The 100,984-nt window shown below is 43.9% G+C and overlaps 5 protein-coding genes across 8 annotated transcripts; all 5 read right to left on the bottom strand.

Annotated features, from left to right (window-relative positions):
* Nucleotides 1-1,163: 1,163 nt before the first annotated feature.
* On the bottom strand, nt 1,164-23,409 carry LOC133376718 (dnaJ homolog subfamily B member 2-like). 4 transcript variants are annotated; one of them, XM_061609390.1, is made up of 10 exons: nt 23,327-23,409; nt 14,258-14,350; nt 12,814-12,923; nt 10,553-10,612; nt 9,691-9,807; nt 7,189-7,293; nt 6,735-6,837; nt 5,533-5,603; nt 4,157-4,622; nt 1,164-1,562 (listed from the first exon to the last, which is right to left on the bottom strand). In XM_061609390.1, exons 2-10 carry the CDS (start codon nt 14,320-14,322, stop codon nt 1,490-1,492), a joined length of 1,170 nt encoding a protein of 389 aa, XP_061465374.1. In that variant the 5' UTR covers nt 14,323-14,350; nt 23,327-23,409; the 3' UTR covers nt 1,164-1,489. The 4 variants fall into 4 exon arrangements, with proteins under 4 accessions (XP_061465374.1, XP_061465373.1, XP_061465371.1 ...); XM_061609389.1 differs by lacking the exon at nt 23,327-23,409 and adding an exon at nt 22,708-22,936; XM_061609387.1 differs by lacking the exon at nt 23,327-23,409 and adding an exon at nt 21,629-21,718.
* Nucleotides 23,410-27,179: 3,770 nt separating this feature from the next.
* Nucleotides 27,180-35,953, bottom strand: LOC133377918 (uncharacterized). The gene is made up of 3 exons (XM_061612716.1): nt 35,829-35,953; nt 34,811-34,920; nt 27,180-28,834 (listed from the first exon to the last, which is right to left on the bottom strand). The coding sequence occupies exons 1-3, from the start codon at nt 35,951-35,953 to the stop codon at nt 27,180-27,182; spliced, it is 1,890 nt and encodes a 629-aa protein (XP_061468700.1).
* An 8,997-nt stretch (nt 35,954-44,950) lies between these two features.
* LOC133378209 (dnaJ homolog subfamily B member 6-like) lies at nt 44,951-64,511 on the bottom strand. The gene is made up of 8 exons (XM_061612997.1): nt 64,316-64,511; nt 63,104-63,360; nt 61,103-61,212; nt 55,510-55,563; nt 53,538-53,648; nt 50,809-50,911; nt 50,030-50,100; nt 44,951-45,706 (listed from the first exon to the last, which is right to left on the bottom strand). Exons 2-8 carry the CDS (start codon nt 63,166-63,168, stop codon nt 45,417-45,419), a joined length of 804 nt encoding a protein of 267 aa, XP_061468981.1. The 5' UTR covers nt 63,169-63,360; nt 64,316-64,511; the 3' UTR covers nt 44,951-45,416.
* A 6,072-nt stretch (nt 64,512-70,583) lies between these two features.
* LOC133377917 (uncharacterized) lies at nt 70,584-87,621 on the bottom strand. Its single transcript, XM_061612715.1, has 8 exons — nt 87,543-87,621; nt 85,958-86,067; nt 84,678-84,728; nt 83,415-83,558; nt 82,016-82,087; nt 80,604-80,697; nt 73,138-73,208; nt 70,584-72,016 (listed from the first exon to the last, which is right to left on the bottom strand). The coding sequence occupies exons 1-8, from the start codon at nt 87,614-87,616 to the stop codon at nt 70,584-70,586; spliced, it is 2,049 nt and encodes a 682-aa protein (XP_061468699.1). The 5' UTR covers nt 87,617-87,621.
* Nucleotides 87,622-96,393: 8,772 nt separating this feature from the next.
* On the bottom strand, nt 96,394-100,753 carry LOC133376717 (tubulin alpha-1D chain-like). Its single transcript, XM_061609386.1, has 3 exons — nt 100,483-100,753; nt 98,609-98,757; nt 96,394-97,428 (listed from the first exon to the last, which is right to left on the bottom strand). Exons 1-3 carry the CDS (start codon nt 100,601-100,603, stop codon nt 96,445-96,447), a joined length of 1,254 nt encoding a protein of 417 aa, XP_061465370.1. The 5' UTR covers nt 100,604-100,753; the 3' UTR covers nt 96,394-96,444.
* Between the last annotated feature and the right edge of the window lie 231 nt (nt 100,754-100,984).

The following is a 100,984-nucleotide window of genomic DNA, read 5'->3' as shown; positions in this document are numbered from 1 at the left end:
CTCAACTAAGGTGGGTCTCCGTCGCCTACTGAGAGCACTGACTTCCTTTTGTACGAAAGAAAAGTTAGAAATCAACTATGATAAGTCTAAGATTCTAGTTTTCTCCCGCAAAAGGACAAAACACTGTTGGCAATTAAACAATCATTTAATTGACCAGGTCTCAGCTTTCAGGTACTTGGGAATAACATTCCACTCCTCTGGTACCTGGAAAACGCATATTATCAATGCAGCTGAGAATGCCCAGAGAAGTGCAAGAGCACTACTTGCCTTTTTCTTTTCAAAAGGGGGTCAGTACATCCCTTCGGCGATGCAAGTGTTTAATGCCAAGGTTACTCTCCAGATGTTATATGGCTCTCAGCTCTGTGCACAGGGTAACTATGCCCCTCTTGAATGTATTCAATCTAAATTCCTAAGGAGCATCCTTGGTGTACCAGGTTGTGTTCCTAATGTAGTCTTACGTCTGGAAGTCGGGGCTCTTCAAATGGAGTCGCATGCCTGGATTTACAGGTTCAACTTCTGGCTCAAGATGATATTTTCTGTAGGCTTAGCCCCATTAACTCTTGCAGATACCTTCCAATCACAATGGAAATATTCCGTGAATAATAAATTGCAATCTCTTGGTTTTTCGATGAAAGCGGTATTAGACCTTGGTTATTACAAGGCTAAAGAAACCATCACCCAACGAATAAGAGATATTGAGGCGCAAAACAATCTGAGTTTAGTGGCAGTTTATTCCAATTTACGGATTAGCGAAGTTTTCTCCGCGCCTGCGGATTACCTAGCTAATCTGAGTATTGCCAAGTATAGAATGGCATTTACACTCGTGAGATTTAACGTACTTCCCTCAGCGCTCCTGGAAGGCAGATATAAGAGAGTTTCCTATGACAAACGGGTCTGCCCCTGTGGGTCTGGGGCGGTGGAATCGGTGGACCGTGTCATATTATACTGCCCCCTATATTGTGATCTGCGTGACACTTTCATTTACCTGCCTCTGTACAAAATGTGCAGAGGCCCCGAGACAACAGCTGTTTACCAACTTCTGGAAGATCAGGACCCACAGGTCACTAGTATGGTGGCAAAATTCTGTGTAACCGCCATTGCTCACAGAAAAAAGTTGACTTAGAGATTTTAAAAGGTTTTATCAGTTTTATTAATCGTGGCCAATCATTTCTTTTGTAAATATGCATTTTATGATTACGATTTGTTTATTTTGTACTTGCTGGTCTTTGACCGAAATAAACTTATTTACATTTCACATAGTTAAAATTTAGTTGGGTACCGCATGCAAAACAGAACAGGGCCCTACACCGTTAGCATTTGTGTTTCAGCAGGACTCTCATTTGTAACTTGAACACAGATTATTTGCTCCCACCACTGTTTCAGGGAGATTATTTCAAAATATGAATGCAAAAGGGAGATGTACAGGAGTTCAAGCCCGGCTGAAAGCAACACCCTCTGATGCAGATGCGCTGGCGCAGGTTACAAGGATTCAACAGAGAGACAGGTACTTTGTACACGTGGAGACGTAGTCACCTTTGGATGACATCACTTCAGCAAAAGACCTGTTGAACGAGTTTATGGTTAATGTCTATTCTGTACCATACCCTTTAATAAAGGTAGTGGCTTCTGGAAAAAGTGCATACAGACACCCACACAGATGAATATCCCACTGCCCGCTGTACCCTGCTTTAACACATATGTTCTGGAGCTAGGTTCTTATGAACAAATGCCTGGGATTTCACCACAAAGTTAGAAACATAGCACCTAGGGCAGATTCTGGTACCTCCCATAGCATCTTGCAATCATCCCCTTTCGTTTGTTTAAATATATGCAAGTTTCTAGGTTTTGCAAAAACATATGCAGACTTGCCAGGTGATAACCTGGTCACTGTTCCTGTGCATTCTCTCCAGAATGGCCGCTGTTCCCAGTGAGAGAGGGGGAAAAACAACAGCTCATTTGCATATGTTAATTTATTTAAATATAAACCAATTTAGTGTTGCCTAGCATTAAGCCTAAGCTATTAAAATAAAGCAGGTCAAGATGATTCAAACCTCCATCTTGATGCTGTCCTAGTGATCAATGCACAGCCTTGTTGATTTTTCTGGGTTACTGTGGGAACATGGAATTTCTCACACATCCAACCATTCCTTATGGCTTGTGTGTTCATGAGCAGGATTCTTTTGTGATGCTTCCATCCACCTGAGATAACACCCGCTGAGGAAAGCAACTTAAATCTCAGAGTCATCAGATAGCCCAGCATGCCTGCAAGGTTGTGGCTTCTTCGAGTTGTGCTAGACTAGCTGACACATGCCTTCCTGTGGTAACTATTACTCATCTAATCTGTGTATCCAGCACCACCAGTTGGAAACAGTGCATAGGAATAGCTGAGAAGCATGTGGAGCTGGAGGAAAGTGCTTTACAAAGTACAGTATCTTACTCATCTTTCACAATAGTCTCTAGCTGTAAATACGCTAGTCGCTAGATCAAAGTTTTTCCACTGGCTGCACCTGAAGGGGGAACAGGTTGATCTGCCAATTAGTTGTGAAATCTCTTTCAAACAATTTTTGTAAAAAACCACTCGAGCAGCTCCCGCCAGGTGTTACAGTAAAAAGGGGGTTGACAGGTGTCATGTGCCCCCATTTTCAGAAAAGAGGTGGAGACGCACTGAAATCGGCAGAACAGTGAGTGTGTTTGTACCCTCTCTCGGGGCAGGGTGGGAAAAGCTTTTATTGATTCTCTCTCCCCCTACCCCCTCATGTTTTCAATCCTTCATTGTCATATACCTTTACTGCTGTATTTCACCCATTTACTCCAGGGGCCATACTTCCAGGCCAAAGCCAGTTATCAGATTTTTAAATTTTATTTTCAAGAATCGGCAACCCTGTTAAACCACTTGGCCACTGGAACTCTGTCAGGAGAATAGGGTGTCTTCTAGCAACTCTCAACATCGTTCACAAACTGCACTTCCCAGGATTCTTTGGGGGAAGCCATGACTGTTTAAAGTGGAATAAATATTTGGTATGGATGTGGGCCTCTGATTCACCAAGCCAAACAGCTGTTAGTCTGGCTTTTAGAACACTGAGAGTTGGTTCTTACTGAGCATGCCCAGGCTTATCATTGACTTCAATGTTACATTTCTTAAATTGATTAAAAATCAGCCACACATTTTTTAAACTGCAGAAGATGAAGGTCAGAGTATGGGGCAAGGTCAGTAATAGGATAACAGGTACTCTGTGAACATGGCTGATTTTTAATTAATTTCAACATTATGAGACTACTGACAGAAAAAAAAGTCCAACAGGGGTCTGGATTTTTTTTCTCTTGTTTTAGACTTTGAACTCTGAATTCTCCATGAGCGTTTTGTGCATCACCATGAAAACTTAAAGGGTTTTGTAAGATTTTGTTGTGAGATAAGCTTATGGGAAGCAGCAGAATGGCATGGGAGTATTTTCAATTTAACATGATGAATGTGAAAAATCCATGGTGGCTGTATAATAAATTAAAAAAATAAGATGGAGTGGGAAATGTGGGGGATGGGGAGAGGAGGAGGAGGAACCCTAGAGATGGGCCATCTATCTGGCAACCACTGTTGTTTGAAGCTCCTTCACTCTTTTCCTGGTTGGTCTGGTTTCCCTTGCTGACACACTTTCAACTAGGCTGCACCCAGAAAAGCCAGATTCTGGGAGCTGAATAAATTATTTAGCACCAGCAGGCAGCGCACCTTCTCACTCTCAATGCAGATTAGTTGATCAGCACTGACTGTGAGTCCCTTTGAAATGGGCATCATAATGATGCCAGAGGATTGGCAGGTGGGCAGCTCCACCCATCTGCCAAAGCTAGCCAATGGGGAAGGGAAGGATCCATCCTATCTGCTGGAATCAATTCCCCACTCCTGAATTATGCAGATTAAGTCCAAGTATGCTCTGAACTTGGCAGTTCAGGCAGCTCCCCAAATACCACAGCTAGAGAGATCATCAGGAGGTAAGCCTGCTCCCCCTCCCCCAGGGGAATAACATCACTGTGGAGACGAACAGCCAGACTGTGACCTTTATTGGACACGGGATTGCTCTCCTCTTGCATCTTGGGGGCTCAGAGAATGGTGCACATGATCGATTCCCTCTCTCTGTGGGAGGGAATAATGTCAGGAAAGACATACCGCATGTCGCTGAGGACCGAGTCATTCTCCTCAGGGCCTGGCACAACAAGCTGGCTCTTTTTTGGTGCTTCTGTGCTGCCTCTGGCCTTTGGGCCTTCCACTGGCTTGTCTTCCTTCTCCTCCTTCATGTTGTCTCCTGCACCTGGACTCTTGGCTCTGATGGGGAAGGGAGCAGCCACTTCCTCACTGGGCCCCTGGTTCCTTTTGCATGGCCGCCGGCTGCTGCCACGTCTCTTCTTGGAGCTGTGAGAGGATCCTGCCACATGCTGCCCCACATTCTCCATCTCAGACAGGCTATAGGCCATAGTGGCCCGGTGCAGTTCCTTGTCTTCGTTCTCAGGGTGGGCAAAAGAGAACCCAGCGCTCTGTGGGCGTGGAGGAGTTGGGATGCCAGTGGCAGAGTGCAGGATCTCAGGTTGTTTCTGCTGGATGAGTTCCACCCTGGCCTTCAAGTTGTTGGTGAGGTCTGAAGGAGATGAACAAAGTGTGTGTGGGGGGAGAGAACAGCCCCTTCAGCCTTACACTGTGGACCCAGCTCCACCATGGCCCATGGGAACTTTGGATTTTGCTGCAGTGTGTAGCACTACATAGCTTGCCACAGCGGCATTTGTATAGGAATGAGGGGGTGCGTGTGGGGATGTTCTTTGGCACCTGGGATGGGAGCAGCATGGCATGGACAGGCTTCCCAGAGCCCTTACCATCAGTAAGTCACAACCGTGACTCAAGGAGTACTACCAAATTGAAAAGAGAATCCTGACCTCACTGGATTTCTCCACTAAACTATACAATGTGGGAGAAACAAGACCAATTCAAGCCTGGACCAAAATAGTCTAATCCTTGCATACCTACCTGTGGGTAATGAGGTGGGATGCCCTCCTCACTCCAGGGATCACCCAGCCTAGATGAGTGAGCTTAATCTATGCCAAGCAGCCAGTGGAGGCTGCCCCATTATGACAAATGGGGCTCTGCCTCACCAGCCTGATTCTATTTTCAGTCAGCTCCCACCTGCTTGACTTCTTACTTACAACCAGTCCAGTGGGTGGCACTGCTTGTCAGCTGCCCCACCAACCTCAGTCTGCTCTCAGCCAATCCCCTACCTTAGTCTCAGTGTCACCCCCACTTTAGGCTCAATGTCCTTAGTCTCAATGTTGCCCTTGTAAATGAAGTCAGTAGGCAGGAGGAGACAAAACTAGTAGGCTCTGCCTCTCATTGGCTGTTGCTCCACCTACTCTTGACCTCCCGGCCTTCTGCCCTACCACTTCCAATGGGCACCAGCCACCACTGACCAGGAGTCATACCAAGACCCTTTCTGAACTGGGCATCTTCCCTTCCAGATGTGTGTCCTACTCTAGTGTTCTCAGTGTTTGATTTCTTACCATGCACTTCTGCCACTTTGAGCTCCCCATCCTCATCAATCTCCACTGTTTCCTGTCCATGTTCCAGAATCCTGCAAAAGAGGCCAGACAGTTTCTCCAGCTGCAGGAGCTCCAGCACTTGCCACACTGCATTCTGGTCAAGCAAACATGTGCTCCTCTCTCCACTTAGCCATGCAAGAGAGGCATTCTTGGTGACTTCTTCCCTAACTCCCTCTTGCTGGAAACCCACCATAATCCAAACCTGATTATTGTTCAGAAACATTGTAAGACTTATGATTAAGCTGACATGGAATGGATATTTTTAATGTAATTATTACTATAATGTTTTAATTCATTTTTTCCTGTTGTTCTCTAGCATAAAACCAGGATTGGGGGGAGGTATAAATCTAAAAAAATTAATTGATTGATTGAAAAAATGCTTGTAGTAAACAGGAAACGCTTATCAAGATCAACTCTGGAGGGGAAGGAATTATTAGTTAAGTGGTATTGTTCAATGTTATCAGTGAATCGAATGTAAGCATGAGAAGAGCAATTGTCAGATTTGCAGGGAATGGAGAGGGATGCAAACAATCTATGCATTCAAAATTATCTCAGTGAAAGGGAGAACTAGGCAAGAAGAACAAAATGGAAATCAAGGACAAATATGAAACGTTACAGCAATGATAAGACTTCATTTACAGTACTGTGCTCAGGTTTGGACACTACAGGTTTAAAAACTCACAAAGGTTCATAAATGAACTACAAGAAGATAAATAGTTAAAGGATCAGTCTCTATTAAGGAAGGACAATACACTGATAGTTTTAAAATATTAAAAATCACAGGGTGTGGACTGGACAAAAGTCATTGAAGGGAAGCAGTTTTAGACTAAACATAAGGAAGAATTTCCTATTTCAAGAGTAGTTCATCACACATGAAGTGCTTTTCTCTTCTCTTGCATTATTTATACAGTACATGAATGTGGGGTTAATGTGGGACAGATAATAGAAGAGGGTTTGTATATAAATTCTAGGTTCAACTGAAATACCAAACTATCGTTTGGCAATGCCTGTGCTCACATACTCCTTCACCCTTCATTTTCCCTTTGCACAATCTGCTTTAGTGAGCACACTTCTTCTGCTTTTGCAGAAACTACAGTTTGCCATTACATCTGATTATAGGACAGGTTAACTCCAGTGTACCTGGACTCTCCTTGTCACCTCACCTCCTGGTGGTTATCCGTTTGCCATTGATGTACATAGTAGATGTGGAGATAGAGCGGAAGCCAATTCCCAATTCAGCACCGGGCCCAAAGGTAGTGAAGAAATCTGGGGGCAAAGTGACAACATTACTGCTGAAGGGTAATCCCAGCCATATGGTAGAGGCCTTCCCAAACTATGAGTGTCAGTGGGATAATTAAGGGACAAGACAAAGGAAGCCCCAAAATTTAACAAGGGAGAATACATCTCAAACATTTGAAAAACAGGAATGAATTGGGTCTTTGTGAGTTGACAGAGTCAGAATGAGCAAGAAAAGCAGAAACAGAAGATGCAAAATGAACTGGAGAAGCACATAGGCTGGGTTCTAGCAAAACCTGCCAAGACCATGTACAGCAGATTGCCCACCAAGGTGCTTAGACAGTTCAAAGCTGCAAGGCAATGAGAAATGCGTACTCTTACCTGTCTGGCCTGGAGAGCTATAGGAGCAATAAGAGTAGGTGCCACCCCCTGGCATGGCCCACTGGGACATTCCTCCTTGACGATCTGTAAATGGAGACAACTCCTCTGGAAATGAAGGAGGAGGCTGATAAGCTGAACTCTTTCAATGGTCTCATTTAAAATAACATCACATTACATAACAACACATTATAATGCATGGACTTGTTCAGTTTGGTTGCTTGGTGCAGTGGTCTTAACTAGATTATCTTGCCCCTTTGAAAACAGGGCTTTTATGTGAGTAAACATGCACAGGATTGAACTTGGAGAGAAGAGGAAGCCCCTTAGTTGTTGCTATTGTTTTTTTAAAATGATACGTGAATACGAAACCCTCTATTGCAAATCACTCAGAAATCTACCAGTCAATCCTGATTGACCTTTTGTCCTGCTCTAGGATATACTCCCAGTTTATGCAGGGTGACATCAAAGGCATAATGAGCTCCCACAGAGCCTGGTGGAAATTAAGTATACTAAAAAAAAGGGGAGGACCTAGATCCCTGTGCAAAGTGTAGAGTTCAGCGACAGACAAATCCATGTGGAAATGGCTTCCCACCAATGGAAGAAAGTTGAAATATTCTAGAACAGGGATTCCCAACTGTCATCTATGGACCACCAGTGGCCTGCAAGCTTCATTCAGGTGGTCTGCAACATATCTACATTAAATATTATTATATTGATCTTTAATTGTATTTGTATTGCTTCTGTTATTTCTTCCATTTTATGGTATTACAATACGAATTCTGTGGAATGCAAATTATAATACAATAAAACACAGTATAACCAATAAAAGAAGCAATATGAATACTATTAAAGACCATACAGCATCTAGCACAGCGTATTACAATTGCTGCATTAATGAAAAATCATCAAGTGTCCACCAAGACCATCAGCCATTTTCAAGTGGTTCATGTGAAAAAATACTGGGAACCACCCTGGTCTAGAAAACAAGTAGCCTATATGTATTCAGCCATAGACACGGGTCAGGCAAGTCTCTGTCTCAAAGCTCCCTTTCCTCATCTGTAACTTGGGGATATTAATTGTTGTAAGAAATAATTTACTCCAGAACTCTTTGCATGTTTCCAAATGCTCGGTATGCAATAATACCGATGTCCAGGTTATCCAGGTTGCAACACAAAGAACAAAAATTTTATCTTTATGTGGCAATGACTACTGCCCTCCTCCCTCTGCTTTCCTTGGGTCTTCTCTTTCTTTCACCTGCAGTAGGGCAAAGATGGAGTCCTTAAATATTATTATTATTGTTGTCTTTCTTCTGCAGGGAAAGGTGGATCATAGGAACAAGAGTTGGAAGATACCCCAGAGGTCATTCATTCATTCATTCATTCATTCATTCACCATCCCATAGCCAAAGCTATTATTTAATCCACGCCCCCCTTTTCAGGAATCTCAGAACAACAGGAGGGTGAATGAGACCAGAAGATGGCAGACCCTCCTACTTCATCTTCCTCTTGATTAGCACATTTAAATGTCATGACTCATTACAACCAAGTTGCAACAACCTAGCAAATGTGGTCCAGAGACCTCTACAGTGGGGAAATGGAGCCAGCCTCAAACTCTCCAGGTCAAGCTCTGACAGCTGGGACATCTGTTATCGGGTGCCTTGTTTCTCTGGAATTCAAACTTTCATGTTGCTTGTTATTATTTCTACTTTGCATTTTAGGACATCTTTGTCTTTGTCTAAGTCCTCCTGAGTAACAAGTATCTGGATTGACAAGACCTTTGTCTCATAACTTTGATTCTGCAAGTTATAATAACTCCTAGCTGTTTCTTCCCTTGGAAAGGTATTGGGTGTTGAGTGTTGGGTGTTAGCTGCTTTTTTTCTTTTAGCAGAAAAGCAGGGTATAAATATTTGAAAACAGGGATGGGGAATCATTCTCAGTCGAAGGGCCACATTCCCATTCTGAGGTCTGAATGCCAGTGGTGGATGGGGCCAAATGCAAAAGCGTGTGTGACTCTTACATGTGTACAGTAGGTGACAGTCCAGCCATGGAAAAGTCAGAGGCTTCCACGTCCCCACCCCTCTACTACTCTGTGTCCAGGCAAGTGAAAGGTACTATCAAAGACACTTCCCAAACAGAAAAAAAAAGAACTTGGGGAAGGTGCAGAGTAGGGCCAGTAGGGGATGTGGCCTGGGATGTTGGGGTATGGCTGAAAGAGTCCCAAGGGCCAAATAGAGAGGCCCAGAGGACCACATTTGGCCCTCAGGCTGGAGGTTCCCCACCCCTGTTTTAAAGTAAATATATATGAGGACAATCTCTCTGGTAGAGCACATCAGGTTCAGTCGCTTGCATATATATATATATATATATATATATATATATATACAATGACTGGTGAAGACCCCTCTGCCTGAGGCCTGAACTGCTGCCCATCAGAGTAGACAGCAGCAAGCTAGATGCAGCATCATACGGCAGCTTTGTGTTGCCTTCCCCCTGTTCTAGCACATACCAAGGAGTTCATTGAAAGGATCTTGTCCTTCGAAAAATTCCCTGAAGACCTCCTCTGCGTCGCGAAAGGTGAACATGAGGTCAGGAGTCCCAGTTGTGCTCTGATAAAGCCCAGTACCTTGTAGAAAAGAAATTAGGCACCTGTTGTCATCATCATTTCTCACCATCAGTACACCCTGGTTGTCTTCCAGGGAGCAAGGAAAGAAATTAGAGGGGATTATTTGCTTCTGACAGCTGAAGGTGGGAATGATCTCTTTGCCCAAAGCAGGATGCAGAGCTGGAGCGGGGAACAAGTCTCTGCTGAGTGCAGCATGGGAAAGTGGGAGAAGGAGCCCAAAACATAACGGAGGACAATTTGTTTCCAGGATTTCTTATCCCCTCTTGATACAAGAGGAGCCTCCACATATGCATCCCTTGGTCAGACAAGAGGTCACCTCCCAAAATAAGAGCAGAACAAAAAAAACCAAAACAAACTCCATAAAGTGCCCTTCTTCTTACCTGTTAGAGTTTTGGGTAGATATATATTGCAGCGGAGTGCAGAAATAAACTAGTCTGTTAAGACTGATACTTGGAAGAATAAAACAACGTAACAGTTATTACTACAAAGAGGAAAAGTCACACATGCTGAAGCAGCCATGTGGCTTCCACACAGGGAGCCATTACTAACTAACTGAGAACAAAGTAGGGAGAGGGGGGAGGAGCAAAGCCTGAAAAAAACTACAAACTCTTTAGAGGAAGAATCAGCAGAGGGAAGATTGCCTTTCTGTCACCCCTGTCATTCAGTCAAGTCACATAACATGTGTTGGTGTTTTACTCCCAACAATACCAACCTCCTTTGAATCAATTCAGGCAGGGCAACTTACCTGTGCTTAGGCCTATAAGACCCTCAAGCCCATAGAGGTCATAAAGGTCACGCTTATAATCTGCAAGAGAGAAGGAAGAAGAGGATGCCAATCCCATTTTTAAGCACATCCAACTTTCGCTACAAGCCTGTAACATTCTACAGCTACAGGACCACTGAGACACCCTTGTCCTCTCACTCCAGCACTAAGCAATATGGCCACGACCAGCAGCAAAGTGTTTAGCAGCAGAAAACATGAAGTTGCTAGAAGTGCCTTTGGACAAAGGTCTCCTGTTCTTTCTTATCAAGTGATGGATGGAAGGCAGGCAGACAACTAACAGTGAGCCAAAGGGATAGAGGAGACCAGGTGAATGGAGCATGGATTTTTGCATGGTAACTCATGCTGGCTGGACTTAAGAACATAAGAACTTAAGAAGAGCCTGCTGGATCAGGCCAGTGGCCCATCTAGTCCAGCATCCTGTTCTCACAGTGGCCAACCAGGTGCCTGCGGGAAGCCCGCAAGCAGGACCCGAGTGCAAGAACACTCTCCCCTCCTGAGGCTTCCGGCAACTGGTTTTCAGAAGCATGCTGCCTCTGACTAGGGTGGCACAGCACAGCCATCATGGCTAGTAGCCATTGATAGCCCTGTCCTCCATGAATTTGTCTAATCTTCTTTTAAAGCCGTCCAAGCTGGTGGCCATTACTGCATCTTGTGGGAGCAAATTCCATAGTTTATGCGCTGAGTAAAGAAGTACTTCCTTTTGTCTGTCCTGAAGCTTCCAACATTCAGCTTCTTTGAATGTCCACGAGTTCTAGTATTATGAGAGAGGGAGAAGAACTTTTCTCTATCCACTTTCTCAATGCCATGCATAATTTTATACACTTCTATCATGTCTCCTCTGACCCGCCTTTTCTCTAAACTAAAAAGCCCCAAATGCTGCAACCTTTCCTCGTAAGGGAGTCGCTCCATCCCCTTGATCATTCTGGTTGCCCTCTTCTGAACCTTTTCCAACTCTATAATATCCTTTTTGAGATGAGGCGACCAGAACTGTACACAGTATTCCAAATGCGGCTGCACCATAGATTTATACAACGGCATTATGATATCGACTGTTTTATTTTCAATACCTTTCCTAATTATCGCTAGCATGGAATTTGCCTTTTTCACAGCTGCCGCACACTGGGTCGACATTTTCATCGTGCTGTCCACTACAACCCCGAGGTCTCTCTCCTGGTCGGTCACTGCCAGTTCAGACCCCATGAGCGTATATGTGAAATTCAGATTTTTTGCTCCAATATGCATAATTTTACACTTGTTTATATTGAATTGCATTTGCCATTTTTCCGCCCATTCACTCAGTTTGGAGAGATCTTTTTGGAGCTCTTCACAATCCCTTTTTGTTTTAACAACCCTGAACAATTTAGTGTCGTCAGCAAACTTGGCCACTTCACTGCTCACTCCTAATTCTAGGTCATTAATAAACAAGTTGAAAAGTACTGGTCCCAATACCGATCCTTGAGGGACTCCACTTTCTACAGCCCTCCATTGGGAGAACTGTCCATTTATTCCTACTCTCTGCTTTCTGCTTCTTAACCAATTCCTTATCCACAAGAGGACCTCTCTTCTTATTCCATGACTGCTAAGCTTCCTCAGAAGTCTTTGGTGAGGTACCTTGTCAAACGCTTTTTGAAAGTCTAAGTACACTATGTCCACTGGATCACCTCTATCTATATGCTTGTTGACACTCTCAAAGAATTCTAATAGGTTACTGAGACAGGACTTTCCCTTGCAGAAGCCATGCTGGCTCTGCTTCAGCAAGGCTTGTTCTTCTATGTGCTTCGTTAATCTAGCTTTAATCATACTTTCTACCAGTTTTCCAGGGACAGAAGTTAAGCTAACTGGCCTGTAATTTCCGGGATCCCCTTTGGATCCCTTTTTGAACATTGGCGTTACATTTGCCACTTTCCAGTCCTCAGGCACGGAGGAGGACCCGAGGGACAAGTTACATATTTTAGTTAGCAGATCAGCAATTTCACATTTGAGTTCTTTGAGAACTCTCGGGACTTTAATCAGACTGACCTCCCATGGCCTGCAGGGAGTGAGAAATGGGAGTCAGCAGCACATCACGAGGCATGTGTGCATTATAGAGAAGATCTCTTTTTAAAAAATCAGGGCATGGGGCATACAGGAGCACACTAGGAACAGCTTGGAGATGGAAGAGCACTGGAGAGCACATAGATGTGCAGCAAATGGGGAATGGAGAGAAGGACCTAATATCTTACTGTCTGATAGCACTTCATATGCTTCTGCTATCTCCTTGAACTTCTTCTCCGCATATTCCTTCTTCCCTGGGTTTTTATCTGGGTGCCATTTCAGTGCATTCTTCTTGTACCTACAATATTCCAGGGAGAGATACCTGACTGTAAGATTACCTCTATGAGAAAGCATTGCATCACATCACAATATTATGTCAAATAGAAGGTGTGTCCTTTCTTTCCCAGTTCCAACAGTGAGATCCCTGCTCTCAGACACTGGGATATTCACTGTTTGAAAACAAGGTACATCATATTTGGAGGGGATACCTCTACTGACCTCCCCTGGAAATCATTGCACCTCTGAGGCCAAACTTTGCCTAAGACCAGGATTTGATTTCTAAGGACATTGTAAGTGTAAAATTGGTATGGGATGCATATCGGATTTTCTATGGTGCATGTTCAATTTTCATGGTTCTGGAAGTCTTCACATTAGGAGCAATATTAGCACAAGGTTTTCTCCTATATAATCTCTGCATTCCCCAGATGTTACAGGAAGGGATGCCTACGCTACCACATAAGCAATGTACAACCAAGTTATAGCAATGCCTTTGTAACTTCAAGGAGAGACTACTGTAATGCACTCTATGTTTTGCTGTGTTCAGTTACTATCTGGTGGCTTCAATTAATATACAACAAAGGATCCTGCTTCCATGCTGTCTCAAAAGGTGCATTATGCCAGGGCTTGAGCATCTACATCGGCTTCCTGTCCCTGCTGCTTTTCAGGCACAATTCAAGGTGCTTGATTTGACGTGTTAAGCTTTAACACCTCTCTCCCTTTGGCCATCATGATTACCAAGTGATTTCTTCGCAATAGTATCCATGCACCAAGTTCAAACAGCAAGGGCATGAAGATAAGCAGCCTTGGGGGCCAACCCACAAGTGTGGACCTCCTTTTTTACAGGGTTCTATCAAAGTCTAGGCCTCGAATGCTTTCTGGAATTTTTCTCTTTGGGATGTCATTCAATAGCCAGGATTAATTAAACATGGAATAATTTAATTAGCTTTTTTATTGTATGTGTGCTTTGAAGTACTGTTATCCACCCGGAATCCTTAGGAAAGTGTAGAATATAAAGTGAATGTACTAAATAACATTAATAAAGAATACTACACAGAGGGAAATCACATTTTAGATTTGCCAAGCACAAAAGCCCCTGGATCTATTTACCTGTAATTTGGAAGGGGCTACTGTGTTGGCAAATTTCATCCACTTCTGTCAAAAGGGGAAAAAGTTGTAGCCATTTAAAAAAATTCCCAATAGGGAATACAGATGAGGAGAACAAAGTGGAGTCAGATGGACCCCAAGCTAAATTGGGCAAGCTCCAAATTGGTCTGAGCCAAATTAGGCTCTTTTAGGAAGCACCAAATTGGGTCCTAACAGAACCTTGTGCTAGGTGCATACCATACTACTTACGCCTTTTTAACTTCATCTGCGGAGGCAGTTTGAGGGATGTCCAGTGCTTGGTAGTAATCGACCATGGTGCAGTTTATTCAGTGCAGAGGCCAGCTGTAATTCAGGGAAGAACATGGTATGACAACAATCACCAAGCCTTCTCCAGCCAGTCTTCCATGCTCACCCACTCCAGCTCTTAAGGACACCTGCTGGGACTATTCCAGCAACAAAACACCCTCCAGTGAAGGTGTCTAATGCAAATGGTGTCTTCAAAACTCTTTGTAACTGTATGTGCAACCCCCTTCTCTACTTTTCAGACTGCACATGCTTCCACCTCAGGAGGACCTACATAGCTGGCCAGCTCACTAGTTCATAAGAACATAAGAACATAAGAAGAGCCTGCTGGATCAGGCCAGTGGCCCATCTAGTCCAGCATCCTGTTCTCACAGTGGCCAACCAGGTGCCTGGGGGAAGCCCGCAAGCAGGACCCGAGTGCAAGAACACTCTCCCCTCCTGAGGCTTCCAGCAACTGGTTTTCAGAAGCATGCTGCCTCTGACTAGGGTGGCAGAGCACAGCCATCACAGCTAGTAGCCATTGATAGCCCTGTCCTCCATGAATTTGTCTAATCTTCTTTTAAAGCCATCCAAGCTGGTGGCCATTACTGCATCTTGTGGGAGCAAATTCCATAGTTTAACTATGCGCTGAGTAAAGAAGTACTTCCTTTTGTCTGTCCTGAAGCTTCCAACATTCAGCTTCTTTGAATGTCCACGAGTTCTAGTATTATGAGAGAGGGAGAAGAACTTTTCTCTATCCACTTTCTCAATGCCATGCATAATTTTATACACTTCTATCATGTCTCCTCTGACCCGCCTTTTCTCTAAACTAAAAAGCCCCAAATGCTGCAACCTTTCCTCGTAAGGGAGTCGCTCCATCCCCTTGATCATTCTGGTTGCCCTCTTCTGAACCTTTTCCAACTCTATAATATCCTTTTTGAGATGAGGCGACCAGAAATGTACACAATATTCCAAATGCGGCCGCACCATAGATTTATACAACGGCATTATGATATTGGCTGTTTTATTTTCAATACCTTTCCTAATTATCGCTAGCATGGAATTTGCCTTTTTCACAGCTGCCGCACACTGGGTCGACATTTTCATCGTGCTGTCCACTACAACCCCGAGGTCTCTCTCCTGGTCGGTCACCGCCAGTTCAGACCCCATGAGCGTATATGTGAAATTCAGATTTTTAGCTCCAATATGCATAATTTTACACTTGTTTATATTGAATTGCATTTGCCATTTTTCCGCCCATTCACTCAGTTTGGAGAGATCTTTTTGGAGCTCTTCACAATCCCTTTTTGTTTTAACAACCCTGAACAATTTAGTGTCATCAGCAAACTTGGCCACTTCACTGCGCACTCCTAATTCTAGGTCATTAATGAACAAGTTGAAAAGTACAGGTCCCAATACCGATCCTTGAGGGACTCCACTTTCTACAGCCCTCCATTGGGAGAACTGTCCGTTTATTCCTACTTTCTGCTTTCTGCTTCTTAACCAATTCCTTATCCACAAGAGGACCTCTCCTCTTATTCCATGACTGCTAAGCTTCCTCAGAAGCCTTTGGTGAGGTACCTTGTCTAACGCTTTTTGAAAGTCTAAGTACACTATGTCCACTGGATCACCTCTATCTATATGCTTGTTGACACTCTCAAAGAATTCTAATAGGTTACTGAGACAGGACTTTCCCTTGCAGAAGCCATGCTGGCTCTGCTTCAGCAAGGCTTGTTCTTCTATGTGCTTAGTTAATCTAGCTTTAATAATACTTTCTACCAGTTTTCCAGGGACAGAAGTTAAGCTAACTGGCCTGTAATTTCCGGGATCCCCTCTGGATCCCTTTTTGAAGATTGGCGTTACATTTGCCACTTTCCAGTCCTCAGGCACGGAGGAGGACCCAAGGGACAAGTTACATATTTTAGTTAGCAGATCAGCAATTTCACCTTTGAGTTCTTTGAGAACTCTCGGGTGGATGCCATCCGGGCCCGGTGATTTGTCAGTTTTTATATTGTCCATTAAGCTTAGAACTTCCTCTCTCGTTACCACTATTTGTCTCAGTTCCTCAGAATCCCTTCCTGCAAATGTTAGTTCAGGTTTAGGGATCTGCCCTATATCTTCCACTGTGAAGACAGATGCAAAGAATTCATTTAGCTTCTCTGCAATCTCCTTATCGTTCTTTAGTACACCTTTGACTCCCTTATCATCCAAGGGTCCAATCGTCTCCCTAGATGGTCTCCTGCTTTGAATGTATTTATAGAATTTTTTGTTGTTGGTTTTTATGTTCTTAGCAATGTGCTCCTCAAATTCTTTTTTAGCATCCCTTATTGTCTTCTTGCATTTCTTTTGCCAGAGTTTGTGCTCTTTTTTATTTTCTTCATTCGGACAAGACTTCCATTTTTTTTTCCTCCAGCTGTGCACTGTATTATAAATGAATAAATGGGACAAGATATTGGGTAAACATGCCAAAGGCACAAATACCTGCTGGGGTGGAGTGGGGTAAAAAAATAAAAGGGTGATTGTCTGACTTGTGTTGATAACAAGGATGTAAATTACAATGTGTAGAAAAAGTAACTGCAATGAAATGCCCCTAGATCTTTACAACTGGAACAGTTGGTGGCAAGCTCTCTTTTCCAAACTCCCCCCCCCTGCAGTGTTTTGCTTAGGTTAACACTGGTCCCTAAACTCCTGCCTACTGATCCAGAAGTGAGAATTGTGTGGTTACAAACATTACCACTGAGCTAGCACTACTGATAATGTTTTCTGTCATACACATAAGCTGAGTTAAGTAGCATTCCCTGGTGGGGTGGCCATGTGCCCTATTTTACAGATGACAGTCCTCTATTTGAAGGTGTCCTCTCTTTGGAGGACTGTCCAATCCAGGTTTAGATTACAAGTAAAGAATCCTAAGAAGGGAGAGCAGCAGAAGACTTGAAGTTGCCCATCAACAGTTAGCACCTGGACAGCACACTGAGTAGGCACACAGGTCATCAGGTCATAGTTTTCCCCACTATGGTGAGATGTCTTGCATTTATATTTAAATTATAATAATTATTTCTAATTTTGTATTTATACATATAAATTAGCACATGCAAATTTTATGCAAATCTGTGGCATATTTTATCCTCTGCTTTGGCAGTGGATTTCTTCTTCTTTGATAATGCTCAAGTGGCCACCCTGTTTTCTGGGTCTACAACAGCACTTGGCCCGCACTTCTGAGTTGGCATGTATTCCTCTCACAGTGCAAAAAGGAAGGATATCCCAGAGGTCTCTTCCTCTGAGATGTGCTCTGCATTCACACTGCGGAGGATATCTTCCAATATCTTATATGGGTGAGGGGGCTGGATCCTCCCTGGCCAAGTTGCTCTGGGGGTGTATGGCATCATCTTTAGTGGGCAGCTTGGCCTTAGAAGATGGGCATTGCAGTTTCAGACAGAGTCTGCATTGGCCATTTAGCACAGACTGATGCAGACTGCAATCAGCATTACAGGATCTGGACTGCAATGCATTTTCACGCTGTGTCTGCCCCCTATATTGTCCGTATTTAACCATAAGTCACACTATGACATGAGATGATTAAAAGCAGTAGTGTAGTAGCAAATTGAGAGCCAGTGTGGCATAGTGGTTAAGGTGTTGGACTACGACCTGGGAGACCAGGGTTTGAATCCCCACACAGCCATGAAGCTCACTGGGTGACCTTGGGCCAGTCACTGCCTCTCAGCCTCAGAGGGAGGCAATGGTAACCCCCCTCTGAATACTGCTTACCATGAAAACCCTATTCGTAGGGTCACCATAGGTCGGGATCAACTTGAAGGCAATCCATTTCCATTTTTTCAGTAGCAAATTCAGAAATGCAGGTTCCCTTCATAATAGTCACAGCCACGGCCATGCCCCTCCCCCTCCTTTTTTGCTGCTGGGTTCAGAATGCGATCCTTGTTAATGCCTTTGCCCACCACAACAGATGTTCCTAGGAGCCAATAAGCATGAAAGAGAAGCATGTTGGCTACTGAGAAGAGTCTTCTCAATGGCTGACTCACCTCCTTTTGCTCTGATTGGCTCCAATCAGCAGGAAAGGACAAGGAAGCAGTGGCTAACACTCTCCCCTTTCATGCTGATTGGCTCATAAGATGCTGGAGTCTTAGAGACCCTGCTGGGACCTGTTCCTTAAAAAGTAAGGGGTTAAAGGCCCCCGAGACCCTGGATGACTACACCCCTGGTTAAAAGAGGGCTTTGCATTTTACAAGGTCAGTGTGGTATAATAATGGCAGGTTCAAATCCCTGCAAAGCCAGGTAGAGATTCTTAGGAATACCAGCACACTTATCCTTATTCTGAAGTAAAATCCATTAACATCAATTAGGGTTTTTCCCACATAAATTATTATTATTATTTATTAAATTTATATCCTGTCCCTCCTCCCAGAAGGAGTCCAGGGCAACAAACAAAAACATTAAAAATATCTTTAAAACATCTTAAAATCAAAACATCTTTGAAAAATCTTTGAAAATAAATATTTAAAACATCTTAAAAAAAAAAACTAAAAACAATTCTAACACAGATGCAGACTGGAATAAGTGTATTTATGGTTGAACTGTAATAACAAGGTTATGTGCAATTACTTTGCAAATATCTGGGCTGGTTAACCAGAGCCATCCACCACTGAATTGCCATTTGGACCTGCGGTGAAAGAATGTGGTTATAAAAACCAGAAGGGTCAAACTTCCTGATTCTGATCTCTGCATTCTACAATCTCTCTATGCTCTACTTTTCTCAATCTGCATCCCTGGTAACTTAGGTCTTGCTTGGCTTGTTCTACCCATTGTTTTGATACTCTTGCTGTGGAGTTCAGGATTCATCTTATTGTTTCAGGAGAGAGAGAAACCCATGCAGTCGGCAACATGAACTCGATAACTCTGGCTCTTCATACCTGCGAAAGCCTCTGTTTCTGCCTCTGGCTGCCTTGGACATAGGAAAGGACAGTAGGAGCTCTCCACCATCCTTTTACAGCTATCCCTCTCTTGATGAACATGTGCTGCAGCCAATGGCAAGCTTGTGCAGATTGTGATGTCAAGGGTGTGAGGCTGCAAGCTCCTGGTCATGGCCAAGGAGGATGGTAGTGGAAGTGATTAGTAACTGAATGAAGGCGACACCAAGCCAGGGCAATGGGTATCAGCTAGAGGCTACAATCTGGGCCTAATCACTGACATACGTCCCCTCTGTTGTATACATTTCAAGCAGTATTATACTTTGAACAGTTATAGCGTCCCCCAAACAATCCTGGGAACTGTAACTTGTTACGAGGCCCCTATTCCCCTCACAGAACTACTATTCCTAGAGTTCCCTGGCAAGAGGGTTTGATTGTCAAACCACCCTGGAATTGTATCTCTGCAAGGGGAATAGGAGTTGTCCTAACTGGCCGGTAGCTGTTTGCAATCCACAAAGCTACAACTTCACCATCCCACAAAATTATAGTGGTGGAATTTAACATTACTGCTGACATCTTGCCTAACAATAGTTTAATGGCCCCTTACATGGGTAATGTTGTTACATTTCCATATTCAACATAATTTCCAGTACTGCTGGTGTTATCTCCTTAGTATCCTTCTGGAGTGGCTCAGGGAGGTGTGGGATTAGGGGCACTCTACTTAAGTGGTTCTTCTACCTCCAGGGCTGCTTCCAGAATGCAGTTTTGGAAAGCTACTATCCAACGCCATGAGAGCTTTCCTGTGGTGTCACACAGGGTTCTATCTTCCGCCCCGGTATTTAACATCTGCAGAAGCTACTGGGAGATATCATCAGAAGATTTGGAGTGAAGTATGACACCCAGCTCTATCTCTCTGTTCCATTTGAATCAGGAGAGGTGGCTGAAGTGCTAGACAGGTGTTTGGAGGCAGTGATGGTCTGGATGTGGGCCAACAAACTGAAAATGAGTCCTGAAAAGTCAGAGGTGTTATGTATTCCAAGTTCTCCAGTCCAGGAGGTCGGAAGACAGCCTGTTCCGGATGAGGTTGCATTCCCCTGGAAGGAACAAGTTCAAAGTTTGGAGATACTCTTGAATCCAACATTGCCATTTGAGGCCCATATGGCCTTGGTGGCTAGGAGTGCCTATTTCCACCTATGGCTGGTTTGCCAGACATAGCCCCTTTTGGACAGAGATGACTTGGCCACAGTACTCCATGCTCTGGTAACTTCCAGACTGGATTATTGCAATGCTCTCTCTGTGGGGCTGCTCTTGAAGATGACTCAGAAACTTCAACTGGTCCAAAATGCAGTGGCCAAATTACTGGCTGGGGTTACTCTTAGAACTCATATAACCCCTGTTTTAAAGTAGCTGCATTAGTTGCCAGTTTCTTTTCAGGCCTGGGCCCAATTCAAGGTGCTCATAGTGTTTAAAGCCCTAAGTACTTAGGGCCCAAATATCTGAGAGGCTGCCTCCTTCACTACCAACCTTCTCAGGTGTTGAGATCAGCAGATAGGGGCCCTCTTGGTAGTTCTGCCATCCTCAGAAGTTTGGAAGCATTCTCTGTGGCAGCCCCTAAGTTGTGGAATTTCCCTCCTCACTGAGGTGAGTCTGGCATCTTCACTGTATAATTTTCACTGAATTCAGAAAACGCATCTCTTTACACTTGCCTTTGACATCTGAGATATATGTTTTCAGGACCCATTCTATTCCTGTGATTGTAGTTTGTTTTTAATATTGAATTGAAACTGTTGTAACCTGCCCTGGGACCTGCTGGTGAAGGGAAGGTAGAAATAATCATGATGATTTAAGTGGCATACAAATATACGAAATAAATAATAATAAATAAATCATTTGTGTGTTGCCAGTCCGTGGTGCCTGCAGATGGAAATAATAATGATGATTTATTATTTATTTATTATTATTTAATTTTATCCCCCCCTTCCTCTCAGCAGGAGCCCAGGGTGGCAAACAAAGCGCTAAAAACACTTTAAAACATCATAAAAACAGATCTTAAAATACATTAAAACAAAACAGCGTTAAAAACATTTTTTAAAAATATTATTATTTATTTAGTATATTTGTATACTGCTTTTCATCATCAGATGACCTCAAAGCAACTTCCAAAGCAAGAACAAAACAATATAATAAAAACAATTCAGAACATAATAATAATTTTAAAACTACAACAGTATCCAGGGCTGGTCCCAAAGGGCAGCCAGGTCGGGCCCTGGCTGAGGGCCCCTGGAGCCACAGAGGCGAGGGGGCCCTCAATAAGGTGGGGGAGGAGTAGCGCTCCTTTTCTGCATTCTGCAGCAGAGCAGCCGCAGACCACAGGGAGGGAGCTTCTTCCACCTGCCCATTCGCTGGTTCCACCTACCCGTCTTTTGTGGCTGCACGGGCTGTGTGCGCAGTGCTGCCATTAACCAAGGTGGTGGCCAAGGTTTCCCTAAGGGGCTGAAGCCTCCGCTGCCATCTTGGTTGATGGCAGCGATGAGTGCGTGCAGCATGTATGTGTGCCATCAATCAAGATGGTGGCTGAGGCTTCAGTCCCTTAGGGAAACCTTGGCCGCCATCTTGGTTAATGGCAGTCCTGCACGCGCAGCCTGCACAGCCCGCACAGCTACAAAAGACAGGATAGATGGAGCCAGAGAATGGGCAGGTGGAAGAAGCAAGCCGGTGCCCAAGGGCCCTGGCATGTCTGGCGCCTGCAGTAACAGTATCAATAAATAACACCACAAAAATTACAAAAGATGAAATCTCAAATCAATCTAGTCTGCAAAAGAGAGAGAGAGAGAGAGAGAGAGAGAGTCCCATCACTGAATAACAGTCCCTATCCTTGGTAGCAGTGGCTTCCCCCAGTGTCCAGATAGGCTTGCTTCCATCTCCATGTCCTCGGGCTCACTCAGCTGCACTTAGCTCTCCTAGGAAGACCAGTTTGAATTTCCCGAAGTCTCCTCCCATAGACATGGTGCCTGGCTCCGGCAAGGGTGTACCCGGGCGGAGGAGAAGGAGAACCGGGGCTAAAGTGGGGAGGAGCAGCGATTGCTTTTTGCTCAAGGCAACCGTCTTCCCGGCTGTACCTCTCGCTGCCGGCGTAGGCTGCGATCTCTGCGTTCTGCAGGGGGAGCGGCCCGAGCGGGGCGCAGCCTGCAGTTGCCGGGCAAGGGCGCGCATCCACACTGGAGCGCGGCTGATGGGGATGCCGGAGGCAGCTCTGCTATTCCTGGATCTCGCTCTGCCTCGCCTCGCCAGTCCACGACGCCTGCATGATAATGATGATGTAGCCATCTGCCTGGAGGGTTATTGTCTATCTGGGACAGTGAATGATGGAAGGACATGAACCACATGCTTGGGGGATTTCCCCCCCCCACACAGTGAAATAATGAGGCTTGCAGAGCAGAGCTGAATATTTTTAAGTATTTTGCAATGGTGGTGAAACTGAACACACTAACCTACCTCTTAGGCTTGTTGTGTGATGCTGAGAAGGGAACATGTGCAAAGTTTACTCCAATTCCAGCTTGATTATTAGGAGCAGCAGTACCCTGACAAATTGTTTTGTTGTGTTATTGTTTTCCTCAATACATTGTTCAAAGTTTGTCCATGCACTATGTTCTTCTGACCTGACTCTTAGACTATGAACAAGTTCCCCACATATCTGACTGTGAGTGAGTGACATGCTCACTAGTCCTCGGGCATCCAGTGGCCACCATACATCATTCACAACAACCCTGTGGGGTAGTATGACACACTTCAATTTTTTAAATATCACATGTTGAGCTTCATGACTTCATCTGCATTTATGCTGACATATCAAAAGACATAGTTTAGTTTAGTATTTACTAAATGCTGGTTATGGTTCCAAAGCAAGTGTTTCTTAAAACTTCAATATATCTATAGTGCGTCTGGATGCACTCCACCAGCCCAGATGAGCATTTTGTTAATTTTATGCTTCATCTTCTTCTATGTGCCTGCTATCATTGTGAAACAAATGACTGAGCAATTTAATTGATTGGAAATGCAAAGTAAATAATAACAGAGAAGTTAACATTAGTGGAATAAAACCATTAAAACTGACTAATTTCATTAATGATGTAAAGTTTGCCAACTTTTTCTTTAAATCTGTATCAGCAAAAGTGGCTGGCATTTCCATGAAAGGTGTCCAGCTCTTGCTTCAGAGTTTGAAGCTCTGGGAAGGAAACCCAAGGTCTTTGGGGCCCAAACAGTTTTCTCATCCATCCTTCCAATACTTAGAAGAGGAGTAGAAAGGGAAAGAAAAATTCTCTAGGTGAATGACTGCCTACAAAGGTGGTGCTGAGGCAAGAGGTTTGGATTTTGGGACCATGGGCTACACTTCCTGGAACACGGACTGCTGGCAAGTGATGGGTTGCACCTCACAAGGACTGGGAAGAATGTGTTTGGCCACAACATGGACATCTTCATCAGAAGAGCTTTAAACTGAATCCTAAGGGGCAGAGAGATGTAAACTTAGAGTTAACGATTGATGAAGGCTTATGCACAGTAACAGGAACTGAGATAATAACTCTAATGGAGCCCAATAATGATAGTCTTCATAAAACAAGCTAGCTAAATTTGGGCTGGATGGAATAACTATCAGGTGGATCTGCAGTTGGCTACAGAATCATACTCAAAGAGCGCTTATCAATGGTTTCTTCTCAAGCGAGGGGAGGTAACGAGCAGGGTACTGCAAGGCTCAGTCCTGGGCCCAGTGCTCTTCAACTTTTTTATTAATGACTTGGATGAGGGGGTGCAGGGAATGCTCATCAAATTTGCAAAAGATACCAAATTGGGCTAGCTAATACCTTGGAAAATAGAAACAAAATTCAAAGGGATTTTGATAGGCTGGAGCATTGGGCTGAAAACAACAGAATGAAAATTTTAACAGGAATAAGTGCAAAGTTCTACAGTTAGGAAAAGGAAACCAAGTGCACAGTTATAAAATGGGGGACACTTGGCTCAGGAATACTACATGCAAGAAAGATCTTGAAATTGTTGTTGATCATAAGCTGAATATGAGCCAACAGTGTGCTGTGGCTGCAAAAAAGGCAAATGCTATTTTAGGCTGCATTAACAGAAGTATAGTTTCCAAATCAGGTGAATTAATAGTTCCCCTCTATTCAGCAATGGTTAGGCCTCATCTTGAGTACTGCATCCAGAAGCCAGATTTCAAATGAACATCAGGAAAAACTTCCTAACTGTTTGAGTGGTACGACAATGGAACCAATTACCTAGGGAGGTGGTGGCTCTCCAACACTGGAGGCATTCAAGAGGTAGCTGGACAGCCACCTGTCAGGTATGCTTTGATTTGGATTCCTGCATTGAGCAAGGGGTTGGACCTGATGTCCTTGTAGGCCCCTTCCAACTCTATGATTCTATGACTATGAACAGCAGGGCTGCAGCTCTCTCATTCCTCCAGTATAACTAACAAGTCCAGGCAAGACTCACCATCTTGCAAAATTTCTTCTTTGACATAGCAGCGATGAGCTCAGAGGACAAAGGAAGGGTTTTTTTTTTTGCAGTGGCTGGCATTTTATAAGTCCCGGAGTGCAGGACACAGAATAATGGGCTCAATTTACAGGAAATCAGATTTCAGCTGAACATCAGGAAAATCTTCCTAACTGTTAGAACAGTACAACAATGGAATCAATTACCTAGGGAGGTGGTAGGCTCTCCTACACTGGAGGAGTTCAAGAGGCAGCTGTCAGGTATGCTTTAAGTTGGATTCATGCATTGAGCAGGGGTTTGGACTCTATAGCCCTATATGCATCTTCCAACTCTACTATTCTATCATTCTAAGACAAATGTACAAACTGCAACAATGTGTGCTTGCTTTCAATTGGAGTGGATTTATCCCCCATCTCTACTCATGAGAAACCCCATAACTTTGAGGTTTCTTCAGCTTCAAAACTAGGAAAAAACTGAGGTGGTTGCAGTGACTGATATTACGGAAGTATCACCCGTTTTCCATAATCACAAATTACTGTGTGCCATAAAAGCTAAATTTGTGAGTGTTGTTGAACAAGTAGCTTTGAATAATTACCTAACTAGTAATTCCTATTTGTGCTTACAAAAGTTCATGTTGCAATGAATTAAAGGTGCCACAGTACTCTCTTGTTGTGTTTTCCTTTCTGGCTCACCCCTGGGAAAAATCATTCATGAATTTTCTCAAGCCAGCCTATAGATATAGTTATTAATTAAGTCATGCATCCCATGTAATGAATAGGTGCATATAATTAACAGCTCGTGCATGTAATGTCCCAGTAATTCTTCCAGTGAAGGAAGCTTGAGACAGGATATAAAACAGAAATGATCATAATTGAGATACATATCCTAGGGCATTTGCCCTGTTCTGCTCCTGTCTGCAAACAGAACAACAGGGAGGGCGGAGCTATGATGTCTGCAATCTGGTTGCAACCTCAAGATGGAATGAGGAGGGAGGCAACAGACATTCAAATGAGACTGTTTATGTACTAGGCAGGTATCAGGTTGCAGCATTTTTAATGGCTCATCCTCCCCACCCCCTCATCTCTTGAATCACCAAAATGGGATAACAGCCAGTTATTGTCGTTCCAGAGATGGGGGTGGGTGGGTTACCTGCGTATATGCTTTGTAATTCCATCTTTTCCTAGAACAGATGTTAACTGGCCTGTAATTTTTGGATTCCCACTAGATCCCTTTTTAAAATTGGTGTTGCATTGGCCAGTTCATGCCTGCCTCTTTATCAGATAGCGTTGACTTCATTCTTTCAATATCCCTTTGGGTCTCCACACACCATCTCAGGATATATAAAGTCATTTTATTTAAACTCAGGGTAGGAACACATTTTTTGTTGTTCTAAGCATACTTACTAGGAAGTAAATTCCACTGAACTCAATGTGACAAGTTCTGGGTAAGCTGAGCTTCCATGTTCAAGAGCAGTATTCCATTAAATGTCAATTAATTGAGTCTGGGGGGGTGCATGAGAGGCTTTTTGCCTTCATACCCTGCTTTTAGGCTTCCTGAATACATCTGGTCAGCCACTGCAGAAAACTAAATGCTAAACTAGCTGTACCATTGGTTTGATCCAGGAGAGGTCTTTGTGTGTGACCTTAGGTAAGTATGTTGGGGATCAGGCTGCCAGAGTTAAAGGTGTGGGGACCATGGGTGAATGGAGCAGAAATGTTCAGAGTGTTTTTAGAGGGTTTTAGAGGGTTTTTAGTGCTTCTGTTTGCCGCTCTGGGCTCCTACTGGGAGCAATGACTGGATATAACAACAACAACAACAACAACAATAATAATAGTGACTGCTGTGGGGATAAATTCAGATAATGTTGTGAGTGGCTTAAGTATCATGGATATGGGCGACAGACAAAAAAGTTAGCAGAAGGGCTCCTGGTTCAATGTATCATTGTTCCTCTCCAGATTGACCCCAGGAACAGGGGCTTCTCATTGCTGCATCTGTTATAATAGTTCAGGAAAGGGAATCCTGTGGCCCTCCAGATGTTGCTGGACTACAACTCCCATCATCCCTGATTATTTGCCATGCTGGCCGGGGCTGATGGGCATTGGGAGCCCAATAACAGATCCCTCCATGCCCACTGTAACATTTATTTGTTTAATAAAATTTATATACTGCTCGATTGTAAGAAACCTCTAAGCACGTTACCAAAAAATAAATCCAATTATCAATGAAACAGTTAAAAACAATTAAAACCACTTTTAAAACTATTAAAACAACAGTGGACTAAAAAGAGATTAAAACACATCAGCATATATTGTGTCTGGATAGGCTTGCCTAAACAAAAATTTCTGTGTATCTTGTCAAGTGTGAACAAACACTGTGTATGAATAAAGAGAATTTGGGTTCCTTTATTGAATATCTCCTGTCCTCTTCAACACTCACTCCCAGTGGTGTACAGCAGTTATGCACACTCACAGACTGTGGTGAAAGAACTTGCACCAGCACTGGGAGCATCTCGGACAGGAAGATGAGGCATCTGGATTAAATATTTCAGCTTGGCTATTTATACATGGAGACCAACTGTTTCCACGCTGAGTTGGAGCAGCAATATGTGGAAGAAGCAAATTCTTCCTCGAATGTAACTCATTTATTCTATTCCAGGCTTGGATATTTTCCCACTGGTTTACGTGCAGGGGCTGATTTGCTCTGCATGGTCTTCTTTTAGCTGGCAGAGGAGCTTGGCCACCAGAGAACTCAGGGGTTCCACCAAAGAAAAACCTTGCAGTATTTTCTGCTGGACCAAGCCAGACGGTAGCTGGTACCTTCCATGTATAAGCTGGCACGTTGCTCTCAGTGTGCTGAGGGGCTGCTTTGTTGCTTCTCCCATCTTGCAGCTCGCTGTTTGGGACATTCGTCTTGCTCTTCCCAGCATTCAGCTTCCTCTTCTGGACAGCCACGTTGTTCTTCATAGCATGCAACTCATTTTTCTGGACATTAATCTTGCTTCTCGCTTCATTCACCAGCCTCTTATGGACATTCATCTTGTTCTTCCCACTATGCAACTTGCTGCCCCCAGCTTGCAGCTCACTCCTTTGGGGATGTGTTGCCTTTGCGTTTTTCAGCTCGCCCTTTGGCGATTGCAACTCAGTCTTCCCACTTGGAGCCTCTTTTCTTTTGACTGGTGAAGCTTTCTTCCTAGTGTACCTCAGATATCTAATATGTGACTCAGGCATGTCAAATTGCTCATTTGGCCCAGCATGCTGCTCTGTTCCCTGATCAGGCTCACATCCTGGATAAGACCTGCTCTTCCGTGCTGAAGAGTTCTTGATTTGCATCTCATGCTTTCCAACATGGCCATCAGTTTTTTCATTTTGAAGTTTGTTCTTGGTGTTTGGTTCTGCCTTCCCATTCCACTGTTTTGTCTTCCCAGTATGGAGCTTACTTTCCTCACTATGTGGCTCAGTTTTTAGCTTTGGAAGCTTCATCTTCCCAGTATGGGTCTCCCAATTTTCACTTTGTTGTCTGGCCTTTTCTGCATAGGCCCCATTCTTCTCGGTTCTGACCTTTCTCTTCCCATTGTAGCTCTCACTGTTCTCAGTAAGAGGTTCTTTATTGGACTTGCTGCTCCTGGTATGCAATACACTATTCTCAGCAGGTAGAGTTTTCTCCCAAGTCTGCAGTCTATGTCTCCCATCCTGGGGCTGCCTGTGCTTCCTGACTCGAAAATCCATTTTCTCAGGAGGCAATTTGTTCTGCATTGTCTGATGTCTTTTGTGAGATTTCCTACATGTATGCAAAAGAAGGTGCTTGGTAGGCTTAGAACTTCGATTGTTAGCCTCAGAATCTGACTCTGAATTCAGTTCGCTGGATTCAGAACTTGACTTGCTAGACTTGGAACTGGACTCAGAACTTGATTCACTAGACTCTTCAGATTCTAGGCTGAGATTATCCTCCAAATATGATGATTCATCATCAGACTCAAAAGTTGACTCATCATATGCAGAACAGGAGCTGTTGTCATTCTCCTCGTTCGATTTACTACCCTGAGAACTTGGTTTGTCTGTTTTGGTTTGGAATTTCTCTTCTGCTGTGCTGCTCTTGTGTTTCCCATGGGCAGGCCTCACACCTGCAATAAACTAGGCTTTTTAGTCTATTTAAAGGACAATTCAGTCAGTGGCATGGAAAACACAACACTTCCAACCATCTTACTTGAAGGAAAAATTAGCATAGATGTATATGTGAACCAGAGCTCGGAAGTAATTCGTTATTTTTAATTCATTACTTTTTTGAGGAATGAGTGGGTAATCCCCTTACATTTTGATTGTAATAGAACTAGGAGTAATTTTATTACTTTTGTGGAGTAATTGTAATGTCTCCAGCATAACTTTTGGGCATTTCTTTGGGGGTGGGGGAAGCAGGGGAAGTCTTCTGCTCCTCTGATTTGTGGATGAAAATCATGTGCCTCAAACTGGGCTTCTGTGCAGCGTTGCTCTTCCCTCATGCTCTGTGGATGGGTAGGAGGCGATGAGGGAGGAGGTGGAGAGTGAGATGGGGTGGAGTGGAGAAAACCATTATTTAACAAAATGGATGGTGATGGTGAAGAATGGAGTGGAGGGAAAAAGGAGCCAGAGGGCAAGAACATGGATAAAGGAGGAGAAGGAGACAGCAGCAGAATGGAGATAAAAGGACTGTGGAGGTGAAAGATGACAACATGTGTGTGTGTTTGCACTTGGCATACAAAGTGGCCTCCACTACCTTCTCTGCTACTGTGCTGCATTTGCAGTATTTTAACTTTTTTGCATCACAGGGGAAAATGTTTGCTTGGGTGAGTGTCCCTTCGTTGGTGGCAGGGCAGGGTCCAGGAGGTGGTTAAGTGAGAGAGATTATGCTTGCTGGCTGAGTGGGGAGGGTTGCACTTGTTTTGACGTGCAAAGATCTGAGTAGTGGCCTCTGCCTCCCTCCCCCCCCCCTTACCAGTGGAGCGATCACCATTGCTATCCTATGGATAAAAAGAATTATTCCACTACCTCTGTATGTGTGTGTTTATTTTAAATGTTGTTTTAGTTTACTTAGATGTGCAGCAGCCAAAGCCAGCACCTTGTAGGAGTGTTTTAAAAAAGTAACTGCAATGTAATTGTAGTGATTATTTTTGAGAAAAAGTTATCAGTTACTTTCAGAGCAATTGTAATTGTAACGGTAATTACTACTTTTTTGGGCCATGTAATTGTAACTGTAATTTATTACTTTTTAAAAGTAATCTTCCAAGCTCTGATGTGAACTTCTCAGCCTATTTCCTATAGCACCAGAGACCACCTGGTGAGCCCCTTACTCTGATGAGGCCAGGGCTCTTCTCGTCGTCATCAATTTGTTCTCTGTTTATTCAAATATTTAATTTTTCCTGTTAATCTTAACAGTTTCTGTAGTGCAGGCCTACCTACCCCCAAACGTCCTTCTCACCCTTCCTGACTTGCCACTGTGGTGTGCTGCCCCAGGCCTCCATCTGTTGCTCTTCTATCAAACTGTATCCTACTTGTCTGAGGGAGCGCCTGCCAGCTCCCTTCTCCTCTTTTCTCCTCATACTCCTCTGTTTCTGTAATGCCTTTGCTTTCTCAATTTCCTCTGTCTCCAACTTCCACCTGTCCTTGCCCCCTGCTTTACCTCTTTCCTCCTGAGTTGCGCCCATTATTCTCCTCTGTCACTTGCTTCTAGTCTCTCCTGTTTTCTCTTTAATTTCTCCCTGCTGGGGGCCTGCTTTGGATGTGCCAGCAGCCACGGCTTTATCCTTTGGCTGGATGGGCACCTGTACTGTTCTGGCGATGCTGCCCCATCTAGTCACTTAAGAACATAAGAACATAAGAAGAGCCTGCCGGATCACGCCAGTGGCCCATCTAGTCCAGCATCCTGTTCTCACAGTGGCCAACCAGGTGCCTGGGGGAAGCCCGCAAATAGGATCTGAGTCCAAGAACACTCTCCCCTCCTGAGGCTTCCGGCAACTGGTTTTCAGAAGCACACTGCCTCTGACTAGGGTGGCAGAGCACAGCCATCGTGGCTAGCAGCCATTGATAGCCCTGTCCTCCATGAATTTGTCTAATCTTCTTTTAAAGCCGTCCAGGCTGGTGGCCATTACTGCGTCTTGTGGGAGCAAATTCCATAGTTTAACTATGCGCTGAGTAAAGAAGTACTTCCTTTTGTCTGTCCTGAAGCTTCCAACATTCAGCTTCTTTGAGTGTCCACGAGTTCTAGTATTATGAGAGAGGGAGAAAAACTTTTCTCTATCCACTTTCTCAATGCCATGCATAATTTTATACACTTCTGTCATGTCTCCTCTGACCCGCCTTTTCTCTAAACTGAAAAGCCCCAAATGCTGCAACCTTTCCTCGTAAGGGAGTCGCTCCATCCCCTTGATCATTCTGGTTGCCCTCTTCTGAACCTTTTCCAACTCTATAATATCCTTTTTGAGATGAGGCAACCAGAACTGTACACAGTATTCCAAATGCGGCCTCACCACAGATTTATACAACGGCATTATGATATCGACTGTTTTATTTTCAATACCTTTCCTAATTATCGCTAGCATGGAATTTGCCTTTTTCACAGCTGCCACACACTGGGTCGACATTTTCATCGTGCTGTCCACTACAACCCCGAGGTCTCACTCCTGGTCGGTCACCACCAGTTCAGACCCCATGAATGTATATGTAAAATTAAGATTTTGTTGCTCCAATATGCATAATTTTACACTTGTTTATACTGAATTGCATTTGCCATGTTTCTGCCCATTCACTCCGTTTGAAGAGGTCTTTTTGGAGCTCTTCGCAATCCCTTTTTGTTTTAACAACCCTGAACAATTTAGTATTGTCTGCAAAATCGGCCACTTCACTGCTCACTCCTAATTCTAGGTCATTAATGAACAAGTTGAAAAGTACAGGTCCCAATACCGATCCTTGAGGGACTCCACTTTCTACAGCCCTCCATTGGGAGAACTGTCCATTTATTCCTACTCTCTGCTTTCTCCTTCTTAACCAATTCCTTATCCACAAGAGGACCTCTCCTCTTATTTCATGACTGCTAAGCGTCCTCAGAAGTCTTTAGTGAGGTACCTTGTCACAAGCTTTTTGAAAGTCTAAGTACACTATGTCCACTGGATCACCTCTATCTATATGCTTGTTGACACTCTCAAAGAATTCTAATAGGTTACTGAGACAGGACTTTCCCTTGCAGAAGCCATACTGGCTCTGCTTCAGCAAGGCTTGTTCTTCTATGTGCTTAGTTAATCACTTCTGGTCTGTCTGATTCCCCTTCTGGCCAAGACCTCCAGAGAAGCTATCACTACAGCAGTTCACAACAGCAGTGTGAACCCCTAATTGGAAAAGAAGTTTGGCCTCAGTTGGGCAAACATCTGCTTAAGCAGCCTTCTGGCCACCCAGTGATATTTCTCCATGAAGGAGTTGAAGTTCCAAGCGCAAGGGGCTGACCAAGAAAGTGTATTACTAGCCAAGGGGGATTCCTTTATTTTAGACTTCAAAAATCAGGTTCTGTCTCTTAGGCTCAGTATGGAAACATCAATTGTAAAGAAGCTAAAAATAAATTATAACTAATATATGCAGATAAACCTGACACTACTCATTAATAACACCATATTTCCTAGCTGCTGATGCTAACTTCACCCAGCAACTGAGAAGAAGACTGTATGCATCTGGCCTTATTGTTGGATGGAGAGCACTATCAGGAAGACACCTTCAATGGACAATAATTATCACGGAGGAGGGGGCTGAAGTTGTTTGCTAGATATGCCACCAGCTCCAGCTTTCTAGCTATTGTATTGGCTGAGCCAGCACCTGAATTGTGTTTCTAAGTCTAGGAAAAGTCAGCTACTGCATTCTGAGTCAGCCACAGCCTTGGAACAGTCTTCAAGGGAAGTTCCAGGTGGAGTAGCTAGTCAAGGTTATAAAGGCTGATTGGTGATTCAGACACAGGAGCAACAGATTGTGCAGTCTCTGTTAACTGGAGCTGAAAAGCTATGACGATTAAAGTATACACAGCATAATATCCTCTTAAGTGGGCTATAAATCTGCAGTGGAGTGGTGGACAGGAAGGAGGCAGTCACAACTGAACTAGAAGATAACCCTGCTCTAGCCAAGCTAGGTAACAATCAGATATACTCAGCATGTCAATGTGGTACTCTCTGTCATACATCAGGTAATTGCTTTCATTGTGGTCTGGCTGATCTCTCTGCAAGGCCAACTAGAGGAAAATAATATTCTTATTTTAATTGTGTGGCTGGCTGACCCAGGATTCAGCTCAGGTCAGGCGAGCTGACAACCCCAGTGGGATTAGGTCAAAGCTGGATCCAATTAGAAGGCTGCCTTGCAATTTCTTTTCTGCTGCCTTGGGTCCCAAATGCACGTTACAAGGAAGAAAATGGCTATTGCAGATGTGTATCTGCTTGGTAACATGTAATTAAATATTAAGTGTAATGTGGTATCATAGCACTCTGAATTTCTTCATCCCTGCAAGCAGCACCCAGTGACTTGGCACTGGAGCAGGACAACATATGTCATCTTTTAACTAACCATTGCCAGATCCAGGGCAATCTGGATAGGAAATGCAAATCAATGGCTGCCACACATTCCTGATCACATGTCATTTCGGCCAGGGTTGTGGCTCAGTGGATCAGGAAGAGTTCCATAGAGACACTCTTCTCCATTTCCTCTTGGATATTAGCGGACTGAATACCTAAATCGCTCACCTGTTTCATTCTGTCTGTCCTTAAGGGAGCAATCCAGGTTACGCTTGTTTGCTGAAAGGCAGAAGATACATTTTAAGGTTATCCAGCCTCTCTGCACTCATCTGCAAGCACATAATTCAGGATTCTGCACCCCACCAACCTCTCGGCACAAAACAATTAAGTGCCACCTCATAAAAGGGAAACTTATTGGATCCCTTCCCCTCAGTGACGGTCTTAGGGATGGATTAATGAACATGAAGATGAACTAGAAATTGTTCAAAGTTCAACCCCAAAATGAACTTAATTCACCTGTAGTTCACCTGGCAATTGTGGGAGTTACTTTCAGGTGCAGTTCAGAGATTTTTGAACTAGTTCAGTGAACTCCATTCAACTCAACTAGTTAATTCCAAGCACTCCTAACAGGACAGGGCACATGGCTGAGCAGGATGTATCCCCACAGCTAAGCTACTTCAGAAAAGCACCTCTGAGTGATTCCAAAAAGACAGATGGGAAACATTTTGAGAAAAGGCTGTAACTCAGTGGTACAGCATTTGCTTTGCATGCAGATCCCAGGTTCAAACCAGTTAGGGCTGGGCAAAGAATCCTGCCTGAAACCCTGGAAAGCTCAGTAGACAATACTGAGCTAGATGGATCAATGGTTTGACTCAGTATAAGGCACCTTGCTGGGACATCAGCCTCCTATGTGTGTAAACAAAGAAGGTGATGCCTCAGTGTAGTCAGCAGTTGCTCTTTATCTGTTGGGTTAGGACCAGCCTGACATAAGGTAGGTCACAGCAATGGAATCACCTTTGCTTTTTTAAAAGAAAAGAAAAGTAGAAAGACAGGTGTGAGCGAAGAAAGAAAGAGGAAGTGTGGGTATATCTCCACTCTGTGTATTTGTACCAGTTCCATACTAGTTATAACTATTGTTCCCTCTCCCCCTGCAATCCTGGGAATTGTAGTTTGGTGCAGGTGCGAAGAGAGTTTTCTGTCATTGGCTGCTCCTGAAGCAGAACTGCTATTCCCAGGGTTCCCTGGGGAGAAGCCTGTTAAGCCAGTATACTCTTAAAGCAGTGTCAGCAGGCCCAGAGAGACAGAAGGAGCAATAGACAGAGAGAAGGAGAACATATATGGTAAACAAAATTAAAAGTGGGTCCCATGTTACAGACTAGAGTTACAGAGGCTTCTCAGGTATGAAAAGGCTGAAGGCTACAGGTACGGACTTCTAACTAGGAGTGCCTCAGCGCATAGCGCAGGTGAAAAAGGCACACACTCTGTGAACAGCAACTAGGATCAACTTGTTTATCATCAGGAAAGCGACGGCACCAGTGATGTGAGAGAATAGTAGAAGGGATGAGGAGTTTGGGCCCTTACTATTTGACAGCACTTTGTATGCTTCCATTATCTCCTTGGACTTCTCTTCGGCTTCCTTTTTGTTATCTGGGTTTTTATCAGGATGCCACTTCTTCAGTTTCATTCTGTACCTGTTCAGTTACAGGAAAGGCCGCAAAGAATTAGGCTGCTTTTGTGAGAGTATTGGTAAATTAGCAGAGTTTATCTTAGTGTAGCTTGCTCAGCATTTCTGTGCAGAGTTCGTGTGTGTGGTTTATCTGAGAGAAAGCAAGCTTTTACCTCGCTTTGAATTGCAGAGACTTTTGACTTGTTTTAAAATAAGACAAGACTATTAATAGAAGTAACACACTTGATAAGAAAGGCTGTAGTTCTAGCCATCACCTGAAGCATAAGGGCAATGACTAAGCCTGGCCATTGTGCCTCCAACTTAGTTAGATAGCTAGAACGAGAGCCTTTCCTATCAAGTATGTTATTTCTTTCCCAGGCTTCTTTTTATTTTAGAGTACACTTTTTTCAGCCGAGGGCAGCATTTCCTCATGGCCAAACCTTCTAGAGGTACATGACAGGGCAGGTCCACAATGAAAGTGGGCGTGGCCAACTGGACACCCATTCACACCACCACACACACATGCATACATCACACTCAACACACACTCTTTATGTAACCTCCTCGCCTCCTGTGCCAGTGCTGCTGCATTGAGACATCAATGGGCTGTCCTACCGAAGCCAACAGGAGGGTTTCTCAAGCCTAAGTATGACATGAAGGCACTTTTGACAGGGGGGAGGGGTTAACCTTTCCCTCCCTAGCTGTGCCCCCTCTAAAAAAATAGCCCTCTGGCTTGAAAAGAAATCAATTAGGCTTCAAAACAAATCCTCTTGGCCTCAATAGGAGGCTCTTTCGACACCTAACTGCAGTGCTGGGAGAAAGGGGCCCGAAGGGGAGGCCAGATGAGGTGGCCTCATGGGCTATGACATGGGCCTGTATGAGCGAGCGGTTCCTCCACTCCCCAGATATTGAGTGCTCCAAAGACTGACTTACGCCATTTTCATGTCACGATGAGAGGCACCCTGGGGAACGCCCAGGACTTCATAGTAGTCCATCTCATCTTTTGTTTGTCCTTTTGAGAGATCTGAAGGGACACTGGGGTGTCTTGGCAGACCCATGCAGGGTGGAGACAGGTAGATACTGGGAAAAACTGGGCCTGTAGAATAGAAAGCAACAGGATGACTAGATGACTCTTGGAAATAATGGGCACACTGTCTTTATATTAGTCCATCCAAAGGCTTGTATAAATTGTAAAACTAGCCTGGATGTTGGATCAATGTCAAGTCATAGGTTTTGCCTCAACTCACCTCCAGCATCTGAGAACTGGCCTCTGCCAGACAGGGCCATGTAAATCACTGCAGGAAAACAGTCGATAAGAAAGTCCCTCAGAGGTTAAGTGCTGTACTATAGTTTCCTGTCCTACCAGCTCAGCCACTCATTTCTAAGCTGTGGACAAATTTAAATGATGCCAAAGCAGGGGACAGGACACCTACACTTCTCTAGACTGAAACATGATTTAAAGCAGGGTTCTCCAACCTGGTGCTCTCCAGATGTTGTTGGACTCCAACTCTCATCAACCTCAGCCAGCATAGCCAATGGTCAGGGATAGCAGGAGCTGGAGTCCCAGCGACATCTGGAAGGCACCAGGTTGGCAAAGGCTGCTTTAAAATGATCCTTCAACATGATTAGGACCCAAGCCTATATTGTATATAACACAGCAGTGAATCTGGTCTTGTCTATCAAAGGGCAATTGTTTTGTGGCATAAAATGAGCTAGCCAACTCAGGATGATTTTGTGACATCAGGAAGTAGCTTTGGTGGATAGTTCCACTATGTATTTATTTATTTATCTGAACAACTGGGTGAAACCGAGGCCCTACCTCACAGTGTCAAAAATATTGTCCAGATTATTGACACATCCTTTGATATCTTCATTTTCCATGTAGTCAGAGAGCCTGAATCTCTGAAAGCTGCTGCCTGGGATAAGGAAAGGGGAGGGTGATTGTGATGTCAGGGGCTCTGCAACTTGCACTCATGATTTGTGGTTGGCTGGCAACAGGTAGACAATATGGTGTTAAGCCCCAGGCACACCAGCTCTTTGGCAGTGCCATACAAATGTGCACAGGCAGTAACAATCCAAATAGGCATACCATAGTCCATCATTAACATGGTATAGCCTCCACATTTAACAGGAAGCCCACCACTGAATTATCAAAAACTCAGGTTGCTATCTATCCATAAACCAATCCATTATGGCAAGATGTCATGCCAAAGATGCTGATAAGGGGAACAGCTGCAGCACTGGGGGACTGGAGAAGACCTGCCCTGGGAGTATCTGAGTATCTGGGTGCTTGCTTGCTCCTCTGGGTTGCTGTCTCTTGAGATAGCTGAAGTCCCTGGTAAGTGCTGCAAGGACTGGGACCCCCTGCCCAACCTTGACTCCAGAAAGAGGTTGCAGTTAATCTTGCAGCCTCTTGCATCAGCTCCTGGCTGGGTCAGGGGGCATAAAAGCCCAGCTGCTTGTGGGCAGCAGGTCTGCCACCATTGGGGTCGCTTCCTAAGGGGCGACACCAAAGAGAGTTGCCCCTTGGGGAGCCCCTTAGGGAGTCGCGAGGATGCTACCCCCTTTTATTTCTTTCTTCTTTTAACCAATCTAGAGGAGATTGGTAGTGGGGAGGGCGCATGTGTAGTTCCTGTGCAGTGAACTGAATGATAGCAGAAAGTTGCCAGATGCCTTCAGAATGAGAGTCTGCAACTGGCAGAAGGCTGGCCCTCCCCGGGTGTGAAACGGGGGGGGGGAGTAGATGTGCCCTGTGTGAAAAATATTGAGTGGGTCTGACTATTCCCAATTCTCTCAGAGGCCTACTAGGATAATAGGTTCAAGTAGGTTTTGTTGGTGGGCTCTTGTTGGGTTCATATCAGGTGTTTAGGAGGAGTCTTAGTTAGGAGGAACATGGGTGATGCCACCCCAATTTCAGTGATCACGGGTAGAGGGAAGTATAGTCATGGGGAGGTGGTGAACTATCATAGAAGACAAGGGCAAGGCTATCTATGCCTTGTTCCTCACTCCCAGCCCTCTCATGGATGGGTTCCTCGTTGCTCATCTGCTGTGCCCACTGCCCTGTGTGTGTTGTTATTTAATGCCAGATTGGTACACAATAAGACCACACTTATCCATGATTTGATCCCAGACCTGAGTGGGTGAGCTGGGAGGAGTTGATCTGACTCAGCTTTGCCCACCTTGATACTTGTTGCAACACCAGCACAGGCTGCAGGGATGGGGGGAGGAGTTGCTGTGGTCTACAGAACTTCCATCTCTGTCACCAGGAAATCACTTTGTCGTAGAGCTGGCTATGAGAGCCTGCATCCGATATCGGGCCAAGGAGACAGTAAACTAGGGTTGCTGCTGGTGTACTGTCCACCCTGCTACCTGGAAGCTTCTCTGACTGAGCTGGCGGAGGCCACCTTGGCTGTGGTATTGCAGGAGCCCTGAATGGTATCCCTGGGTGATTTCAGTGTTCATGCTGAGGCTGCCTCTAGTGTTCCGGCTCAGGATTTCATGGCCTCCATGGTGCTGTCTCAAGTTGTCACCAGCCCAACTCATAGGGTAGGGCACACCCTTGACTTGGTTTTTGCTCCAGATGGAGGAAGGGGTGGTCTGGAAATAGGGTGTGTGTGGATGTCATCCCATTGTCATGGTCAGACCACTTCCTGGTGAAGTTTAGACTTATGACTCCAATCCTCCCCTGCAGGGATGGTGGACAGATGAAGATTGTCAGCCCCTGGAGATTAATGGAATCCACAGGATTCCGAAAGCTTGGAAAAGTTACTTTTTTAAACTACAACTCCCATCAGCCCCAACTGGCATGGCCACTGGATTGGGCTGATGGGAATTGTAGTTCAAAAAAGTAACTTTTCCAAGCCCTGAGATTCCTGAATGCCCTGGGGGAGTTCCCAGTAGATAGAACAGGTGACCCTGTTGAAGCCCTTGTCATGCTGTGGAACAGCAAGGTGCATTGGGCTCTTTACACAGTTGCCCTGAGTACCCTCAGTGGAGCCCGGTTTGCACCTTGGTACACCAGTGAGCTAAGGGCAATGAAATAGGCTGGACAACGGCTAGAGTGCAAGTGATGAAAGATGTGCTGTGAGGCTGATCAGGCACAAGACAACATCATAACCGTGCCTACTGTGTGGCGGTGAGGACGGTGAAGAATACCCACTTCTCTGCCATCATCACATCCTCAAGTAGCAGTCCAGCAGAATTTTTCTGTTTTGTCAGGGGTCTGTTGACATCAACTGCAGGAAATGGAGTTTTAGACCCTTTGGAGGCCCACTGTGAATTGTCTACAAGGCACTTTGAGGGTAAAGTTGTTCACCTCTGTAGCAATCTTGATGCCACGTCCACATCTACTGTAGTCCTCAGTGAGGTGTCCAGTGCAACATCTGCTGCAACTTCTTGGGAACAGTTTCAGTTGATGCGGCCTGATGACATGGACAAGTTGCTTGCGATGATACAGCCAGCAACGTGTCCTCTCGACCCTTGCCCTTCTTGGCTTATTAAAGCTTGCCAAGGGGGTTGGACCGAGTGGATCCAGGGTGTGGTCAACACATTGTTGCAGGAGGCAGTGGTTGTCATGAAATTGTAGTGTGGTTCAGAATGGTTACTGTAACCTGGCTCTGATGCAGAGGCTCCCCCGGCCGAGCTGCTCCTCTCTCGGCATCACGCTGTGCTGGTGAGCTGACTGGAGGCTTGCCTGAGCCGCAGGGAGCAGGCCGTCAGCCTCAAGCAGTTCTGTGAGGCCCTCGAGACCCACGCCAGGCTCGCCCAAGCCACCGCCGCCGCCAGCGGGGCAGGAGGAGGCGCAGGAGCCAGAGGGGAAGCCGCTGCTGCTGCCGCCACTACCTCCACCGCCACAGCCACCGAGGAGCGAGCCCGGAGCAAAGATAATCTGGGTTGGGGCAGTCGGTAGCGGCTGGACTAAAATCCACTCTGAGTAGCATGGCGTCGCTAACCCATAATCTCAGCCGCCATGGAGAAAGGATCTCTCCTCCAGGTCTTTCCCTCAAGATCCATTTCTTTGGACTTCTGCTGTGCCCATCCTTCTTCTCACCCACATTTATTTATTTATGTTTTGGCTACTGTAAATTGTATTGTTTTACTGATGTATTTTGAAGTATTTTGATGTATTGATGTATTTTTATATTTGTGTTTTTTTTTTGTAAACTGCCTTGAAGGCCTTTTGGCCGAAAGGTGGGGTAGAAATAAACAACAACAACAATAATAATTGTGGGGATTTCATCTTGGGAGGATTTGGGCCTCTGTGTGAGTGGAAAACTTTTAAGTTTCGTTTCTCAGCTGCAACTAATTAAGAGGCTTGAAGAGCAGCATCTGGTTATCTCTGTTATCTGCTGGGAGCCTGGTACTCAAGGTCAAGCAGGCCTGAGAAGAGTTGTGAGCAAGGGGAAAGGAGGGGGCCTACTAGGCACGAAAACTGAAGAAGCTTGGGGAAGCATTACCTCATTAGAAAGCCCCCTGATTAGCTACATTACTGTGAACTGTTGCTAGGGATTTTTCTTTAAGTATAGGGGGTGAAACCTATAGCCTTTGTCCCCCTGGGTTCCATCTAGACAGGTGGTTACCTGAGTGGGGTTCCTCTGCCTTCACTACCCAACTTATGCCTCTCTGGGGAGAGGTGAGATTTACAGCCACTACCTCTTAAAGTCAGTAGAATAGGTTAGTTAGTTTTGTTATTTTTGGTTGTCTCTTCTATGAGGTACCTAAACTCCTGTTTGGGTGTATGTTTTAAGGAACTGTTCTGCTGCTATTAATTGTGCACTTATATTTTATTCAATAAAGCTACTTCTATTTACCAATGTGTGTTCATTGCTGGAGGGCGTGTTTGGCTCTGAACCTGGTACCTTGGCCACTGACCACAAACTACTGTGTTTTGGCTTTGCCTGGGGCTTCTGAACGAGGAGTGCCTGTCTGGCTCTTGTCTCTAGAAATTCCTGGTAGAACTACATCTGGGATCTGAGTTTCCCCTGACTCAGAGTGGTTGTTCAGATTGAGGGGTGGTGGCAGCCTATCTTCTACCTTGCAGGGTTGGTGTTGGTTTGCACAGCCTTGGCAAGAGGGATTGCTTGAACAGGATCAATTACCCAGGGTGGGGAATTGGGTCCTAAACATGCACCTGGCACCTGCAGGGTGGTGTAGGGCATGACACCAGCCACCGTGAAAGGGGTGGTGATCCAAATGCTCCTGGAAAAGCCCCCCTGGATCCATTGGTTTGTGACAATTACTGACTGGTCGCAAATACCCCCTTCTTAGGGAAGGTGATTGAGAGGATTGTGGCGCTGCAATTGCAAGTACTCTTGGATGAAACAGATTATCTTGACCCATTCCAATCTGGGTTCAGGCCTGGTCATGGGACTGAATCAGACTTGGTCGCCCTGATGGATGACCTTTATAGGAAGAAGGACAGGGGGAGTGCAACCCTGTTACTCTTACTTGATCTCTCAGCGCCTTTTGATACCATTCACCATGGTATCCTTCTGGGCCGACTTGGTGAGATGGGTATTGGAGGGACTGTTTTACAGTGGTTCCAATCCTATCTCTAGGGTCGCTCTCAGAGAATAGCATTGGATTATTGTCTTTCGGCCCCCTGGAAGTTGTGCTGTGTACCATCTTTTTCCCCATGCTGTTTAACATCTATATGAAGCCCTTGGGAGCGGTCATCAGGAGATTTGAGGCAAGGTGTCAGCAGTATGCTGACAATACCCAGCTCTATTTCTCTGTAACATCTGCATCGGGAGAGGCCATGCAAGCCCTGGACCGGTGCCTAGACTCGGTGGTGGGCTGGTTGAGGGCCAACAAACTGAGTCTTAATCCCAGCAAGAAGGTGACGCTGTGGGTTGGTGGTTCCTGAGGTTGGATAATTGGTCAGTTGCCTGTTTTGGATGGGGTCATACTCCCTCTGAAAGAGCAGGTCCGTAGTCTGGGGGTGCTCCTGGATCCATCTTTGTCGGTAGCTAGGAGTGCCTTTCTCAGCTGGTAAGACAGCTGCTGCCATTTCTGGACCAGGATAGCCTGACCACTGTTGTCCATAATTGGTCAGTTGCCTGTTTTGGATGTGGTCATACTCCCTCTGAAAGAGCAGGTCCGTAGTCTGGGGGTGCTCCTGGATCCATCTTTGTCGGTAGCTAGGAATGCCTTTCTCAGCTGGTAAGACAGCTGCTGCCATTTCTGGACCAGGATAGCCTGACCACTGTTGTCCATGCACTGGTAACCTCCAGGCTGGATTACTGTAATGTGCTCTATATGGGGTTGCCCTTGAGGTTGCTCCAGAAGCTGCAGCTGGTGCAAAATGTAGCAGCGAGACTGCTCACTGGGGCAGGGTATTGCTAACATGTCACCCCACCGCTGAAAGAACTGCACTGGCTATCTATTAGCTGCCAAGCTAAGTGCAAGGTTCTAGTTTTGGTGTACAAAGCCTTATACAGCGACCAGGATACCTGAAAGACCGTCTTATGCCTTATATACCCAATCGATCACTGTGCTCTGCAGGTGAGGGCCTCCTGCAGATACCATCTTATCAGGAGGTCCATTCTACACAACATAGGAAATGGACCTTTAGTGTAGTGGCACCTACCCTTAAATATTCCTCCTCTTAAATATTAGACAGACACCATCTCTTATCTTTTTGGCGCCTACTGAAGACCTTCTCTTTTAACAAGCCTTTTAAATTGAGACCTTATCCCAGTCAGCGTCTGTGTTGGAATTGCTTTTAAATATGTTTTTAAACCCTCTTTTTAAAAAAATATGTTTTAAACCTTTTGTTATGATGTTTTTAAACCTTTTTTAAAAATGTTTTTAAAGATGTTTTATTTTAATATATTTTAAAGTCTGTTTTTATGGTGTTTTAAAGTGTTTTTAGTGCTTTTGCTTGCCGCCATGGGCTCCTACTGGAAGGAAAGGCAGGATATAAATCAATCAAATAAATAAATAATAAACTTCCTTCCTTCTGTAACCAAAATAGTGAATCACAAAAGTAACAGGGTTTCACTTAAAATGATTCCTGCACCTGTTCTTTCCAGTGGAAGGAAAGAGGAGAAAACATCACAGGTCTGGCATGATTTCTTGGCTGGGGGTGCAACTAAATTTCATCCCCAAGGGACTTCACTCTGCAGCCAGACTTGCTCTCAATGCATTGACATATGAAACTAATTGGAGGAGTGGTATATGTTTAGTAAGGCAGGAGCCTTTCCACTTTAATAAAAGAGGTTCTCATCGAGTCAAAAGAAAACGAACCTCCATAAGTTGGAGTATAAGAAGCTGCCTTGTACAGAGTCAGACCAGTGGTCCATCCATCTAGCTCTGAAATGGCTTTGCACTGAGTGGCAACAGCTCTCCAGGATTTCAGAGAGGGGTCTTTTCCGGCCCTGCCTAGGGATGCTGGGCATTAAACCTGGGACCTTTCGCATGCTCTGCCACTGAGCTACAGAGTGTCACTTGTGCTTGTCCTAAGCCCAGCTGATGATAAAACCATGATGGGACGTTGCTACCAAAGAAGGCTTGCCTGTGTCTACCACTTTCGAAAGGCTGCTTGAGTGCTCCAGTGGAAAAACAATAAATCTAGCCTAAAATAATTTTAAAAAAGAGAGAGAAAAGCAACCCCCACCAAAAAAAATGCCCCAAACTGTCTGGGAACAGTAGTGAGAAATGTGCCCCTTGATGTCACTGGCACTATTAATTAGTTGCACAACCACCTTAAACACAGGTGCTCTGTTGACTGTAATTGTGTTGCTAACTGGGAAGACAACCTTATTTCATCAGTAACCTCCAATAGTGGTTTTGAGACAGAGCTTCTCTGAGGCGCCCCCTGGTGGGAAGGTACCTATATCCTCTAATTTTCTATTGCAATCCTATTGCTCTGCAGAATGACCATCTACGCAGCTACGTTCTCACCAGTCTACAACCATGCTTTCTTTTAAAATTTTATGGCATGGCATCAACTCTGTGTTTTTACATAATTTCCCTGTCCCCGCATACCTGCCCTCACCAGGTAAGTCCATCTCTAAAAAAAAATCCAGTGCGAATTAATTGCTTCCCACCAAACGTCTAGTAAACCCATTTCTTTATCTCTCAACATCTCGCTGTGATAAACAGACATGTACATTACAATCATGCTGTTATTAAAACTTGATAATCTTATTTAACTATATTGAAGCCATTTTGCCACCTTCTCGCCAGCCTTTGTTATTTTAGCCTGTTCTTAACCAGCAGGCTATTCCTATTTCAGCTCAGGTGCTAATTCCTTTCTTGTGTTAGGTGTTTCCACTTTGACCATACAGACTTCCAAACAGGTACTGAAAATAAGATGCAGATGTTCTCAGTAAGCCAGGGGTTCAGGAGAATCAGCCTGGACAGAAACATTAGGAGTGGGGTTGGCTGATCTATGGCTCTCCAGTTGCTTCTGAAGTCCAACTTCCATCATCCTTGACCATTGTGTTTTAATTCTTTATAGTGTTATATTTTAGATTTTGTAACCCATCCTGGGACCTATCGGTGAAAGGTGGGCAATGAATAATAATTATATTGGCCTGTTGGGAGTTGGAGTTCAACAATGCCTGGAGGGCCACAGATTAGCCAGCTCTGCTCTAAATGTTTTTGTCCTGGCCCATTCCATTGTGGAAATTGGAATATAAGTAAACACCCCTCATAGAGGGCAATGTGCAATGCATCTCTTCATGTCCTAAATTATTGTTCTTTTTTATTGCCATGGCTAATGAATCTGGAACAACCATATGGGGTCTGTGGGAAGCATGTTACAGTTGGCTTGACATCATAGGAGCTGAAGGAATTTTGCCAGCTAAGATGGCTAAATGAAGGCTTGTTTGAAAGGTGACAAGTGTGGCCTCTACCTGAATGTCTTCAGCTTTGCCATGTAAAGAACCAGATCTGGGAATTATGATACATTACATCCCTGAGACAGCCCTACCACAAGGCCATAGAGTCAAACAAGGCCAGGGTCAAAGAAGTCTTGACCACTGAATGTTTTTGTCTTAAAGACCACAAGTATCTCTAAAATTGACAAGAATAGAATATGGAAACCAACATCACTGTTCCCAACCTTTATTAAACAGCCCATTGCCCTTTGCTAACCTCTGTCCTAATGGATCCCATAATTTTCAGTTCTCACTATATTGGTAAGCAAGTAGACTTAGAGGATATGTTTTTGCCTGAGTGAGCCTTCTTCAACCATAGTGAAGTTGATTTGTTACTTGTAGGAGTGATCCTGTTCCCTTCGGCAAGGGACTGTTTTCTCTGTTCAAGGGGTTACATTCATCATTTTGATGTTCTCCCCGTCCTTCTCACCTCTCCTTTCTGTTGTAATGACATTCTTCTTGGCAGCCAGCTTCTCCCAGCTCACAGGTGCCTAGTTCCACCCAAGGTCCCTTTTGCATCTACTGGTTGATTACTTCTTCTCATCAATGTCTTCACTGTATGGGTATCAGGCATGCCTAGCAAGTGCCTCCTGACTTGCCACCAATATATGGGATTTAATTCATATGCAGCATGCTGCTAGAACTCATCAATATGGGATTCGTCATCCTCAGTCTCGAACCCATCATCTGCATGAGACTCGCTGTCTGTGCGAGAATCATTGTCCTCTGCAGGGGACTCATCTCCTGCTGTGTAGCCCTTATTCTTTTTGGTGGGGAACACGTGCCTCATGCTGTGCACCTCGTAGATGGGTTTAGAGTCATATTCATCATGGTAACTAAACTGAGGTGCAGACCTGTATCTGGTGGGCTCACCACGAATGCAGTGCCCTCCAGCTTCCCTAATGAATGTTCTGTCAGTAGGCACACCTGCAAGAAAAGAGGAAACATGTTAGAACTTGTGATCATGCTGTCCATTAGGAACAAAAGCACAGGCTTTTATCGTGAACATGTGAAGCTGCCTTGGATTTAGTCAGACGTGTGGTTCATCTAGCCCATTACTGTCTACTTTGACTGGCAGTTGTTTTCCAGCATTTCAGTCAGTGGCAAAAGGACCACCTGGTTCTTTTAAACGAATATGCCAAGAACTGAACCTGCACTGGGACCTTCGCCATACAAAACATGTGATCTACCACTACGAATGAGATATATAAGTGCCAAACAGGGAAGAACCAGGGTTAACACCTCCCAGTGGGCCTGTTATGGCCCCTGCCCCAAATGGATTTTAACTTTAAAAAAATTGAAATTAAAACAAAATATTTTGGGCAACTGGGCATTGTACAAAGCAAAGTTCCAGGGCTGCAGCCACCCACCACCTATATTTCTGTAGAATACATCAGGGCTCCATGCTCTGCCTACTACGAACAAACAAACAAACAAACCAACAGAAAGGGACCCTGCCGCTGCTGCTGCTGCCTTGGTAAGCTTGTGGGATAATAGGGAGGGCAGTGAGGAGCAATTAGAGAGTAACGGGTGGATGGAGAAGGCAAGTAAACTAGTTTTTCTTGACATTAGGGCCAATATTATCATTATAACTTGGCAACACATAGAAAAATAAGGCTCGGGAAGTCTTAGCTAAGAACAGAGCAGCCCTGAAGGAGTCTCCCAGTTTTAGGAGACAGAGGCATTGTTAGGGGGATCACTCAGGGGTGATAGAGGCCTGTTTTTCCCCCTGAGTTTTTATTTGTTTTTTTGCAGTGGGCCCCAGATCTCCCAATCCTTCCCTTTTAAAACATTTGTGTAAAAAACTTTGCTGGTACAGCAGACAGGCACACTGCAAAGTGCAGTGCCCATTTCTCACTATCTACCCACCACCCTGTGTATTAGCATATGTAGATTCTGTGGAAATTTGTGTCCTGGGCTTGTGCTCCAACTCCTTTAAGTACCTAACAATGCCCCTGAAGGAGGGCCTTTGGAGGGAAAATATATTGAGCACCAGAGATGGAAAGATTTGTTAATTTTTGTTCTCTCAGTTTCTCATTTTTCCAGTTTTAAATTAGACATCTCTGCAGCAATTTGCAATTTTTTAAAAAAATTCTTATGAAAATTCTTCAGCATTTTAGTCTGAATTTCTCCTAATGAACACGTGCGTATGTAGGTTTGACAAATGTACACATTTTTGCAAGCAATGTATCCTAACATAATATATTTTGTATGTTATTTTCACCGAGTCATTTTTATACACGTTTTCCTCTAATGGAAAACAAGCGAACGTATTTTCCTTTTGTCAGACTGGGGAAGGGGCTGTAGCCCAGTGATGGAGCACATGCAGAAGGTCCCAGTTTTAATCTCTGACATCTTCAGGACAGGTATTGCTGAGAAAGATCCCTGCCTGAAACCCTGGACAGCCACTGCAAGGCACTCTAGGCAATACTAAACTAAATGGACCAATGTGGACACTATAAAGGCAGCTTTCTGCTTCCTAACATTGGAAAGTACACAAGCCACTATGAACTTGCTGAGGAATAACGCTGAGTGAATTTCCTTTGGCAGTTCTGATAATCACAGGCTCTGTGGCTTGCAGTTTAGAGATTATCCCAATGTCTGATTATACAGCCACAAGAGTATATACCCGCCATGCCATTCTGTTGCTTCCCATAAGCTCATTTCAAAACAAAACCTTACAAAACTTATAGTCCTGAACCCAGAAACACGTGCTTAACAACCCTCTAAATTTTCATTGCGATACACAAATCAGTAAGAGAGAATAGAGTTCAAAGTCTAAAAAGAGAAGGGAAAAACCCCAGAGCCCTTTTGGACTTTTTTCTGTCAGAGTTCTCATAATCTGTTGAAATTAATTAAAAATCAGCCATGTTCATAGAATACCTGACTTTGTCCCATACTCTGACCTTCATCTTCTGCAGTTTAAAAGTTAAAAAAAATGCCTGGCTGATTTTTTTATTAATTTAAGAAATTTTGCATTGAACTGAATGATAGTGTCGGGCATGCTCAGTAAAAACCAACTGTCAGTGTTTTAAAAGCCAGACTCATAGCTGCTTGGCTTGGCTTGGCTAATCAGGGGGCCATACCCACACCAGACTTTGATTTCACATGTGACAGTCATGGCTTCCCCCAAAGAATCCTGGGAAGTGTAGTTTGTGAAAGGTGCTGAGAATAGACTCCTATTCCCCTGACAGAGCTCCAGTGGCCAGACTGGTTTAACAGTCAGCTGCTCTGACTGAAGGTCTGTGAGGGGAACAGGGTGTCTCCTAGCAACTCTCAGCACCCTTCACTAAACTACACTTCCCAGGATTCTTTGAGAGAAGCCATGACTGTCCAAAGTGAAATAAAAGCCTGGTGTAGATGTGGCCAGGGACAGCTTTGGTTTAAATTTGGGTGGGAGGCTACATGTGCCTGCTGCAGAATAAAAAGGTGGGGGAAACTCTGAAAAGCAATGATACTGTTCACAATGTTTTCCTTTTGGAAACTCTGCACAGTGCCCACCCACCCAATCTCCTCCCCTTCCCCTCCTCATACCCTCCTTGCCCCTCCCCCGGGTCAGTGTTGGACTATGACCTGGGAGACCAGGGTTCAAATCCCCACACAGCCATGAAGCTCACTGGGTGACCTTGGGCCAGTCACTGGCTCTCAGCCTCAGAGGAAGGCAATGGTAAAACCACCTCTGAATACCATTTACCATGAAAACCCTGTTCATAGCATAGCCATAAGTCAGGATCGACTTGAAGGCAGTCCATTTCCATTTTAAAACATGATTGCACAGAAATAAATCCATTGAACTCAAAAAGTATGCAGATGATCAAACCCACCCTCCTTTTTCCTATCCCCTCCCTCTTGCTCCTACCCTCCCCCTTCCTTTGCCCCTCCCTCCCCATTCCCATCCCCTTCCCATCCCCTCCTTCCCGTTCTCCCTCCTCCCCCTCCCCTTCCTCCTTCCTAAGGTCAGTTTCACTTATCCTAAGCATGATTGCAGGGGAGTAAATCCCACTGAACTCAATAAGCATGCAAATGATTAATCCATTCTCAGCAAGCTTGCATAGGATCCCATTTCTTACCTCCCGGATGAAAAAGCAGGGAAATTCACTAATAGGCAAAAAAACCCTTGCAGTTTAACAACGTACCTATAGCCCACAGATATTTCTATCCAACTTTAAAAAGCAGAGAAATTGTGCAGCTATAGTGAATGCACCAGGGGAGCAGGAGACCTGTCCTCCTCTCTGAGATATTGGACTGCCCTACAAATTGGTCAAAATGCAAACACAATTTGGGTTGGTCTTTCACAGTCCAATCCACTTGCTGTGTAGGTTGGATGAATTTAGTAACATGTGCCTCTGAGCATATGGTGAGTGGTGGCAACACCTGCAATCAGCCCAAATAATAGAAAGAAGACGTGTGATGTGCTGATCTTGTTTTATCAGGGAGGAAGTAACATTATTAAGACAGTTGATATAGTTCAGATGGTCACTTTAAATATATCTGATTTACTTTGCAATTTTAGTGAAGTTTCCTATAGGAAATCATTTGTTTCTATTTCTGTGAAAATGTGAAGTACAGCAACACTTTGCAAAATTTACACTAAAAAAACCTCTAAAAATAATTGTGGAATAATGGCACTGACTATTCTGCAGAATAGTCTTCAGTGGACATCAGGAGCATCTCAATTTGCACAAGATAAAACAGTAGGAGGTAAAATATATTCTAGCAAAATTCTAGGTGTGCTCTATGTTTTTAATTGACTGTGCCCACCTTGCCTTAAATGAAGTGGTTTAAACATAGCAGGCTGAAAACATGCATCCTCTTTTTTCCAACAGCTAGAGTCATTGCTGAAGTAGCAACATATTGTAATCAGTCTGATTTTACATCACACTGCACTTTCAGATTCAACTGTTAATGCACCCAAAATAGAAATAGAACATAACCTCCAATTTGAAACACAAAAGGCTGTCTTCACCATCATATGACACTGACCAATAAAAAGGCTTTGAAATTAATAAAAATAAATTTGACACAGATTTCTAGGATGAATAAGGGAAAGAAAATTTTCTAGATTAGATTCTCTGTAGAAACATTAGTAACACAGGAAAGAAGCAGAGTAAGAAGAACACCAACAAACATACAAAAATATAATTCTCCATCTTTGGAGATGGCAGGTGTTGGTCCCACTCACCAGCAGCATCTTTCATAGCCCCTTATGGGTCAATGCCCTATTCAATACTTTAGGCTGCTGGACCTTACCATTAATGAGAACAGATTTAAGCTCTCCATCCTCTTCAACTTCCACTCGCTCCTGCCCATCCTCCACAATTCTGGAAAAGAGATAATACTGTATCAATTACACAGCACCTGAACACATCCATATCTGTAGAAGAGGTATGGTGCACATAGGAAAGAGAGGTAATCCAGAATGGAAATGCCAATAATTGTGCTTTCACCCAAAGACCATGGCCAGGTTTGGGGGAACCTTTGGGCAAGGGGCTCTCAGTGAGCCCCCTTCTCTCCAAGGCACTGTTGCCCATTCACTTGCCCTCTCTCTCTGGGCCCAGTCTACTCATTTGCCTGGAAGAAGTTGCTGTTCCATTTCCTCACTCTTGTCATGGTTTGCATACTTGGCATGAATAGACAGAGACAGCAAGGAAGAAGAGCAGGACCTGAAGGCTCCAGACATTGGGCAGTGTGGCCCCTGCAGGGGTGAAGGACTTGGGAGGAGCCCAATGATGCCTATCCCTAACACTAGCCCTAACGATGGTTCATCTCTCCTCCTGTCACCCACCCAACAACAATCCACAACAGAGTTTCTTGTTCTTCACTGAGTGCCTAAATTTGCCAGCATTTTACTGGTCTCACTCATGTACCTTTAGCAACAACCTGACACACAGATAATTAAATGACAAGTTGTTAGTAGGACCAGTGACAGGAAAAAAAGTGGTCACCCTGAGAAAGCCATGCAACTTGCTTAATTAGTGAAAGATTCAATGATTCAGTCATAGCCAGTACACTGGCCACCCTCACCTCACCTTGCAGTGGTAATTTGTTTGCCGTTGATGAAATTAGTTGATGAAGAGTAGAAGCGGAATCCCTTTCCTCCACTAGCGCAAGCACCAAAGGCCATTGGCTCTCCTGAAAAACAAGATGGCTACCTCAGGCCTTGGGTACTTGGGATGAGAGCCAGCAGGCATACAGACAGGAACACAGGATCTGCCTTTATACTGAGTCAGACTATTGATCCATCTAGCTCAATATTGTCTGCTGACTGGCAATGGCTCACCATCACTTTAGCGAAGCTTTCTCCTACCATACCAGGAATTTATTTGGGGGCCCAAGTGCTATCCACAGATGGAGGACCTCTCTGCTGGCAGAGCAGCACTCACACTGCTTCAACTGGCCCCTCAGCTGGTCTTAGGCTGGCTCTTGGAGTAGTTTTCTCAACAAGCATGGAAGAGCTGCCAGTTGGAGACAGCTTTGAAGTCATCCCTTAGGGAGATGCTCACATATAAGATGTGTGTGAAAGCCACATTAGCTTTCCAGAGAGATTCTTTGACATTATACTGTGGGATAAAAAGCCTAATGGACTCTATGGTTTAAGCCTTGGTACCTAAGATTTCTGATGCCATCTTTACAAATCCTGGAAGTGCGTAATGGTGTCTACTGCTAGGACCATTTTATACTTCATTTGGCTGTTTTCCTTAATAAAGAGCTTCTTGTTGAAATATACAAAATTAATTTTGAGGTTCTGACTATTTCACTGCGCTCAGATCTTTGAGAAGGGCTGTTTGGCCACTCAGCTAATATGCTGCTCTAAATTGCTTAAGCGTTAAGGAGACAGGAGCATTAAGGAGATTAAGCAAATAGGAATGAGAGAGAAATTAGGTTCCACTTGCTTTCTAATGCAAACCTACCTAATTTGCATTTCCCGAAACAATACACTAACCAAGATGCAGCTATCCTTAAAAATGTGCACTTGTCCAACCAAGAAATGCCCACATTAAGAGAAAGTGTGCATTAAAATGCTTGTGTTTGTAAAAATAACATCCAAAAATGTGTTCCATTAGGGAAACTGGCTTGGAAAAAACATGTTTATTAGGCCAAATTGCATAGAAAAATGTATCTATCAGGAAAAATGTGCACTAATATGCTGATGAAGTTTCATGACAAACTGACAGACTGATGCAGAAATATGGCAGACTAAACTTAAGAGTGGAAAAATAAGAAACTGAGAGAAATCAGTACTGACAGATTGGTCCATCCCTAACCAAACAGTACAGTTGAGGGATCAATTTTACCAAATTACTTGTCCAGAAGGAACTCTCACCCCAGGCAAAGGGAGTGAGTAGCTTATTGCAAGGCTGGGGTACACACTAGGATGGGGAAGCTCTGTGGTTCTCTAGAGCAGCCTTTCCAACCAGTGTGCCTCCAGATGTTGTTGGACCACAACTCCCATCTTTCCTGACCATTGGCCATGCTGGCTGAGGCTGATGGGAGTTGTGGTCCAACAACATCTGGAGGCACACTGGTTGGGAAAGGCTGCTCTAGACGTTATTGGATTCCAGTTCCCATCAGCCCCATCCAACATGGCCAAAGGTTGGGGATTATGAGTGCTATTCAACTACCATGTCCCATCAGTGTAGGGATAGGGATCCTGTGGCCCTTCAGATGTTAGTGGACTCCAGCTTCCATCAGCCCCAGCCAGCATGGCCAATGGTTACTGGATGGGAATTGTAGTTCAACAACATCTAAAGGGCCACAGGTTCCCCATCCTTGCACCAATGGGATATGGTAGAATGGGACACATATTCCCCATTCCAGCTGTAATGTAATAACAGCAAAGCACATTGAGAGAATCAGAGACATGTAACACTAACCAGATACTGATTGGATAGCAGCAGGTTGTTGTTGCCTGCACAGTTTCCATGCCAATTCATTGTAGAACAGCAAGTGACAGGAGCTTACAGCAATAATTATTTCCCAACAAATGAGAACTTTGAATTTCAGTAGCAGTAGCTCAAGGTAACACAACTGTTCTTGTCTTCATAGGTATAGCAGGAGTATCTCCAAGGGTATCTCCAGTTACACATGTTTAACTTCATATATATCTATATATCCCAAAGGTAGGATGGCCCTTTTAAATTTGTGTGCTATTGAAGCCAGAGATGGCAAGGAGGACAATAAAGAACTGCAAGCTTGCTCTGGGGCATAGAAGCTTAGGATCAAGATGGATGCAGTGTGAGAGATTCATGACCGGAATCAGATCTCTTTCCTCCCATGCCCCTCTCTCTCCTCTCTCTCCTCTCTCCTCACTCACTCACACACACACACACACACACACAGAGGGAGAGAGAGAGAGAGAGAGAGGATTACCTTTTTCCCCTGCCCCCTTCAACCAACTTAGTTTGGCCCTAAGAAGTCCTGATGATTTTCCAATCTGATCTATTCAGACCAAGTTCCCTAGCTTTGAATTTGCCCCCAATAAAATTTTGTAGATACTCATGCTGATTACTTGGAGTCAGGGTTCCAAGTTGGGATGATTGGAGATCCTACGGAGATTTTGCCTGGTCCTGCAGTGTGAGACCTGGCTCTCTTTCTTGAGTCACCTGGACCTATTTCTCCATAAATGCCTCTAACAAAGCACTTCTTCATTGCATGTGGCACAGTCTAGGCTGGCTAGATTATGTGAGTTGATGGACAGGGTTTTTTAGACTAAATGGCTTTGGGGTACTTTCCAGTCCTAAGAGAAACAATCACTTACCAAAGAAAGGGTCCCATCCTCCAAAGAAGTCCCTAAAGACATCATGGGCACTGCGGAAGTGGAACATATATTCAGGGCCCATGTTTGCCCTAGATGATGCTCCAGGCCTACCTAAAAAAGGTTAAAAGAAAAGATATTTCAAAGCCAGGCCCTCAAGCATTTGAAGAGATGATGCACTAAGGACAAGTGGCTTGCAAGATGTCAAAATAGGAATTCTTGTACTTTTTTTTTTCCACAGCAAGATGCCTTGGAATCACAATCCAAAGGCCCAGAACGGGTGGTACTTTTTATAGGGCATTGCTGTATACGAACCATTTTGAATGTCAGCTAATCAGCTCCCAGGGTGAAGTTCATTAATTGCCATCTGAGTGTGCTAACCCCTGCTATTTCCCCAAATGTGGAAAACTTGACTGCATAATTTGTGACAGGCCAATTTAATTTAAAGCTGGGGTGGGAAACTTGTGGCAGTTTGAATGTTGCTAAATTACACCCCCCACAACCCCTGATCATGTTTGCTGTGGGTAATGGGAGTTGGAATCCAACAACATCTCAGTCCCTTATTTAAAGAAACACAAAGTGACGGTGTGATCCAGCCAATGTTGATTTCAGTTGGAGAGTGAAGTGCTTGCTTTGTTCTCCCACTGAAGCCAGTAGGACTCAAAATTGTACCCCACGCATGTCAGCTCTGGCCTCCTATAAAGATATGTTGTTGCTCTGGGAGGAACCAGAACCAGAACCAGAGACGTATAAATTCAAAGATGGATCTAGTACTGCTCTGTATAGATTTGCTCATGGTCACCTAAATTCTAACGTACAAACAAATGAAACAGTCCTTCCAGTGACATTATTTTATATTTCTCCTCGGTACTGAACTTCCAAATGTTTGGAAATAGCTCACCTATTCTTTACACCCAATGCTTTCTGGAATTCACTCTGTTGCTCTTGGGACCAAATATATGTGGTAGCTTTTAGTCACCCTGTGATTGACCAAATGCCCACCCCAAATGAGACTGTGACTTCTGAATGTGGTCCTTTTGCCCCCACCCTGCTGCAAGATCTTAGCTACAGGACAGTTTATCAGGTTCTTAATTTCCTGTTTATAAATTAGAGAATCCTAGGTATAAATTGCATGTTAAGTGAAGTTCCATTACTTTCCCCTCCACTTTCTTTTTTAACCCAAAGCAATTTGGGGAGAATGGCGCTTGGAAGTTACAGGATTTCAGATTTCGACTGAACATCAGGAAAAACATCCTAACTATTAGAGCGGTATGACAATGGAACCAATTACCTAGGGAGGTGGTAGGCTCTCCAACACTGGAGGCATTCAAAAGGCAGCTGGACAGCCACCTGTCGGATATGCTTTAACTTGGATTCCTGCCCTGAGCAGGGGGTTGGACTCGATGGCCTTGTAGGCCCCTTCCAACTCTACTATTCTATGATTCTATGGAGAGAGAGGCTGATTTACCCTTTCCTCTCCTGTCATTTAATCATGTCAATAATCACACACACCCTTCTTTTTCCACTAGGTGGAAAAGGCACAAAAATAACATAGGGATTCCACATTGCTCCATCCCTTTGGGTGAAGAAGAGTAGCTCAGGGAGAGATATTTTGAGTTGGAAAAGGACCAAATTGGAAAGGGTTTAGCCACTTTTCTCCACCTCATTTGTCTGATATGCAATATATCCCAGGCTGCTTTAAAAAAAAACACGATTTATTCATTGATTCATTGGAATTTTATCCTGTCCTTCCTTCCAAAGGTGCCCAGAGCACCATACAACAAAACTTTAAAAGTAATACAGTTTCTTTTTGTAAAAAATACAAGACCAAATCATCCTCACAGCTAACAGTTTTATAGTTGTCAATGCACAGAATTCTTTAAAGGGGAAAGAATCATGAAATTCTGTAAGCTTGTGTCTGATTGTCTTCTACAGGTGTGCTAAGAAGGTTTTCCTTAGGCTGTCTGTCACTTACCTCTTCCCATTAGTCCATCCTTACCATAGTGGTCATAGACATCACGTTTGGTCTCTGCAAGGGAGAAAGAATAAGAACTCAACCAGTCTGCCATCACTTTTCAGAGGCAGTAGTTTCTAACAACACTCAGGCATGCCATGCTGTGTCTTGAATAGCAGGTGCATCACCTGGAAGTGGAAATAACTGTGGGTGCCTCCAGATTGTCAGTATTTTGTGGCAGTGATTCAAGCACATACTGGAACTTTAGGTTTCTACTATTAAAGCAAATTAAAGGACTCTGTCACCGTAATCCACTTTAAAAAGAAAAACAAAGACTTGTTGCTGCTTGGAAAGCGGCAGGGAAATGCATTGAGACTTATGGTATGATCAAATAACTCAGAAGATGTGTAAACACCCTGTAAGCAAATCAGGATGAATGCTCCTTGTCATATAACTGCCCATAAACAAATTGGAACAAATGCACAATAAAGACTGGACCTATTCTAACCACCATGTATTTATTTTATTTATTTATTTTATTTAATTTATATACCGCCCTAAGCCAAAAAGGCTCTCTGGGCGGTGTACATAGAAGATAAACAAGAAAATATATGAATAGAACAAATATAAGAAAATCAAAAAGCAAAATAAACAAAGAACAGAAACCAAACAACATCAGAACATACCAGCAATGAAACACTGTTTTAAAATACACTACAAAACAATTTCTTTAAAAAGAATATTTAAAATTTTTAAAATGCCTGGGAGTATAAAAAGGTTTTCACCTGGCGCCGAAAAGATAGCAGCGTCGGCGCCAGGCGTACCTCATCAGGGAGACTATTCCACAATTTGGGGGCCACCACCGAAAAGGCCCTGGATCTAGTCACCGCCCTCCGAGCTTCTCGATGTGATGGCACTCGGAGGAGGGCCTTAGATGTCGAGCGCAGTGTACGGGTAGTTTCGTATTGGGAGAGGCATTCCACCAGGTATTGCGGTCCCATGCCGTGTAGGGCTTTATAGGTCAAAACCAGCACTTTGAATTTAGCCCGGAAACAAATAGGAAGCCAGTGCAGACGGGCCAGAACAGGTGTTATATGAGCGGACCGTCTGGTCCGCATCAATAGTCTGGCCGCTGCATTCTGGACTAACTGTAGTTTCCGAACTATCTTCAAGGGCAGCCCAACGTAGAGCACATTGCAGTAGTCCAACCCAGAAGTTACCAGAGCGTGAACAACTGAGGCGAGGTCATCACTGTCCAGATAGGGACGTAGCTGGGCTACCAATCGAAGATGGTAGAAAGCGTTCCGTGCCACCGAGGCCACCTGGGCCTCGAGAGATGTTGGATGTTGTATCTGGCGCAAGCAGATGCCCAGGATGCAGAACAGTATAGTGACAGGCTAGATGCCAGTTGAAGCAATGAGCCGGACAAGCAATAATTTTTAAGAGTCACTTTACTGACAATATATCACAAGCTCTCTCTGTACAAACTCCTCAACCCCCACACCAACTGGCCAGATCTGCCAAGTCTTATAGATAAGGCCAGCTGGTTGCCTTGGATACTTGTCCTTGAGATCTGCACGGACTCTGAGCGTCTTGGCCTTGTAACTCTGCCATGGAAAAAATACTCTCAGGAACCCTTTACTTGCCAACAAGAGACAAGGAAGGATCGAAAAGAACTCCCAAGCTACGAACCTGTTCCTTCAAGGGGAGTGTAACCCCATCAAGAACAGGATGAACATCCTCCATCTGGGCAGTGAAGGCACTCACCAGCAGCGTCTCGGTCTTGTCTGGATTGAACTTCAGTTTATTACCCCCCATCCAGTCCATTATCGCGGTCAGGCAATGGTTTAGTACGTTAACAGCCTCACCTGAAGAGGATGAAAAGGAGAAATAGAGCTGCATGTCATCAGCATACTGATGACAACGCACCCCAAAACTCCTGATGACCGTACCCAGAGGCTGCATGTAGATGTTGAAAAGCATGGGGGACAGTACCGATCCCTGCAGGACTCCACAACGGAGAGTCCAGGGTGTCGAGCAGTGTTCCCCAAGCACTACCTTCTGGTGACGACCCACCAAGTAGGAGCGGAGCCACTGCCAAGCAGTACCCCCGACTCCCAACTCCGTGAGTCTCCCCAGAAGGATACCATGGTTGATGGTATCAAAAGCAGCTGAGAGATCAAGGAGAATCAACAGAGTCACACTCCCCCTGTCCCTCTCCCGACAGAGGTCATCATACAGGGCGACCAAGGCTGTTTCGGTGCCAAAACCGGGCCTAAAACTGGATTGAAATGGATCAAGATAATCAGTGTCATCCAAGAGCCCCTGGAGCTGGCCGGCAACCACCCGTTCCAGGACCTTGCCCAGGAACGGAACATTCGCCACAGGTCTATAGTTGTTCAGGTTATCTGGGTCCAAGGAGGGTTTCTTCAGGAGTGGTCTCACCACCGCCTCTTTTAGGCAGTCAGGGACCACTCCCTCTCTTAAAGAGGCATTTATTACCTCCTTGGCCCAGTCGGCGGTTCCGGACCTGCTAGCTTTCACCAGCCAAGAGGGGCAAGGGTCCAGAACAGATGTGGTCGCCCGCACCAGTCCAAGGATCTTGTCAACATCCTCGAGCTGCACCGACTGGAACTCATCCAATAAATGGGGACAAGACCGTGCTCTGGATGCTTCATTAGGACCAACTGCTATAATATTGGAGTCTAAGTCCTGACGAATGCAAGCGATCTTATCTTGAAAATGCCTGGCAAATTCATCACAGTGGGCTACAGATGAATCTATAATGTCCCGAGGGCCAGAATGTAAAAGCCCTAGTACAATTTTAAAAAGCTCCGCTGGGCGGGAGAGTGATGACTTAATAATATCAGCAAAATATCTCTTTTTTGCTACCCTCACCGCTACTATATACTGTTTTGAACAGGCACTTACCAAGGCATAATTACATTAATCGGGGGTCCGCCTCCATCTGCACTCAAGCCTTCTCCGCTCTTGCTTCATCGCTCTCAGCTCCAAGGTATACCATGGAGCTGTATGAGCTCTGCAAGGGAGAGGGCGCATGGGAGCAATCGTGTCAACCGCCCGGGTCATCTCCATATTCCACAAATCAACCAGGGCTTCAACAGGAGCGCCAGTCTTCTCAGTTGGAAAAACCCCCAGAGCCCTTTGGAAACCCTCAGGATCCATTAGTCTCCGGGGGCGGACCATTTTAACAGGTCCCCTGCCCTTGCGGAGGGAAAGGGTCACTGTGAGTCTAAACCTCAGCAAGCGGTGATCTGTCCATGACAATGGTATAGATGATAAGTCCCCAACCTCCAGATCACCATCTCCATGTCCAGTGGTGAAGATCAAATCAAGGGTATGTCCCAACACATGTGTCGGGCCAGTAACAAATTGAGACAGCCCCATGGTCGTCATGGAAACCATGAAGTCCTGAGCCACCCCAGATAAAGCAGTCTCGGCACGGATGTTGAAGTCCCCCAGTACCAATAGTCTAGGGGACCGCAACAGTACCTCCGAGACTACCTCTGTCAGCTCAGTTAGGGAATTTGTTGAGCAGCAAGGCGGGCGGTACACCAACAAAATTCCCAGTCTGTCTCTCTGGCCCAACACAAGGTGGAGACATTCCAAGCCAGTCGTCACTTGGACAGGGTGCTTGGTGAGTGAGCAAGAACTCCTATAGACCACAGCAACCCCGCCTCCCCGACCTTCGGTTCTACCACAATGCTGAACCATATACCCAGGTGGGCAAATCTGGGAAAGAGCAACTCCTCCCTGGTCACCCACCCAGGTCTCAGTTATACAGGCCAGGTCGGCAGCTTCTTCCACAATCAGATCATGAACAAGAGAGATCTTATGACATACCGACCTGGCATTTAATAACAGCATGTGGAGATCTGAAGGCTGACTGACAAAACAACCAGCAGTCCTGGGGATGTGAGGAGAACCGGAACAAGTCACAGGCACTATTTGTCTGGAACGAGTTCCCCTTACCTGGCACGTTCTCCTCACAACACCATACCTCCCATTACCCGTCACTATGCTAATTGGGGGCCCCGAAAGTCTCCCCGAACGATGTATAATACTCTCCCCCAGGCACATATTAAATAACTAAAACTCACAAATACACACACACTGTAAAGTTTGTGCAAGCAAAACAAAGTGAATGCCGAATAAACAGGTCATCTGGAGGAGCCCTACATGTTTGTAGTAATTGTTTCTGCCCATGTTCCTCCAACTGCAACTATGGCAGACATTTTGAAACTATCAGAAATTTTGAAACTTGAAAACTGATATTTGCCACAGAATACACAAGACAGGCCAACCATGGCAAAATGGATTATGCCACCAGGGAATGATCTATTCAGAAGGGTGGCCATGTTACAGAGAGTGAGACAACCATCCACTATCTGAGCCCACAGAATTTTAATATCAGCCTAGGAGGTTCAGTGCACTGATCAGGGCCTTGGTGAATTATGACACTCCAGGGTACAGATAAGTCTGAAGAGGTTCCTTGAAATGAATAAGAGATACTAGCAGAATAAGGCTAAATGGGATGAATTACCATTAATCTCCCCCATGCACAGAAGGCATTTTCAACCAGCAGTGTGCCAAATCACGTGTAAAAAGGGCCAAGAAGGAATCTGTGAGGGTCACTGCCCACATACCATCTGGGGAAAATATGAAGACCACTTCACATATCTATACAGGTGTAGGGAAAACAACCATCACCAAACAGCTCTATGCATTAAAAGCATACTAGTGCCTATTTTGCTGTGACTGTCTGTGTTTGGAAGCCTTTGCCATATATGTTAGGTAGCATTAAGAACCTACATAAATGTGCAAAGGAGGATGAGTTAGGAAAAGCTTGTAGTTAATGGGGTCAATCTGTCTGTATTAGCATTTTGCATGTGATAGATGCCAGAACATTCTGCAAACAGTTTGCATGTCATCCTGAGATCTTTCCTTATATGCCTTTTTCTTCCAGGTTTCTCAGGGGAAAAGTTCTCTTTTAAAGAACACCCTGATATTCAGTGTGCCTTGTGACACCCAGACTTCATAAGGGAGAAGAGTCCCCATCTTCTAATCTAAACCACAAATTGCTACTCCTACTCACAAGAAGGTGTGACCATACCATGTTGTTTTGCTTCCCTCTTTTTACATCCAAGAAGTCTGTCATCAAATGAATTTGACTGGATTTTTTAAAAAAAGCAAAAATCCAATATTTGATTTAGCACATGTATTAGTGGAGGCTGATCTATTAGGCTGAATGGGGCACTGCCCCATCAATCTCAGTCTACCCTCAACCAGCCCCCCCAACTGAGCCTCAGTGCCCTTAGTCCCACCCTTTTAGAACTCAGCAAAGAGGGAGATGGGGACAAGACTAGAATCAGATGGTTCTACCTGCCATTGGCTCTGGCTACATCTACTGTTGGCTGTCTTCCACCCTACCAGTCCCAATGGGCACCAGCCACTACTGACGTATATTTATAAAAAATGATTTGTAAAGCTCTGGGCAAAAGAAGAAGATGAAGAACTATAGAAAGGTATAAGAAATGGCAATGAGTGGTACCGGTGCTGCTGTAAGAGGGGTGGTAAGAGGCTGAATACTTACTGTCTGAAAGTACTTCATAGGCTTCTGCAATCTCCTTGAATCTCTGTTCTGCATATTGCTTGCTATCTGGGTTTTTATCTGGGTGCCACTTGAGAGCTTTCTTCCTGTATCTTTATGGTCCCCCAGAAAACACAATGAAAGATCAGTCAGTATGCCTGTGGCCATTCCTACCGCTACAGACATAGGTAGAACCAACTTTTTCCTTGCTCCTGACACTAGGACAAGGAAAGGAGCAGACTCCTGCTCCTATTCTCCATATCTTCCAAGAGCAAAATGACTTCAACCTGCCCTCAGCGAATCTCTTACTATATGGGACGAGTCAGGGAACCAGCCCTGTTATTGGGCAAAGTGAAGCAGCCTGCCTTCCCTCCAGCAGTAGATGAAAGGGTAGGAAAATGAGAACATTCCGTGTATTCTTGCATATGGCAAAGAAAGAATGAAGAAGTGGGCCTCCAAATGCATGTTTGGGCAGAGTGATGCAGCAGATTTGGGTAGCAAATGTTGGGTGGGGTGAAGAGGGGTGGCAAGGTGTTGGTGGACAGAGCTGCTGTGTGTGCCATGCCCTGTGGCCCCTGAGCTGCCCTGATTGAAGGCATTGGAAATACAATTCACACACATCCCCTGCAGTTTTAATGTTTATAATTTTCTGCTGTTTTAGCAACCTGTGAGCTCCTCAGCATAGGGGATATATACCTCTCTTGCGCCCTACAGTCAGAATATTGTGACCATTCACTAATCATAAGACAGACAGCTTCCCAAGTTGCACACAGCTTTTAAACAGCTGAAGCATGCCTAGAACAATGAAGAACGTGATTGTGGTCTCTACATAAGGCAAATGTGTCTTGGCATGCATTAGCTAAGGTGGGTATAAACATCCCTCCCATGCAGAGACATACACTGCTTAGTTGCCAAAATGAGATGTACTGGAGATCAAGTCTGCCTGAAAGTTGATAACATCTGACTTGGAAGCACTTCCATCTATAACTCAAGAGATGTGACTCTGGTTGCCTGTACCGTGAAGGAAAGGTATTCTGCATATCTTCAAACGCCTTCCCTAGTTCATTGTTAATCCATTAGATGCAGAACTAAGTCCCGGCATAAGGTTTGAGCCCTGACATTGGAAAAGGTTCTTAGACTAAACCCTAGTAAGCCTTGGCTCAAATTAAGCCTCCAATCGATCCACCAATTTTGTGTATGTGTGCTTGCATGACTGATCATGTCACATGTACCTGTCTGCTGCCACTGACAGTACTGTAGTGTCCTTTTGGGACAGAGATATACAGGACCCTTTCTCCATGCCCTTTAATGTAATCCTACTAAAAGATGTCAGGGGATTGTGGGTTTGGGCACACGTTCACATGGGTATTTCATGATGAGAGATAGAATCAGGATATTGGCAATATTACCCAGTTAAGCAAAAACTTGGTTAATTCATGTGGTGTGTTGCAGGAGGCATCATTTTACAAAAGATATCCTCTTCTCTGTGTAAAAGAACCATAGAATAATGGAACTAGAAGGGATTGGAGGTCATCTAGTCCAACCTCCTGCTCATTGCAGGATCCTTCTTTTATAGGACTTGGAATGTATAGTTTTTAAAAGTATTTGCGTTTTTGTTTTAATCAGCTGCTCAGTTAACCAAATATGTTAGAGTCAAGCCCTCTCTTCCTTCCAGGGCACCAAAAGTATAGCAACAGGTGAAATTAAGTAACTACCCCCTGCTTCTCCCAAACCTCATCTGGACTGAAAATCTGAGGCTGCATACACACATACCATTCATTTAAATCACATAGCTTCCTCAAAGAACCATGGTAACTGTTGTTTCACCCTCACTGAGCTGCAATTCCCAGCATCCTTAACAAATTACAGCTCCTAGGATTCTTCGGGAGACATTAAATGCTTTAAATGTATGATGTGTATGCAGCCACAGAGGGCAATATCCACCTAGAAAAATGAGAGATGGTACTAGAGGTCTGAGGTTGGTCATGGCCAAGAGGCACTTACGCTTTTTTAATGTCATCTAGGGAAGCGTTTCGGGGGAGGCCCAGTGCTTCATAGTACTCCACCATAGTGAACTGATGTCTTCAGCAGAACTAGTGAGGACTCAAACACAGTAAAAGCAGCCAGGTGTCGCTGAGTTTTGTCTCTGGGTGTCAACCAATGTCTTTGGGTTCTCATCTGAGGTTAGCAGTGGTCATGGCCATCCACCAGGCTGGGCAACCCAGAGGAGTGGCAAAAGGCAGTGGTGTGGACAGCTGACCCTGTGGCACATGGAAGAAAACTTATGATAGCCAGATATACATTAGCATCCCCCAAATTCCAGGGCAAATACAGTTAAGGAAAAAATGGAGCTATGCCCATCCCTCTTTATTAATTGTTGTCGTTTTCCTTGACAAAAATAATAAAGCCAAATTGCCTTTATATAAGCCACAGACAACAGCAAAACTGCAAGAATTTTTAGTCTATAATCTCTAGCTCTATGCAGGGGAAGAACTGTAGGTCAGTGGTTGAGCATCTGCTTTGCATGCAGAAGATCCTAAACTCAATCCCAGTCATCTCCAGCTACGGCTGGGGAAGACCTCTGCCTGGAACCCTGGGAAATCACTGCCAGTCAGTGTAGACAATACTGAGCTAGATGGACTTTTGATCTGATTCAGCTTCCTATGTCCCTACAGTTTTAGTGCCAGTGTGAAAGCTGGTTAATCTACTCCTGTTCATGTAACAACTACCCCTTTCAGAACATTTCATAGCCTGATTTATGAACAAGTGATACTGCGAAAAGTTTAATCTAGAGCAGGGATGGGAAAAACTGATGCCCTCCAGATGAATTCGAGGGCTATTAGCCCCAGCTAACATGGCCAAATGGTTAGGGATGATGGGGTCCAGCAATATCTGGAGTGCCACAGGTTCCCCACCCCTAATCTAGAGTTTAGGAAAATATACGTGGTTCTGACTTGTACCACTCACTATATAAACTAAAACAGTAAAAACTGTCAGGCTGGATCAAGAACCTCATAGCCCACACTATCTATCTCTGCCAAAGAGTGCTATCAAGTGTCCTAGATGAATGGAAAGACCTTCTCTCTACACAAATGTAAAACAACATTCATTGTTTAATGGACAGTGTCATCGCTCTACTATAAGCTTGCTTTTTCTCACAACGATCTAGCTGCTCTAAATCCCTGCCCCCCCTACCAAAGATAGGACCAAGCATACCTTATTGTGAAAGGAGAAACTGTCCTGGCTGCATGGTGGGTACAGTTCTAAGGTCTTTCAGGTGTCAGTTCACACCCGCACAGGCACAGATGCTGCCTGCTGGGAAGGGAACAGGAAAAGAACTCTGCAGCTGCCTACCATCCAGTTCCTTTGCTGATTAGCAGCAGCAGCAGTAGCCAATGGGATGCTCAAGCTAATTATGATGTCACCTCCTTGTATCTTTCACTGAGGAGATTATAAAAGTAACCACAAGTACTAAAGTGGGATGGATGGAGGAGGAAAGGCTGTCCTTGCCTATGAAATGTCATGAAAAGGTCTACTTGATCAGAAACATAGGCTGTGAATGGTGCAGCTGATCACCTTCTTAGCTGTAGGAAACTTCATTTTATTTCAAGTCTGCTTGCTTCTTTGTCATGAAAGTGAAGCTGTCCCTCTATTTCTTTAGTGGGGAGGGGACATCAATGGCCCCTCATTAAGCTCACTGTGGTAAAACCTCTTAACACAAACTGGAATCCTGAGAAGCTCAGGATTTGCCTTTTGTCCCCACTTTGCTGGTCTCTCCTTTTTTTGTCCCTGCCTATCGATTGTCTTGGGACTAGGGATGGGAAGAAACTCAATTCAGTTTGCCGCCCTGGGCTCCTACTGGGAAGAAGGGCGGGATATAAATCTAATAAATAAATAATACACTTTAAAGGTGAGCCTACCTAATTTGCTATTTCCTAAACAATATGTGAACTGAAGCACAGCCATCCTTCAAAATTCACCCTTCTCTGGATTTTGCGGTGCAGTTCTGCAGCCAAGTAGTGTGTATAGAAAGGCATATAACAGGATTAAGTGTGCATAGAAATTAGGGATGAAGATATTTGATTCAGTTCATATTTAAAGCAGAATTTGTCACATTTGCACTTTCCAAAACACAGCCATCTTAAAAAATTTCCACATATTCAAATGTTGCAATGCAGTTTTCCAACCAAACAATGTTTACAAAAATGCATGTATTGGGGGGAAATGTGCATTAAAATGAATATTAGTAAAATTAATGTACAAAAATGCTTTATAAGGAATAATGCTTGCAAAAATGTTGACATTAATCAAAACTGCATGCAAAAATGTATTTAGTAGAAGTTCACACTAAAATACTAAAGAATTTTCATGAGGATTTTTTAAAATTGCAAATTGTTGCAGATATGTGAAGAACAGAATTTAAGATTGGAAAAATGAGAAACTGAGAAAACTGACAGATCTTTCCATCCCTAATAGAAATGTATATAATTGTGAAAATTACTTTAAATGTGCAATAGGGGGAAATTGCTTTGCAAAAATGTCTATATCAGGGGAAATTGCATAGAAAGGTGCATATATTAGCAGAAATTTGCACTAAAATGCTGATAAACTTTCAATGAAGATTTCTTTAAAAAAAATTACAAACTGAAGTGGGAATGTGAAGAGCTGAATTTAAGAGTGGGAAATTAGAAACTGAGTAACTAAAACTGACAGATTCACTCATGCCTATACAGACCCACTCAGAAGTAAGCCCCATTGCAGTGTTTACCTTAGTCCTGTACCTCTTACATAAGGGGTGAGGAACCTGTTAGGCTCTGGGGACTAGTTCTTTATCTGGCCCCACCCTACAGGCCAACTTTCACAGGTGGGCAAGGCAACCCTCCTGTCAGTCACATGATGTTATTATTATGCCACATGATTGACCAGTGGGTTGCCTGCCCACCTATCAAAATTCCTGCATCAGAAATTGAAAGGGGGAACATGGGAAAGAGCTTTGCAATCTTCCCCATGCTTCTCCTGTGCTGCTGTGATGTCAGAGGTGCAAAGGAGAAGCATTGGGGAGGATTCCCAAGTCCTTTCAAAGACTATGCTGGAGGTGAAGGGGAGCTGCGTGGTGTGGCTTCAAAGAGCAGCACTGGGAGGGACAAACCATTTCCATTGAAGGGAAACTGCTCTTCCCCCCCCCCGAGCAAGACATGCTCCTACCGCCCATCAGCTGGAGCAATCAGGACCCTATTGTTGCTTGCCTCCCCAATCTCTGAGCTGTGAGATTTCCGGGGTCCCTGCGCTCATCCAGGGTTTGGTTTCCTTTGGGAAGAAGGTCAGTGGAGACTATGGTGTCTTTATGAAATATGGTTTATTTATTTACACACATTCCAACCTGAGCTTAGGATGGAGGGGTTCAAGGCATCAGCAGTCCAATATCCAGCTTTCCCATCAGTGTTACAGGAGGCACCCCAAATGCCATGGTGCAGAGAGCCAGTCTCTCTGCCTGCCTCCAGTTCCCAGCAATTCTTCAGAGAGAACTAAAAGCACAAGCCTCTCCTAGGCTCCAGGGGGGTGGGGCTTCTTCTGAAGAGTTTCAATAGCAAAAGGATCTTCCTGGCCCATTCACCAGTTGCTGGACACTTGATAGTGGCCACCAGGCCACTCTATTTGTTTAACAAAAGAAGCTCATCTGACCAGCAGAGCGAGTTTCTTTCCCCCCAGGCACAAGTCTCCAAATCAGAGGCTGGAAGGGGACCCACAGGGATCATCCATTCCAACCCCAACTCACAACACTATTTTAAGCTCCCAATTGTTCCTTTGAAGTCCCATTCTTACGTGCCCCACATTATGTATGATGTCAGGCATAGGGCGGGTGACCATAGCTTCCCCAAAACAGCTCTATGGTCTAGCAGGGAGGCCTGTCAGGCCAAATTTGGCCCACAGACCAGAGGTTCTCCATCCCTGCCTTATGTCATAAAGTGCCTGCAAGTTAATGCATGGTATATCAAGCAAGAAATACATGAAGGATAATAATGGAGGCGGGGGACAGAATACTATCTAGGACAACTGAGAGAGAAGCTAAAGTATTCCACAGAAACAAAGCACAAAGTTTACAACATTAAGTCTGCTCAACATCTACAACAGAATCTTGTGGCAGATCTGAGGTGGGAAAGTGGTCATAACCACCTCAGACTGCAGGCGAGACGCCATTTTTGAATGGTACCCTGTGATGTTCCTATATTAATGTATATATGGTAAGTGTTGGTTGTTTAGAAGATACATGGTAAGTGGAGTGAAAGAGGAGGGGGAGTGAATGGGCAGTAGAATGCTAGATGATTGGCTGAGTGTTTAAAATGGCTGAACGTATAAAAGGAAGAGTGAGAGTGGAATCTGGGGGGAGAAGAGAAAGAGTGGGCTGTTTGGTGGGTTTGAGAGAGTGGTTTACCAGGAGAGAGTGGAGAAGGAGGGGGGTGGAGTTCGGATTAGTATTGAGTAAAACCATATGCTTATGTGCCTTAAGAAGAAAACTTGTTAATCTTGTTAGCTTTGTTATCTTTAATAAATACTTAATTTGGTTTACCAAAGGCCTGATCCTTGGCTGGGGTTTCACAGACCAGAAGGGAGGGTAAGGTAATGACCAAGGCTGAAGGGAAACTGTAACAAATGGTGGCAGCGGTGAAGAGAATAACAATACCAGTATTCAGAGTCTCTGGGAATACTAGTATTAGGACGTGACTGGTGGTTGCCTAGCAGGGGGATCTGTTGAGATCTGTGCTAGAGCGGGGAGAGAAACAAAAAAGGACAGTCCGGACTGGTGGAGTCCCTGGTGGTGCCTAGTGACAGGCAGTAGCCACGCGCAGGTAGGAACCTGACAGGGAGAGCCAGGGAAGGGCGTCACATACCCCATGTTTGTTTTTTTTAAAAGACACAACATTCTGCATGTAAAAATAAAAACAAAAAATTATTATATGAATAAGGTTCTAGTTTTGTTTGCTTCCTGCTGTCTTCATTCTCTTCTTTCAGGAAGCTTCTTATTCTTTACCCACCTTCAGTTAAAGCAGTGCAATCTATTCTACCACTTCAGAACTCTACTCCTTCATTCCTATCTCAGTCTGCTGCATGTGTAGACCAGACCATAGATGAATGTTAATTTCTTCCCATTGTATCACCAACAGTGCAATTTTATGAGTGTTTATGCAGAAGTCTGTGTTTAATGGGGCTTACTTCCATGTAAGTGTACATAGGATCACAGCCTAAGCCTGTTTTGGGGGATGCACTCTTAACAACAAGAATGCCTGTTGAGGCATTTTCTTCCAGTTTGAGGTATGCTGACAGTCTTTGGGGCCTACTTTTTGTTAACAATAGACTTCTGGAAACAGCTTATGTAAGATGCAGAATTCCTAAGAAAATGGGTGTCCTTCCCTTCAGTCCACCTTTCCTCCCTCATAGAGTCTCCAACTCATACAGCATCATATTGGACGAAAGTAGGATAATTTACAGGCTTGTAGGGATGGAACATTCTGTCAGTTTTGCTTCTTTCAGTTTCTCATTTTTCTAATCTTATATTCAGTTGTCCACATTTCTGCAGCAATTTGCAGTAAAATAAAATAAGATAAAATCTTCATGAAGTTTCTTCAGCATTTTAGTACAAAGTTCTCCAAATTAAACACGTGTGTATGTAGTTTTGACAAATGTACATATTTTTGCAAGCAATTTCTCCTAATATAATGCATTTTGTATGTTATTTCCACTATTCATTTTTATGCACACTTTCCCCTAAAATAGGCATTTTTATAAACATTGGTTGGAGAACTGCATCGCAAAATTCGGGTAAGTGCAGATTTTGAAGGATGGTTGTGTTTTAATCCTCCTACTAGGAGGAAGGGCTGGATATAAATCCAATAAATAAATAAATAAAGTCTTTTCAGAAAGTGCACATTTGATAGATTTGGCTTTAAATGTGAACTGAATCAAAAGTATCCTTCATTCCGACAGGCTCTCTTCTTTGGACAAATCGTTTTCTGATTTTCCTGAAATTGTTTTATCTCTCAGTACATTTTCCTTAGAGGAAGGCAACGGTAAACCACCTCTGAATACCTCTTACCATGAAAACCCTATGAATAGATCCAAAAAGATTCATAGGGTCGCCATAAGTCGTAACTGACTTGAAGGCATATAACAACAACAACATTTTCCTTGTCTAGTTCCTGATCAGTAGCTGTTTGCAACTCCCATAATCTCTGACCATTGTAATGATGAACATTACAATCCAGCAAGATCTCGAGGGCTCTAACCAGCTACGCAGGCTCTAACTTACTACATCCCCTTTTCCTGATCTGCAGAGAGTAATCTTTACTAGACAGTCAATCAGAATTGTACTGAGAAAAAACCAACTGTCCAAAGAAGTGAGCCTTTATACTATTCCACTTTCATCTGGTATGATGCTCTATGAAGATCATTAAGTAGTAAAGACAGAACTGGCCCTCAGCCTTAATAACATCTCTGCTTCTTTTTAAGCAGCAGGTCATAGAAAACTCGGAAAATCCCAACCACCTTGCAGTATGCCCAACCAGTAACATAGGATCCTCCATGGTTGTGTTCATGCTACAGAACACAGGATATAATACATCAGCTGGTTCTGAATCTTGAGAACTGCAAATCCAACCAAAGTTTAGCACTTTTAAGACCCATTGATATCAATGGGAGAGTTAATGATGTGCTTAATTTTCTCCCATTAAAACGAATGGTACTTTAAGCTTGCAGTCCTATGCACACTTACTTGGAAGTAAATCTCACTGACCTCAATAGGATTTACAGCTAAGTAAACATGGATTGGCTCAGGTTGTAAAGTGCTTAACTTTGACTAGATCACATTCACTACCCAAGTTCCTAGTCCTCATGGTTACAAAAACACTCTTTAGCGTTTACCTTTTGCTACAGTGTTAGAAACTGTTTTGCTGCAGTGTTGAAAATCAGAGGGTAGATAAGGGCATCCAGAGGATACATTAGTGGCTTTCATCCCACAGTAGAACTGCCAATCATTACAGATATACTCCACCTCCTCCATCCACCCCCATACTTATCCATGTATCCAGAACCTTCGTTTTCAATCTCTGACAGTAAATAGAACAAAATGCTTCTAATTTTGAAACAGAAATGGCCTTTAATGGTCAGCAAGCCATGCTAAAGAAGTGCCCAGCAAACTGCAGATGTGGTCAATTTATACATGTTTTTCAAACCACAACATTTGGGATTTGTGGTCACAGAATCTGGAACACAGTACCACCTATTGGTATAACAGTCATTCCCTTACCTTCTTTGCTATTTCAATTACCTTGCAGCCAAGCTTCCAGGACCTTGTGGACCTGTCTCTAGTAGCTTCTATGTTCTTGGCTTTTTAATAAAATTACAGCAGAACACAGCCTGGAAAATTTTCACTTCCACCCTTTATTATGCATCTTTCCAGCTCTCCAGGATTTGTAAGATTCTCCTTGGTCTAGGAGTTATAGGAGCAGCTGGAATGGGAGGGCAAGGGAGAGAAATGCCCCCTGCCAGGGATCCTATTTGTTCTTCTCAGGAGCCTGCTGGAAATATCTGGGAGATGAGGTGTCATTCCCTCTCCTGTCCAGTAGGCTCCTCTTGGGAGATGTGGATGGATTGCTCTGCCTACACATGGATTCCTTTCCCCTCTGGGCCAGCTGGGATGATCTAAAAACATATTGTGTCCATGCAGGAGAGGGCTTCCTCCACTGTGCAGCTGCCTTACTACCCCCCTCTGAGGTGGGCTGTTTATGTTTGGGAGTTGGCTTGCACCACTTGTCCACTTGGCTCCTTCTGGAACTGGCTCTTTCAAAAGCTGATTCCCTCTACACAAAAGCTTCTTTGTTCCATCCAGGAATTTCCTCATGCCACCCAGGAACCCATCTGAGTTGTCCAGTGATTGCTTCCTGGCTCCATTTGGTCCCTGACCCTGCTGGCCACTGCCCTGCTCATCAGGAGGCACAGCTAACGGTGTATTTCCAGTTGTCACCCTGAGGCAGCTAGGTGTTGCTTCATTGTGACCCAGGGACACCTTGCTTCCAATAGTTGGCCTATAGCCAGGAGGTAACTCCTTTGGTCCTTGAACATCATCAGTATCTCCAGAAGATGGATCCAGTTTTTCATGTGGTTCACTGCATCCAGCATGTGATTTGCATTCCTTCTGCAGTTTGTTCCAGCTAGCTGGGAACTCAAATGCAGGAGTTGAGGCATCTTTGGGCTGCGACTCATTCTGCTGCATGGGCCACTCATACACAGGAGAGGACTCGTATTCATACGGAGATTCATATGTGGGGGAATCCTTGCACACATAGTGCATTTCGTATGCTGGAGAGGTCTCATAACCATACTGCCACTCATACACAGGAGAGTCATCATACCTGTACTGAGATTTTGGCTCTGAGGTTTCATATATATACGGTGACTCGGATGGAGAGACTTCATCATCATATTGTGACTCATAAACAGGACAGTATTCGCAGCTATATTGTGGCTCATATAAGGCAGAAGACTCATATGCACTTTGTGACTCATATGCAGGAGAGGTCATATATTTACAATGCGTCCCATTTTTCCTTGCCCGCGATACAGGAGATGTGCACCGGGAAGGCACCTCATAGTCAGTGTAGGAGGAGGTGCATGCATATTGTGGTTCGTACATGGAAGATGAAGGATAGGCCAAAGGCACCTCATCCTTCACCACTTCGTATCCCCCACATGGGTTATTCCACCTGTCATAGGACTCATATCCCTCAAGAGTCTCATCTTCATCTGGTGTTTCACACTCTGGCTCCAGCCCACATTCACCATGCTCCTTGTATTCTGGGACCGACTCATACTCTGCTTGTATTTCACTGTCTACTGCTTCTATGTTATTGCTTTCATTTTCACCTTTACCACAAAAACAAAATGATTATTTTAAAAAACAACAACAATTAATGTCCCAAATCAAGGATCAGCACTTCTAATAATTTCCCCAATAGAAAGATCACCACAGGTGAGGTACAAATTTCCATCTAGAGCAGGGGTGGCTATGCTGTGGCCATCCAGATGTTGTTGGACTACAACTTCCATCATCCCTGACCATTGATGACCATTGATACAGACTGGTAGGGGTGAAATTCAATTCAGTTCACATTTAAAGGTGAATCTATCAACTTTGCACTTTCTGAAACAATATGAGAACTGAAACTCTGCCATCCTTTGAAATTTGCACTTATCCAAATTTTGTGATGCAGTTCTCAAACCAGTGTTTACAAAAATGCATATATTCGTGCTTAAATATATTAATGAAAATAACACAAAGAAATGCATTCTATTAGGAAATATTATTTGCAAAAATGTGTACGTTAGTCAAAACTGCACACAAAAATGTATTTATTAGGAGAAATTAATACCAAAATGCTGATGAATTGTCATGAGGATTTAAAAAACAAAAAAGACTGGAAAAATGAGAAATTGAGAGAACCAAAAGTGACAGATCCTTCCAACCCTACTGGCTGGGGCTTTTATTACTCCTTTTTCTCTTATCACAGGAACACCTCCAGCCCAAACTAGGGCCCCCAAATTCAGTACATATTGATTTTTAATTGTATTTTTATTGCTTCTTTTATTTCTTATATTGTATTTCATTGTGTTACAATTTTAATTCCATTGAATGTAAACTGTTATATGATAAAATACAACATATAAGAAATAAAAGAAGCAGTCAGATACAATTAAAATTATACAGCACCTAGGACAATGTGCTACTATTGCTACAGCAGGCTGAAAAATCATTAAGTCGTCTTCCAAGACCCTCAGCAATTGTCAAGTAGTCCTTGGAGGAAAAAACTTGGGAAACCATTGACACAGAATACAAAAGTGTAACCTGTGTCTTAGATAAAAAGGACTCAGCCCTGATACTATCTTTTGTACCTCTGATAGAAATTCATGTTTTCGAACAACATATTGCTTTGTAAATATTCCAAATTCCATGAACCGTGCTACAGCCCTAAATCATTGCTCCTTACCTGAAGCCTCAGCAGATTTTAGCTCTCTATCATCCTTAGCTTCTACTCGCTCAGAATCCTTCTCTGCAGACCTAGAAAATCAACAGATTGGGGTTACCCAACAAAAAACAAAGAAAAGTTATTGTCATCATGGACATCCTTTTCTCATCTCCCACATATCTTGAATCTTTGTTTTCAGAATATCCCAGCATCTTTTTTAGAGGACACATCTAGAAAAGTTCCAAGGTCTCCTTGAGAAACTCTTTCCTCGTCAAAAAGAAAATGGTTGTGATGTTACCGGGGGGGGGGGAGAAAGAGAGACTATGGCCGCTTCCAGACTGTTGCAATTCTGCTGGTAGGATTTGATCATATACCAGCAAATTATAGTGAGTTTGGTGCTCTTGCAAAACAAAAAATCAGGACTTTTTACAGTAAGGAAAATGATGGAGAAATGCACTAGAAAGTGTGGGACAACAATTGCTTGACACAACGCTGTATTACCTCCCTGCAAACAAATCAGAAGAAATGCTCAATAAACAGCTAGCATTGTGTAACCTCCCTGTAAATTTTGTGCAAGCTAATCAGGATGAATGCGCAGTAAGCAGGCTATTTGGAAACAACCACTGTGTTTGCCATCTGGGCATGGCTCTTTCCTGTCTTGTCTGGCCTAGGAGTCTTCTTAAGGGAGCTTCTACCAGAAGGAGCTGAGAGGGGACTTTGGGGTCTATTTATTAAAGCTTTTTGGGAGCCATTAGGGCCATCAGCCCTAACAGGGACTCATGCTGGTATGTGAAAGCTGTTGTTTTGCCTTTAGCACTGTATACTCTTCAATGAGAGCATCTGACCAGAAAGAGGCCCTTTTGAGTGCTCTGCTGCCTAGAAACAGCCAGGAAGGCAGTTGCCATGAGGATGGAGGCACCCTGCTTTGGCTCAGAATTGATGAGAGAAGGGTCTCTTTTCTTGCAGGAAGGCAGGTTGTCTGAAGCTCCTTAATGTGCACTTTCTGAAACAGTACACGAACTGCACCACAGACATTCTTCCAAATTCACACAAATGCATTATACTAGAGACAATTCCATAAAAATGTGTATATTAGGAGAAATTCACACTGAAATGCTGGATTTTCATGAGGGTTTTTTTTTTTTTAATTGTAAATGATGTAGAAATATGGAAAACTAAACAAGATCAGAAAAACAAGAAACAGAGAAATTGAAATCGACAGATTCATAGTTTGAAGTGCTTTGTGGTTATCATGCTTTGTCTTGGAGGATGGGATCCTAATGAGGTGATTCCTCCAGATGACCTGTTTATTGAGCATTCATCCTGATTTGCTTGCACAAAGTTTATACAAAGGGTAGATTATATCTGGTCTTTATTGAGCATTTGTTCGAACTGGTTTGTGGGGTGGTTATACAACAAGCATTCATCCTGCATTCATCTTGATTTGCTTGTGGGCAGGCCCAGCGTCAGCTGGCAGCCAGGTTAGGTATGGGCCTGAGGGCCCCTGCAGCCCAGAGGGCCCCCCTGCAGCCCCAAAGGGTCCCTTCTTAGGCTGCGGCTGGGAGGGTGGGCCTCCCATTCCACAATCAGCAGCAGCATCAGGTCCCAGGGCATGGTTTGCGGCCAGGCCAATGTTGCCACCAATCGCAGAGCGGGAGCCCACCCTTCCAGGCAACACCCCCCCTGAAGCAGCCAGCACAGGCTTAAATAGGCCCAGCAGCCCCACCTCCCACATCATTGCATCAGCATGCTAGCTTGTGCATGCCTACCATCGCCTCACTGCCATCTTGGGTGATCACAGAGCTTGGAAAAGTTACTTTTTTGAACTACAGCTCCCATCAGCCTAATCCAGTAGCCATGTTGCCTAGGGCTGATGGGAGTTGTAGTTCAAAAAAGTAACTTTTCCAAGCTCTGGGTGTGTGTGCATTAGCACACTAACACAGCAACTTAGGTGGGGCTGCGGCTGCTTTGGGTGTGTGTGTTGGGGAGCATCATAATAACCTGGGCCTGCTGCGGTCTGGTGCCGGCCCTGCTTTTGGGGTATTTGTACATCTTCCCATTAGCCATTTGCTCATCCCACACTTTTAACTACATTTCCCTGTCACTTCCCTAATTGGAAAAAGTCAGTTTTGGGTGCTTCCATATGACCTTTTTATTGAGCATTCATCCTCCTTTGTTTGCAGGGAGATTAGATGATATTGACTAATTAATGAGCATTCATTTATTTGTTTGTGGGAAGGTTAGATGACATTGTGTCAAAGCAAATGTTATCACACACTTTCCAATGCATTTTCCTGTCTCTTTCACATCTTTGGGGGAAGTGCGTTTTCCAAAAGAAAGCAATTTTAAATTATAGTTGTGCAACCTGAATTTGCCCCCAAATAGTGACAGTCTAAAAGTGCCCTTCTTTTTTAAAGTGGATTTGTTGTGCTAGGGCAACAGTGCACTTTAATCCAGCACAAGTGCACAAAATTAAATTTCCCAGTATGTGCTTGAATCTGTCCCATAAAATACTAACAGTCTGGAAGCACCTAGAATCTCGTCTTGATGAAAACGAGAGTTTAGCTTAATAACCATTTAGCTTAACTGTGCCAGGAGAGAGACACTGTGACAACTGGAGTGTGACTCTGTTGATCCACCTTGATCTTTCAGCAGCTTTTGATATAATTGACCATGGTATCCTTCTGGGGGGACTGTTCGAGTTGGGTATTGGGGGCACTGCATTGCAGTGGTTCCGATCTTACTTGGATGGCTGGCTCCAGAGTGGTTCTTGGGGATCATTGCTTGGCTCTATGGGTTCTAAAGTATGGGGTCATGCAGGGGTCAGTTCTATCCCATGTTGTTTAACATCTACATAAAACCACTAAATGGGGTCATATGGAGTTTTGGAGTGCGTTGTCATCAGTATGCTGATGACACACAGCTCTCTTTCTCCTTTTCATCTTCTGCAGGTGAGGCAGTAAATGTGTGAATCAGTGCTTGGTTGCGATAATGGACTGGATGAGGGCCAATAAACTGAAGCTTAATCCAGACAAGACTGAGATGTTATTGATGGGTGGATCCTCTGACTGGCTGAGCGGTGTGCAGTTTGCTCTAGATAGCGTCACATTCCTCCTCAAGGAACGGGTTCATAGTTTGGGGGTTCTCCTGGATCCACTGCTGTCACTTGAGGCACAGGTGGCCTCAGTGGCACGGAGTGCCTTCCATCAACTTAGGCTGGTGGCCCAACTGTGACCCTATCTGGTCAGGGATAACCTGGTTAACCTCATGGTTGGATTATTGCAATGCGCTTTACGTAGGGCTGCCTTTCAATTAGTTTCAATTAGTGAAGAATGCAGCTGCCCGATTGTTGATGGGTTCAAGGTGAATCGAGCATATATAACACCTATCCTGTTCCAATTGTACTGGCTACCTGTATGCTTCCAAAATGGAAATGGACTACCTTCAAGTTGATCCCGACTTATGGCTACCCTATGAATAGGGCTTTCATGGTAAGCGGCATTCAGAGGGGGTTTACCATTGCCTCTCTCTGAGGCTAGTCCTCCCCAGCTGGCTAGGGCCTGCTCAGCTTGCCCCAGCTGCACAAGCCATGGTCTGGATAATCCTGACTTTAGCGTTCAGTGATACAGTTTTGCATTTGAGGACCTTTTCTAGTTCTCTCATAGCTGCCCTCCCCAGTCCTAGCCTTCTTCTGATTTCTTGACTATTGTCTTCATTTTAGTTAATGACTGTGCCAAGGTATTGATAATCCCTGACAAATTCAATGACCTTATTGTCAACTTTAAAGTTACATAAATCTTCTGTTGTCATTACTTTAGTCTTCTTGACATTCAGCTGTAGTCCTGCTTTTGTGCTTTTCTCTTTAACTTTCATCAGCATTTGTTTCAAATCATTACTGGTTTCTGCTAGTAGTATGGTATCATCTGCATATCTTAAATTATTTATATTCCTCCCTCCAGTTTTCACATCTTCTTCATCTTGGTCCAATCCTGCTTTTCGTATATGTTCTGCATATAGATTAAACAATTAGGGTGATAAAATACACCCGTCTCACACCCTTTCCAATGGGAAACCAATCAGTTTCTCCATATTCTGTCCTTACAGTAGCCTCTTGTCCAGAGTATAGGTTGTGCATCAGGGCAATCACATGCTGTGGTGCCCCCATTTCTTTTAAAGCATCCCATCATTTTTCATGATCTACACAATCAAAGGCTTTGCTGTAATCTATAAAGCACAGGGTGATTTTCTTCTGAAAATCCTTGGTCTGTTCCATTATCCAACATATGTTTGTGATATGATCTCTGGTACATCTTCCTTTTCTAAATCCAGCTTTGGACATCTAGCATTTTTCGCTCCATAGATAGTAAGAGCTTTGTTGTAGAATCTTGAGCATTACCTTACTTGCATTGGATATTAAGGCAATAGTTCGATAATTACTGCATTCCCTGGGATCCCCTTTCTTTGGAATTGGGATATATATTGAAGATTTCCAGTCTGTGGGCCATTGTTTAGTTTTCCATATTTGTTGACAAATGTTTGTTAAAATTTGGATAGATTCAGTCTCAGTAACTTGTAGCAACTCTATTGGTATGCCATCTGTTCCTGGTGATTTGTTTCTTCCAAGTATTTTAAGAGCAGCTTTCACCTCACATTCTAACATTTCTGGTTCTTCATCATATGGTTCTTCTGTGAATGAATGTCATCCTTGCATCTCTTTTATAGAGTTCTTCAGTGTATTGCTTCCATCTTTCTTTTATTTCATCTTGGTCAGTCAGTGTGTTCCCTTGTTGATTATTCAACATCCCTACTCTTGGTTTAAATTTCCCTTTCATTTCTTTAATCTTTTGGAGCAGGGTTCTTGTTCTACCTTTTTTTATTATCCTCTTCTATTTCTATACAATAACTATTGTAATATTTCTCTCTGTCCCTATGTACTAGTCACTGTATTATTGCATTTAGGGTTCTGACAGTGTTTCTATCTCCTTTTACTTTTGCTTTCCTTCTTTCTTTAACCAATTTAAGAGTTTCTTCAGTCATCCATTGAGGTCTTTTTAACTAGAGGTATTGTCATTTTGCATTCTTCCCTGATAACGTCTCTGACTTTAGTCCATAGTTCTTCTGGTTCTCTGTCAACTAAGTTTAAAGCCTCAAATCTGTTCCTAATTTGATCTTTATATTCTTCTGGGGTGTTATTTAAATTGTATTTTGGCAGTATGATTGCTTTGTTGTTCTTCTTTAGCTTTACTTTGATTTTTGATACGACCAGTTCATTTTCTGTACCCCAGTCTGCTCCTGGCCTTGTTTTCGCAGAAATGTGAACTTCTCCATCTTCTGCTACCAGTTATATAATCAATTAGAGGCCGCTGCTGGTTCAATTTTGTTAGCATGATCTTTTCCTCTTTTGCTGATGTGAGTGACCTATCTTATTTCCTTCCAGCTGCCATCAAATATACCCACCATACCCACTCCAGAGATAGACGTTGATTTAGAAATCAGCCTCATGTACTTGCAGTGGTACTTATTTATGGGAAATGTATTTAGGATTGCAGCTTTAATTTTTTGACTGCTTCTAAATGAACATAGCTTCCGCTTTGAATATGAGGCTAAACTAAAATAGTATGTGAAGTTAGAGCTCATGTCTTCCTGTTACGGTCTAGTAGCAGATGAGTGATCACATGACTCCATCATGCTCAGTTTTCACATACTCTGCCAGCAGCAAATGAAGTGGAGTGGGAACAGGGAAACTCTGGGCTTGTCCACACTGGAGTTTACTGTGTGTTTGATTTGTTTCCATATTTTGGGATGGGTGGATCAGTCAGTTGTCACTTTCTGCTACTCCCCTTTCCACAACCACTACTTCCTCTATGCTTTCATTTCTTTTCCGGCTGCGCTTGTAACTATTAACCAGAAAACTGCATAAGCAACCCATATTAAAAATTTCTACACCAGATATAGTGGGCAGCAATCTGAAACGTGTGTGCTGAGAATTTATAATCTTTTCTTTTCCAGCTTGCTAGTAAGGGGGCATCAGGAGATTAGCTTTATATACATATATATTCCTTTGATCCCTCAGATTTGCACAAAACCGGATAACTGCACAAGCAAATTTTCAATTGCCCGACTGTGTGCTTTTGCACACTTCTTGGATGGGAAAGCTATCTGTGGGCATGCCCTGTCGGTACTTAATCAGCATAGTAAAATAAACAAATTAGAAGGCAGGTCAGACACAAAAGGGAAACGCCTACTGGTATGAACGGGAAAGACCAGAGTTGCTCCTCATAGAAAAACTCAAATACATGCAGGTGTGGACTTACTACGGGCTAATTCAAATGGGGAAAATGTGGATTAACACCTAAATAATGCTCAAATGTGGACAAGCCGAAAGTGTGTGATGAGATGACATCTCATCAAATGTCATATTTTACAGGATGTTGGGCTGGGGAGGGGAGAGAGACATATTGGTGATGCAGGTGTGTGGCAGCCATGTATCTCCACTACATTTAGTCTTGTTCTTCAGATTTGTTCCATAAAAGGCTATGCATCTGGGTAACTCTTGGCTTTGGTTTTGCATAACTCCTGAACTCTAGGGGCTCATCCACATGGCGATTTAGTGTGCGTCTGTTGCTACTTGCATCCCCTTTCACATGGTTCACATGACATTGCAGGCAAGCAGAAGCTATCACACAGTTTTCCCCTTTAAATCCATATTAACCAAATCCAATTATAATGCGAAAAGGAAAGGAACAACCGACTCAGCTGTGCCGCACTCCTCCTTGTAGGTGCTTTGCTTAAATTCTTTTTAGTGGGCGGGCTCTCTTTTAATGCCCTATTGCCTGTTCCCCCTCTCTCTGCCACCTGCAAAAGCTGCAGCCGCTGCATACTTTGCCTTTTCACTCACTCCCCCTCCCGCCGTCTGTCTTTCACTCACAGGCTGGGACAATGGAGGGGGGTCTAGTCAGTTTCATTTTTTCTTGTCAATTTCATACCAATGCGCTCTCCCAGCTTCAGCCTTGAACCGGAGAGAGTAAACATGTAAAATTAGAGGGCGGGGCCACAAGGAAACAGTGACACCAGAGGAATGCCTACTAGTGTAAATGGAAAACAGCGGATTTGAAGCTACCAAGTGTGGACCTTGCAAATCTATTACGATGGTAAAAGCAGTGTCTTTAGTGTGAAGGTATGCTCCCATGTAGATAAGCCCTAGGTACCAGATGCTGGGAGAAAGGGTTGTTTTGGCTTTCTAGGCTTTCTTGTGGGTTCACTGGGAGTTCTCTGCTGGCAGAGTAATACTGGAAATAACTTGAGTTTGTTATGCACATGCACCTTTGTCTTGAAACACTGGCCCAGTTTGGAAGTTCACTCAGAAATTTGGGATCAGACCCACTGCTTAGACCTGTTGTCCAGCAGCTAGGCCATCCCATTCCACCATCACTGCATTATGATGTGGCTGATTTGAAGTTTGGGACAGCTGAGGTATAATTCCTAACCTTTTTCTGGTTATGATGTTTCTTAAATTGAAGACTTTGGGATCAAGGGAGAAGAAACATAGTGATCTTTTGGGTCCAAATGTTATCGAAACACCTGCAAAAGAAGATGACAAATTCACTGCTGGGAATTCTTGAGCGATACTAGTGTGCAGCTGAGATCCTCACCATGCTGCTGGCATGCTGTCAGGTAGTATCCTCCGAACGATGGTTATATTTTTCCTTCAGGACAGCCCTCTCTGCCCCATTTACTATGGCAAGACAGTCAGCCTTGTGGACTACAAGTGGCCCTAAGCCACCCCATGTCAGACTTGTGAATGTCTAGCCTGGAGGTTTGGAAGTATTTCATACAGCACTCTTAGTCATCAAAATTAGAGTTGATTGAAAATACTCCCTTTGCCCCAAAAACATTTTTTGTGTGATTCTCATCATTTAGCTGGCAATATTTATCTAATCTGTATAATTCCTTGACCTTACCCAAAGAAGCTCAGTGTAGCATACACTGGGGTTATACCAATGTATCCTCACAAGAACTCTATGAGGTAGGCTAGCCAGAGAGCAGGGACAGCTCTAGAAAAATCAGAAGAGTGAAAGAGTGGCAAAGACCAATATGAGGAGAGCAAAGATTTTTCTACACACATTAAATATAAAGGGGTGTTATCCAATGCTGTGTGAGTGAAGCAGAGTTCTTACACCTTCCATGTGCAAAAGGTGGCTAGACTGGCACCTGGTGATGGGGCAGAATCTTCCACCTTGTCCAGGTGATGCAGCAGAGTACTGCCACCTGAGGGCAGCAGGCTCATAAAGAGGGTGCAGAGCAGGGCACATGGCACATAGTTCTGTCCACTCTCTGCCCTGAGGCAGCTGTCTCACTCTCTCTAATGGCAAGACCAGCCCTGGAAAATGAGAACAAGGCTTCTTTAACCACCGGAGGCTCTCTAAACTTTTAATCAATGCTATATAGGATCTTAATACACAGTGGCTGAAAACTAGATGAGTGGAAAATATTGGGGAGGGGAAAAACCTGCTACCCCACCTTGGAGTCATCTGTGATTGAAAGACTAGTGCAAGGTACAGCTAAGCAGAAATATGAACACAGATCTCCTCCCTGATTTAAATCCAGCATTCTGTCCACTGTGTCACACCGGCTAGCAGAAGCAGCAGCAGCAAGAAGAGGGGTGGTCTGCAAAGGTTCAGGGTGGACTGAAGAAAACAGAGCCAGACTACCTTCAAGAGAAACTAAGCTCAGCCCCGCAAGGAGAGGGACAGAGGAAAAGGACTGAGTCATAACAGCTCCCAAACAGGAGAAGAAAAGCTGAGAGCAAACAAATCAGAAGACAAAAGAACACAGCGCAGTGCTCAAGAGCAGACAGAAAGAATAACAATCTCTATAAAGAAGGCCGGTCACATCCTACCTGAGTCTTCAGAAATGGAGATGGAAAATAAGGGGCCTCTTAAGTACCATGGAGCATCTTCCTCCTTTTTAGCTGAAAAAGCAGAAGAGAGTGGATCAAGTTCAGCTTCTAGCAACAACAAGCTACTTTCTTCATTTTCAAGAAAATTTGCATTTTTTGTGCAAATCCAAGTCACTTAAATCCCAGAGTCTTTTTTCTCCTTTATTAAACCCTCTGCCACCGCCACCAGCAGCAGCCAATTCCACAGTTCTCTGTATCTGGAATAATCTCTCCTTTATTATCTACTGCTCTCTCAAATTCCTCTATAAGAGCCTTTTTAGCTGTTTGAAAACCCACATTTGTAACCAGCTACATGGATGTTGTCAGATTTGAGAGTTACAGTGGAGGATGCTCAGACTTCAAAGGTATGGGACAGTATTCAACTGAAAAGATGTGCTAGTTAGCATAAGGGGAAGAGGAGAGGGAGAGATTGTTTTGTTGTGCAAAGAGAAATCCTTGTACTGATGGAAGGATCTGCTTAGTGCTACACTGACTACAACCAATGATATTACATTGTTGCTGGTACTACTAAATTATTATTATTATGTCTACTATTAAATAATATAAATAAATAAACAATAGACATGAAATAGTATTATTACTACTACTGCTTAAATAACAATAATTGCTGCTGCTGCTGCTGCTGCTACTACTACTACTAAATAACAACAAAGTGACAGTAACAATAATAATGACTCTCTTGTTTTGGTTTCCAAAATAAATGACTGTTCATGACAACAGAATCTACCAAAGAAGTTTGGTTGTTTTTTGAAGTCTTATTTTCCACCAAATTATAGTCCATTTTCAGCCTGAGCACCTGGAAGTGGTAAAACGCCAGTGGATGAGTGGATCTCCTGTTAATGGGAAATATAGCAGGGTCGCAAACTCTAGTGGATGGAGTTCACAGTTTTATAAAGAGTTATACCAAAGATAAAGGTTCATGGGAGTGAGGCCAAAGGATCCTGTAATTCTTTATTCCTGGGGATTGTGGCCCATTATCTCAAAATAACAACCCTGCGGTAACACGTGTGTGTGTGTGATGTGCCTTCAAGTCGACTACGACTCATGGCAACCCTATGAATCAGTGGCCTCCAATAGCATCTGTTATAAACCACCCTGTTCAGATCTTGTAAGTTCAGGTCTGTGGCTTCCTTAATGGAATCAATCCATCTCTTATTTGGTCTTCCTCTTTTTCTGCTCCCTTCTGTTTTTCCCAGCATCATTGTCTTTTCTAGTGAATCATGCCTTCTCATTATGTGTCCAAAGTATGATAACCTCAGTTTCATCATTTTAGCGTCTAGTGATAGTTCATACTAAATCTTAAATATGTAAGGAACTCTCTCATAAGAATTAAGCTTACCAGAGTAAGAGTCTGAGCTGCCAAACATCTCTCGGAAAACTTCCCAGGGACTGCGGAAGGTGAATTTCAAGTCTTCTCCCTCAGGAACTGCTGGAGAAGAAATGCGTTTTGCAAACATATAATTAAATTCCAGGGATGCTCCCACTGCAGGATTTTTACAAAGGAAATTGAGGGAACCCCTTTTCCATTCCCTTCACTTCCTGAAACAGGACTGTGTAGCCAGGATGAAAAAAAATGATTGGTATTCCTTTGTGAAACACTCATGGAACCCCCCCTCCCCGATACAGCCACAGTGACCTCAATTGTGCTGGCTTGGGCAGATGGGAATTGTATGTAGTACAAAATATCTGGAGGGCACCAAGTTGGCAAAGGCTGCCTGAGATCATGATGACTGAGATCAGCTTAGGGTGATAATAAATTCTGAACCAGTCTCTTCTCTCTTTATCTCCCAAATAGTATTTTAAAAGTCAGCCTAGTGTTCATTTCAGATTCAATATATTTCATTGGATTTATTGGGCTCCTTCTGGGAGAAAGGGCAGGATATAAATTGAATAAATAAATTATACACACATAGTAAGGATGGGGAAGAAATTTGGTTCAGTTTAGATTTTAAGGCAAGCATACCTAATCTGCACTTTCCAAAACAATATGCAAACGGAAACACAGCCATCCCTCAAAATGTGCACCTGTCCAAATTTTGTGAGGCAGTTCTCCAACCAAATATTGTGTAGAAAATTGAGATATTACGGAAAAATACGCATAAAAATGCATATATTTCTAAAAATAACATTAAAAATCGTTACATTAGGGACTATATAAGGAATTTATAAAAATGTGTAAAACAATTTGTAAAAAATTGTAAAAATGTGTAAAACAATGCACACAAAAATGTGTATATTAGGATAAATTTACACTAAAACGGTGATGAATTTCCCTGAGGATTTTTTTTTTTACAAAAAATACAAATTTGCAAACTGATGTAGAAATGTGGAGAACTGAACTTAAGAATGGAAAAACTGACAGATTTGTTCACACACACTCACACACAAAGCAAATATATATTACAAGAGTCTAGTAAAGATTTGTTCTGTGTCCTCTGGGTACCTCTCCAGAACTAGCTTAGCTGCCATGGGAGAACAGAGCTGGGGTTTCCTGTGGGCTCTAGGTCCGAGTTCAAAATCAGATGCCACACAGATTTAGCCTGTACATTAGGCTCATGGCCCTTGCAAGGTGTGTGAATTAGTAACGAGAGGTCTTTCTCACCTGCTGCTGTGAGTCCACCCTCATAGCTGTCATAACGTTCACGCTTGGACTCTGAAAGAAAGAAAGAAAGAAAGAAAAGAAAGAAAGAAAGAAAGAAAGCTCAGTTGCCCTGTTCACAAGTAAAATGGTAACCTTTGCACCACTCTAACAGCAAGCCTTGTTTATGATGGTACTCACTGGTGCAGAGTACCGCCACCTCTTTTTTTTTTTGCTTCCCATGGCAAACATTTTGTGCTGCCACCCACGGCACTTTTATCAAAGTATGAGTACTGTCACCTCATTTTTTTACACCCCCAAAACTCTACACAACAGCTATACTCTAGTTCTGCATTATAGATTATGAAGCCTAAGTCCTCCAGGGAACAGTGTAGATTCCGGGTTTTGGGGGGCTCCAAGTAGTCCCATCTCTTTCTCATCATTGTTAAGCTTGTTCTGTCTGTCTCTGCCCACTGTGCCAGATGAAGGGAACAAGGCATGCAGAGGCTGCTGCTCTTTCTCTTTCTCCCATCACTGCTCACTCACATAGGCCCCATTCCCCCAAAGAATCATGGGAACAGTACTGTTCCCAGAGTTCCCTGGGAAGAGGGATTGATTGTTAAACCACTCTGGGAAGTGTAGTTCTGCGAAGGGAATAGGGGTCTCCTAATAACTGTCCATACCCTTGAATTCTTTGGGGGGAAGCCATACCTGTTTAAAGTGATATCAGAGCTTGGAAAAGTTACTTTTTTGAACTACAACTCCCATCAGCCCCAGCCAGCATGGCCACTGCATTGGGCTGATGGGAGTTGTAGTTCAAAAAAGTAACTTTTCCAAGCTCTGGATATGACACTGCTTTAAATGTCAAGTGCAGCTGGGGCCTTGGATTGGGTGGGTGAGCAGGCAGTGATAGCAAGGAATACAGCTAGGAGTAGGATTAAGGGACTCCAAAGGTTGGCAGTGCCCCTCCTTTGCTAGGGTGCGGGCCTTAGCAGATGCTTGGGATGTCAATCCGTGACACTGGCCCTGTCAGGTAATAGTTTCCATTGTCGGCCAAAAGGCCTCTCCTCCTCACCCTTCCCAGGTCAATATATTGTTATCACCTCCCATCTCAAGAATTGCAATAGAAAAGCAAAGGGAAGATTCCAGAGAGATAGCCATCACAACCCCACACTCTTTGACTTCTGCTGTCAGGCACTGTGAAATTCAGCATCCCAAAGTCCAGGGAGACATAAACTCTCAGGATTCCTAAGGAAATAAGAGGGAGAAGGAGGGATGCCAGAAAGATGAACTTGGTATCTTACTGTCGGACAGCACTTCATAAGCTTCTGTAACTTCTTTGAATTTCTGCTCAGCATATTTTTTCCTATCTGGGTTTTTATCCGGGTGCCACTGCAAGGCTTTCTTCCTGTACCTGCAGAGACCCAGGAGAGAAAGTGAACGCAGTGTTTGAGCTCCACAGCACACGATGCAACAATAAACCAGCTTCAATACATATCCCAGTTGAGAATATAATAAGAGACCTGCTGGATCAGATGATACACCTATATAGTCCTGATTTCTGTTCTTAGAGGGACCAACCAGATGCCCAGGCAAGGTCAGCACCAGATGTGGGGGGGCATCCCTAAACAACCCTCCCAAGCAGGCCCATCCCTGCTTCTGGTGGCAGCTGCCATTGCTATTTACTTTCTCAGCCACAGTTACTACTTTGGTGCCATGCCCTGTGCCGCAGACCCTGATCACCATCTTACGTTACCCAATCTGGAATGCCCCAGTCTGTAGATCTAGGAAATTTATAGATAGTAGGTCAGCCTTTCCCAACCTTTGGGTCTCCAGATGTTGCTGGACTACAATTCCCATTCCTGACCATTGGCTATACTGGCTGAGGCTGATGGGAGTTGCAGTTCAACAACATATGGGGAACCCAAAGTCGGGAAAGGCTGTAGTAGGTGGTCACTATGGATAGGAGCTGAGTTTACTTCCCATTCAAAAGCACCATGGTCTGTCCACTGCTGAAACATCTCTGGGGGCTTGGTGGAGGGCAATGTATGATGCCATTGCCAAAGAAGCAGAGAAAGCTTGTGGCTGCCCTTATTTGAGGGGGGTGTTTTGGAGGTGGGGGGACAGCATTGGCCCCATGTCAAGGCCCTCCTTGAATCTGGTACCAGCCCTGCTCTTGAATGATATATTTTGAAACTAAAATGAATAACCATGCTGGATTCTGAAACACTGGATTGTAACAGTTTGTAATTATTAGTATTCCCATACTCCTTAATTTTCTGTAGCTGTTGTGATTTACTGGGAGTTTATGCTTAGGAGAGCTGTTCCCCTAGAAATCATAGTCACATACTGAACCTTCCAGAGGATAACATTTATAGCCTTTTACTGTTTGCCTCACTTTCAGATTTGGTTATGAGCAGACTTGATTTCAAGCAAAGAATCCTGTTGACAATATTTTTCTGATCCTATTTGAGCATTGCAGTGGGATACTGGGTCCAACAAATAGGTGAAGCATCTGGAACTAATGCTCCTCCTATTCATTTTTTGCAAGTACTAATTTTTAAAGACAGCATCCTATTCAGTTCCATGGATTTTGTCTGAAAGGGTGAAGGCTGAACTGGGTTTAAAGAACTAAAAAATGTAGAGTTATCTAACAAGATACCACTTTTGGAATCTTGTTCATAAGCACAATCGGATCACCAGGAAGTTAATATCCTTTATGTATTAATTATAAATAATAACAATAGAAAATATGATGTCATGATGTGTTAATATGGTATGATATACTATTTGAACTGGCATCAGAAATCCTTTTTCCTGCTTGGGTTGTGGCCACAGAAAAAAAGTCTCAAAAGAGAAGAATGTTGAGAATTCAAAAGAAAGACTTACGCCTTTTTAATATCACTGTCGGAGGCATCCCGGGGAATCTCTAAAAGCTTATAATAGTCCGGCACGGCATCCATTCGCTTGTCCTGTGCAGAAACCAGTAGCAGAGAAGTGGAGGGAAAGCAGCTGCAAGGGGAACAATGTCTCTGGAAGCACTGAAGGCGTCCACACAACTTGAGCTGCTTCTAGGGCTGACCATGGCCGCACTCTTGGCTGCACTGCTCCTTACAGCACAGCAGGAGGTGGGTGCTGTGGGCAACAGGCCCTGCAGAGGGACATGAAATAGAATGACATCACCACAAAATCCAGCCAGTCAACAAGATCCCCCCCACTGGGAGAGAATGGACTAGGGGATGGTCTCCTAGGTGGTATAACTGGGTGACTGTTGAGCTAATTTCACCAGATTGTTTCTCCATTTGAAGAATCCACTTATTTTCAGTTTCATCCCATATTTAGTGTAGAAGCAGAGCACACACAGACGTGTCTCTGCTTTCTTTTAGAACTGTGTAAAAATGGAGGGGTGCAAGAGGCCCTTTAGTCCAATTCTCCCTCTCAAAGGCAAGGCTTATCCACTCACCAGACCCCAACTGATCAAACAACACAAGCTAGACCACAATTCCACACCAATATTCCCCCACTCCCCAAAAAACTGACCAAGGAAAATGCATGATCAGCTGATGTGGGCAGAACAAAGTACATTGGATTGATATATACAAAACCTTCTTACCATATGACCTAGCCCTATCTCACCTTACACCCTCCACCCACAGTTTCATGTTTTCATAACTGAGATGGTGGGCCTGTTCTGACTTACTGTATAGCCAGATTAGTAGCCCTCAGGTAATCCTATACATCTGATGCTCCTGTGGCCACAACTACAGATATCACCATGCCACAGGCAAAATGGAGGGGGGGGTTACCAATAACAAAAAGCTGGGGAGGAGCTGCTGTGGGTCAGAATTTCAGCATCCCTGGCTTAGTATATGGCACTCATGTCGTGGGATAAATCTTTGAAAAGAATCAATAAGCATATACACAGAAAACTGTATCAGACTTTTTTATCCAGGAAGATCCTGTGAACAGAATCCTAGATTTCTATTGGGTCCTGTTCATAGATCTATCCCTGAAATAACCAGCTCCAACATAAATGTTCCATGCTTATGCAGTCATAGGTTCTCTTTATGGAGTTCCATAATATGAGTGCCAAATGTTACGCTTGAAGAGGAACCGTAGTTTCTGATTATTTATTCCTGGGCATTTCTATTGGTTTGTTTTTAATTTGCTCAATAGCATTACATACATAGACTGGCTACCACACAGAAGAAATGGCAAATTTGTTCAGGGGTCTTATTTGATAAAATGGCATGAACTTTTGATTGCTATCATTAGACAAATTGTCCCACGCGCTTGTATATATGTACAGTTGAAAGGATGAAAGCTGAGTTGGTGGAGAGCTTAGGTCATAAGGATGAGCAACCATGTCCCAAACTTGTCACAATGCTGGCTGGAGGATCTATCAGAGAATGTCAGGGTTTATGCCATCATCATAACTTGACTCCTGTTCTTTCTACTTTTAACTTAAGTAAGAGTTCTTCTTGGCTTCCAGTAGGGCAAGATCAGTGGAGTTGAGCTTCGATTTAATTAAACCATATGATAGAATGCTTTATAGAACAGCCGAGGGTATGGTCTGAAGGCAAGGCATATGAGGTCATCATGTGATAGTAAGCAGGTCTAGGCCTAGTCAGTGCCTGGATGAGTGACTGCCTGGGATTCACACATATGCTGCCTTGGGGTCCGTGACAGAAGAAAGGTGGGCTATAAATGTAATTAAATAAATTAATCAAATAAATGTATGGCATGTACCATTTCAAACTCCAAATGATGGTAGCTCCCCTACTTTTACAAGCAGAGTTTTTATGTGGAGGAGTGACATCCAAAAATGCATTGCCTTGTCTGTGGTGCAGCCTTGTCTGTACTCTGTGGTTTTGCTGTACAATTTGATACATGCCCTTGTTTTTAGTCTATGCAGAAGGAAATAAGGATAGTATGGATAATATGTAGTGTAATATACGCGATAGGGTAGACTTTATGCTTCACTCACAGAATCTAATATGAAGCTACTGTAGTGTCCTGAATCCTGATAGAACATTCTCTTTTGTTCTTAACTACCAGTCTCTGTCTATCTGCCTGCAGTAATTAGACAACAATCACAATGCTATCTGCACATAGATGCTTCTAGGTCTTCATGCTGTCATTCATTATTGATCGCTACAGTTAACTCCAGATGTGCTTGCTGATTGTGAGCTGGGTGGCATTCAAGGGGTTATTTGCTCTCAGATTCATCCACTTGCTCTCCTTATTTTAAAAAATAACTCTTTACTACATGGATGAACCCCAGTTCTTGGAAGTGGATGTGGGTGAGGAGTGAATTTTAGGCTAAAAGGAGGCCTAGGTCACCTTTACTGGATGAATTCTACCCAATCTTGCTTTCTGAATGTCTAATAAAGGGGTGGGGGTGGGAGCATAATTCCATAAGAAACAAACTGAACCCTGTCATGGGTCTGGATAGGCAGTTCTGCCTAGTGGTGAAGCGAGGGTAGCTGGGTTATATTGAGGCCTGGGACTTTAGAACTTCATTTCAAAGACCAAGACAGAGCCTTTCTAGTGCACAACTACTAAGCCTGGCCTCTGTCAGGACATCTAGTTGTTAAGGCTTCCTGTATCCATAAGGACCCATTGCTTTTTTAATCCCTCTGACACCAGTTTCTTCTGTCTCCATATGGCAGCTTTCCATTGCCCTTTTTTCTGCATAGGCATCTACAGGAAATGTTCAGGGATATATATATATCACATATATCTCTCATGTACTTATACATACACATAACACTGGAGGCATTCAAGAGGCAGCTGGTCAGCCATCTGTCAGGTAGGCTTTAACTTAGATTCCTGCATTGAGCAGGGGGTTGGACTTGATGGCTTTATAGGCCCCTTCCAACTTGACCATTCTATAATTCTGTATACATAGATACACATATATAGCTGAACAGTGGGAGCAGGAAAGCGACTAATGAGAATTATACCTGCACATTGTGGCTCCTTTTTCAGGTTCTCTAAATGCTAGAAACTTCCTCTTTTTACAAAAAAAAAAAAAAAAGTACACTGGGAATCTGGTGGTTGTGCCCTCTGTGAATACCCTTGTCTCTCTAGAGTTTATTTCCTGCTCCATGTTGTCATATGATACTCTTCTAATGTTTTAATGTCACCTAGGCTCAGTATACCTTAGTTCATCCAGAGATTGCCCTTGTTCTTTGTTCCACCTGATGGCCAGCTGGGCACCTGATGTCTTGGGGGAGGCAAGAGCTTACCATCACCCCAAACATGCTCCCTCCCCTGCTGAACAACACCAACAGCCAATGGGAAGCTGTGGGTTATTGTGACATCAGAGCTTTATGCTTTCCTTAAGGATGTGAGGGGGGGAAATCTACAAAAAGTTACACATTTGGGAACATGCGAGTTTACAATTTATTTACCGCCCTGGGCCCCTACTGAGAGGATATAAATCTAATAAATAAATAATAAAATTAATGAATAGTCCTTGCTCTTTCAGGATCCTACTCTCACCTTTAACCCTTCACTGCCACAGCCCAGAATTACTTTATATTTACCCATCAGACTTTGCCAGAGTTTCTGGCTCAGAAATGCTTCTCTGGAGGCTGTCCAAAAAGCATGTGGGTCATTAGGAGTACAGATAAATAAGAGAACTGTTTCTGCAAAGTTGCCTTGATGTAGGGCTTCAGACTATGAAAGAATTCAGTTGTCTCAATAAAGGGAATCAATTATCTGAATTCATTATGCAGATAATCTAAATTCAGAAAATGGAGCAGGGAGCATTTCTGTCTAATACAGGCTCTTAAAGAGCCACTCACTTGCTTGTCTTTGGCAAGTTAAAAAAATAGCTTGCAAGCAATCAGACTAGGAAACTGTACATAAATTACTTCTCTTTTTCTTTGGAGCTGCCAGCGACTAGCAATCCAGGGTCACTTCCAGACAGCCAGTGTTTTGTGGCATGGTTTCAATATTTGCACAATTAAAGTGGATTAAGGTGCCGCCCTGGGCTCCTGCTGGAAGGAAAGGCGGGGTATAAATAAAATAATAAATAAATAAATAAAAATAGCACAATAAATCCACTTTTTAAAAAAAGGGTGTTTTTTTGCAATTAGGAAACTGATGAGGAAATGTACTGAAAAATGTGGGATAAACAAATGATTAATGGGAAGATATATAAACATTGCACAAACAAATCAGGATTAATGCTTATTGTCTTATAAGCTCCCTGCAAACAAATCAGAAATAATGCTTAATAAAGATTGGTCATAGTCTAACCTGCATGTAATATTTGTGCAAGCAAAACATGGTAAATGTTCAATACAAAGATAACCTGGATGCGACCTAGCGTAGGGATATGTAGGCTATAAAAAAAAATTCATGGGCTAGTGTATTTGGTGGACTTAGGCTGTTAAGATATAAGGCTGTGACTGCAATTATCTGAGCATTTACTTGCAAAAGTAAGCCCCATTGAATTCAATGAGACTTTGAGTAAACATACATAGGCTCAAGCTGTTCAAAGTCTGATACTGGAGACAGGAATGCCAATAGGATTTCCTGGGCCTGGTGCACCGTATGTAGATTGAGTCCCCTGCACTGCATCCCCCACTCCACCCCACCCAGCCATCTATGAGCAAGAACTGGAAGAGCAAGGAATGCGTTCTACCAACTTCGATTGGTAGCCCAGCTACGTCCCTACCTGAGTAAGGAGGATCTTACATCAGTAGTACATGCTCTGGTAACCTCACGTTTGGATTACTGTAATGTGCTCTACGTAGGGCTACCTCTGAAGACGGTTCGGAAGCTACAGCTGGTGCAAAATGCGGCGGCCAGACTGCTAAGAAGAACGAAGCGGTCTGACCATATAACACCTGTTTTGGCCCGCTTGCACTGGCTTCCAATACGCTTCCGGGCCAAATTCAAAGTGTTGGTATTAACCTATAAAGCCTTATATGGCGTGGGACCTCAATATCTGTCGGAACGCCTCTCCTGCTATGAACCGGCTCGTACACTACGGTCTGCTACGAAGGTCCTCCTCCGGGTCCCGACTCATAGGGAGGCCCGGAGGGCAGTGACAAGATCAAGGGCCTTCTCAGTGGTGGCCCCCGAACTATGGAATAGTCTCCCCGAGGAGGTTCGCCTGGCGCCGACACTATCATCCTTTCGGCGCCAGGTTAAAACCTTTCTCTACTCCGAGGCATTTTAATTTTTTGTTAATGATTGTAATGTTTGTAATTTGATTTTAGCCTTTGCTGTTTTTAGATTGTGAAATTTGATTTTAGACTGATGTTTTTGTATTATATTGTATTTTATTGTATCTATGTTCACCGCCCAGAGAGCTATTGCTAGTCGGGCGGTATATAAGTTTTAAAAATAAATAAATAAATAAATAAATAAATAAATAAATAAATAAGAACTGCTGCTTATGTACATATATTAACTTAGCCTAGTCTACTTCACAAAGTTGTTGCAAAGACAGAAAGTGGGGAGAGGAGGATAACGTACACAGCCTTGAGCTCCTGAGAGAACATACAAGATGCAAATATATGTCATTCACAGATCATGTAAAGAAAAATTAACATGAACAAAGCTCAAAAAGCAACCCTCCTTGCTTTAACTGCAACGTTTCATGATATTTACAGCAAAACGCACACACAAAAGTTTGACAACCTTGACAAAGAGCAACAAATAAAAATACTTTTAAGTATTTGCAGTTTCACAACTTTGGTGTCTAACTGCCAACTCCTGCTGTGAAGATAAAAAGGCAGAGGAAGACAATGTACACAGCCTTGAGGTCCTAAGAGGGAAAAGATGACACAGATATACAACAACAGAAATCAACAAATGCTCTAAGCATATGCAGTTTCACAACTCTCAACAAAACACACATACACAACAGTTTGCCAACCTTGATAAACAAAAAGTACCCCTGTGTTATGGGAAACTTTGTTCGTGTCTCGCTCTGGTCAAATAAGTTGCTGGACAACAGAAGTAAAATATAAAAACATTTATTAAAAAAGGTACTCATAAGAACAACTAGCAAGTGGGTGTGATTGATAACCCCACTGTCTTTGTCCCTGATTTTTATACCCTCCAGTAAACAATTTACAGGAAGCTTACAGTAGGAACTCCAAATAAGGTAATACTACAGATCAGTAGGTATGGCACACATCCGGTCTTTCCCAGATCCATCCCTGAGCCATACTTCCACACATGCCCTTGAACATCTCCTGAACGCTTTCTGGGTGCGTCATCAGCATGCACTGCTGTGATGGTGGATATAGAACATCCGTTGTAAGATGGAGGTGCTTAGTGAAAACAGTAGATAACCCTCAAGGATGGCCCTCAAGGAGGCGCTTTAGTGTGTTAAAGGAATTAACCCTTAACTAACATCTGTATTAAAGTACAGTCTATAGGAAGTTAAACTTGCTGCAGCTGTAAAGTGTTTGATGATTTTATGGTTTCATTTGCTTAAACAAACACACCCGAGTACACAATCAGACTATCTTCTTCCATCCAGCCTCAGGCTAGCAGCAACAAGGCACTTCTCCTGTTTTTTCTGCTGCTCGAGGAGACCCCCACCTACTGACTGCCTCCCTCTGATTGTTTAGCAACAGTGATTAAGTGATTAAGCATTCTTAGCATTAGCAGCTTCTCTGTTCTAACAACATTGCCTCCACATTTTGCTTTCTAACTTTCTTTGTAGATGTCCGATTGACATAATTCAAAAACATACACAAAGGAAAGCCCCTGCTGTCTTGGAGCCCATTATATATGTACCCCTATACCCCCCCTATTGGTAGCTCTGACTGAGGATCTTAGGCCAGAGGGAAAGAAAAAGGGAAGGGGACAGGCTATAGTTGGTGCATATAAGCTTGCTGGAGAGAGAGGCAAAAAGGGGTTGTTTTCTGTAGCATTAGTGAAAACGTCGGGATTGTCCAAACCATGACTGCATCCTTTTCCAATAAGTATTGCTTCCTATATTAACCACAACTATGTTTCTTGATTCACACAATGCCTTGGAGGCTGATGGTAATCAGGGACTCTGGGTAAGCTTGGCTGGAGCACTGCTTTCTTTGAACCGAGGGTATGAGTATCACAGCCAGCACCACCCTGAAGTGTCAAAATGTTTGTCACATAAAAATTGTTGTGGGATTGTGGGGTTGGGATGGATTATTTCTATGAGTTCTATCCCAGCCTGTATTTCTGTGCCTGCAGAGACGAAGCATGTAGTTTTTAGCATAGAAGCCTTCTCTACTGGTCAAACAAGTTCCTTTCACAAGCTAATGGGTCTGTAAAGTCACCACATTAACATGTTCAAGGACTTGGCTAAGAGAAGATCTGTTGCCATAGTAATGATGGCATCCCTCCTTCCTCACCTGGCTGGGGCAAGAGGTAGATTTTGAGTTTGTCTGGTGTGGAGCTAAAAACTGGAAAGATACAGAGAGGGGCCTTGGGGTGCCTCCCTGGTAGCCTGATGGGAAAGCAAAATATGATGGACTTTTAATGCTGAAGACCCTTCCATCTTACACTCAGATTGTATATATGTGTAAATAAACCATATATCCTAAAGACACCACAGTCAGGGCCGGTTCTAAAGGGCGGCCAGGTGGGGCACTGGCCTGAGGGCCCCTGGAGCTACAGGGGGCCCTCCTCCACTCACCTTCCTCAATCTGCGGCAGCAGCCGTGGATCACAGGGCAGGAGCTTCCGCCTGCCCGCCATTCCCTTGCTCCACCTACTTGTCTCCTGCCTTTTAGCATTGCCCTTAATGAAGATGGCGGCCGAGGTTTCCCTAAGTGCTGAAGCCCCTGCCGCCATCTTGGTTGATGGCAGAGATGCGCACGCATAGCATGCATGCGTGCCATCAACCAAGATGGCGGCGGAAGCTTCATCCCTTTAGGGAAACCGTGGTTGCCATCTTGGTTAATGACAATACTAAAAGACAGGCGACAGGTAGGTGGGGGGGCATGTGCATGTGCACACAGATGCACACACACACACACACACACACACCAGGGACCAGGGAAAAGCTGATGCCCAAGGGCCCCGGCATGCCTGGGGCCGGCCCTGACCACAGTCTTCACTGACCTTCATTCCAAGTAAACCTAATCCTAGACAAGCACAGGAACCCCTGGAAGTCTCACGCTGCTCAGAGATTGGGGTGCATGCAACAATATGTAGTCCCAAATTGTGGAATAAATAGACAATTCTGCTCCAGTGCATCTTTTTACAGCTCAAGCCCAGCCATTTTGGTTTTCTAACAGCAAAGTTCATTGCACAGAAGCCAGTTAGATGTGCTTGGTGACACTGAAGTGATCTTGCACAATCTATGTTTGTTCATACCACAAATAGTGCCTTCAGCCCTCTTTCGTCTGTGTCCGTATAAATTGTCATACATAGTACCTCAAACTACAATTCTACACATTTGAGCAGGGCTGGGAAACCTGTGACCCAGTAGATGCTGTTGGACTACAACTCCCATCATCCCTGGCCATTGACCATCCTGGCTGAGGCTGATGGGATTTGGAGTCAAACCATGTAATGGGGTAAGTTCACAGGTTCCTCAGCCCTCCACTTGAAAGTTAAGTCTCATTTAGGAATGGAGACTGCTCCAGGAGTATGGCTTCCTGCTGTTTATAGGCCAGCTGAGTAAAGAAACTGCTTGTTTAATCTGGCAATCAGAAAGGAAATTAATTCACAATTCTGTGACATAGTTAATATTTTATTTTGGAAAGATAATCCCCAAGCGCAAATACAATGGACATTTTAATTCCACATAAGACACAGATGTAGCTGTGTTAATACTCATCACCTTCCTCTTCTTCCCCTTCGCCATCTATGCTATCTGTCCCTACCTCTTCATAATCCTTCTCCAAGGCAGCCATGTCTTCTCGTGCCTCAGAGAACTCCCCTTCTTCCATGCCTTCCCCTACGTACCAGTGAACAAAGGCCCGCTTGGCATACATCAGGTCAAATTTGTGGTCCAGGCGGGCCCAGGCCTCAGCAATGGCAGTGGTGTTGCTCAGCATACACACTGCCCGTTGCACCTTGGCTAGGTCTCCGCCAGGAACCACAGTGGGGGGCTGGTAGTTGATGCCCACCTTGAAGCCTGTGGGGCACCAGTCCACAAACTGGATTGTTCGCTTTGTTTTAATGGTGGCAATAGCAGCATTGACATCCTTGGGCACCACATCACCCCGATACAAAAGGCAGCATGCCATATATTTGCCATGGCGGGGGTCACATTTCACCATCTGATTAGCAGGCTCAAAGCAAGCATTTGTGATCTCAGCTACAGAAAGCTGCTCATGATAGGCCTTCTCTGCAGAGATGACTGGAGCGTAGGTGGCCAGAGGGAAGTGGATGCGAGGGTAGGGCACTAGGTTGGTCTGGAACTCTGTCAGGTCTACATTGAGAGCCCCATCAAAGCGCAGGGAGGCTGTGATAGAGGACACAATCTGGCCAATGAGCCTATTCAGGTTTGTGTAAGTTGGGCGCTCAATGTCCAGGTTCCTGCGGCAGATATCATAGATGGCTTCATTGTCCACCATGAAAGCACAGTCTGAGTGCTCAAGGGTGGTGTGTGTGGTGAGGATGGAGTTGTAGGGCTCCACCACAGCTGTTGATATCTGAGGTGCTGGGTAAATGGAGAACTCTAGCTTGGACTTCTTGCCATAGTCAACTGAGAGCCGTTCCATCAGCAAGGAAGTAAATCCCGAGCCAGTGCCTCCTCCAAAGCTGTGGAAGATGAGGAATCCCTGGAGCCCTGTGCATTGGTCAGCCTGTGGGATGTAAGAAACAAACCAAGAAATGGTTAGTTGGGGTTAGGGAGTGGCATAGAATAATGGGATGGAGTCCTCCAAATCTTTCTCAGTCACTATCACTGTCTTCCTCTCTCCATTTCTCTAGGAGATTCACCATCAAGTCTCTGTATTTCAGCATTACAGTTGAGCACTATTGCTGATCAGTTCAAGTAGAAGAAACTGTCAATTTCTGTTGCTCATTTTTGCAATCTTAAATTTAGTTCTCCATACTTCCACAGCAGTTTGTGAATATTTTTAAAGCTCTCATGAAAATTCATCAACATTTTTAGTCCAAATTTCTCTCAATATTCACATTCTTGTACCTATTAATGTACACATTTTTGCAAGCAATTTTATGCATGCATACATTTTATCCACATTTTCCCCTAATGGATGCTTTTTTGTGCATATTATTTGGCTACAGAACTGCCTCAGAAAATTCAAAGAAGTGCAAATTTCAAAGGATAGCTATGTTTTGGTTTGCCTATTGGTTTGAGAAGTGTGAATTAAACTGAACAGAATGTCTTCCCCAACACTACTGATCAGCTGGGCTACAGGAAAAATCTGAAACTCTCATTCCAGCAAAGATGGACTTGTTACATTATGTATGGAGCTCTCTCTTGTCCTCATGATAGACAGTCATTGTGTTACAATTGTAGGACACTAGCTATTGCATGAGCAGAGACAGAGACAAATCCGCAGATCACTGTGCGCTCAGATGCTCACTTTATCCATCAAATTCAGGGATCCAGGACTGGCTCACCCTCCATGGACCATTTTGACAAGGGGGTAGGGCTGCCCATCTGTCAATCACCTGATGTCATATGATGCCAGGTGATTAAAAGTTCAAGCTGCAAGACTGGAGATAAGACTTTGCTTGCTCTTTGATAGTAAAAGGCAACAGCAGAGGTTTATCACTGATCTTAGGACTGTAATCTGGTTCCTTCAGTGAGGCAGTGGAAAATGAACTGTGTACAGCATCAGCTCAAAACACTTTTATTTTATTTATTTATTATTTGATTTATATCCCGCCCTTCCTCCCAGCAGGAACACTTGTTATTTCTACTCTATGTTCATTGACCAAGCATCCTTCCAGATCCCATAAGGCAAAACCAGTCCCTTCCTGTCCCATGTCTCCCATGCCACCAAGCCCAAGTACCAGTTTCCGGATCCTGTCCAGCACCAAATCAATGATCTCCTTCCCAATGGTGTAATGCCCACGGGCATAGTTATTGGCGGCATCCTCCTTTCCAGTGATCAGCTGCTCTGGGTGGAAGAGCTGACGGTATGTGCCAGTCCGAACCTCATCTAGAGTTTAGAGTACACAATAGGTCAGGTCATTTCCACTCTGGATGACACCTCTCTTGTCTCCCATTCTACTGGAATCTGGGCTGCTCTGCTGAGAGACCAAGGCCTGCTAGGGATTTGATTTCAAGCTGTGAGTATGATTCTGGCACAGCCCTGAGCAAAGAAACTTTTCAAGAGATGCAGAGTGTTCTTAGCTTGCCAACATGCCCCCATAGAAGGAATACAGACATGGATCAAAAGAAACACATTTTCCAGAGAAAGCCATACTCCCAAGTTTTCTCTATCTGTTGCTGACATACTATGACAATTCAGACAAACCTGGGATGTAGCCATTTTAAATGTACTTGTATGGCCACACAATGTTTGTGACAATCTGAAATAGGTTCCCTGCACTACACTGGATTGTTTTCTATGTCTATTTTTTTATTATTATTACATTTCTGTTACACTTTCCCTCCAAGGAGTTCAAAGTACCATACTTGGTCCCCCTCCCTATTTTAACCGCACAACAACCTTGTGAGGTAGTTAGACTGAGAGACAGTGACTGGCCCAAGGTCATCTAATAAATGTCACAGATGATTGGGGATTTGAACTCTGGTCTCCCAGATCCCAGTCCAACATTTTAGCCACTACACCACTTTGGCACACAAGTAAAGTTAGAGTAGGTAATGAGTGGCCCAGATTCATGTATGTTGGCTCTCCAACACAGTAAAAAGGAAGGATGATTGGACTTAATATTTTAGCTCTAAAATCAGAAATATTGCAGTGCAGGAGGACCTGGTACTGTTGCTGCTCTGAATACTGTGTACATACAAGGAAAGCAATTGCCCAAGCCATCACACCAGTTTGCCGTTTCGATCTGGTAGTTTCATTGTATATTAGAAGATAGCTGATACATAAGAAAAAAACTTAGGACAAGGCAGCCCACATGGATCTGTAGTCAGATACACTGACTCAGAGCCAACATACAAGTGGCCTAGAGATTTGTATCTGTGTAGGTATATCCTAAGCCATGAGAAGACAAAGTAGATCAGCCTTTCCCAAACTTTGGGTCCCCAGCTGTTGTTAGACTACAACGGCCATCAGCTCCAGCCAGCATAGTCAATGGGACTGCCCACCTATCTGTCATCAAATGTCATTCTAATATCATATAATTGACAGATGGGTGGTCCTGCCCATCTGTCACTGTTTGGCCCACAGGGGTGGCGGGAAATAAAGATCTGGCCTGCTGGGCCAAAATGAATTCCTTCTCCTGGTGGAACAGAATGAAACATTGTGGTGGGGCTTATACACCTAGATCTTCAGTGCTCCTCATGTTAGACCGATCCAAGTCAGCTTAATTTGGTCAGAAATGCTGCTGTGTAATAGTATCTTTAAGGCAAAGCATAGAAGTCCTGAATTTCACATATCCAGTACCTTCTATCGATCACAAAACTATGCTTTAAGGTGGTTTCCTTCTTAGAAACTGAATATCATGGATCCCTGTGGTTCATTCAGTGGTTCATTCAAGCTGATTCAGGACAACCCAGCCCTACCATTAGGCAGTGCCAAGTATTCTGTTTTAGGGTACCATTAAAAGGCACAAATTCTTATATATTTGATTTATTGTGTTTTACCACCATGGTAGGCACTAAAGTGTCTCAGGCTATCTCTAGATTCAGGACAGTATCCAATCAGAATAAACAGAGCATTCGGTCAGACTCCACCCCAATATGTAGCCCTCACCAATCACAGTGGGTTCCAGGTCCACAAAAACAGCCCGAGGCACATGCTTCCCAGCTCCGGTTTCGCTGAAGAAGGTATTAAAGGAGTCATCCCCACCTCCGATGGTTTTGTCACTAGGCATTTGCCCATCTGGCTGAATCCCATGCTCCAGGCAGTACAACTCCCAGCATGCATTGCCAATCTGCACACCAGCCTGGCCAACATGGATAGAAATGCACTCGCGCTGGGAAAAGAAAGACAGATCCGTCACTGATGTGGAAGCTGCATGTGGAGAGCTACTAGGACTAGAACAGGAAACACACACACATACCAACTTTGTACAATACTGCCCCCAGTGGTGAGCTATAAGAAATGCAGATTGGTGCATCTTTATGAGCAGAAGACTATTCCCAAAGTTTGTCTTTTAGATCCTTTTAGACAGGAGGGATTAAAGAGGGTCTCCTGTTTGGGCTTGGACTTTGCTTTAACAACAACTATCTTCCTGGCTGTGGTGTATTTTGGT

Source organism: Rhineura floridana, chromosome 2, assembly GCF_030035675.1.
Source record: "Rhineura floridana isolate rRhiFlo1 chromosome 2, rRhiFlo1.hap2, whole genome shotgun sequence".
In the NCBI taxonomy this organism is placed as follows: domain Eukaryota; kingdom Metazoa; phylum Chordata; class Lepidosauria; order Squamata; family Rhineuridae; genus Rhineura; species Rhineura floridana.
The sequence above is the reverse complement of the archived record's forward strand: the minus strand, read 5'-3'. Positions and strand labels throughout refer to the sequence as shown.

Bases quoted from the DNA above. Each gene is read 5' to 3' on its own strand.
- LOC133376718 (XM_061609390.1), bottom strand. From the start codon at position 14,322: ATGGTCGATTACTACCAAGCACTGGACATCCCTCAAACTGCCTCCGCA. The intron at 10,613-12,813 runs GTAAGATATTAG...TCTCTCTTGCAG, and splicing joins ATATGAAGTGCTATCAGACA to ATTATAAGCGTGACCTTTAT. The intron at 5,604-6,734 runs GTGAGGTGACAA...CCTCTTTTGCAG, and splicing joins AAACGGATAACCACCAGGAG to GATTCTGGAACATGGACAGG.
- LOC133377918 (XM_061612716.1), bottom strand. From the start codon at position 35,953: ATGGGTCTGCCAAGACACCCCAGTGTCCCTTCAGATCTCTCAAAAGGA. The intron at 34,921-35,828 runs GTAAGTCAGTCT...GTAACTGAACAG, and splicing joins CATCGTGACATGAAAATGGC to GTACAGAATGAAACTGAAGA. The intron at 28,835-34,810 runs GTAAGGGCCCAA...AGTTTATTGCAG, and splicing joins ATACAAAGTGCTGTCAAATA to GTGTGAGGCCTGCCCATGGG.
- LOC133378209 (XM_061612997.1), bottom strand. From the start codon at position 63,168: ATGGTGGAGTACTATGAAGCACTGGGCCTCCCCCGAAACGCTTCCCTA. The intron at 55,564-61,102 runs GTAAGTATTCAG...TCTCCCTTGCAG, and splicing joins CTATGAAGTACTTTCAGACA to AGACCAAACGTGATGTCTAT. The intron at 50,912-53,537 runs GTAAGTGATTGT...CTTGTTTTTCAG, and splicing joins AGGATGGGACCCTTTCTTTG to GAGAGCCAATGGCCTTTGGT.
- LOC133377917 (XM_061612715.1), bottom strand. From the start codon at position 87,616: ATGGATGCCGTGCCGGACTATTATAAGCTTTTAGAGATTCCCCGGGAT. The intron at 86,068-87,542 runs GTAAGTCTTTCT...GGGTCTCTGCAG, and splicing joins GACAGTGATATTAAAAAGGC to GTACAGGAAGAAAGCCTTGC. The intron at 83,559-84,677 runs GTGAGAAAGACC...AAAATCCTGCAG, and splicing joins GGGTGGACTCACAGCAGCAG to TGGGAGCATCCCTGGAATTT.
- LOC133376717 (XM_061609386.1), bottom strand. From the start codon at position 100,603: ATGCCTAGTGACAAAACCATCGGAGGTGGGGATGACTCCTTTAATACC. The intron at 98,758-100,482 runs GTGAGGGCTACA...TCTAAACTCTAG, and splicing joins CCTGGAACCCACTGTGATTG to ATGAGGTTCGGACTGGCACA. The intron at 97,429-98,608 runs GTACTTGGGCTT...TACATCCCACAG, and splicing joins TGGACAGGATCCGGAAACTG to GCTGACCAATGCACAGGGCT.